Raw genomic sequence first — 110,627 nt, 5'->3', positions numbered from 1 at the left:
ACGTTTACTTAAGTAGGATTTTTCATGCAGGACTTGTAACTTGTACTGTAATGGAGTATTTTTATATTGCTGTATTGGCACTTTTACTTAAATAAAGGATCTGAGTACTTTTTTCACCACTGGATCCAGCAAAAACAGAGTGCAAGATACAAACAAGATAAACATGGACATGTTGAAAGGCAGCACATTTACATCATCTGTAGAGACACAAATGATATATTTTATTTTAGAGATACTATTCATCTCTGGGTAAATTAGGATGTAAAGTAGAAGAGATTCATCAGGAGGTGAAGGTAGATTTTTATTTTAGCAGGTTTCGGGTCGACATGACAATGACAGCGTATCACATTTACACAAAAATCTGAAGAACTTAGAAACATAATTATTTCTATACAGTATAATACAGTAACAAAGTATCATCCCACTTATGTCCCAGGTTTCAAAGTGGTCAACAATAATCCCCCCTTGTTTGTGTTCAATGTGGTTTGCATCACATGCTTTTAAATGTTGGGCAAACATCCATGCTCATCTGACAGAGTTTATTTTCCCACATTTTTTCCCACATTTCCCTCATGTGAAAAAATAAAACTGTCATGCAAAGAAACATTTTTTTCTTCGAGTGATTTGGTGAATGCTGCGCATTTCTCTGCATAGACCAGTTTTACCGGAAAAATAATAGTGTTTGTCTGTTTGTATTAATGTGTCAAATGTGTTGCATGACCCAGTTTTTCAATTTCAGAATGAATGTATTTTGATTAAAGTTATTTCAGGCTGAGAAGCTTGCAGCTGGAAGCATTATGCAGCATTACCGATCCACTTCTACAGAAACTAGATGACATTTTCAAAGAGCTGCATGGAGGACATTATACTTTCATCCTGTTGAGACAAGAAAACAGATGCAAGAGGAACTGTGGTCAACATGTGGTCAATCCACATGTGGTAAAAACACTGATTTTGATTATCTGTTTACCTTCTGGCAGGTTTCTATGAATTCATCAATAGTCACCACTCCATCTCTGTTCCGATCCATTTTCTGAAAAAGGTCAGACATTGTTTTTACAACATGAAAAGGAGAGAGACCTTATAGTCTAGGGGGAGTTTTAGGTTTTTAGTTTGTATGTTATTTTTGAAAATTGAAAAAAAAAAGCATAGGATTGTTGGATAGGAGAGTCAGGAGATTCAGATGTGAAGTAAGCGTGTAATGCACAGTTGACCTTTGTCCACTGCCGTCACCAGAATTGCAAAAACATTGTTACTAGTTAAACTATTAAACCAAGACACATTTGCACATTGTGTTAAAATGACAGGTGTTATGCAACTTAAGGGCACATTTCTTGGCTCATGCATTTCATTTGGGTTTGATTTTGAGTTGTGGCAGCAACAAATTTGTCTAATTTTTCCTCTTGATTTGACTTGATTTTGTTCAGTCTAAATTCCTTTCATAAGGGACTGACAGAGTTACAACACTACAGTGTCCAGGTACATACACTGTGTCAGAATAATCAGAATAATATCTGTATGTAATATTTTATAACGATATTAATGATTAGACTGAGTGGTTGAGTGGATTCAGAGATAACATACCTGGAAGAATTTCTCCACATGTTCAAAGGGGGACTCTTCTCGTACACTCGGTAAAGTATACCTGCCCATCATGTCATAAATTGACGTCATTATTGCCAACATTTCCTGCAGGAAACCAGACAGATGTACATTATCTGCAGAAATCATGACACTGCAACAGATTTTGTTTCAGTATTGTTTGTTGACTGCACCTCTTTAGTAATGTAGCCATCCTTGTTGATGTCATATAGATTAAACGCCCATCGAAGTTTCTCTGTAACTGAGCCTCTAAGCAACACAGACAATCCCAACACAAAGTCCTGTAAAAGCAAGTAAAAGTAAAACTAAAGCCCTGCCACCCTTGACAAATGACCACAGGATTTAAGATATCAACACATGTGTAAACCCCGCAGAACTGACCTCAAAACGGATGGAACCATTTCTGTCCATGTCAAATGCGTTGAACAAGAAATGTGCATATGTGGTTGCATCTGAGAACACATAAGATGTGCAGGGTTGGTGATTAATTGGCCTTGATTAATTGCAATACACTTATAAAACTAGATTTATTTATCAGTCCACACAAGCTGTTAGTTTTGATGATTAATTAGGATAAAGGGTTAATCAACTTAATACTGATTGTTCAGACATATCAGTTTATATTGTCAGTTACATACTGTACCTCCTTGAGGGAAGAACTGTGAGTAAATGATCTTGAAAGTTTCTTCATCCACTAGCCCACTGGGACATTCCTATTGAAAGAACAAACAAACATTTACTGGAATTTCAGTATCTACATTTAGGCAGATTAATACTACAGCTGCTGTCAAAAAGTAAAATTAACCCAAGTAATTAGATTTTGTCTAAATGATTAAAGATGGACTTTTGACATTTGTGAAATGGAGACTATAGTTTAAATTTGTGTCCAAATCTATACTGGTACACTTTCTGTAGCAGAATGTTGAAGTTAGTGTCATGTAGTACAGGACTAAGGCCACTAGAGGGAAAGAAGAGCATGATATCCAAAAACTGAATTAATTCAATGGAGAAATTGTGCCTGAGGCTTTCTGTGCTTTTTATTATTCCTCAGATTGCAGTTTCCCTCAGAGTAGTCAGAATCATTAATGAATAGTCTAATAATGCATATGTATAGGCTGCAGTTTCTTACATACTGAAATCAACACATGTGATGTAAAGAAAAGGAAACAGTACAAAAACAACATCACAGAGAAAAGCAAGACAGAGAACATAAAGATTATGAAAACTAAAAACTCTTTAAATGGCCAAAACTGACTCACATTGCAATATTTTCATCCTCCAGGCTCTAAGTGTGACTATAGTGGTGATCCACTTCTATGTTACATACTCATTCAAAGCAAGTTTTGAGTGTGCTGTTGATGTACACTACTGTCCCAAATTGTTGTTTTTTTGTATAGTAAAGTTTTGTATACTAACAGTATGCTATTACAGTTAGTGTATACTACATACTGTATGCAATTGGTATGTAGTTTGGAACTGGGAAAGTGTTGTCTGTTCCTTTGTAAATACAGCCTTCATTCAAACGTGAGTTAGGTTTTCATTTAATGAAATAAACTGGATCAGCTGCTTTCTCTGATTACCAAAACAAGCTTCTAAATAAACACAGTAGACATTTTGTCGACGAGGAATAACCAGGTGGAGCTAATGACATTAATGTTATTAATTACACCTGTGCTTTTCCTGCTATGACATGTCAAAATGCTCTGAATCAGGTCTGTTTACTACTTTAGGTCTGTTATCTACTTAAAGGTGCTTTGTGGAAATTTCATTATAAACAGTTGTGCTTACATTTTGCTTTTCTCACCACAACTTATTATGTGCATCTTTAAGGTTTCACAAACCTCATAAAATATTTGCAAAGCCAGCTTTGTTTACATCAGCTAGTGGTTCTTTAATGGCAGTTTGCTACGTTTAATGGCACATTACAGCCACTAATTGTCGATATGCATTACCATCCTCAGCAGTCTGCAAAAATATATATTAGGTCACCACTAGGCTCGTGCATGTGCATCCTCATGTTGGTAGGACAAAGAGCAAATGCAACTGCTCATCAAAACATTGCTCTACAGTGCCTCTAGTGGTCAAAAACTCCACAAGGCACCTTTAATCATGGAATATCAGACAAAAGATTTTAATGCTTACATTTTTGGCTACTGATGCAATAAATTCAGTCTCACTGCTTTACAGGCATGGATAAAAATTTGACAATCGTATGGCCAATATACATTATATGACCAATATCATGTGGACTTGCCTGTCTACTTTAGTGCTTTTCATGGTTTCGGCTAAACCACTCTGATCCAATTAAGGTACGTTTTATGGCATAAAATTATTTTTTAGACCAATGGGTTTCGACAACACAAACCTGAGGGGTCACAAGATGGTTAACATGATGGGAACATAGAAAAAAAAATCTACTCATTTAAACTTTGCTTTCTTCTTCTGTGAATTACTAGATAATGTTACCTCTTCAAACATCTAAAGCATATTTAAATGAAAACAGTCTGAGAAAGACTTGAACAGTTGTTGAACTGGTCACAACCTATAAATATACGCAACCTCAGTAGCAGTCATAGTTTTGTTTTAAGGGAAGCCAAAAATGTTGGGAAGCACAGTTTTAGACAATAGTGAGCTTCCAACTTTGTGGCAACAGTTTGGTTTGGGAAGGCTAAAGTAAGGTCCATAAAGACATGTTTTTTTTCCTCACATTTTGTACACATGAATATCTACTCCCTCTCGCTTTCTCACATACAAACATATACACTTGTAAAAAGTAGACCATACTGTATAGATACTTACACCCCAACCCAACTCTCATACAACCCATATTCCCAAACCCATCTTGTTACAATACTCAAAGGGTTGAGAGACATTGTGAATGCAATTCTTGTCATTATCCCTCTCATTATACATGACATAATTTCTATCTGCCATCTTCATTTTGTATTTTACTATCTTTTGTCTACCTGTCTCCTCTACCTTTATTACTTTGTCTTACATTAGTTAAAAAAAGAAAAATGGTGGCCTCCGACAGATCAAACATCTTTGGGATGAATTAGAACATCGAATACAAGACAGTCAAATCTCTGCAGCCAGGTTCCAAAATTTTGTGAGAGGCCTTTCCAGAAGAGTGGAGGGAATTACTGTCAGGATGTAGCAGGGATGAGTGGACCCAAATGCAGAGCCAGAAAGCAGGACTGAAGAAAAACGCTTTATTTTGACGCAAGCATACAAACAAAAGGTGACGGGACAGGCATACCTCCAACAGAACAGGCTTGACAAGACAAAAACAGATGATCCAACAAAGACTCAACTGAAAACCAGACCTTACGTACAAACTAAACTAATCAGGGAATGGGGAACAGGTGACTAGACACAAGGGTAGGCGAGGAGTGATTGGCTGAGGGAAACACAGGGAGCAGGGCAGGGCTGACGAGACTGATACAGAGCAGGTGTGGGGAAGACACAGCACAGGGCAGGTGAGGGGAGGAGCACACAAACACAGAAGGAGGAAACACAGGGAAACCAGGAAACCAAAAAACACAATAGTCTAAGCTATCGGAAACCCAAAAGAACACAAAAAGTCCAAAAACCAAACAAAGTCCAGGCAGGATGTGACAATTACAGTATAGCATCATGTTAATGTAAGTTTTAGAATGAGATGTTTAACAAGTACTGTACATATAGGTGTAATATTTGGGCATCAACATAATTTTTTCAGGTGTACACACACATTTTTTGCCATGTTGTGTATATTTAGTTGAGGAAATTGTAAATTGTCCTTGAAAGTTATTCTTATTCTTATTAAAGTTATTATTATTGCTTGATCTCAACTGCACCCTTAAGTCACCATTACAATCTGCGTAATGATCTTTGCAAAGATGCAAGATCGCCCACTTGAGAAGTTTACTGGGTGAACTACCGCTGACTGTGCTAATTGTTCCCTTACATTTTTGAAACCTCTGTAAAGGGACTGAAGCTCCTTCCTGGTGAACTGGGTCTGGGCCTGGAGCTGTTCGAGGCCTTCAGGTTGGTGGCGCACCATGGATAGTTCAAGATCACTGTCAGTGCTGTCTGCCAGAGGAAGGAAAAACAGAAAATGGGGGAGGTGGGAAACAGGGGAAGGAAGAAAACAGGGAGCAAATAGTGGTAAGACAAGAAAGAAAGAAAAAAGAAAGGAAGGAAGGGTAGGGGAGGAGTTGAAAATACTAGAAAACCAAATAGATGGGAGGCAAAATAATAATAATTACTGGATATAACTCAAAATGCTCACCATCTTTACAAAAACCAAGATTGAAAATTGAAAACAAAAAGGAGAGGTTTAAGAAGGAAAGGTGAGACAAGGAAATGGGTGGGAGGTAAAAGATTGTGAGAAGAATGTACAGAATTGGATAAAAAGTAATAAAAGAAGATAAAACAGTGACAATTTTTTTGCAGAAAGGTGGAAAAACTATGAGTCAGAGGAACACGTAGCTTGGAGACATAGTAATGCAAAGAAATAAGGGTGGTTAGAAGAAATAAGCAGATACAATTTGAGATAAATAATGTAGTTTCTTAAGGACAAAAGATCTTTTCACTGTGGACACTTTGGCTTTCACTTTGTCAGATATCACTCCCTCTGTCACTCATTCACAAATCCTTTTAAAATAGAGACTCTAGTTTACTCATTAGTGACTCTAGTCATAAACAATTATCATTTTTGCCATTGCCGACAAGTGTAGTGTCACTTTTTTTTTGCAAAAGTACTGTATAGTAATGGGCAATGATTTCAAACATAACATACTTAAAAGCACAGGTGTCACTAATTAACATTGATTAACACTGATCACTTTGCATAACACCTAAATGTAATGCAGCCATAATTAATCTCATTAGTGACACCTGTGCTGGACCAGTCCAAATGTCCACCATGAAGAAAAAAAAGGGTTTATTATGTCAGGCAATGGGACAAAGCTAGCAAATTCAGTTCAATAAAAAAATTAGGGTAAAGAAGTTTGCAGAGAAAGCAACTAAATAATAATGCAGAGAGGAATCCCACTGGAGCTACTCACCATCTTTACAAGAACAAAACACAAATGGAAAGTGAGGAAGTGAGAGAAAGAAAGAAGAAATTCACAGTTCACTGGTAAAATATTTGGCCTGAAAACAATTTACCAATCCACCAACACAATGAACACACCAATTAAGGATATGTTCACATTTTTTCGAGTATGTCTTATGCTCAACAATACTCACATGCTCATATGTACATTGAAACAAAGTTCCAGTCTTTTTTAGCATCTCTGTGTTACACCTTTTATGCCACAACTCGATGGGGAAACACAAAGAGGTTTGAGATTTGTCTTGATTGTCTAACTCAGGCTGAACTGTGGATTTTGTCACCCATCACTTACACTGAAATTGTTTTTGGAAGAGGAGGAGGAACAATTACAGCGAGCAAAAATCAAGGTTTGAGTATGTGAGCATTGTTTAAGATAAACTTGAAAAGATGTGAAGCTATACTTTCAGCCAGTTTGTGTGACTGCAATTATTACCAGTATCATTTCAACAAAATCTAATAACAATAAAATTTATTTTGTTAAGTATTATTGTCCCAATGCTATAGAGAACACAAAAGACAAAGTTTTAACTTATAACCAACATTAGTTTATTTTTTTCAAACCTTATGTCTCTTTATGTCTTACCTTCCAGTGACAAAGGCTCCCAAAGTCCAAACTGTTTGAGCACGACAATAAACAGTCCAATAACAACAGCAATGGCAATAGCTTCCATGCCTTCCAATCCCATTGTTGCCTTGCATTAGATATCACCTCTGCAAAAGTCCCTTTTCAAAAAAATGTTACTTTAATGAACGCTTCTCTGAAGTGCAACTAAACTGACGAATCTGACAGAGCAGTTTGCAGCCAATCATCTCTGGCCTTCAGCTTGAGATGATTGACTCCTTTTTATCAGTTTGTTTTACAGGCATCAGCAGTTATATTCTCTTAAATGAAACCCCTTGACTCAAACCACTGACTGGTTAGGAAAAACGCTAGCAGACTGACTGCAGAGCATCCTCCTTTAAGAAAAAGTCCATCGTGCGCTCTTGTATAGAAATGAGTCTTTACCCTCCTAAATGATCCAAAGCTATCTCCAGTCATAAACCATTCATCGCTGCATTTCACGTCCCGGCCAGTTCATTTTAGGATCTCTCCCATAACTCCATCAACTCAGGGGCTCCACCCCTACTCTCTGCATCTCCTCTCACTCTGGTCCTGAAGTGTGTGTGTGCGTGTCAGTTTGATGTTGGTGAGGGAGGGTGGAGGGATGTTATTGAGGGAATTTCTTTACTAATAGTCTCTGATTGACAGTCTAAGCTGTCTTTATTTGCTCAGTCATTTCAAGGATGCAAAGCTGTAAAACCAAGCATTGATCCACATCCACTGATGGTTGAGATATGAACAGCACTTAGAGTGAAGGAGCCTGCCCTGCCCTGTGTGGCGCTGCCCGTGTCTACTGGGTCGTTCGGTGATATACGGTCAATAACTCCGACGGATTCACTCAGAGCTGGAAAACAATGTGACCAATGTTACTGTAAAAACAGCTTTGTTTATGACATTGTAGTTAAGAATAGTAAAGTTGAAGTGCATTGTTTCTGTGCTGTGAAGGTGTGCAGCACACTTTAGAGGTCAATTTCTCTGTAAATTACTCCACATATCATACATATGCAGTGTGCTGTGAGCACTTGTGGAAGATATGTTTTCACAGGTTTGGATGTTCTTGAGACATTTAACACGAGTGAGTATTTGCATGTATGCTGTGCTGGAAGACGGTGAGAGTAAAGACGAATATGAGTATATAGTTCACAACTGATGACTCTGCACAGCATAATGGATTCAGTTTAAGTAGGAAAGGGGGGTGGAGAGCAAATCAATTGTTGAGAGGTAAAATACTGGTCTTAGAACAGGGAGAGAAAGCCAGAGGTGCATTTCGATGGCCGGGGACGTTTATATAAGTTACAGACTCCAATTGAACTCGTTCTTAATGTCCAACAGTCCAACAGCTACTGAGATAACTAATGAACTTAGATACTCTGACTCCAAAAATACAACAAATGTCAATACAATAGCAGAGCACCACAAGAGAAGTGTTGCGTATACAGAATTTGTTTTTTAAGATGTTTTGGTTTCAGAGTGGGATTTGATGTCTCCTGTAACCATCTATGTTAAAATTTATGGTTTACTGTAGTAAAGATGTTACTGCCTTCCCGACACAGCTGGGGATGACTGCTTTTCCTCTATAAAAGAAAGAGGATACCACACTTGCGGTGCTGTGATGAGGCCATTGTATTAAAGGACATGTTCAAAATGTTTTGAGTCTGTCAGGTGCCCAAATGAACAGGTTGTGACCATTAGAAGATCCCCTCCAAACGTGCTTACAATGTACTGTAAGTGATGAGGCATAAAATCCACAATCCTCATTTTGAGTAAAAATGTATTTAATAGTTTATCTGAAGATAATATGAAGCTTCAGTCATCTGAGTTGGTCAAATAAAGAGGATATCTCCCACAGTTAGTCTTTTTAGTAAATATGTCCCTCTTTGTGTCTCAACAAAGTGTTTTCCTGTTCAGCAGCACTGGACAGATTATAACAATAAGAGGGAATTTGCCACTAAAAAGACAGTTTGAAAGATATTGACTTTGATTTGAATAATTTGGACAGCTGAAATCTCATATTAGCTTCAAAAACTTTTAAATACATTTTTGCATAGAAGGAGAGCTGTGGATTTTGTCCCCCATCACTTACAATGAAAGTGCATAATGAAGGACCTCTTAATAGCCAGTATGAACAGGAGGGATGATTACAGCAAGAAAATCATGTGTCAATGTTCCTTTGAGCACCTGACTGTTGCTTTAGGACAGACTTGAAAAAGTGTGAATCTATCCTTTAAGATCCTGTTGTGTTTTTGGAGCACTGTTATCCCAGTTCACTTCAGCAGTGCCCAGCCCACTCATCTTTCTTCATAGCTACTGAAATAAACTTCCAAAAATGATTTGGTTAATTTTGCCCTTTATGAGTCAGCAGAGTGTTAACAGTGAGATCAGAGATGATGGACTGTCCAGCTAATACAAATCTGAACATACTTATCCCTTGTAAACAAAGATGCTTTTTGTCTTATTGTTAAAATGTGGGTTAATTGCCCTTTGCCAGCCAGAAACACAGTCACCCATCACAAGAAAATGCAGGATGTATGAGCTCATGTGGGAACTCACCTGCTATAAAAATAATGCAATATTATAGTGTTTAATGTGCCCTAAGTGCTGATCTGACCCCGTTCTTCTATTAAATACAGACAAGAGTCTGGTGGGTTAAGCATGCAGAGATGCAGACGGTGCAGCCATCAGTCTCATGGTCGGCCTTTAATGAGTGCAGTGAGAGCAACATTACAGCGTGAGCGCCTGAGCCCATCAATCAAAAACGATGACACAGGTTCTCGACATACAATTAAACACCCTTAGCTTTGCTTTCTCTGAGCTTTTTCTTGGTGCACTCTTGATCCTCTTTCATTCGTAAGCATTTCATTTTTTGGCAAGAAAATATCTTTCTGGAGAGGCCTCATAAACACATGGAATGATTTCATCTGCCCTTTAGTACACTTTTTTTTAGGTTTCATCAAACTTTTAATGATATTGTCAAACACATTTGCAGCTCAGCAGCTGCCACAATAAGGATTTAATGCACATTTTGACCTCTAAAATATGTAGACTTGTTGCTTCACTGACTGACCTTTGTTGCAGCTGCAGATAGAGATAGAGAAAAAAATACCCTTGTTTCTTTTACTATCACCAAATTAGGTAATAACATGCAGCCCAGAAGACAAAATTTTAGGCAGTCACATATAAACAGTATGCTGCAAATAGTTTCTCACAGTTCATAGGTTATAGGCTAAGTGGATATGAAAATAACCGCTTTTTAGACTGAAGACTTTAATTGAAAAAGACTTGTGAATGAATGTGGTGTGTGAGGCTGCAACAGTGCACTGGAGTGCTTGCTAATGTTTAGCGTAGTGAAAAGTGAGTGATCTCTACTGGTGATTAACTGTTATTTCACCACATAAAGTGATGGTAGTTGGACAACAGAGTGAGTCATGGCATTCATAAGAAGTTGTCTATCAAGCCAAATGGGCCAGCCACTGCAGTTTAGTCTGAGTAGATATAAGGCCGGGTCAAGCTGCTGAGTATCTGCTCTTTGCGTGAGTGAGAGTAGGATTAAAAAGCAGTTTAAATGTATATTAGGTCAGGGTTAGAGAATGGCATCACCTGTCATGGGACCCAGTACATTTATATGGAACAGCCTGATATTCATACTGCAGGGCGTAATATGTCAAAACATCATTTAACATGAATACATAGGAATGCTCACCCAACTTTTGGCACATTTTACTGCGTATTGATGTTCATGTACCGTATGAGGAGGAAAAGTGGAAGAACTCACAAGGCAGTATGGCATTTTAAGTACTACCTCTATAGTACTACTATAGTACTACAGCAATGATACTACATTGTAATTACAGCCATACAGTATATAAAAGTGCGACAGCCTCTGCTGATTCCTGTTGTGTGATGTCATAAAATATCTATTATTTGCAATTGTGTCATTCTCACTTTCATTAGTAGAGAAAGAGTAAAAAAAAAAAAAACAAAAAACATTGCATGATGGAGCCAACATCATTTTCTTCATTAAATAACAATTACACATGATTAAAATGAGTGCAGGCCACCATCTAGTGGTGCAGGAGACATTCAGGTACTATAATGTCTACAGACCAGTAGATGGCGATCAAGTTGTTATAAAGTGGAGGGGTCGTGCTTAAACCTTAACACATTTCAATTTCAATAAATAACTAACAGTTCTGATGGATAAAAAATAGTAGAAGTGAGAAATTCTTATGAATTTGAGTTCATAGAACGCAATGCTGAGAAGATTTTAGTGATTCAGTACTTAATGGAGTCCTATGGAGTCCTATTGCAGATGTAGTTAAAGGCCTCTTAAATAAAGATCAAGACCATTTCCTCGATGATGTCCAAATTGGGGATGGGATATACGGTTGTAATTTAATTGTATTTACTTGCTGATACTGTGTCATCCATCAGAGCATTTGCTCTGTTACTGTTTTCATCAATGTTCTGTCCAAGGCGCAGGGCCATCTGTCTCTTGGCAGAGAGACAAGTCAGCATTAAATGAGTCTGGATGACAACAGCAGGTCATTTCTCGAAACCACAGAGGAGAAATATTGTCTGTTTTTCACTGCATTCATCACCAAGACTGATTAAATGGGACAAATATTCTAACAAGTAAATGACACTGTTTGCACAATAGTTCAAATACAGGAAATTAAGATGTGATATTGCTTAGACAGACAGATTGCAGAAATGAACGTCTGTCCTGCCAGTCAAGTGCATGTGTGCAGCAGACTGTCTACTCTGTTCGCCTGCACAGAGGGGCAACGTCAATAATTTAGATAAAGCAAGAAAACGGGGACATGTCCGTGGAAGACACTATGCTCTCGATCTACAGAATATGCCCCATCTCCTTTTGTGATACATAAACATGATGAAAGAAAATCCAAATATATATATTTTGTCATTTTCTGATTGATTATTTAAATTTTAAAGCGTGTTGATGAAATTGTTAAGATTGAAACTAGATCTTCAGAAGAAATCATTCCATAAAAACAACAGCTTTAGGTGTGTATGAGAGAGAAAGAGAGGGAGAGCAGGCATAAATATGTAGTCTATGAAGTAGAGTAAGAGGTGAGAGTCCATTCATTGATTGATTGGCTGCTAAAATGAAGTGGCATTAGATAAAGAGAGAGGTCTACGCTGTAAATGGTGAAAGGAGAGAAAGAAGGGTGAGAATTTTAAATGTAGATTTATACTGTAGATGGCCAGATGCTTTAAAATTCATGTATCTCATACTGTATCTCGCTGCTTTGCTCTGCTTCAAGTCCAACTTCCCCTCCGCTGTCACACACAATCATGCAGATATTTAATATACTGTGTTGCTGAGGTGTAAGCCTGATGTTGTGTCTCTTTATGTGGCTCTACCTGGCCCCTGTTGGGTGGTGCTGGCTATGATCCACTTGACGAGACAGCACTTCATCAGAGATTTACGTGTGATCCGTGGTCTCTGCCACTTGGAGCCCTCTGTCTGTCCGCCCGGGTTCGGATCTTTGCCATTGGCATCAGGCATCAGGCCGCCATCCACTGCCTTGTCATTTGCCTGAAGAAGACAGAGAAGAAACTGTCCTCTGAGAGAGAAAAGAGATCTTTACATGCTATGATGCTTTCACTCTCTTAAAAGTTCCTACCAGAGGAACCTCCTGACCACACCTCAGGCAGGGAGAAGAAAAGAAGTATCTGACCCAGGTGCAATCACTTCCAGGCCAAAGTTCACCTCCCTCCTTTGTTCTTTTTGTGACTCTAGTTTTGTGTTGTGTGTGTGTCTTACAAGCCAAATTCATCATTTAATATTTGGTTTGAGTTATTAAATTAAAGAGCCTGTCACATCCCCATACTGCCCTTACACTGCCCCCACCCTTCATGTGTGTATTGCATCATGTGGACACATAGCATTAATTTCTAAGGACGTGCACAACCAACGCTCCAAACTGATGCAGGACATGCGAGGCAGCCATCATGCACACGTGAACGCGTAGTTAAAAGCAAGTATATCTCTGGCCTGCCTTACTCTTTTGGTTCACTCTCTCATCACACACCAACTGCTCAGCAACCAATGACAGACAAACAAAGTTAGCAACTAGCTGATGAAAAAAGGTGGACCATGTAGCAGCCAAAGAGCCAGATATCTCCTTTAGTGGTTATTAGAAACCAAAAACAGGTTTAAATGGAGAGTGAATATTGGACAGTTGAACACTAACATGACTCCTAATGAATGCTGATGTTGCTCTGTATGTCCTGGATGTGTTAATAGGCAACTTTTTTACCAAAATGTTAGCCATATTAATATAAAAAGGTGATATATAAAAGGAAGTATGTGGAATTTACAATTTGTTTCCGCTACCCCCCAAGTGGCAAGAGAAAAACAGTTAATGCAGGTTTAATGATCTTGTTAACTTTACCAGTATGCTCTGTATTGAAGAGAATTTCCCATTTGAATTGTCACAGAGATGACAAGGTTAGGTTCCAGTAAAGATATGGGGACACACAAACTGATGAGGAAACAGATCACACAGAAGTGCGAAGAAAATAAAATTACTCTGCATTGCAACACGGAGTCCTGCCTCATGGACTGTCTACTACAAAGGATGTGAGATATAGAGCAGAGGCTCCTGAACACTTTCATCTAAGAACCCCCAGCGACATATTACATGGCAGAGTGTCTCACAGAACCCAAATTAAGTACATTTTCCTTTTTGTATAATTTGCCATAACTGCCTTTTAGGCACCATAAATAATATTGATATACACCATATATTATGAGGTAGTATAAATGTCAGTTTGGTACTGTTAGATCTGCTTTTACAGTTTAACATTGTGAAACGTAGTGAGACAGCTGTGTGACAGTTGGACCAGCAGCAGGAGTTACATTCAGTCAGCCAACTAACTGGTGAGAAGGGATGAACAGATCAATACCTCCGTAATCAATATTTAGATAATGAAATGCACCTCATTTGGTATCAATACCTATTAAAAAGCATTGATTTTGGAGATTTATTTATCTTAATGGGGTTGATTGGAAGATTTTTTTCAACATTGCAGTTAGGAGGGAATCTCATCCTTTTTGTATTACACACATGAAAAAATCTTAAAGAAGTCTTAAATGTGCTCAGCTGAGTCTTTCTGGAAAAGATCTAAAATATTCCTGTAATAGGAATACTTCTGAGAATAGGGACATGCAAGCTCTTGGATCTGGTTATTTCCATGATCACATAACATCTTGTCATCTCACACTAGATGCATATTCAGTGTTCCTACATTCAGATTAATATTTCAGTGATTATAAAGCTGTACATTTTGGAGTCAGTGCATTTAAACAGCACAATCCATATACTGTAAAACAGTCAAAATATACTTGTATCATCATTAGTCATCATCATAAAATTTCCATTTTGTTTTCTCAGGCACCATCTCTTCATTGGACTGTTTTCCACTCCCATTTGTGTTGATTCATAGCCACTGTCAGTGTTATTGAACAATGTACTGTTCTGTACGGCAGCACCACATTAAAGACTTTCTTTTTTGGGGGAGACTCTCTTAGATTTGTCCTATTCAAAGCTTCTTCCTTGTGACATTTCCTGGGCTTTTAAGTCTTTTCTTTATGCTCCTTTTTCTGTTTCTTTTGTCCCTGAGTCTTTTACTTGCTTGTGATAAAAGGCTATATAAATAAAACAGCTTTCTTTCAGAGGATGTTGAGGATGTAATCTAAAGATTTTGTAGAGAACATAGACAGAACTACTATCTAGGGAGCTCCTCGGTCTCTTCGGTCCCCTATTTGAATATGAAAGGAATGCCAAAGCATATAGAGCATCAAGGATGTCGCTCAATAATTCACGCTCCTTAAAACGGCATCAATAAAAGATCAGAGTTGGCTGCCACGTTGAAGTGAGTGATAACTACGAGTAGAAACTAAGACTATCAGATGGACCATCAAAAAGCCACATGAACAAGCGGATACAGGCATACACCTGCCTTGCACACAAACATACAGTACATATGTATCGACACACAATCATGCTTAAAACCAAATATGCATGAACATAATAGGTATATATATACAAGTGCACAACGCAGTCTTATACTTATACGTCAGCATACATCCTCTGGAGTGTCTTAAGCAGAGTTTGGCAACCTTTTCTGGCTTCTGATCTCAATTTTAGGTCTCAAAATTTCTACAACTTCAGCAATCAAAGATGTTGAGTTGTCATGATTTTTTTAAAACTGATTTTTATATTTAATAAAAATATATTCAAAAAAACTATAAAATATAATTCTTGCACATGATTTGTGACCCTGATAGAATTTCTGCTGCAATCCCAGGTTGAGAAACTCTGGTCTAGAAGATCTTAAGAGAAGGTGATTTGGATCTGAATTAACATCCAGAGAGCGCTGCATTATTGAAAGGAGAGCAGCCATGTGCACCAAGTGCTCACTATGATCATCTAAGTCATCATGAACACACACACACACACACACACACACTGCTAAAACCGACTTCACATGCCAGCCAACCTAATATCTCCCAAGATTGTTTCTTCTTCTTTCAGCTCAGATGCAAATTAAATAGCTGATGGCTGTTTCAGTGAAATTATATTAGATTAAACTTTATTGTCATTGCACAAAGTAGCGAGACAACAACATATAGTTAGACATCTAATGAAAAAGTGCACAATTACAAATATTATGTACAGATTTATTGGTGGTATAAATATGTAAATGCAGGGAAGTAAAGGCGATATATGGCGAAGTAATATAGATAAATAATACATATTATGGGTTAGGGTGGATACATATGTTCAATAGATATGTAAATGACAAACCTTCTGTTGTTTGCCTGCTTTGGATTTCTTCAAGTTTGCAGCTTTCCAAGCCTGCTGCTTTCACAGCTTTACCACCTGCTATACTGTAATCTGCCTTTATTTATTTTTGCCATATGGCTAAATTGTTTTGGCCTCACATTATTGGTCACTGAGTGACCTGCAGAAAAACAAACACATACATATTTGCCTTGAGGTCAGTATGACACATGCATGTGCCTTGTCACAATTCTCTTTAAAGTTTAAGATCACGTTTCATGCATTTTCTCAGTAAAAACATGTGATCCTGTGCTTTTCTCTTCTCTGTAATGTTCAGTTGAGTTTGAAGACTTTCTGCTGTTGATAAAGTACAATAAGTGATGCGGAGTATCATTGTCACATTATAAATCTCTACAAGAATATTGCCATGATTAATCACCCTGTCTGTTAGTCAAATCTTTTTCAGGAGTGAAATCATTAAAACATAAATTAATAAATGTTTACTGTACCTGCATTGCGTCTGGGTTTGTGTTGCTTGGTTTTTTTTGCAGAAAATCGTTGCAATCCTCCTCTGCTCGCGTTCCTCAAACGCCCCTCAGTGAGCTGCAGCAGCTTGCAGAGACACAGAGAGAGAGAGAGAGAGAGAGAGCGGTTAGATGAAGGAGGAGCAGACAGAGATATCACACACACTGAGTCTAAGGATAAACACTGTAAAACTATGATCATCGCATCTACGTGTTGTTGTTGCAGATTATCAAAAACTTGCACCTGATGAGAATGATTCAGCCAGTGATCTTCAGCACATACAGTCAGAGCATCAGTTGCGTTAAAGCCCTAAAGCTGGTCTCAACAAGTGAAGAGGAGGCAAAACAATTTATAGGGTGACAGAAGGAGTGAGGTGTGGATGAGATGTTTGCATTGTGACAAATGTTATTGGAAGTGGCAGACATATCATAACCTGTAGTGATGATGATGATGCTGTGATGGGACCAAGCTCAGTCAGGTGCTAACAGTCCTTCTCTCAGAGGAAATTAAAAAGGCTGTTTTATAGCTCTGTGTGCTTGGCTTCCTGTGTTATCCTGCCCAGATATAATAATAAGATTCTCCATCACATTGCTAAAAACTATTTCTGACTTTTATCCTGTCACGTTTTTGTTTTTTTTCTTGGGACAAACTGATGTGTCACTTTTGTACAGCTCACAAAAATCATATCTGCACAACAATGCGCTTCACAGAAATAACTCATCCATGTTTTAAACTTAACTGACTGTGTAATTTTAATTTTTACCATTTCAGATATTTCAGTGCTTATAAATATGAATATTATAATATTTGTTGCATGAACATACCATCAACAATGAATTAACAGGCTGTTGGTTTATAATCTGCTGAAAACCATGGTGTTAAAATGGCATTATGCTGCAAAAATCTAATTTGACATTGAACTTTGAAATTACAGCCCGCTTAGTGCACATCTTGTACTGTGCATCTGTTTCTGTATCCATGGTTTCACATTAACCTGAAAGGTAAATGAATATAAGTGCAGGAAGCTTCCTCCTGAGCCAAAAATATGCTCTGACATTGCTTCTGCATCTCTTAAAGTGCCTCGTCTCAAATTCTATGAAAGAGGAGGAGGGCTTTTTATTTTCAGGGGGAATCTGACAAACACACAGAGAAAGAGAGAGAAAGATGGTTTGGTTTATGCATAGTTATGCATTATGTTTTTCTTTTCTTTTTGGACACACAAAAATTTATTTTTTTGTCTTTTTCATTGATAATGAAAAATAACGAGAGGCCAGTAATGAAATGCATGTTAGAAAGTGCATGTGTTTGTAAAAAAAAAAATAAAAAAAATAAACACTGATGGTTGGTTGCTCCTAAAGTCACATGGAGGTCGACATTATGTAACTTTCTGGGATGAATTTGATGTTTGGGGAAACAAATTTGATCTTAGCCAGTAGGCAGTAATTAAAAATTATCATTATGTCTTTAAAAAAAAAAGCATATGAATGTGTAAAACATAAAAATAGTTCTGTATTATTACACAAACTCAAAATGATTTGCTGTTCACATGAGAAGGCTCTAGATTATTCTAAAATTTTGCCATGTTTGGAAGCAGGACTATTACAACATTTCTGAACAATATTGTTTGATTTATCATATTTAATTTGCTTAAGGTGATTATTTGAGGTCAGAGAACACATTCATTTAGAACTGTCTGATAGCTATTACCACTGTGACCGCCATCATAACAAAATGAGCCAAACTCAATATTTCCGTACTGTCTGTCCTTGTGCATCTTATCTTCCTACAGGTCTGTCTCACTCCTGCAGACACTGAAGTTATTTTTAGCCTCACAAGTTCCAGAGAGCCTCCAGTTTCCCCGCTACCTTCCACATCAGCTCAGGGTTTAATTGAGGATGTGTGTTCAGTGCAGATGCGCTATGTGTGTGTGTGTGTGTGTGTGTGTGTGTGTGTGTGTGTGTGTGTGTGTGTGTGTGGCTTTGAAAGGGAGTTTCTTTTATTTTCTGTCTTTGCTCATAAATGTTGCATTTTTTTTCTCCATAAAAGAAAAAAACACTCACACGCATGGCTGCACACATTTGTGCACATATTCACACTTTTTCACCAGCTGTGCTGCAAATATCCACTGCTGCTCATCCTTTTGTATGTTAAGAGACATGAACGTATCATTGAATTAAAACCTCTTCATGACTTATGGAAAATATAACCATGATCATAGTTTACATCAACTCTGTAAGTTATTATTTGGGGTAGGTGAGCTGACAGAGCCTCAGAGCAAAGATGACATTAAAGGTTTTCTATTGTTCACACTCTGAGGTTATAACTGTTTCCCCAAATGTCCAAACACAGAGCAGAAATATAGAAGAACCTAAATTAAAATCTCTGCAGCTATCCTGATAAATAAAACTATCCATAGAAGACCATATTATGTCTACTAAAAAATTACTCTGGCAAGAGATCTTTCAAAGAAGCAATACATGAAAAACACCTTTTGTCCTCCGTGGATTAGCGTCTGTATAATTTTCAGTATAACACTAGATTGCTTCACAAAAAATAGCAGCCATTTCTAAAACAATACATGAAAGATTTGATTAAAAAGTGAAGGTGTGCCTCTTCTGTAGTGTCTCTGGTAATTTGATCTTGTTGCTGGGGGCAATATTCAGTCTTTTCAGGCATCGGAAGTGTTTTTTGGATCGTCTTCCTCATTGTGCTCCTCTCCTTCCCTTCATCTCTCTGCTTACTCTGCCTCACTGCGCTGCTGCCATCAAATTATCTCCGGCACTTCGACTCTAATTTGAGTGAAAAGCAGAAACTGCTGTTGTGTTTTTGCAGTATTGGTTTACGGGTTTTGGTAATTTACTTTTTGACTTGTTCCATTTGGAGGATCCAGGCAGCTTCAGGTTCAGTGATCCAGCTAAAAACTTTCTGTTTCAAACTGGATATGATGCTGTTGAAGATGTAGTAAAAATACAACCACTTCATTTACCCTCTGCTGCACCCCACTTACAATTTCCTGACCCATGAGGCTTGAAGGACTCATAATGCCTAAGCATTTCAGCATTTTAATTAACTCAGCAATCCTAATCTGTCCCCTGTGTTAATTACATGGAGCCCTGAGCAACTCCTAAGATGCTGCCATAGTGGTTTTTATTAGAAACCACTAAAGGTTACAGGTTAATTACACTCTGTGCCATCACTAACTTATTTCCCACTAAACCTCACCGAATATGAAACACAGCAGATTAAAATTTCATATTACATTGCCTCTCTACATTTTCCAAGCATTGCACATCATAACTAATGCAACACTTACACCATATCTGACCTGAATTATTGCGGGGTTATTGGATTGGATGGCATTGTAGTGCACAGTGTTTGACATGTGTTCATTGTGTGTAATATTTCACGGTTTCACATGTAATAAATGCATATTCGTCTGTGTGTAACACAAAGAAGAAGCAACAGAACACTGCATATGAACAATGCTAGTTTTACTGTGTGCATTAGTTTGTGGCATTTGTAAATATGCTTAAAAAGGAAAAAGTGAGCGTAGTTCTGTATTTTGCATGAATTAGTTGTGTGAGGGAAATTACACATAAAACACATATAATCAAGTTTGAATATCTTTTATTGCACATGTCTACTTATACAGTTAATTTTCACTATGTAATCATGATTAATTTTCACAGTTTGATTATTCTTCATCTTAAGCATGTATTCTTTAACTGAGAGAGCTTCTTAGTCATTGAGAGTGAAAACAAAGAATAACTGATTCAGAAAAGTCAAGGCTAAAAGTGCAGATAAGAAAGTGTGACAAGGTGTCCAGTCCACTGTTCCTGGTGGATGTAAAATGTATCTAAGATCTCTTAGCAGCTGCAAGAGGCTCCCCAGGAAAAGAGAAACATAAGTTACAGACAATGGGCTCGCTCTTGTAATTTAATTACCTCTGAGAATGGCGACATGCTTTGTAGCTTTCATGCCAGGTGGTTATATATTGTGTGTTTCGCTCTGCCTCTTCGCTCTTTGTCTAACACAGAAACTGAGCCCGTGTGCACACATATTAAAAGTGTGACAACATTGTAAGAGATCTTTGTATTGTTCCTCTTTGTCAGAGTGGAATAGCAAAATTGCCATGTCAGTTGTCACTATAAATGTCAGTCTGTTAAGTTTTGTGATTTTGGAAGACATGAGACATGCTGCTCTGCAGGGTTTCATACCTGTAAATGTTCAGTACCACAGACAGCTCCTGCAGCTGCTCAACCCCACGAACAGTGAGATAGTTACTCATCTTTTTTTTTTACTTCACACAATCAGTTAACTTTCTTCTTCTACTTCACTATGATTTGAAAATTAATTTGTATCCAGCACACTCCTTATAATAATAATCTAGATTTTTATAGCACTTTTCAAAACACATCTACAGTTTGCAATAAAAAGAGGACACATATAAAAACACTAAACACTAAAGATTAAAACAAAATTAAACACCATAAAATATCGAATAATTCATTGAAAAGCAAATTTTAAAAAGCAGGAATGAAAAAGTGATTTTAAAGAGGAAATACAGTTTGCAGCTCTGATTTTCTCAGGCAAGTCATTCCAAAGTAAATACCCGATACTTTCAGTTTTTACTTACATTTATTGTTTAATTACCCCAACTGTATTTACTGTATAGGAAAAATCCTGCTTGTTTAGTTTTCAATTTGGACACCAGATGTCACTGTTGTCCATAATATACTGTAGAGGCAGAGAACGCTAATGACCTTTTAAAGGTCTCAGGTAGAAGTCAGTAAAAGAGCAGAAGACTTGAGATAAATCAGACACAAAAAAAACCCCAAAAACAAAAACAAAAACAAAACAACACCAACAATAACAACAAAAGAACATCACACACGTACAAAAACACAAAAACAAACCAGAAAATCTCATTAATAGTGATCCAGCAGCACATCATGCAACAATGAATCATTTCTGCACATCAAACAGAAAATATTTTCACTTTACTCATCACAGTCTGATGCGGCTCCCCTAGCAGCCTCTCGTTCAAATGGCTGAGAGGGTAGTAGTAAGTTTCTTCCCAGTAAAAAAATGTCTGAGTATTCCCTCCACACATACACACAGGATGTGAATTGTGCCCTCTTTCATGCTCTTTCTCTCTTCCTCACACACACACATGCATTTTTAAATCCACATAATCCTAGTTTTACTCCCCTGACCTGTGATTATGTGCCAGTGCATAATAACAGGGTGTCTGTGTTTAGTTCACTGTGATCCAGTGTGACTATTCAAACAGCTCATATGGCTCTGCTTATCTGTGTCACGACTCACTGCATTTCTATGTCATACGTGCTCGACCCTCTAACCATCTTTGCTATTGGTTTACCCTTACGAAACTCTGCCTCGGCACCAGAGGAAAACTTCTATGCACTCACCGTCCAATTGGGAGGTAGCTACTACGCAGACCCACTCTTCCTCAGCCTCCACTTCTCATACAGGGTCTCCACACTCCACCACAGCAGCTAATAGGCTATTCATGTCCCACTGGGCATGCACTGGCGAGTGGCGCCGCTCCATCATGGGTCAGGACGGTGTTGTGTAATGCCCAGTTTGCCCCAGTGAGTAAGCAGCTCAAGGTGGAGCTGCTACCCCATGAGCAATGTTAGCTCAGTTAGCACTGTTAGCTCTGTTAGCACAGCTAGGTGCTAACATTTCGACTCAACCACCTCTGTGTTTACATGTGACATCAGAGATGAGAGCTGTGTGCAGGCCCTTCTGGCCCAGACACAAAATGGCGACCAAAGCACTACGGCAGCTGGGCTGTGTTCTAGGTGAACCAGCCCACAGTCTGCCAATATGAGTACTTCCTCATGGATTCTTGTATCATTGGCTGACTGTGAGTCACCATTCCTCGCTGCGCCCGGCCTGAGCTGGGCGTACGCGAGTAAGTTGAAACTGCTGCAATGTTGGTTCAGCCACTTCTGTGTACGCATGTGATGTTGGAGGTGTGTACCGGGTACACACTATCCTGACTGGCCTTCAGGCCCCAAGGAAAGATGGCGCATTATTATAATGAACATCATACAAACTACTTATTTGCTAAACTTTTAAACATACTGAATAAGATGAAGAAACAGGAAGACTTTTTCACAGTGGTCATAGACAAGGGGAGGGGGTATTATGAGTATCCCTAACACAAGATATCAGGAGAAGCGAAGGTCAGGTGAAGATTTGCACATGCATCAAGAGAAGCAACATTATTTCAGCTTCTCTGTCACATGCAACCTGACTCCCTATTGCTGCCACAACAGTGCATAATATTTTTGATCACATAAATTGTATTCTTCTTCAGCTTATGCCTGGCAGATGAGCTTACTTTTCTGATCCTCAAGAAGGATGGCAGCAAGACTTTCTTTTGGTGCTGTGGCAATGGACTCAGCTGTAGCTGACTGCAGAGGGATGAACTCAGAAAATCTTTGCGTGGCACTACACAAGCACAAGTTGGGACTGTGTGGCAATATCCATTGTCTTATCTGCCTGGACTGATAAAAAAAATCACTGTTCTGGGCTTCTTTGATGATGTGTTCCCTCACAACAGACTACATACAGTCCAGTAGCTCCTTCTGCACAGTTTTTGAAATTCCTTTAAAGGACCAGTGTGTAAAATTCAGGGGGATCAATTGGCAAAAATTGAATAGAATACTCATAAGTATGTTTTTATTAGTGTATAACCACCTAAAAATAAGAATCATTGTGTTTTTGTTACCTTAGAATGAGCCCTTTATATCTACATAGGGAGCAGGTCCTCTTCCTCTGCCATGTTCACCGCCATGTTTCTACAGTAGTCCAGAATGGACAAAATAAACACTGGCTCTAGAGAGGGCCTTTCAGGTTTTTCACAAGTCTCACGGCCACTGTAGGTTCTCTTACATTCTTGGAAGGGAGGGATTGCTGAGGGCATCTAGCATCACTGCTAGATGCCACTAAATCCAACACACCGGTCCTTTTAATACAATGGCGTTCTCAAGGTGTTCTTTCGAAAAATCCACCAACCCACAGAATATCCTGGGCTTATTGGAGCTCTCACTCTCAACATGGCCATGCAAAGCCAACTCAAAGGCTCAACAAAATGTCACACAGTATAATTTTCTGGACAGGATGTGTTGATTTTTTGGTCACCTCTTCATTGTGCCTTCTAATGCCAATCCTCTAGCCTTCATCTGGATGTTCAGCAATGCTAAGCCTGCCAAAAATTGTTTGCCTCATACTATTGTCTAGATGGCTGCAGGTACTTTTGTGCCGTTTGCATTTTTCAGAAAGATGTTTTAGGTTTTGTACTCTCGTCGCTGTCCACAACACTTCGGTGCCGACACTTTGAAATAGCAAACAGGGAAAGTAATAAAAGGCATTACGTACACCACATCCAGCTAGCCAACTCCGTTTGTCATAACAAGAGTGGGAGAAATCCCGGGTGTAAGCTCATCCTCGGTCTCCGCTGGGTCTGTACATTGTCAATGGAAGGCTGCAAGGCTTTCAACATTACACGTAATGTTCAAACCCTGGCAACAGCACTGTTGATTATGCTGTAACAGATTTAGACAAAAGATCTTTGAGAGCCTTAACAGTGAAAGAACAAACACCTCTATCACATCACTCTTGGATCACTTTGTATCTGAAAAGAGTAGACACAGGTAACATACTGTATGTTCTCAGCCCTGTAAACTGTACAAAAGTAGTGATACAGATGGGCACAAAACAGCCTGGAGCAGTACCGGGAGGCAATGGTCAGTGAAGAAATCCAGTCCCTTCTAGACTCCTTTCTGGTCCAGATATACCCTCAGAATACAGCAGGTGTAACGCTGTGTCTGGTAAACATTAAAGGTGTACTGTGTAGGATTTAGTGGCATCTAGTGTTGAGGTTGCAGTGCAACCAGCTGAATACCCCTCTCCTCACCCTCCCCTTCCAAGTGTGTAGGAGAACCTACAAAAAACACGAAAGGCCCTCTCTAGAGTCTGTGTTTGGGTTGTCCTTTCTAGGCTACTGTAGAAACATGGCGGTGCAACATGGCAGGCTCCATGGAAGAGGACCCGCTCCCTATGTAGATATAAATGGCTCATTCTAAGGTAAGGAAAACACGATTCTTATTTTCAAGTGGTTATACACTTATTAAAATTAAAATTATGAATATTATATTACATCTCTGCCAAGTCAGTTCTGCTAGATGCCACTAGATGCCTTTAACCACATATTTGATCATTTGGCCTCATTATCAAACTTAAAATGCAAAACAAAACAACCAAAGAAAATGAACAGGGAAAGGTGGTTTGATTCAGACTGCAAAACCATCAGGAAGACATTAAGAAAAGTCTCAAACCAAAAATACAAGAATCCAGACAGCCAGGAGCTCCACCTTAGTTACTGAGACTCTAAAACAATATAAAAACACACTGAGAGCAAAAAAAGAACATCTATAAAACCAATTACAATTAACTGAGGAGTCTTGAGTCAAATAAATTCTGGGAAAATTGGAACTTATTTACCAAGAAACATTACAATGAATAGTCCATTCAAAATGGAGATACATAAACAAATATATTTTTTAAAATTATTTAATTATTTAAAAAATAATTGAAAAGATCTCTATAGAAAACCTCCAAAGAATCGAGCTCAAGAGCACATTTCAGAAAAACTGAAAGATCTTGAAAGAACTATTAAGAATGATCAGACTCCACTGGATAAAACTATCACAGAATGAGAACTGGTTTTGCAGCCCAAAACAGCATGCAGGCCTGTCGAGATGTTAAACTATACCAACAGAAAATGTTAATTGGCCATTCCTGAAGATATTCAACTTGTCATAGACAGATGTAGACATTGAAACTTATAGTGAAATGTGTCAGTTATGTAATGTTGCTGGTATGATGTCAATATGACTATCAACAGATTAGTTACACCTCATCATGCTGCAAGAAGTACACTGCCCACACTACAAAGAAATATCTGATGAACAGATGTGTTTCAAGCTCTTGGGGAGTTGTGGTCTTCCCTATCTTCCAGTGCAGATTTATGAATATTCCGAGTTTGTTGCATCCTTATTTTCAGAGTAGTCTGTGGTCAAATGTTAACTGGTGAAGTTAGCAAGCTGATGTTGAGAAATACCACATTATCCATCTGTGATACCGTCTGACAACTTTACACTGAACAAAAACAGACAAGAACATCAGCACTCTTAAAAAGAAAATCCTTAAAGGTAGAGTAAAGCTGTCCAGTCCCAAACTGGCTTCAATGAAATACTTTGGTGCCTAGACTGACTCAGTTTAGCTATTAAAATGTGAGCTAACGTGATGCATTTCTTTGGCTCAACCAATCAGCTCATGACTTCACAGATAGCCTGTCATGACCTGATAAACATGAGACAAATTTAAAACCTGAAAGTAACAGCCTGCAGAAGCTTGAAGAAACAAGGCCATCTTGAAGTATTCAAATTCATATGAAAAAAAAATCAAACTAATGTTTAAATTATTTAATCTGCACCATGAACTTGAGGGTTTTATTTGAAAGTATTACAAATAATCTTCACATTAGTACCTTAAGTACAGTAATATAATGGTAACTGTGATTTTCTACAGTAACATAATGGCTACTGCAGTAGAATGAATAGTACTGCATTTGCTACAGTAGCATAATGTTTACTGTGATTTTTTATAGTAATGTGTTGATTACTGTGATTTCTACAGTATCATCTCGATTACTGTTTTTAGGCCTAATACACAGTACTATACTTTAAAAATATCCAGAGTAATTAACTGTGTAGACACACAGTAATATACTGTGGATTTCACTGCTAGTTTTTACTGTGTAGTTTACTGCACAGATGTTCCAGCCCTCAGGGAACAAGCTGTAAATATCTGTTATAATAACTAAACAGGGAAAAGTCAATTCACAGGATGCCTGCGATCTGTATTTCTCCATGGTGGAGCTTTGTTCCTGTTGGACGTTTTCTTTCATTGTGTAAATCTTTTAATGATCTTGTTTACCCTTCAATGACAATGATTGCTTAGTTGGCAGAGAGCATAGCCATAAAAAGAAGCAGGAAATCTGTTACTGCTCACAGAATTCTTGTTTGCTCTCACTCTGTGTCTCAAACACACTCATGCTCGCACACACTCACAAAGTCACATAGAGTGGATTTACATTTTTCTGTCATTACTCTACAGCAGATTAAGAGTTCAGTGGAGCAGGACTTTCTTGCAGTTACTGCCCCAGACTTCACTAAACAAACACGCCAAGGAAAGAATATCCACGCTCTGCCTCGGTTTCCTGGCTAAGATGTGACGTCAGTCTGGAGGGAAGAGGGGGGCCCACTGAGATTCCCTCACTATCTGCTGAGGATGTGAAAGGCTGAGGCTGCCTCCGCACCACCCCCTCATTTCCCCACAGTCAACAGGAAGACTGGAGGCCAAAGAGAGCTGCCACACTCTGCAGGAGAGGAAGGACGTAGAGGTCCAGCTGTACAGTCAGAACAAAGGAAAACTATCAAGGCAAAGGAATGAGCAAGAATCAGAAAGAAGTCAAGAAAATCCAGTCAGTCTATTTGCAGAACTTGGAAAAACTAAACCAAGGGATAAAGCCAGACAAGAAGAATTGGAAACCAAAGGAAGGAGACTTTGCTGTGCAAACAGCGATGGAGAAGCTGCGACAGCCTCCTATAGCTGGACAAGTAACCAAAAGCTCAGCACACAGAATCAGCAGAGATCTGACCTGCTCCATCTGCTTGGATCTTTTCAAGCAGCCGGTATCTTTGCCCTGTGATCACACCTTCTGCCAGGGGTGCATTGAGGGTTACTGGTCCGGTCCCCGTGGCCACGCGCAGGGAGGCTCAGGCTCCTGCCCTCAGTGCAGGAAGGTGTACCCTGGGCAGAGTTATAGGCCCAACCGCATTGTTGCAAACATCGTGGAGAGCTACTGTCAGGGGCTGGAGGAGAGCGGGAGTGGAGCCTGTCTCCCAGATGTTGGGGTGGCAGAGAAGGCTCCCGCTCCGGTCCCACGCTGCAGCAGACACAGAGAAGAGCTGAAGCTTTACTGTGAGGAAGATCAGGAACTGGTGTGTTTGGTGTGTGGTCTCTCTCAGGAGCACAGAAATCACACCATGGTGTGTGTCCAGGAAGCCGAGCAGAAGTACAGGGTGAGTTAACTTTAAGATACATTTTTCGTTTTCTTTTTAAAAATGTATCTGTTAAAGGTAATTTCTGAGACAGTTAGTGATACACTAATGTGTGCATCATGATAATTAGTAAGTGTCTCATCTCTTTTACACTGGGAAGGTGTGATGACAACTTGCATTTGCTACATCCTTTCCAGACACTAGACAGTAGGTGAAAGTTCAGAGAAAAATAGATTTTCCTCTCTAAACATTTGTTTTGATAGTGTTTCAAAAAATACATTATGAACTTGCTAGTGTTTAAAGTGCTTGCTTCGGTTTGCTATTGTTTGTCACTAGTTGTTGTTGTGCTTTTGTTTTCTATATATGGGCATTTGGCTGAAAGGAAACACCAGTGCTAATAACTACTGTATTTTTTATGCGGGGATTTTGTCTGTGTCTATGTTCATTTTGCCCCTACAACAACTAATAGAAGTTGAAGTGACGGTGAGTTTAAAGCGAGAAGCAAGTCAGCATGCAGTGATGTTGTTTCTTTGTCTGACCAGGCGTCTCTGAACAGCTCCATGGATTCCCTCAAAGCTGAGCTCAACACAGCACTGCAGTATGACAGGGAAGCTGAGGATGAAGTCAAGAAGCTTAAGGTGAGAGGAAACACTTCCAAAACAAGATTTTGGGGTATATACTGTATATCTTAATGCACATATTACAGTCACTAATGCATTTCCTGAAACATCATAAATGTTCAGTTTGACCCATTTAATGTCTTAAAATCAGATTTTATTCTTGCTTTATTCATTTATTTCTACAAAATATCTGATTTGAAAACAGTGCAACATAGCTTTGTACCTTATCACCTTTTGTTTGTTTAGTTTGAATATTAAAGTAAAATTATTATAAAAGCACTTTGCATTACTTGCAAAGTTATATTAAAAGTGTCTAATTAGAGTGATGTGGCATGAGTTCGATGTTTTGATTACCTATATGCAAACACTGTAATGTAAAGGTAAGTGACTGCTCCCAGTGACAGCGTCCATCATCTTCCACCCACTTAGGAGCACACCGCTGACCTGAAGCAGCGCATTGAGGCCCAGTTCAGCGACCTGCACCAGTTTCTTTACCAGGAGGAGAAGCTACTGCAGGTGAAGCTGAAGACTGAGGAGCGGAGGGAACTGATCCGCCTGGACGAGCACAAGGCCCTGCTGTGTGTGGAGATCTCCCGTCTGCAGAGAGCCGTCCACGAGATAGAGGACAAGCTGAAAGAGCAGGACTCGTTCACCCTGCTCCGGGTAAGCTTGTATGAACTTCATACACGATGGATGAATGCAGTCCATCTGGAAGTTATAAACAGCATGATGATGAGCCAGCGCTGGAGATCATTAAGTCGAGAAATGCTGAACTCTCGATTTCAAATTGATTTCTTTCCAAAACTATTTATACCACGTTGAAACCAGAAGAGCTAATAATTTGGGGTGAAAGTCAGTTTTATACATATACACATCTGTGCCAAAATTTTAAATAGGCAGTAACATCAACATTCAAGGGTTAACTGAGCAGGGTGTGACCGTTTTGGCTTAAGTTTGTACATCATTTTAAAGGCTGTTAACATGCTGATCATGTCAGTTTGCATGTGTTTCAAGAGTAAAGTTTGAAGAATTTCTAAAAATCTGTCACTACTTTCTAATGACAAAAGACAGTGAGCAGTGAGCACAGACAGGATGTAGGCCAGTGATCTCACTCGATCTGGAGGATAAGGAGTTTAGTTCAGGCACAGGGCCATACTCTTACCACGACTTTGGGACTTTCCCCAGGCCACAGGGAGATCCCACAGGGTGGGATAGCGTGAGCTCAGACATTGATGTAATGTGGAAAAAAGCTTTCTCTTCTTTCAGATACAACAAAACTAATCACCAGTCTCTGTTTCTCTTTCCTGTGTTTATTCCTGCATCTGATTTCAGAGCATCAAAGTTTTGCTCCAGAGGTGAGTGTGGGAAAAGTTGAACTAATTTTCTGTTTTTTTATCATGGATGAATTTTCTCTCTCTTTATTGTTTTGACTTTGTTTATGTTGGCAGGCCATCGCTGAAGTTTGAGAAGCCTGCTTTTACACCACCCAGTCTGTGCGAAGGTCGGTTTGCAGGGCCCCTGCAGTACAGAGTGTGGAAATCCATGAAAGGAAGTATTTACCCAGGTACTTTAATGACACTTTGGCCCCATCTTCCTACACAAATGTGAACTACAAGCACTGAATTACACAGAAACCAACATTGTCATCTACATTATACAAATAATTGTTTAAATCTTCTGTCATTTGATGTTTTTCCTCTTTTAGTTCCAGCAGCCATCACATTTAACTCCAGCACAGCCAACCCTTGGCTGAGCTTGACTTCCTCCCTCACCTGTGTCCGCTACCAGACCTTTAACCACACCGTTCAGGACAACCCCTACAGGTTCAACGCTGCCCTGTCGCTGCTTGGGAGCCAGGGCTTCACCCACGGACGCCACTACTGGGAGATTGAAGTCTACAGCAGCACAGTCTGGACTGTGGGGGTGGCCCGCGAGTCGGTGCCCAGAAAGGGAGTCATCAAAGCCCTCCCAGCCAACGGCTTCTGGACTCTCTCCCTCTCTTATGGGATACAGTACATGGCTGGTACATCTCCTCCAACTGTGCTGTCTCTGGAGGAGCCACTGGCCAGGATCGGAGTGTACCTGGACTACAAGAGGGGCCTGGTGTCCTTTTACAATGCTGAGAGCATGACACACCTGTACACTTTTAGGGAGAACTTCACTGAGACACTGTACCCTTACTTCAACTTGGGCTTCCTGGATAAAGTGCATGAAAATGAGCCTCTCAAAGTTTTCTTACCAAAGATTTAGCTAACTGTGAAGACATACAACTGAAAAGGGAGATAAAGTGTCACATTTTTGGTAAAAAGTTACCAAAGTTACCAAACTAGCATGAAGTAAATATGCATTTAAAAAAAAAACCCCAAAACATTTATACTTTCAACTTCAGTGTACCGTTGATAATAGAATTATCTGTCAAATATAAATACATGTAGCTTAGGAGCATTTTTTGTAACACACTGCTCAGTTTGTAGACTGGATCTACAGCTGCACATTTCATGTCAGAGAAGCTGTGCTTCAGTGAAGAATGTGAAATGTCTGGTTAACTGGTGGTTGTGAGATGAACGTCATGTGCTATTTTAGTTAATTATGTTATCTTTCTTGTGCATACAATACATTCAATATAACAACTTAATCACTCAATACTGTGATTGGTTGACGTTGAAAAAAATGTAAATATTGTAAATAATGGTGTCATATCATATGAATGATGTGTTTGGTGCATTTAGGGACATTGGGAAATATAAAACTTCTGATTGGAGTTGGTAGCAGAAAAGATAATAAGACATGAAAAAGCTACTTGGGTTTAAGAGTCTTTTTTATGTGCACAAATTTTTTAAACTTTGTATATCTATTTTGAACTTGCGGTGCTAGATGCACTGAATGTACCATTTATTTACCCTGGTGATCCAAAGGCTGATGCATGTGAAGAGGCACCCAATATCACACAGAATTAAATGGGTAACATTTTAATAAAAGTACCTTGTGAAAATCGTTTTCTGTGTGATCCTTCAAGCATAAAAATAAATAGAACATCCCCGTTATTTGATTACAAACAGTAGAGGCTGAAGTGCTATTTGTCATCGTTTAAGAGTAACTTAAACGATGACTTAAGGTACCCTGTGGAGTTTTTTTTTTACCTCCAGTAGTAATATGGAGCAGTGTTTTGTATTGTACAAGTGCACACATTGGTTCCATGCTATTTCACTAATTGACAGTTGGTGGTGGTAACGCACAAAGACACATAGTAATGCACCAACAAAGGCAATGAAGAGGACTGTAAGTTAGCAGACATGGATGTAATGTAATGTAATGCATGATTTAAAAATATTCAAAATACAAATGTTTTATGAGGAAGGAAATGCATTCAACACGTTTGTCTGGTTTCAATGCATTTTGGTGAGTAACGCTGAATGTAAACATAACTTTGTTTGTTTCCAAGAAATCTCCACAGGGCCCATTTAATACCAGGTTGAAAAGTTTTTCTTCTGACCAGCGTTACTGATGAGTGTAGTAAGAACTGTGCTCTGTTGTACCTGTAGCTACACCCCACAATGATGTCACGGTGCACTGACACACCCTGGAGTACACTTTACATCACTCTAGTAAGATAAAGTATATGGCTGGCGATTTTCGATATTTTTCTTATTATCAGCAAATCTCACGTGCAGAGCCAAACCGACAATGAACTGATTCTATTCACAAGTATCGTGTGTGTCTTCAAAGTCTGATATGTCTTATTTGTCTGTGCTGTAGACCTCAGTTGTTGTCTAAAAACTATTAAAAACATGCCAATAAGCTACACCATTGCACTGGGTGACGTGTTCCTTCGTCACAAAAACATTACATTACATTTACAGTACTCTCTACCGTAATTGTAACAACGGAGGTCTACGGCACAGAGGTACAAGATATATCAGGCTTTGCATACACACACAATTCATTGTTGGTTTGGCATTGTTGACAATAAGAAAAATATAAAAAATCACCAGCGATATCCTTTAAGGTCAGTATAGAATAAAACTTTACTGATTATCATGTCATCTGAGGTGTAAAGGCAACATACTGGATATATCAAAAAACGTGGTGGTAATTTCTTCCATTATCATTGTGTGCTGCTGTTGCAAGAGAATATGATGCACAGAAACACCAATCAGAAAAAAAGTGTTGCAAGAAGGACAATATTGTTGCTAAAAAACACAGTTTGGGGGAATGTTAGTGCACTACAACTGAAGTAAAGCAAGGGCAGGCCTCAAAAAATATTAAATAACAGACCAAGTCTGATTTGACAAACTGAGTTTTCAACAAATTAGATTTTTTCTGTCTTCCATACTCATAAACATTGTGCATTTGTCAAGAAATATAATACAACAAAGTGCATTACATTCATTATAAGTGATCGAACTTTCAACCTCAGACAGTAAAAAGTGACACAGTGGATGTCATGATTAAAAAAAACAATGCAAACTATATTCACAATATATACATTTTATATCTTCACACATTGCTATGACGTAATCAGCTTGTTACAGGCGGTACTCAAAATAATCAATTCAATCTAGTCCTTGCCTTTCATCCTATATAGCTACAAACTGAGGAAGGGTAAAGATGTAATTTCTCTGCATGGCTTCACTCTTTTCTAACAGATGTGAACGTAAAGTATGTGGGTTGGTGTTTGTGGTATCAATCCATGCATTCACTCCTCGTTGGAAATGGGTGTGACTGACCAAATGTTAGGGGTGAAGTCTCTATTTAGGTTTTGGGGTAAGTTTCAAGAGTCACTTGCTTGCATGTAATGTGTCCTGGAACTTTGTGCTTGTGTAGCGCACATGAAAACCTTTTTTACTGATGCTGTCATCTGAGTGAAATTTTAAAACTATGGCGTCCCCAGCTGAGTAAATCTCCTCTGGAGCCTGAGAAAAAAGAAAAAGATACAAACAAAATTGGAAGAATAGTTGTTTTCAAGCAGTGTTTACTACATAAGAGCAATATTTTTAGCCTTACCCCAGATCCACAATATCGCCCCAGCCTTGGAGACTTGATGTCAGCGCCGTCATACAGCTCCACGTAATCATACCCACAATCTGCCTCCTCCTCAATTTCAAACACTTGGAAGATGATCTCCACTCCGTAACCTTTCTCAGCAGACACTACCCACAGACAGTCGGAGCCTCCGGGGTAGTTGTTATCTCCAAACTGAGCATGAGAGTACAGATCTTTTGTCTTGACCTCGGCTTTAAGGCTTCCTCCGCATTCTGGGAATTCACAACCACAAAATTAGAGGGTCAAAAAGAGGAACTCGTAAAACTGAGGGAAGAATGTAGCTTTTTAAGCACAACAGAAAACAAACCCTGAGTTGTAATGACACATTTTTGGTGTTCTATTCTTTCACAAAAGTATTATTCTTTTTTGGGGGTAGAAAATAGCTTTATGGCTGCTTTGCCCACCTGCTCTGTATGAAGCCTCAAAGCCTCTCTTTTGCACTGAGTTGTCAGAGAAAAAACGTAAGAACATTTTGTTGCCACTGGACATGACAGGAGAAGGCTTCTTGGTGCCACAGAAACGTCCCAGACTCGGGGCACGGGTGTCTCGTCCGTCGTAGATCTCCAGATGGTCGTAGGCACACTCCAGATGAGCCTCCATTTCGATCTCAGTGAAAACCTGAGAATCATTTACGGAGAAATTGAATGAGATATGAATCCAGAATGCAAAATTTTAACTGCTTGTCAGAGCTTTAATTTTGGGTCACGACATACAAGCTTAATTCGATGGCCCGGGGTCGTGGACATAGACCAGGTGCAGGCCTTCTTGCTGGGGTATTTATCGGGCCAGTTGGGGCTGCTGATTGTGCCTGATACACTGTTCACCACATGATCGCAGCCCGCTGAAAGAAGTAAAATAAGTGCTTACAACAATACAATGAAAGCTGCATCACTGAGTGGTCACATCATTTCCTCTTCTTCAACACAAATCCCCTCTGGGGCCTTTTTCCTCTCGATAGACATTCATCAAGGAACGGCAAAATGAACGCTAACAAAAGCTTTCCACACTCAAAGATACATGGGATTTTCCATATGTGAATTTAAAAGTAATTATTAAATAGGTAATAGGTAAATAGGACATCCTTTGGCCCATTGTTAGAGGGTAGATTCACCAAAATTAGAAAGCAAAACACCCAAAAGTTTTCACAGGGATTATTTACTTCCTTTCTGGTGCCCAGCCCATATGGGCTTACAAGACATTAGACAATAATAACCAGAATGGCCACATGACAGATCATAATGTACAATTCCACAAATTCAGAAAGAAAGCATTTCGGTACATTTAGTTTACATGGAAGAAGTGTCCCGTTATAATGGATATAATGTTCTCTGTCTTAGCTGCCAAGCTTCTCCTATAAATCTTGCTAGAACAAAAAATCTCCATATTAAAAAGCCAACTCAACATATCAGCATCGGACACCTAAAACAAATCAGGGCTTTTCAATTGGATCTTTTCAAACAAACAGTTCCTCAAGTCATTGTACAAAGGGCAATAAAATACAAAATGAAATTCATCCTTGACAACATCAAGATCACAAAAAAGACATAAATGTCTCTCCTCCGGAATACCTTTATATCTGCCAACCTAGTACTAAGTAGTAGTTCTTAACTGAGCACACAGGGACCTTTGCCTTCTCTGTACATTTAGCTTTATATATGGCTCTGTATGATAATCGTCTTTGATTTGAATGTAGTTTCTAAGCTTCTTCTCGTGTGCTCAATCTCAGTTAAATATCTTTTTGGTCAGTCTTTCCCCTGGCAACTACATAAGGCGGTTCCATAACCTCACCATTTCAACTCTATGCTTTACATTTCTGCTAGAAATGCTAAATTTCTAGCAATAATCCACCAACAAACTTCCATTCACCTCCGTTGTATTGAGATAGAAATCTCAGACTAGATACCACTAGAAAGAAGTGAGAATATGTTGGGGTTTTTTTGCAATGTGGATGAACTGACCTTTTAAATCAAACAGATGAGAGGACAACAGTGATGCATACTGTACCTTCCTTGCAGTCATGTTTATTATCGTGCAACATGAAGCCGCTGCGGCACTGACAGCTGTAGCTTCCAAAGGTGTTCACACATTCATGTTGGCAACCTCCGTTTTCTTTAGAGCACTCGTCTATATCTGTAGAGATGTTTAAAGAAATTAAACTCAAAATTCCTTTTCACAAACATACGAATGTGATACAATAAGCTGCAGAAAACTTGCACATTTTTTTTAGGCCCAGCTGCAGTGAGGGTAAGCACAAAGGCTTTCTGTATTCTTCAAGGAGGAAGAATGTGGGAGTATTACATTCTGTGTTCAATTATATTCAAGTCTGAAGATCCACAGTTCTGGACCATATCGCAGCAAATCATTTCCTGGGTATGCCTTATGTTAGTATTTTTGAAAACACACCACCATGAATGAGTGTTTTTCAAATGCATCCATTCTGGAAGCTGTTTTAGAAAATAACAATTTTAAAAGTTTAAAAAAGGGCTGGTTCAGTGTGGATGAAAGGCCAAAATGAAGTGAAAAATTGAGCAACTGAGTGTGGTGCCATACTGTCAACCAATCAATAAATACAAAATAAAAAAGGGAGCTGTCTAATCACAAACTTTCACTGTTAATTGAAGCAGTAAATGAGAGGCTCCCATGTGGATTTGTAGAGGAGTTATCACCAATGTTTTAATTACAAAGGAGAAAGCCTGCAGGAAATATATTGGACAAGAAACATAATTAATTCTACGGCTATCTGTGGTCTGACTTTTCGAATCATTCTGCTAAATGGCAAATGTTCTGCAATGAAATATTCTTTGAAATATTAATTTGGAAAAAATGGCAACCATCAGATGAGGCAGTTAAAAAAAGGAATAATTGTGAATAGTGCAAAATGTGCAGCTGATTATGAATATGAATGTAAATATGTAAAAATCTAAGCCTCAAACAAGCTGCACTGCCCTCATTCTGGTGGCAGAAACTGAAGACAGTTGCTTGCATTGTTCTTCAGTGTTGGGTGATGGTATCAGATCTAAACATAAGTGTGCATTACGTAATACTTCTGAAATAGTTCCTTCCTCAATACATCATGGCTTACCAGAAAAGAAATGAGCCTTGAAGCCCCTCTTGGAGACAGTGTTGTCAGACTTGAACTCAATCCTCATGTTGTTGTGCTGGGAAGTGATGACCTCAGGTTTCTCTGCTCCACAGAACTTCCCATGAAGCTTTGAGTCTGAGCTCAACCCACTGCGCACCTCCACATAATCATACTTACACACCTGATGGTAAACACTAGAAAATTTTACTCACTATCAAGGACAAAGAAGAACTGGCCAGTGAAACTGTCATGTCATCTGTAGGTTATCTGATAAAGCCTCTGCAGGTAACTTACATCGTTGCCTTCAGTCTCGAACACATCGAACACCAGGGTGATGCGGTACTGAATGGGTGCCACCAGCTGCCACACACAGTTTTTGTTGGGTGGGTATTCTTTGGGCCACCCAGGGGTGGTGAGGGAGCCATTCAGCTTGGTGATGAAGCCACCGCAGGCAGCTGCTGGTGGGAGAAAGCACAGATTTTAGTGGTACAGTAGAAGTGTGAGGGAAAATTCAAAAATTACCAATTTGTGACTTTGTTAATTCTTAAACCTACTCATGACTCCTTTATATGCAGAAAAAGTAAGCTTTTTAATTTTCAGGCTATTAATTAATTAGTAAATGACAAGAAATAACTACTTAATAAACAAGTAATAACCAACTGCCATAAGAGGATATTGTGGTACTGGAATCACTCAGTAATGGTAAAAAATCAAACAAGTAAAATTTCAAAAAATCAGGGAATGCATCAAATTGCATGGAAGAGAAATGCAATTCCTGTTTATTCTGTCTTAATCAAATCAGTGACCTAACAGACTGTCAAAGACTCACAGTGATGTTACAGCAAGGAAGCACTGCTCTCTTGTGGTCAAAGAGTAAAATGCTACATCTCAACACTGGTGTGTTCCTTATAAACACATGTACTAGTGGATTCATGCAACAGATAAAATACCATATATAACTTCCAGTTTTCATCTATCTATCTGATGACAAAAATACTTTTTGACTTTGTTTTCAAAGTTGATGCTTTCCAGCTGCTGCCCTCAGGCCTGTCTGACAGAAGTTTTTTTTGGTTGTAGACAGGAACTTAAATCAGCTACTCTTGAGCGTGTTGACCGGCCGGGTTCAGCCGCTGAATGGGCCTGAGGATGAATGTACTCAAGTGGGAACAAATGTCAACTACAGTTTGCGACCCTGCATGGCCTCCTCATTGGGTTCCAGTTCTCAGTGGGTCTTTCAGTTGCTTTTCTCACTTTATCCCAGAGAAGCAGTGTCCATGCACAGTGTTTTATATTATGTTTGTATTATTTCAGCCACCTTATGTGGAATAGATTATTAGATGAATGTAGAATGTGCTGAACTAGCTTGCAGGCCTTTTGATGTTGTGGCAGTCTAATGGCAGATTTAAGATAGCGTGATGAGTCGTGCTCTACACTCACTCTCACAGCTGCGTCTGTCCGCTGCCAGCTCATATCCAGGGTCACAGGCACATCTGTAGCTGCCCAGCGTGTTCAGACATCGCTGCTCACAGTGACCGTTGTCAGGTCTGGAGCACTCGTCCATCTCTAGCAAATGAGAAATCACACAAATTTGTTTTATGTGCCAGACAAAAACATCACCTGCCACATGTGCAAACCAAAAGTCATTTTCACTGCTGGAAATGACCTTCTAACCTTTAAAGAAGTTGGCTGCAAACCCAGCTTTGTTGACCGATCCATCAGATACAAACTTCAGCCAGAGCTGGTTGGAGCTGCTTTTCATGTCGTCTGGTTTGTCATAGCCACAGAAACGGCCGAGCAGCGGGCTGCTCTCCGAACTGCCATCCCTCACTTCCACGTAGTCATAGGCGCAGCTGTCGTGTCTCTCAGTCTACAGTCAAAACAAGGACAGTGAAGTTTGCGAAGAGACTCTACAGCAGATCAGATGTTCTCTCTCTTGCCTTCCATTTTCTAAAGGAACAAGGCAAATCTACTCTACTGCTTTCTTTTTGAAATGGTAACAGTGTTTTACTTCTTACTTTACTTCTCTGCGTGAACCTAACAAAATTTGTTTCTGCAGCAAGTATATTTTACAAATGAAATATGTTCATACCTCAGTAATCCACCTACATTCAACTTTAACCACCATTCATTGCTGTTTGTTTTCATCTTTCCATACAATGTAATTAATAGCAACAAAGGGGATTTTACCTCAAACGACTGAAATGAGAGGCCAACGTCGAAACCTTCTGCTACTGTGATTTTCCACACACACACTTTGTTGGACTGGTAGTCATCAGGATAATTGGGGGATTGGATCTGGCCGCTGTCCCGCTTCACCTCTCCCCCACAGATGGCTTCACAGGAGGTGAGAAGTGAGATTAATGGCAATTTGTTTAATCCAGAGACGGGCTTTCTGCACTTCTACCTTCAGCTTACCATGTGGAAACAAATGTAAAACTTATTGCAACAGCTGACGATTCAAATGAGAATGTAGCAAATGTAAAGTAAAATTATGACATTGTCTATGTTGTACCTTCGTAGACCGCTGAAAATCCTTTGCCCACCCAGCTGCTGCTGCTTCTGAATTCAATCCACAGTCGACTGTCAGTTGAGATGATCGGATCTGGAAGTATGTCTCCACAAAAACGGCCTGTTGTAGTACATGAGAAAATAATGACACCGTCTGTCAGTAAGTACTTCACAGTGCTCAGTACTGAGTATCACATCTGTTTGTCATATATGATGACAGGTTTTTGGATGATTCTCGTGGTTAAGTTAAAGTTAAAGACCTTTCAAAGGAGCTTTTCTCCAGTATCCATCTCGGACCTCCACATGGTCATACCAGCACAAATGACTCCTGAAGAGGTCCATGGAGGTAAAATTCAGAACAATCTAAGAGACAGATGGAGGGTGAGTGGTTACAAGAAACATCTGATATCAAGATTTAACAGCTAGCTAGATTCACGAGATTCACAAGAGTTGATCAAATAAACTTAATTAATCAAACACAAATGACAACAACACAGTGTTCTCCTCTTTTTGTTTGACATTTTTTAACTGACAAAGAGCTATCCATGTACTGATTTTTGACAATTCTATTTAAGTGACGGGAAACTTTAAGAGACTTTCAAACCAAGAAACTGTTTGATTGAAATGTCTTCATAATTGAGGTAACAGTGTTGTTTCTATGTAAAGCTGCTGAGTTACAGTTATATGATGATTGGACTATACTGATGATATAAATCTTAGGAAGATTCATTCACCCTCTGATTGATGTTAAAGCTGCACAACATGATAAATATCTACAGTATATCATGATAAATTGTCACATTGACCTTGATAATAATTTTCATCTGCACATCATATGTCCTTCCATATGACAGATATGTTTGTCACAATAATTGCAGAATTAATAACAATTTAAGAGATTCTGCGTTGGACCGATTGGACTGGTTGTTTAATTTCTCATTTTAATGACCATATATGGGATTAGGACAATTTATTTATTAAAAATGTATTATGAATGAGTAAATAAGAGCATTAATCAAATTAGTAACTTGACTGTCTGGTACTTATTGAATTAATGCATCCACTTATTTGTCATTGCTCACCTTCTCTCCAGGAGTGACAGAGATCCTCCACACACAGTGAGCGTATGCTGAGTAGCCGTTGGGGAAACCAGGGGAAGAGAAGTTTCCGGTACTCTCCTGCAGGCTGTCCCCACACTCTGTCATAACCACATGACATCAACACAATTATACTGTGATTAAGAGAAATAACATCACAATAACAAGTCCCAAACTGAAAAACGGACAAGGTTTTGATTGTCACAAGTTATATCTAGTCAAAATCTGCAATGCCTAACTAAAATTAAAGTCTGATGTCATATTTTTGGATTTATTATAAGGCGATTATATTGTCTACACATCAAATGCATCTTACTTGTGCATTTGTAGAGTTTGCGGGCTTGCGAAATGTCCCCTTTGCTTAGCCTGGTCCTCTGTCCGATTGGTGGCCGGGCTCCATTGACATCATAACGTGGCAAGATTGTGTCTAAGAAGACGCCTCTGTGTCAGAAAAATCACAAACCTGAGCAATTCATTGCTTAGAGAACATCTAACGATCCAAAAATCAATAAGAGCACAAAAAGGCTGATGAGAAATAACATCTAACTGCATACATGTGCAGGAAAATTTGGTTCCCAAAAGTTCTCACAGAATGACGGATTCTTTCAGATCCGACTCCTGCTCAACACCTTGATACTTTATTGATTCTGATAATCTCTCGCTGGGTTTGGAGCTCACTCTTGCACAGTTCCCATGGTGATGCACCCGTGAATGACAGGCATGTGTAAACAGAGCGCTCTGAATGGGGCTTTTCGCCGGTGCCAGCCGGCTCAGTGGAGCCCGCTCCTGAATGCCAGAGAAAAAAGGCCACTCCAGCCCAAAGGCCTTGGCAGTTCAAAAAGCCTGAACTGCCAGGCCTTTATTTAGCTTGGCATGCCTCCATGACCCAGACCAGCAAAGCGGTTATGGAGGTAAAAAACCAAAGCACAGAGAAAGGCAACAGGGCAACAACATGCACGAGACAGCAATGAAAAGGAGACTAGTGTGAGACCATTTCTGTGACAATAAAGGACCAAATCCCCCGAGGTTTCCTTTAGAGCTTGTTTAGCAGAGCCAAATAAAAGGACAAACACCAGGTCAGTGTGGCAGCAGGGCTGTTTATGTATTACACAAAGATGGATTGTACTAAGGATGTCTCAGAAGCAAGGTAGTCATGGTGGTGGTCTGGGTAAAGAAGCAGGTTGGTGCACACCAACCATGTCACTACAACATCAACAATGCTCAACAATTAGGCTCTTGAGAAAGGCATTTACCCAATAACCCAATAGCCCCAGTGGAGCTGTTTAATGACCTTTAATGGTACAGCTCTCAGGTAAGTGAATGCAGCTCTGTTAATGTGACCAAAAGTAAGCCAGAAAACTCAGGAAACTCACACCTGGGAAATAAAACTAACTTAAGAAAAGAAAATTGTGTAAAGCATTACAAAGCTTCACATGCCAACCTGGAAAATGTATTCCTTGCGTAATGCATGATGCTGCCAAAGTCGTATACCTCCCCAAGTGAGTCAACCTCACCCGGCTCCATCTTCAGGAAGTTATACTCCTGTCCTATTGATACACACACAGTCATTGGACTAAATGCAAGAAGAAACATCTGGACGGTCAGTGAGCACAACACACATACATTCACACTTATTCATGTCTACCATGCATTTCACCAAGCCACACATGCAGTACCTTGTTGGATGTTGTCTCTGATGATGCTTACATGCTCGTCACGGTCCGGACGCGTGTGTTCATGCCAGAAGCCAATTACATGGCCGAGTTCATGTACCACAATGCCAAACTTGTCACAGTTCTTTCCTATAGAGATGGCCTGAGGGCCGCCGCCTCTCCTCCCCACGTAGGAACAACACCTGCAAGGTGTGACACTGTTCAGGTCCACATTGTGGAGTACCTAAAACAAACACTGATTCTCTACGCAATGTGAAAAAGACTATACCAGTGTGTGTGCAAGTTTTATTTCTCATTAATAAATCATCCATACTTCTCATTTTTCAAATGCAGGTATTATTATACGGTTTTGGATATGTACTGTAGGTCTTTAGCTGCTAAATGCTTCACTATGTTCACCAGCTAATCGCCCATTCAGTGCTGGGCAGGTAGCGTACAAGCAGTTTTTAGAGATTGTTTGCTAAAAATAGTTGCCTGCTGATGGAAATGATGCTGATAAGAGTAGTGAGAGTGAATCAAAACAGAAAGGTTGTGGGCCAAAAAACCAAAACAATGAGCTGAAAGACAATAAAATGCTGATAATTTGTGTGTTTTCATAACAACAAGTGACATCTTTCACATATACATGTCATTTGATCCCTTGTTTATTATAAAAATATTGATTATTGCTGCGTTTTTAAGCACAGATTCATATAAAAAGTCTGCCCTGCATTATCTCATGATTATACTGTTACTTGGACAAAAATGAATGCAGACTTGATGTGTGTTGTGATGGATTAAACAGCTCACACAAGCTTATAGAGTCTGCTAATTGACTTTCACATCGTATGAAAATGAATGGAAAACCAATGGATCCCTAGAACAGCGTTTAATATATTTGATTTGTAGTAAACAAAAAAATCTGGCCTCTTGTGTTCCTCTGTCTTATAGGCTGAAACATCATTTATTTACAAATCTTTTCATGAATCAATAAATATATAACCTGCAAACAAACAAAATAACTTTTTTAAAATTGGTTAATGAGCACCCAACTCACCCACAAGGTCTGTAGGTGAAAACAATGTAGCTTTCTTCAGTTGTCCTCTCAGTGAACGTTACACAAGTGTGCCGTTCCCAGTGACGCATCGCCTGACGGAAAATGGCTCGCTGACTGCCTGGAAGGAAACTCTGGATTAGAGTCTGACAGCCTCAGGATGCCAGAAGACATGGCAATGTCTGGCCGTTTATATGACACAAATTTCTTGTAAGAACAGATGAAAAATGGTTGTGTTTACTCATAACTCACCACTGAAATTCCCACTGATCATGTATGGTATGATGCCGTCCGGCCAAACTCGCTCAGGTCTGGAGGTAGCCGCCCTCCTCCAACGATGGAGTGTGTGTCTGTCTGCAGCTCTCTTACTTCTGACACTCTCATTGGAGGTGGAACTGTTAACTGTAACAAGTGCATCGGAAATCTTTTCACTTGGATCTCAAAAGAGTTCAAATAGCCTAAAAAGTCAGTCAGAATTATTTATATATGAGTAAAATAATTTCTCCTTTGATACCTGAGTCTGTTTGGTTGGTCTGGACGGTGTGTCGTGCACCTTCAGTGTTGTGGACCTCTTTAAACAAGAGAAGGTCATCTTCATCCAGGGCAATATCTCCCAAAAATGCAGCTGGGGAAGACAGAATACACACAGATAGACTGTTACTTTATAAAGCTGTATGTTAAAATGTAGAAACAATAAACTCTGCTATCAACACATTTATACATACAAGACTGTAGTGTGGGTAACTTTTTCTATTAACTATGGTTCACATGAATACTTGTTTGTGAAATGGTTCGCTTGTAGTGAGAATTATTACCCACGTCTGCAGTTCCCCTCAACTATACGGAGCTTTATAGCTTCTTTCAGCTAACGTTTTTGGTTTTTCGACCCACAACTTTACTGTTTTGGGTCACTCTCACATACCTGCCCAGCACCAAATGGCAAGCAGACACAGTTAGCAGCCAGCTGGTGATCATAGTGGAGCATTTAGCAGCTAAAGAGACAGATATTTCCCTCAGGAGATGGTGGAGACCAAAACCGGAGATAAAAGGAGGGTGACTATTGGACTTCAAGTACATTGGCCAGGTCACCAGAAATGACTCTAAATGAATGATAATGCTGCTTGTATCTCTGTAAGATCATCATACCAACAATATGATGATAATAAGTCAGTGTTGTGTTTTCAGATTGTTTCTGCTGCTGCCAAACGGCCAAGTTATGACAGGTTGAAATGCTCCAAGAATGTGACATTTCTGAAAAAGAAGCTAAGTGGTTTGAAAGTAGAAAACCTAATCTGAAAATAGGAAACTAAATTTTGATAAAATATAATTCTAAAAATCATGTAGCCAATCACCAAACTCCTACTATTAGCTCACTAGCTTACACTCATTAGCTAACTATATACAGTCAAATCAATTTTACTTATATAGCCCAATATCACAATTTTGCCTAAAGGGGCTCTACAGTCTGTACTACCCTACCATGTTGTTCGAACAGTGAGTGAAATGAATTGCTCCATACAACAATTTCTATAAATTTTTAAACTTTCAGTAAAACGTCGCCTGCAGACAGAAGCTAAAACTCACTGTAGGATTTACTGTGTCTTTAAGTGAATACCTCTGTCCTGAAAAGAGGCCCGAACAGGACTCCATGTGTCTGTTTGATCAGCAAACAGACACTGCACACAAACTGGTACTGCACACAAACTGGTACATATTGGAGGGCTGTCTGTCCAGCTACTGTGTCATTTTAAAGAATGAAGATGTGCACTGAATATTTTACAGGACTGTGATCACACTGTGCTGGACTGTGCGATGTTGCTGAAGAGCTACTTACAACAGCAACATACAAATCAGCATTTTGTGCCCACAATGGCGGCACTATTGTTATAGAAGCTTTTTTATGAATGGCCTATACAGTCGATGATGTCTGCACAGCATGTCCCCTTTCTTTACCAGGCTTCATTTTCAATTAAGTCCAAATTTATACAACTCTGTTTTACTATGGTAGCCTTGGTCAATAAACAGGGACACACTATTATCCACATGTATATTTAATTAATAGATACAGTGAAACTCTCAAATTCCCTTAAGCGCAGTGTTTCGGTGACATATTTCCTGCAACAACTTGCTCTTAAATGTTCAGCAACTGATTAACTTGGGGGTGAAGTCCTGTACATATAGAGCAAAGACCTTTATGTGCCTGATAAGGTGAAGTAGTGCATTATTTAACAGCTTTATAACATGGACTAAACATATTTCTCTACCTGTCTAATCATCAGGAGAAAACGTGTTCTCTGAAATTAGTCTCTTGTGATCAACCAGCTGGATTGTAATTATCCACTGCACACTCTATTAATACAGTGTGTTTGTTTTGTGTGTGTGTGTGTGTGTGTGTGTGTGTGTGTATGTGTGTGTGTGTGTGTGTGTGTGTGTGTGTGTGTGTGTGTGTGTGTGTGTGTGTGTGTGTGTGTGTTCAGCAGCATGGAGTTCCCAAACTTATGCTTCACCATTTCTACAGCAGCATAGAAAGCTGCCACAGATGGAGGACATTAAAGTAACAATAACAATTCTTCAGAATTTTATAATCGTCATTGTCCTTCCGATCATTGTTATTACTCACATTTTTGAAACTGTTGTCACATGTGGTGTGATAAATAATGACTTGATGTGTTTATCAACAGTGTAGTGCAGAGAGTGAGAGATGGAAACTGGTGGTGTTGAGATTGAAAAACAGGCAGAGGTGGTGAGACAACCTCTGTTCTCAATATGGCAAATCAATCAGGATAAAAATAGTTTATTTTTCAACCTCACTTTCTGAGGATTGGGAAAAAGAAGAGCAATCATCAGTAATCACAAGAAAGAAAACAAACAAGAAGGAAGGATGATTGTCTCATAGCTTAAAGTGGTGTGACGGTGCAGTGCGGTGTACCCAGTTTCATTTATTGTGGGTCACTGGGATTTAGAGAGTAAAAACACACTCTGATGACCACCTGTTGCAGCACTGAATCAAGTGACATTGAATCAACCACAATAGACACCTGCCAAGATGGCAGAAAGGCCTGCAATAATTCAAAAACACCCATAGTCTCTTAATATGTTTGACAAATATCTACCAGATTAAATTGATTTTCTGCACATGTTTTACAGATTTAATTCTTGTCATGGAAACTGAGCTCACATCCAGTATTAACTTTAGGAGGTTAAATAGAAACCAGCATGGTGAAATGTTTGTTGAAATACTATTTGTATGAAGAGGTATTTGATGAAGTGTGTCTACTTGAATGACACCCAGGCTTCATCCTGATGCCAATATTAGGATTTTCTGGCTCCAGTAACTGACAAATACATGACACTGAGTGGTGAACTCAAATCCAGGCTTCAAAACATCTTTTCTGACACATATAATGAACATCACACACACACTAGATCCATGTTTTCTCCTGTATTTCTACCATACATCCTGCATAAGTCAAGCAGAACAGCTCACCAGAGTCTTTCCCATTAAATACCTCATTTAGCCGTGTGATGTAACAACCATTGAAAGCCTGAAAGTCTAAATGAAAAGACGTAGCGGGCCCTGTGTCGGCCTTTGAAGTGAATTCACTCATGCAAATGGTGACTGTAAATGACTGTCACCCCTGCGGTGTGCACCCCATGCCCCGAAGCCAGAGGGATTTCACCGGCGTCCAGCCGAGGACGGCTCTGGCACGGCCTCAATGACCTCTAGTCTCCAGGCAACTGCCTCGGAGAAGAGTGGTGTGTTTTGGAAGTTGCAGAAGTCACAAGTGAAAAGGGACCCCGACCAGCTGGAGGCCCCCCAATAACCAAAGTAATTGTTTGGCATATAAGATGACGGAGAAAAAAAAATGTTGCATTTTCTTGAACAGTCGAGAAGGCTCATTACAAAAGGCATGTCAGATTGATTTACACAATCAGAGACAGTCCGGCGGCTTCATGACAATAAATTCAGATTTAACTTTTAATTCATAATGCATGATATAAACATCATCATTAGTGTCCAGTGTATCTGCATATCTATTATCAATACAGTGTGTTTTGCTAATGTAAAGTAGATCATTTAAACATGTCAAACTTCTAAATGATGACTCATTAATTAATGTTACCAAATCTTAAAATATTTCTACTTTTAGGTTTGACAGCTGCTAAAAAGTTGTTAGTATTGAGGTGGAAGCCTCCCCATAAACTTCAGATTTCCCAGATGGATTCTCTCATTATTAGACATCATCTCTCTGGAACTCTCTATAGCTCGGACCAACGGTGCGAAGGGAGATACCTTGTCCAAGGTACTGGAGAAAGATAAATTAATCTAGCACAGATTGGGAAATAATGTTTGACTGAATACAAATGTTTATACCATCATCGCTATATGGTCTAATAATGTTTTTTCTGTGGTATTTTATGGCACTTATAACTGATCTTTCTTTTGATTTTTCTTCTTTGCCTTACCCATGTGCAATCCAGGGTCGGGGAAGGGAAGAAGGGGAAACTTTAAAGACTGGAGGAGCAAAGAAGAGCCCTTGTCGGACAGTTAATGAATGTCATATTGTACATGGATTAACAAGAGTATCATGTTTCTATGTGTATATTAGAATAATATATGTCCAGTAGTTAGTAGATTTGCTGTTATATTCAATCTAACCTCTACTGAAAAACAATAAAAAATAATAATTTGATCACAAAAAAAAAACCTCCCTTTAAAAATGCGTATGATCCCTTTAGCTTGAGATCAGTTGACTGAAGGTGATTTGTCCTTACCAAGGCCACAATATACTTTACAAGTAAAACAAGGTGAAACAGATTAGCTAACATATGGCAGGAAAAAAGCGAGTAAATACAAAAGATCCAAATATTTCCTTCAAATACAATAACATATGAAGAAAGTATAGGTTCGACTATGAAAGTATTAATGTACAGACACAGAGACTGTTCAGGTGCTCTCTGTAGTACATCATATCATCTGTCTATTAAGACTGGAGCTGCTCTATATTAATCTAAACTGCATGTATCAATGATAACTGTACTGTCTGCTGTGTCGAGGAATCACCTCACCAGCCTTTGAAAAGTGACTTCAGGTAAGTTATGTTCTTGATTTCAGCTGAACAAAAAAATTATTCATCTAATTACAATTAAATTTCATTGTTATTGTTTGGCTGTTTTGTATTATTGGTTTATACATTAGATGGTGGGTTGAAATGAGGTAATTTTAATATTTTAATCAAATGACATAACAATGACCTGCACCAATAAATTACAAGATTATGGAGCACTTACTTTTTTTTTTTTTTTTTTTAGCTCTTTTGCATTTAAATATTGATATTTGCACATGTTTCATCCTTAATTGCCACAGCCCTCACATACAGGCTACATCATTGAGATCTGCATTTAACTTTTAGCCTATATATCTGCCTAGTCCACTGTAATTAGTGCCTGAAGGTTTTATGAGTATTGACCAAAAGGCTTACACACATAGCAAGAAATGCAAAAGATGAACACATTCGCAGAGGAGATGAAATCCACTTTACCAGCTTTACAGGGATCCTTGTAGTCGATTGCATCAACGAGGTAGGTAAAATTTGTGTCCATAAACTCCCAATCAACTGCCAGAGAGACGCGCAGACCGCACAGCAGGAACAAAAATGTTGGAGCGACTGCCATTATTTTTTGGTAAAACATCTAAGCAGGAATACGAGTTAATGGGCGCTGGGAATTGTTAGGGGGAAGAGAAAAGAGCTCAAAAAGTTCCTCGACAGCGGCGGTGTGATTTTAGAAACACGGCGCTGTTTTCTCACGTCTCCATTCTGCTGCAGTGATTCGCTGACATACAGGACCGAGAGCAGAGCTCACACAGCTCACTGCAAAACACACACATCCATGCATCTGAAGTCAGAGAGGAACTTCACCTGCTGCACACATATGGCTTATGAACATTAATGTGATGTGTAAGCAGTTAAGCCTCATTTAATCTTTCGTTCTTTCTTTCTGTTTTTAAATGATATATTATTTTGTTTTGTTTTAGTGGATCATACAGGATTATTTTGGAGTCTAGATTAAAGATAAGTAGGATATTAAAAAGGAAATTTCTAGCTATAATCTGTACTTGCACACTTTGCACAGAAACAGTTAATTGACCTGATACACCACCTGCAGGCTGCAGGACCTGCACACACACACTTTCTATAGTGTGTGGAGACACAGAGCGAGCCTATATAACATTTTAAGAGGCAAAAAGGATGCACTTACTGAGGAACTGTCGAACATCCTCTTCAGCTGGTCATCCATTGATTTAAACCAAAATGTAAACTTATGCATATAGTTAAAAGTTAAAAAGTTTGTCTACTTCAATTGTCAATCAACAATCCTGTTTTCTGCTCTTCATCTCAGACACAGTGTCATTCAATGATGGCAAGAGAAGATTCAGCCTCCTCTATGAACTGCTTTTTATACTGGCACACACACAGAGGACTGCTGCCATGATTTTTTTTTTTTTTTTTAATGGGTGAAAGGCCAAACTGCTGTCACCAGTTCAGTTGGTTTGGTGTTATGCGGTCTCTCGTCTGCAGCAGCCACAGTTGCTTTGAGATCATCTCAGTTTTTTAACCATCTTCAAAGGCTGGTGGAAAATTCAAGTCTCAAAATGGCCCTTTTTTATTTAAGTCACACAGACGTTATGTGTGTTTTGCAACGACAGTGTCAATATAGCATCTCTGGGCTCACATTAGAAGCAAAAGCTGTTTTGAAGATACAATTTCATATGACCATCAGATTTTTTTTCCAACTCTTTAAATTCACAAATAAGCGCATTTCTCAAAATGCAAAACCATTTCCTGCTAATATGGGCTCGGATGTGTCATTCTCAGCCAACAGTGTATTTTCTCTTCTAGTTTATAGGACTTGTTTACATAAGTTTGTATATTGGCACTGTTGGTGTGCTCTTTTAACATGTTCCCACAGGCTTCTTGTGCTCTGGTTGCCTCTCATACACTTTTCAGTGTGTAAAATGGACTTTGACAGACAAGTCAATTCAACCTTCTTTGTTGTTTGACTTTTCCAATCAACAGAAATCACACAGGCTATCACCACTGTGTCTGTGAAGATTTGGTGAACTTGGGTAGTTCAGTACGAGTTAGTCATGTTGACACTATTCTATTCTATTCTTTAAACCATTGGCGGCGGCAGGGGTGGGCTTCCGGGGCTTAAGCCCCAAATGTTTTCAGCAAAGCCCCGAATCTTTTTTTTTTCCAATTCACTTTCTGTTATTAATGCATGGTATTCATTTGAAACTCATATCAATGCTACGGTGGAACCAATGTCTTTTTATGATTGTGGTTGGAGGGATTTCCTGACGGAGCATAAGTCGAAGAGCGCCAGCCCTGCCCTGCACCTGCAACTTATCACCAACTTATGTAAGAAGCTTCTCCATTCATAGATATAACAAACCTTTTCAAAAAGAAAAGCCTCTTCAGATGGAGTCATTTCATCAGGTTTGCATCAACAAGACAGTTGAAGGGGGCATGGTGGGAGTGGCATGATCCACAATTTGTGTCAAAACCCCTACTCCTCCTTTGAGCCATAACTCAGTAACACACAGACAGCGTACTTATATTGCTATATTTAGTATGACTTACATGTTACAATGTTCTGCTTAGAATTAATAGAAAAAAGACACTTCCTCAAACACCACAACTTACCTGACAATCATCACATTTTTAAAGATCCCCTCCAGACATGTATTGAGAGTGTGTCTAATATGTTTTTTCCACAATAAAAGAATAATTACCACTTTAAAATCCTTAAAAGGCATCTACTCCTTCTCCCTAATCAAAAATTTCAGAATCAATGAATATGCAAATATTTTTAATTTCAAAAGTTAAAGTGTTGGACATGATGTCTCCTACTTCAATGAAAAGTCAGTTCTCAGTGTTTGTGCACTGGAGGTTTCAAGTTTCCAAATCACATTTGTGTGTAAATTGAATATTGGACCATGATTGGCTCCAAACTAGGTGTGATGTCACAAATGATGCTCATAGTCCTGCCCCTTGACAATCTGATTTTCAATGAGCACAGAGAAACTTTCCACTCTCAGCAGATAAATATGAAAACAGCCTTCAAGTGTCAAACATCATTCTGCACAGAGAAGCTCAAACATCCAACTGTAGGAACAAGAAGAAAAAAAATATTACTGAGTGGAGGACGACTTTAAGTTTTCTTCAGTGTCAAAGTCATCCAGTGATAGTTGTGTCTACATCTATGGCTGCACTGCAAACAGGAACTACTAATAGCTAATTCAGTATACTTTAAGTGGTGACAATTTGCCAAAATGTAAACAAATACAGACTAAAATCAGGGATAAAGTTGTGGCCCAAAACTAACTCACTGGCAATGTTATTATTCTTTTTTACATCCCCTAAAGCATTCTGGGAACTGTAGTTTCAAACCTGAGAGCATGATTGTCCCCCAAATCAAAGTAACATAAAGAATAATAATAGGAGTGACAAAATCCATAAATATCAACTTTTTCATGTTGTACTATGAATATTTTTATGACATCACTAATGCTCTAATATTTCTGAAACACTCTCCTCTTTCCATTCATATACTGAGACTATTATTAGTGACCTGGAGCAGATTGGCTTGTTGACTTGTTTAAAGTTAGCAAATGGTGTTTAAATAGGTTGAATGAGGCTTCTGTCATAATCACATAAAGCATGAAAATAGGAGAGCTTTCATGAAAACATGTAAACATGATGATAAATGCTTAAAATATTTCAGCAGCTGTTTCAATTTTGTTGTATTGACTGATCTAAACTTAAGCTGGGTTGTGAATTGTTTTCATTTCAGTTTAAACTATATTATTTTTTGAATGTTTCATCTTCTTATAAACATCTATTTTTACATTAATATGAGTTAGATATTTCTTAAATTGTCTTATTAATGGTGAAGGATAAGGTTAGAGGATGTTGTATTACTATACAGATGGAAAGCCCCCTGAGGCAAATTTGTGAATTGCATATAAATATGAATAAAACTGACTTGACTTGCTGTGCCACAGATGAACCAGAAGGGATAGAAAAAAGACATCAGCTTCTGGAAACAGACCTGCAGCTAGGAACAGGAAATTGAGAGGATGAAGCCTCAGTCCAGCAGCAGCAGCATAGCTACCAGTCCAAGTCCCAGTCCAGCAGCAGCCTAGTTATCCAGATAGTGACAGATAAGGACAGATAACATGGAGGCTTCAGGAGTGGGTGAGTTTTGTTTAAAATGCTAGATTTTTTCAGTTAATTACGTGTTTCCGATTGTTCTGCTACGTTAACGGTGGCAAAATAAGTTTTGACTGGCAACTGTTGGAGGCAAGAGGGAGTTTTTATGTCTATTAAAGTTAAAACAGCATCTAACAATAGTGTTTGAGGTTACTGTTTATCGTCCCTTTTTACCAGAATGAGATTGTGGTCAGTTAAGAAAGCAACAGAAGAGCAGGGAGAGAAAATGAGGCAGACAGCAAGTGGTGCAAGAGAAACAGGTGACATACAGCAATTGAATAGTCAAAGTGTAAAGGAGGCTAGTTCATATTAAAAGAGCTGGTAAACATTTTATTCATTTTTAATATTTTATGTCTTTTTTTCTTTAACCTGTCTATGAAAAAAGAAGGATGTTGTGTATACTAACTCTTTGTAAGAGTTTGGCAGCGTCAATCAATATCAATCTGATGGACTGGGTGTGATAGTGTATTCAGATGTGATAATTTCCTCATGCACTGTTGATAGGGTCTTAAGAAAATAATTGCTAAATAATTTACTTTGTCTGGTTTGGTATGTTAAAGTTTTGTGATCATAACATGAAAATACATTTGAATAACTGATTCACAAATAGTGATACCAGTGTGTATTAGTAGACTTACCTGACTGGTTCAGAGATGTTTGTGTATTTGGAATATCATGTGTCAGTGGTATTATTTTTATTTCATTTTGTCTTTATGTCAGTTGGACCTTATTTGGCTTTAATGGTCAATGTATCAAAAGTTACATTTCACAGTGTGTATAAAATTATTTTGCCTCTTGGAAGATTAAACTTCTCACATTTTAATGTGCGCCACATTACATTTGTGATACTTTGTGAGACTCATCCACAGGGTTCTAGGCTAAACCCTGGATCTCTTCTGACCCTTGAACCGCCCCGCCTTTAAACAGAAAATCCAAGAATGTCTGTAATACAGTGAATCAGCTTGGCAACATATATAATCTGACAAAAAAAACAAAACAAAACACATATTCTGCCCCTCTTTATATACATACAAACATTAATTGGAGGAGCAGCAGATCAAAGCTGATCAGTGATGAGCCACAAGTGTGGAAAAACACGGGAGTAGACCAAGAGCACCTGTGGAAAGGTGAGGAATAAAAAATACTGTACACACAGGCAGGAAAACCAGAGACACTGTGACAGAGGCGGGAGAGCAGAAGAGCTGTGAATATGAAATGCTTAAGAAAAAACTGAAGGTGTCTATGATCTATGCTTAACTGAAACTTTTGTTACAGTGATGAATTGTCAGAGTTTCTTCACACGATATGACAAAAAATTGGAGAAACAAAGGAACACAAAATTTAATAGTGTAGTGTGACATTTCAAAAAACAGATCAAAATATATCGTTTGCTTTCTTGCTGAGAGTTAGATGAGAAGATTGATAAGCTAAGTATGAAGCCAAAGCTAGCAGCCGTTTAGCTTAGTATAAAGACTGGGAGCAGGGGGAAACAATTAGCCTGTTGTATCTCGTTTATTTAATCTGTACACAAAATGAAATTCAATGCATTATGGGGAGTTATGTGCTGGAAGCCTTTCTTGGGTGGGAGCAGTGACTTCCTGGTGTATTGTTGTCACTGAAAGGTTGCCAGACCATGTAGTCACTGCTCCAAGTTAAGAAATTGTTCCATTATGTAACTACTCGTGATGTGTTCATTAATAACATTAGCTTTTAGAAACATTAGCCAGGCTAGCTGTTTCCCCCTGCTTCCAGTCTTTGTGCTAAGCTAAGCTAATCGCCCCCACCCCTCCTGTAAAATAAGGAATTGGAAACTAAAAGGCTTTGTTCTGTATTATTGAAAATCAATTCAGTGCAAGTATACGGGGAAGAAATATTACAGGTTAGACTATTAAGACAGTGCGACTTGTATGAGATAGAAGTTATCATGTTAAGTTTCGTTATTTAAACGGAGAAAGCGCTTCTCATTCCTCGTGAGTGAGCGTTGCTACGATACGACGCTAAGCCAATCGGTGCCGTTTGCGTCAAACCAATATGGCGCCCCGTTTCCGTGACGACGGCAAGCGCATGGTAAACACGTCAGGCACCCTCCTCTTCAAAGTTGAGTATGTTATGGTAAACTTCAAATCTAAAGCTGCAGAAAACCAACAAGGTGGTGAAAATGGCACTAAACGAGCTAACGTCAGGGTGGCAATTCATGCGTAGAGTAACCAGCTGCAGGCAGGAGGCCCAAAGGACACAGATAAACAGAGTAAAACGCGAATAAGGGATGATAGACAGGAGAACATGGCCGTTGTGTGGACTATTTTGGAAAATTAGACAAGGTAAGCACGAATTTGTTTCTAAATGTGTCAGCATATTATGTAATTCTATTGCTCCGCTGGGACAAAAAGATCTGAATAAATATTTGCGTAGACGATTGCAAAACAAATTATTTGGATGGCGGACCAATGAGTCCCACAGTTAAATATGTGGGCATTTGCTCATGTTGTGTTGAGTTTCTAAAAAAATTGTTGTTTGACTTGCAGGACTGAAAGCCTCACAGCTGTGTGGGAATTTCAAAACCAGCGCGGACCAGGCGAGTGTGCGCATTTAGGGCAAAATCTGTCTGCATGGCAGGGACACGTTTTATTGCTGTCATTTCATTTGCCTATTATTCGCTGACGTGACTTCTCACTGTTGAGCAAGAATTGGTCTGATAAATGGTTGAAGCCACTGCAGTTTCCTTGATGTGATTATGTATGTTATTAAGTATGTGGGTATTTCTATGCTATATCTTTAGATAAGTCTACTACTGAGGGGTAATGCAGGTGTAAGACCTGTTGTTTTGGACAAAATGAGCATTATACAGTAATCGACTATTTGTTATAGGTCCACAGTAGTCGGAGCTCCTCAGTCTAAGTTCATGTATAGTCCTCCCCTTCAGAGTGGCATCAATCTTCTTATCTAACTCGTCAAAAAGCAAATTTCAGCGCTTTTTTCCCCAACTGCTGAACTATTATTATTATTATTATAATTATTATCATCACTATTATCATTACTCTAATTATTATTCCTGTTTCATGGGACAAATTTGGATAACGAAAAAAGAGTTCATGTGAGGCCAGCGTGTTAAGCAGTGACATGAATTTAGCTGTTCAATGGTCTCAGTGACAATTTTGAAAACCTTTTCAGACCTGGTTTCTTCTTTTTGTTACACTTCCTTGGTTCTTACAGATGACAGCTTTCCTATCATTCTTGAAAGCCCCTTTTTCCTGTCATCAAGAAGATTTGTGGCTACAGTATTCAGTCCTGAGTTAATGTAAATTATTTCTGAATGTGAGACCCCTTATCCCCTTCCATTTCTCAGGTCAGCCTAATAAAAAAGGCAAAGTATGGATTCAGGTGTCTTATTCAACCTAGAACTAGCACATAATTTCGCAATACTTCAGTTTTTCAACACACCTATGTGTGACATTAGAAGGTAACCTTGTATCAACTGTTCCAGCAAGAATTAAGTGTTACTTACAGTAAGAAGAGACACATGTCATTATTGAAGTTTTCCTCAAGGTATAAAGTTCTTAGTTTTAAATGCAGATAAACTGAATGAATTGCATGTTCAAGTAGAGTGAATTGCATGGTACATGTGTTTACCACTAAGTGGCACTGATGGATAGGTTGTAGAAATAAGCAAACCTGCAAGAGAAGTGACATAAAAAACAAGAAGTATGTGAGAAGAAATGTGTGATGAACACTTTGTTTTTATTCGGACAAACAGATGACAAAAAGCACAGTAAATCATAACACTAACACATGTGTTTTGTTAAGTTGCGTGAACTCATGACACCGTGAGCTCAAATGATTGACTGTGGCGAGAGAGAGTGAGCCGAAGATTCAGTCCCCCCAGCTTCACTCCTCCTCTGCCAGCACACATCTGCTGCTGAGGAGATGGGACGCTGATCCAGAGACTAGCACTTCATGCCTTGGAATCCGGTCTTCACAGCATGGCTGGCTGCAACAGAGGACTGTGAGAGGGAAGCTGGAAGAAGACCCCAAACTGGGGAGTATTTATATTTACTTTATCTTCGGCTGAGCTGATGCTTTCTCTTCAATTTGGAGTGATGTCCCAGCGCTGGTGCAGGCAGGTCCTGCTCGGTGTGGAAGTGGGCATGCTGGTGGCGGTCCTGGTGGCCGGCAGTGCAGGACAGACCCATGACAGGAGGGAGGCAGGGTCATCCTGCTACGGAGGATTTGACCTCTATTTTGTTTTGGACAAGTGAGTGCTTCTTTTTCTTGATCACAGAAGATGAGAACACTGGTGAAAACAACATTCAAGATGTTCTTCAGATGCATTGACTGGCTACTACTTGCATGAAAAATGTGTGCTACTGTAACTAGCAAGTTTTAGCTTTAAGTATTTATGTTTGACTTTAAGTTTTAGTCCATCTAGTGTTTATCTTGTGTAAAATCAAAACAGGGTAGGTTTGAGGCTCATTCAAGACAACATTAATCTTTTTTAAGTGATAAAAAAAAGTAAGGCTCAGGTTCTGTCAGCATAGCTGGCAGATGTGGATGTGCTTATTTTGAAAAGTCACATGTCCAGCTCTTTCTGCTTAAGGTGGCATCTTAGAGAGGCAGAGGTTAGAAAAAACAGGGCAGTAAAACACTCATTTAGTCAAAAAAATTCTTTTGATTTCTTGTGGTGCAGGATGTGGTGTGAATGTTTCAAAATATTTTACAATTCCATGACTTTCCAATTTTTGAAAGTGGATGATAAACCTACAAATAGCATTTGACCCGCAACAACCAAGGGCTGTGAAAAAAAGTGGAATGCCCCTTTAAAGATAGAGCTGCTTTTTAAAATGTGATCTGATCAAGAATTGCATCATTACAACGTAACATAGGGCTGCAATTAACACTTATTTCATTATCTATTAATCTGCCGATTATTTCCTTGATTAATGGATCTGTGGTTTGGTCCATAAAATGTCAGCAGATAGTGAAAAATGGCAACAATGCTTCTTAGACTAGTCTTCAAATATCTTGTTATATCAGACCAACAGTGCAAATCCCAATGTTACGATGATATAAAAGGAGAAAAAGGAGCAAATCTTTACATTTGAGAAGGTGGGACCAGATAATGATTGGTATTTTTGCTTGAAAATGACTTAAACAATGAATCTATTATCAAAACACTTGCCATTTAATTTCCTGTCGATCGACTAATTGATTAGTTGACTAATCGTTTAAGCTCTAGTTGCGATACTGTGCCATTCTATCTAACATAGGAGCAGATTTCCAGACACTTGAATGTCCCGTGAGAGTTGACATTAGGGTTATATTACACCGCCCATTAAACTGTCATGGAGCTTTAGCTAATAAACCGCTGATCATAAAAACTGTCACGAAGGGAACAAGAAGCTCCTGAACAGGTCAAGTGTTGTGTCAGCGTGTTGTTGTTTTGTAGGTCAGATGATAACCATGTTGTCCTATTCTCTTAAAGATCCATGTATACATTAATAAAAAAAATACTTGCTATATTAGTTGCTTTTTTGCAATCAACATTTTTAGTATGAACAACTCGAAAGTTGTGAGGAAGTGTGTTTACACAATGATTTCTTCACTTGCAGAGTGCTTATGCATTCGCTTGGTTGATAAAGTGCACGGCAGGGATTCCTGCGATCAAACTGCAGCCACGCTTCACTGACAGGAGCAGCCCAGATTTAGTCCCAACTTCAGCTCTCTGCGCTTCAGTCCGTAGAACCCTTTCTCCATTAGAGCCAGATGTTCCAAAGATCCCAAGTTTTTGGCTGTCTCCGCGCTGGTACTCACATCACAGGATAAATGAAAACATAAGGGAAGGAGAAGAAGAGAGAAGCAGTGCAACGTGAGAAGAAGCTGCAGAGGTTATGCATTATTTGCCACAAAATTCTCTTTAATTACCGACTTTCACTAATCTGCTTTCTTCTGCTGATCCCTTTGTTGCATCTGCACCTGTTGCAAAGATCAGGAGCTGGCATAAAGTTGAACTCTTCCAAAAAACGACGTGGCACTTTGGTTTTCGTTTGGCATTTATAAAAACTGGCAGTGAAGCCATGTGAAAAAAAAGTGGAAATATTAACCAAAAGCACTCAGAGGGAAAACACAAAGGCTAAAACTCTCCAGCCCATGTGATGTTTCACCATGATAGATAGATACATAGATACATAGATATGCAGACAGTTAATAGCACATAGACAACAGCAAAACAAATATGCAAAACAATGCAGCTACAGCAAAATGAGTCATTAGATTTTGGTTTCTGAAGATTTCCAACAAAAGCACAAAGAACCAGTTACCAAATTGGTTACAGAAAATCTTATTTTAGAACACTTTTGTACATTGTTTATAACCCTGGGCACTGATTTACTGTTGGCTAAAATGTGCAGTACTTTTGATAAGCCTCAAAAACCTCTTGATTTTCTTTGTCTTAACATCATAGCAAACAAAATATTTTTGGGTTTGTTTGGACAAAACAAACAATTGGAGGAATAAAGTGGGATCTGGGAAACTTGTAACAGTTATTCGTCTCTGTTTTCTGACATTTTATACACCAAACTGTTGATCATTTAATCAACAAAGAATTTGGCATATTCATCGATAAGGAGAGTAATCATTCGTCGCAGCCCTATATTACATTGTAATGTAAATGCGGTGCTAGAATGATGTAATCCACATGGAGTACTACTACACAGCCTGTGAAAACAGTTGTATCATCCTCCGCATCTGCATCAGTTTTGACCATTAATTCCAAATCTGTTTCGTGCAAGTCCCCCAGCTGTTTGGAGAAGAAATACTAAACGGTGCAGACTAGATGCAAAGTGCAACTCATGTCAAGTTTCGATTAGGTTCTTTGTCTCCAAAGGAACCATGAAATTAGAGCATAAATTGTTGGTATGGTAATTAAAAAGAAATTAGGAACTTAAGGGCATGCTGCTACACATATACGTTCAAGCAAACAGCATGATGGTGAATTATTATCTCGTGAATCTTGTTCTCAGATCTGGCAGTGTGCAACATCACTGGAATGAGATCTATTACTTTGTTGACCACCTGGCTCACAAGTTTATCAGGTATGTCCACACAGAAACAGTTGTGATTTACAGTAAGTAAAGAGGAAAAAAACTAAACACAATAGTCATCTCTGTCCTTTTTTCTCATTCCCAGCCCTCAGCTGCGGATGTCTTTCATTGTGTTTTCAACAGAGGGGAGGACTCTCATGGCACTAACAGAAGACAGGTGGCACACTCAAACGTCTTGGTGATCTACTTTGTATTTCTGTTTCGTGCCGTTTCATTCCATTTCAATCAATATCCATTTCTGTTTACGGTTCTGTTAATGATCAGAGAGCAGATTCGGGCCGGACTGGAGGAGCTACGCATGGTGCAGCCAGGCGGAGACACCTTCATGCACAGAGGATTTCAAAGAGTAAGTCATCTGTTAAATCAATGGGAAACTGATCCTGCTTAACCAACAGTGTGGCATCCAGCTCTTTAAATGAGACCCATTTAAATTTATAGCCACTGACGCCTCAAAACTTCTCTCTCAGGCCAGCGAGCAAATATACTACGGGACTGGAGATGGTGAGTAGAACATTTTTTCCTTTCTAACACTTAATCATTCCCTTTATTTGTGAAGTCATTTTTTTTTATCCATTCATCAGAGCTTAACTCAATCGTATGGCAGAATCATCACATAAAGAAAGAAACAACAACAAAAACATAGCTACTCTTTTCATTGCATGAAGATTATGTCCAAAATATTTTTTTGCAAAATGGTCCACGTTGATTTTATTTTGAGGAATACAATCCAAAAATAAGAAAAGAAAGAAATAAATCACAGGAGGAGAATGATTTTGTTTCAGTATTTTTTCCCAATCTGGCTCTTTCAGGTTACCGCACAGCCAGTGTCATCATTGGTCTGACGGATGGTGAACTGAGAGAAAATCAGTTTGACCTGGCACAAAGAGAGGTGAGATGGATGTGTGTTTTTTTCCCCGTCACAGTTTCTTTCCGTTACTTGCCAAAAAATGGAACATTAAGGAGATTTAAATGGTAAATCCGGCATCACATATGACGGGAAACTGCTGCTGCGCTGCTCTCTATGGGTTAAAATTTCTAAGCTTGTGCTCAAGGCCACGTCACACTGTGATGTCACAGCAGGTGTTTTCCAGCAGCTGTCAATGGCTACGTTTACATGAATCCTAATATTCCACTAATAATCAGAATAATAGCTCAATCAGAATAAAAATACCTCATGTAACCACCTCAATCAGAAAAGACTGGTCTGATCAGAAGGAAATGAGAGGGGTGGTGTAAACCTTTCATAATCCCTTCAGTTGGAAAATATTAGCACCTAATAACCATGTAAATACTTAATCCAATTGTTTCTCTCTGGTTGGAATAAATATATTGTTTCTGCGCATGTTTGCCTCACATGGGGGTAACAGAGTGAGAGAGAGTGTGTGTGTGAAAGAGTATATGCAGTATATCTGTGAACGTTGAGGCTATTTGTCAGTGAATAAATGCTACAACTCCTCAAGACCCAAGCCAAGTTCCCGTGTCCTGTTTGCCACCTGCTGGTGAAAGTGAAGGGGGTTAGCCCCAAAGTTGGGGACAATGGGTTAGCCTAACCTGACCAGTTCATTGTAGTGAAAATCCCAGCCACTCCTAAACAGAGAGCGGAGAAATATATGGCTGCTGAGTCTCTCCACAGTTTTGCTCACACTAACTCTAACCACCACACACACACACACACACACACAGCTGTTCTGCTTAAATTTGTTGGCTCTCGTAAACACCAGAACTTATTAGATCACATCCTATTTAAACATTTCACCCAAAATCTTCAATTGGAATGATTTCAATCAGAACAAAAAAAAGTGTGCATGTAACCGATGCTAGTGGCATAACGCTAGCAGTGACATCACTGATTGAGGCGTGGCCACTATAGGAAAAGCTTTTACGTTTCAGCCCGTAAAGAACAGTGCCACTGCAGTTTTAGTGCTCTAGCGGAGATTTATCCTTTAAGTTTGTTTTGTTTGTTTGTTTGTTTGTTCTGTTTTAAATCAGGCCAGCAGAGCGCGCCAGTTGGGCGCCACTGTTTACTGTGTGGGAGTAAAAGATTTCAATGAAACTCAGGTAAATAAATACATTAATCAACCAATAAATCAGTGAACTAATGTATAAATGAATTAATTGATCATTCAAACAATCAGTTAATCATTCAGTCACATTTTTTGGAAGCTTTCAACAATAGCTGACAGTAAGGACCACGTCTTCCCCGTGAATGATGGATTTCAAGCGCTGCAAGGTGTCATTGACTCGGTATGGAAGACTGAAGCTTTTCATTTCAATGTCACAAAAACATGAATATTCTTAATATCATATAATTTGATCTACTTTTTGTTCATCTTTTAATTTTAATATTTCCCCTTTCAGATCTTGAAGAGGTCATGCATTGAGATTCTGGCTGTAGAGCCCTCCAGCATCTGTGAGGGAGGTAAGTTTAAACTGTGTTTTTATTACATCATATTTAAGTTAGATATAATATTGCAACTCAAACTAACTAACTAACATACAGCCATATTATTCCTGTTAGACTACACCGATGACTTGACCTGAGCTTCTTTAAAAATCTACCGTACATTAGTGCACCGCAAGAAAAAATTAAATGGTCAATTTAATTCCACTTCAGAATCCTTCCAGGTGGTCGTCAGGGGAAATGGTTTCCTTCATTCTCGAGACGTACAGAAAGTTCTCTGCAGCTTCCGCATCAACGACACAGTTACTTTGAGTAAGTACTTGCTCCAAAGGGTTTCATTTGCAAACTTTTGTTCTGTGGTTTTCCAGGCCGACACTGACACACTAGAATGAAAAAAATAACTTTTTTAGGATATATTTTTAGGGGTTTTTTGCTTTTAGGCTGCACTAATCAATATTTTATATTACATACTTTTACAGTGTATTATTAACAGTGGGTCTGATGTGTGACGTGAAAGGTGTCACTCGTAGTGATGAACCCACTGAGACATTTTACTCTGCAGTTGGCCTCAGCTCTATGGAGCATTGTAGCTTCTCTCAGCTCATTGATTTGGTTTTATGGCTCTTACTGATGCAACGCTACCTGCAGCAGTGAATTGTGTAAGCTGGTGAGCATTGTAGAGTATTTAGCAGCTAAAGAGCCAGATGTCTTTCACAGAAGTTGGTGGATCATACCAGAGCAAAAGGAGAAGGAATGTCGGACCTTACATTCATCAGGTGTCATGACTTCAAATAAATGCTAATGAGAAAGAAAGAAAGAAAATAATAAAATATTAATGCAGCTTTAAGTATCTGACAATTCCTTGAGTGCATTTCACAATGTACTGAATTGGGTGACGAACCAAATTTGTTACGAGTTGATTGTAATGTGAAAAGTGAAACATGAATCATACTGAAGGGTGATGTACTTAAACTAATAATTTAACATTTTAGGAAACATGCTTATTTGCTTTCTTGCTAGGAGTTAGATGAGAAGATTGAGACTGTTAGCTTAGCTTAGCTTAGTTTAGCTTAAAATAAGCCTGGAAACAGCTAGCCTGGCTCTGTCTAAAGGTAACAAAATCCTCCTACAAGCACCTTTAAAGCTCAGTAAATATTACGATATATCCTATTTGTTTAATCCATACCCTTAAATCAAAGTGTAAAAACAACAATGAGCTGTTTTCCGGAGATTATGTATCAGACTATTGCTTGGACTGGACCAGTTGCCACGCAGGACACCAGCGGAGACTTCAGGAGGTTCTTCCTGTTAAAGTCCTTATGCTAAGCTAAGCTAATCGGCTGCTAGCTCTCAGCAAGAACGTGAATAAGCACATTTTCCAAAATGTTAAGCTTTTCCTTTACAGAGCGAATGGCATGACTGAAGACACATGTTTTTATTAGAGGATAACATGTTGCTGTTTTGGCGGTTAATAAAAGACAAACGTCATCTTGTCGTAAATATTATATTACATAATTGTTAAGACAGGACATTTTAGATACAAAGTGTGTACAGTAGGCAGGCTAATTTTGTGATTCTCCTTCGAAGAATGTTTGTATATGTGCGTAAATAAGTTGAGCAAAACTTATCATAAGTCCTAATATTGTGAAGTGATAGTAAGAAGATAACATCATTGAAGATGTGTGAATCCAAATAAACATTACATCAATCCGTCCAACTATTAATAGGCAGAATATAAAAGCAGCAGTTTTGGGATTCCAGTCAGCAGCCAAATACATCATCGTGCCAAGTTTATTTTGGCCTTTCGGACGGGGACGGGTTGGGGAGCGGAGCTCTTTGTGGCTCACAATGATTTAAATCCCTGTCCTCCCTAAAAACCATCAGCACTATCTTCCTCTGCTTTGAATCAGCTGGTATAACGCTCAACGCTTCTCAGATGTCTAAAGGGGAATGTGGATCTCATCAGGGACGAGCACCATCTCTGCACAAACTAGACACTCACTCAGCCAGGGTAAATAAACCACAACCCTCCTTCATTTGCCTCATTTTCCATAAGGAGAGGAAGTCCAGGAATTTAATAACAAAAAGAATATTTTCAGGCTTGAATCTCCTGAAGTTTCATGTCTGGTAGAGAAAAAGTATGATGAACTTTTCCTTTGCTTCACTTTTTAATTTTTCTTTGACCATTTGCTGTACACAAAGGATGACTTATCTTGTGATTACCTCACTGTATATAGTCTCAAATCACATTAACACATTACATCATGATACAAATCTTCATACTGATTCTCATTCTACAGTGAAAAGACCTTTGGTGGTGAGAGATACCTACCTTTTGTGCCCAGCTCCTGTTTTGGAAAAACAAGGAACGTAAGTGATTATATTGGTTTTTCTTGCTTGATTTTTTTGTTGTTGTGTGCAACATACTTAAAACTAAAATAAATGTTCAGTACCACAGATCAACACTGAACAACTCAAATTAGGTTAGATTCACCAGCAAAGAACACCAACTTGTCATCAGCAAATGTAAATGTGTGTGATTGTTGTTGAGAAATAAAAACAGAAACGTCTCCCTTAGATGGAGTAACTTTTTTGTAGATGTTCAAACTTTCCATGCTGAGCATTTCTAGGACTTTTTAATCCATTTTAAGATTCAAAGTTAATTCAAAACATACAAAACAACAATGTCAACTGCTCGATTTTGTCAACATGGACAAAAAATCCTAGAGTTATGGAACGTTTTAACCTCTACAGTTCAAGGGAATTGCGTAAACTTAATGAGCTAATGAGGACCATGTTATATGGTCAAAAACTCCAGAATAGCTACTAAATGCACCTTTAGATAAGATTGTTTTTGTCAACTGCTGTTTCAAAGGTCAAACATGAACTTGAATAATTACTGTTGACAACTTACCTACTACTATGGCAAGTCAAAATGTCTGCCATGTAAAAGGTCTATAAATCTGATTATTTTGGCAAAGATAAAAAAAACAAAAGCTCTCATGTGAACACAACCATCAAGATATAGATTCACAAGATTTATTCAGAAAGCAAAAAGACATGTAATGTAGAAGGTGGACAGATTTTAGACATAGAAGAAAAGGAGAAACTGTCGCTGCTCATCAGGCAAAATGCAAAATATGGTTTATTGTTTATTGTTCCCTTGAATTCACTGTCAACATATCAGGAGAGCTTTAGTCTTCAGTTTGTGTGTAAAAACCGTAGCAGTTGGAGCAAAGTGTAAACTGCATTTTTTATCTAATGAAAAACATTTGTGGAAATTGTTCCTGTTGTTTCAAATTCTACCCGTTGGTAAAAATGAATCAATTCAATTTTTTTCTGCTTCCACTGTGGAGCATGATGGAAAGGTTGGGATCCACCAGACAGTTGTATAATGCAAGACAAATCTGGTTAAGGTATTCAACCACATTTAACCAGGATCCTTGCATTCTTACCATGAAAGATTTTAGTTCCTATAAAAAGCAACAGATACGAGCATTACATTTGCAGAGTTAGAGGAGTGCTGAATGTACTAGCTGAGGCTCTAACTGTCAGGAAACTGTCATTACTCTCATTTACTCTCTTTCCATTTCTACAGGGCTGCCACTCTCCACGTCAGCATGAATAATGGCCTGAGTTTCATATCAAGCTCTGTCACAATTACTGCAGTCACTTGTGTAAGTATGACATGTGAAACATAAGGGGACTAAAAAGCTGAACTCACACATGGGAGGGAAGTGTTGTACCAACTTCAGTTTGGATTTCTCTGGATACAATCACGGTATATACTTGTTGGGAGTAGAATTAATACCAGTTGTTTTGTAGCGTGTCTTGATTTATTTCTCTCTGATGTCACTATGCAACACTTATCAAATGTTTTTTTTGTTCTTTTTGGCATCTGCTGTTCTTTTCAGTTTATCTTTTAAGAAAGTCAAGCCACCTGTCACACATGAGTCCTCTGCTTCCTTTTGCTGTATTTCATTAGCAGCTTTTACACAAAAAAGATGTTATAAAAATTTGAGTAAATCCATAATGTCCTCTGCACATATCCCTAAACATGTGTCAATGTATTTATCCTTATAGATAATCATCTAAAACACCTAACATACAGTATAAAAAGATTCCTATTTAACCTGAATAACCTTTGAGTTCTTTTGTCCATTTCACTATAGACATTTATGATCATGACTAACAGCGGTTGTGTCCCATATTTATTTTTCTTTCAAGTCTGATGGGACCTTTGTGGCCATCGCTCTGCTCATTCTGCTGCTCCTGCTCACCATCGCTCTGCTGTGGTGGTTCTGGCCTCTCTGCTGCACTGTGGTATGACCGCCATCTCCATCCTCTCCAAGTGAAGAACATGCAGTTGCAAATAAAGGCTTGAACACTTAGAAAGATGAACTATATCATGGATAGTTATGTTTATGGTCATATTATACATGTTCCTGTTCTTTGATTTTGTACATGAATAATGGACAGTGTTTTGCAAACATGCATAAAACAGATTTAGAGTGACAAACTTTGTTATTTCATTTAAAGAAGAAAAAAAACACAGATTTTATGTTACGACACATTAAACATCCTTTGAGGTTTACAGTCTTTCTTTGTTTGCAGGTCATCCATGAGCCACCTCCTCCAGTAATAGATGATATCTCTGTAAGTGGTTTTATTTGTTCTTTATCTTGTAATCACAAAATGTTGTAAAATTCTTGGAACTCAGTAATTTCTCTAAAATAAAGATGAACTATTTTGCCTAAACAACAAATAAACACATGACATGCACACAAAGAAACAATACAGATTTTAGAATAGCAGCTCAATGACTGAGATTAATTAATAATATTTTATTATTATGTGGTTTATATGGTACAATTATTATATGTTACATATGTGACACTGCTGTTCAACCCTGGTTTTCTGATGTATAGAATATTAATGGCGTTGTATGAGGTTGTGGTCACCATTTTTTGCTTTACTCTTGTGAACATGAATGCTGACTGAAAAGGTTTCCTTCTTCTTTAGGATGATGAAGACGGTTTTCCCAAGAAGAGGTGGCCCACAGTGGACGCCTCATACTACGGAGGCCGAGGAGTTGGAGGCATCAAGAGAATGGAGGTAGAGAAAATGGCAAGCCAGATAGCAAAGGCAGAGCCACAGAATCTGTTGAATACATATAAAACAGTGCCCACAACAAGTGACTGTGTGTGGAAATTTGATCACAGTTAAGGTGTGACACCTGACTGTGAGCAGCAACAAAGTGAATCATTGCTTTTGAACATTATTTGTATTTATCAGGAAAATTATTCATCATACATATATAAATAAAATTTGTTCAAAGTTAATAACTTTGTTAGAAATCTTTACAAAATCATTTCTTTGAACAGTGTATCCTTAACATCAATACAGTTTGGATCTTAGAAGCTTACAACTTGTCTTTACTGTATTACTGTTGCACAGCTACTAAAATAGAAAAAGATCCAGATAAGACATTATTTCAGACATTCTCAAAAAAATTTTTTTGCCACATCCTGCTTCTTTCAATAGTGAATGTGAAATCTTTTAAATATTAAAATCTGTACTGTTTGCCAACTTCGGGCTCACAGACAAAAGACATGGCTTGTTTGGAAATGTTGAAAGACGGGAGTGAGATCAAACAAGTACAGCAGGAACACAAAAGGGAAGCAGGAAGCAACTCATCCCTTAAAAGAGATGAGTATGCAAGTCCATGCTAGAGGAAACTGAGTCGGTTTGTTGTGTTGAGTAGTTTGGAGCCAGTGAGGCCATCTGGCCAGCAAACTGCAACGACGACAGATCTACCAAATGCTTAGTAGAAGAAAAGAACAGGACTGTTTTAAGGCACGGAGATCCGGGATGTGTGCTGTACACCGAGTGTGTGTGTGATTCTCCGCGGTTTGAAGGTATCTCTCATGTTTTAAAGAAGGAAAAGGTAAGAAAGCAGTGATGAGAAAAGTTAAGGCAGCCTAACATCTGAGCTGGCTAGTAAGAGCTGGATGATAGAAATGACACCAAGACGTCAACAGGTCAAGATGAACCAGATGACACATCTGTTTAGGATAATGAAAGTGAAGGAGACAGAAGTCACTCTCCCAGTGTGAAATACTTTAGTAGCGCAGTCTCAGGAGTCTGTGCTGTTGACTTGACTTGAAGCTGAGCCCACTTCCAAACGCAGCTATGGAAAATATGCACAGCTTCATTTAAGTGTTTTCTCTGCCAAGTTAAAGCCTTCACAGCTTGTCTGTGGCAGCTGCAAAGGAGTAAATTTGAGTAATGAACTTTCAAGGTTGCTTTGTACCGGTTTCACTCCTGATTTGTTGGATCGTTCTTGACATTTGCTTTAGCTTTTTTTTAAGTGGCTCTTTAAGCCACTTAAGTCTAAGCATCAATGTGATTGTTTTGTCAAAATAACTGTGAAAAAAACAATCTTTTCCTTTGACAATGCAGACTACTTGTGGCTGTGGGTCTCTTGCTGAATTTTTGAGGTTTTATGCCATAAAACAAGTTCAAAATAAATGTCTCTTCTCTCAGGTTTAGCAAAAATCCCACATTTGAAGCTTTGGAGCGTGTTATGACGCAGTTAAATTTTGTGGCGAGGGAGACAACTTCTGTTTTCTTCTGGATCTCAAGGACTGGGCTTGATTAAATTCTATGTAGACAGACATGATATAAACATCTGGATAGGCGACGAAAGAGCCACGTTTTATATGCAAAAGATGGATGTAGCAAGTCGAGGCATGGATTAACCGTACCAAAACAGTTAAGGTGATGTAATTTAATGCAGATGTTGAGGCACTGGTCCAAAAATGGGTTCTCTTGGGTCTGATTTTATCAGCGCAAATCAGATGCTTCATTAGCCAAGATCACAACATTAGTGCATGTTGGCACAATAAAATAGTTGTTAACTCTAGATAACAATTGAGGATTGTAAAAATCTATAGAAAATATAACCAGATATCATATTCTAAGTATTATGTCATGTTGCCTATAAAAACAGCCAGTTTTGGACCGTTTCACTTTTAATTACGGTCTCGTTTTTGTCACTGATCAGTGCTGACAGCTTCTGTTTCTTTTAAGGTCCGTTGGGGAGATAAAGGTTCTACTGAAGAAGGAGCGAAACTGGAAAAAGCTAAAAACGCTCGAGTTGTGATGCCTGCCCAGGAGTTTGATCTGCCTCCATCACGGCCGTACTACCACATGCACAAATCCATGCGCCCTCAGAAGTGGTACTCTCCCATCAAGGTGCTTAAGTTATCATACATTAACTTATACTGTCTCATATTCAATTGTCAGTCAGTCTTTTGCTTATTCTTATTATTTATATCATCACATTAATTTAAATATATTACTGATGTCAAAAGAACGGTATCAGTCAAAAGTTTGGGCATACCTTTCCGTTCCCTTGAATGAGAAAGTGTGTCCAAACTTCTGAAGGGTAAAGAAATAATGTTAACATATGTTATAAACAGTATGACGTTTATTCCAGAGGCTCTAAAATCATTTTTGACATCATAGGCCTCTTCCTCGTAATGGCTTCTCGTCACAATAATCTATTTTTTCCTTTTTCAGTGTTTCTGGGAATAATGTGTTACCAGGAAATAGTTAATAAAATTGGTTTCCTAACCTATTAGTCAGCTGAATGGATGGTAATAAGTACCAGACATGAACTGAGCTAACCCCTGAATATGGAATCTGTTGAGTGGGTCTTATTACTAACAAATTACATTCTTTGTTTATCTGTCTTTCTACCATACAAAGCTTCCTATGCAGGAATCAAAGAGAGACATCTGGAGCAAAAAAATGGAGCAGATACAGTCTGGCAGAGTCACAAATAAACAGACAGACAAACTCTTTCTCATTATTGCAGCTATTTGATAGAACTTAACTCAGTCTTTTAAAGGATTGTTTTTGCTGATCTGCTGGCCAATGCACACAAGTTATGTTAACTTTCTAGTTTTTATCAGAGATCATTAGTATAACATGCTAGTTTTTATTTGTAACGCCATCTGTGATCATCTCTCTATAGGGAAAACTGGATGCGCTGTGTGTATTCCTGAGAAAAGGCTACGACAGAGTGTCTGTGATGCGACCTCATCCTGGAGACAAGGTGAGGCATGTTGACAAGCCAGAGATAACAGAATAATGGAAAATCAAGGCTACTGCTTCCTCTATGGAGTAATGAAAAACAGCATGCTGCTCTTTACAGCTGTAAGATAAGCACGCATGCATTCAAAACAAAGCAGTTAATAAGATTGTGAACCAGCTATGTCACTCTTTGGCAGGCAGACCTTAAAGAATTTGCCAGACTTTAAATTCATGACCTCTGGAAATAAGGGATAAGGGAAGTTTGGAGCGAAAGCTCAGGATGAAAGAACAAAGTAGGGACCATACTGAAATCTTATCTGCATGATAGATTGACTCTAATCCATGGAAAAAAAACCGTCAGAGCTTCATCAAATCATAAGAATAGTGAATAGGGGACTCTCAAGGGGCACGAGGAGTAGACAAAGGTAAATACAACTGCAGTATTGTCTGGAGGAATGCTCTTGTCTGTAGAAGTCATTAAAGAGTAGATGCTGCTTGCTTCCTCCAACTCCCAGCGTCAGCACGGCTCGACTGGCAGGAATGCTGTTTTCTTCCATGACACTCAGTAACAGAGGAATTTCCTCTTTCCATCTGTAGAAAGCCGTACCCCTCCGAACCTGCCAATCGCTGTGGTGCAGTAGTTTTTGGAATTTTCAGAGCAGGAATACGCTGCAGTTTCTTGTCTTTACAGAGCTTTTCTTTACATGTTTCATCGCTCAGTTATATTCATAAACAAAACAAGCCTCTACAATGACCCGTGATTGCTTTAATTTGTGCTGAACCGTCTTTTTCCGCAGGGCAAGTGCATCAACTTCACCCGAAGTACATCCTACCCAGCTCCTCGCTATCCCATCTACAACCATCCCTCCACGCCCGTCTACACTTTGCCCCACAGCTACCACCGTCGTCCGTCAGAGGACCTCTTTCATCTGCCCCCATCTCCAACTTCAACTCTCCCCCCTCTGCCGTCCACTCCTCCGCCTTCCACCAGCACCCTTCCCATGTACACCCCACCTCCAAACAGAGCCCTGCCGCCGACCAACATGAGCCCTGTCTCTGCACCCCCTTCTCCGACCGGCTCACTACCGCCTCCACCTCAGGGTCCACCTCCCTGTAGAGCTCCTCCTCCGTCACGGCCTCCTCCACGCCCCAGTCACGAGAACTACTAATGATGATAAGGAGTTGAGGAGTAGGATCCGAACTCAGGATGGAAACCTGAAGACTCTTTCACTGAGCCTGTGTTTAATTACAGAGTAAGCGTTTAAGTGACTGTATAACGTTTCCTCTTGAGGCTGCAGCTGGTGATTCAACACCTGAACAGTGAAACACTTTCAACAATTAAGTCTATTTTCCTCAATAAGTGGCTAGCGCATGACGTGCCATGAACTGACTTTTTTTTTCAAGTCTAGAAGGTGAATATTTAGTATAGCAAGCACAGCTTTGGCTATTAAATGCTATTGGAGCAATGCAATTTATTCACAAAAACAATAATCATTTTAAGAATTTAATCAGCAGGAAATCCGGTGGCTCAGCAACTGCGTCATGTGTTTTATACATGCAAGTTTATTTGTTAAATACTGTCTTGGAAAATGTATATTTTGTGAATGAATATTCATTAAATCACAAAAATATATGTATATATCCATCATATTGCATTAGATGTCTGATTTTCATGGACAATGACGGTTTTGGTGTATTTTTTCAAGGGAATAACAAGAAGGGGAATTGAGATTTATATATTAATGCTGACATACTGACCTAGCAGACTGGCTGCTATTTTAAGATAATTTAAAAAAAAAACTGAATATAATAGAGTTAACATTATTACTATGAGGTTGAGCATTTCTGTTGAAAATGATAAACATGGAAATAAATCCTAAAGTTAGGAATTCAAGAAGCACAACTTTAATGTGTAAAACTGTCAGCGAGAAACTCTTAAAACACATAACAGTTACATCTTTGGCAGTGAGTGACACTGGCTGTCAGACACTATTTGAGGTTTGTAGCAGTGATAAAAGTGACCTCTGGAAAATCCTTTTAGCTGCCAGAATGATTTCTTCGAGTCCTATGATCAAATTTATGCATACTATTAAATTGCTTTTCTCTTTTTTTACTTTAGTCATGATTCCTCAGCGTCTGAAGTTTTAGCAGAGCTATGATGGACGTACTGAACGCACATAAGATACTAAGCTTGTGTGTCCAGATTGATGTTTAGTAGCCATGACAGACTTTAACTTACAGCTACAACTTTAAAGATCCTACACACCTGCACAGACTGTGGTTGATTGACATCTTCCTAGCTTTCCTGGTAGGGCGGGACACCCTAAAAAGATTAATGGCTGTGTCTGAAATCACTCCCTTGTTAACTCATTCACAACCCTTTAAGAGACAATCAGTAGTTCCTCTACAGGGAGCTGAAAATTCAGACTTTGGACACTCAGGAATACTCATCATCGTTTTTATGTGTCTAAGCCTAGTTCACTGACAGGCGTAGTGTGGTCTGACTGCAATTTTCACTTTGCATGTACATTGCGAGCCTTTTTCATTGGAGATATTTTGACTTGTCACAATAGGAAGGTGTTAATAATAAAATGAATGCTTCATTTTCAGGGTCAAGGTGTTGTTCATGCTGCACACTGACACACTGTCATGACTTACTGGGACGATTCATTAGAACAGAGCTATTGTTGTTCATTATTAGTAACTCCTGTGCTTTTCCTACTATGACAGGTCAACATGTCTGCTGTGAATTTTAAAGGGCACTATATAGTGCATATATTTTATACTCAGAATCCAGACATTCAAATGACAGTAAATATAGTACACCATATGGTAAATAGGGATTGATTTCAGAGCCCAGGACCTTTATTACTACATAAAGTTTGGCAACATCGTATAATTCCCAGCGTGTCTCCACCCATCTTCAACCTGAGCAAGAATAATTGAAAACACCTGTGTGGGTGTGCAGTGCCTTTAACTTTAAAACAACTTTTGAGATTGGTCCTTACAATGAACATACAGTCCTTCCACATGAGAGCAATAGAAACACTCTAAATATGTTTCTTTTATTTTTTCCCAAAGTGACCCAGAATGTACAAAAAAAGGGGAAACATTTCTTTTTATTTTTGTGCAGCTGGTACAAATTACTGCATTCTTCACATTCAGTAACATTCATTGAAATAATCTGTTGTGTTCTCCTGTGTTAGGTAACATAGGGACATAATATAATGTGATTGTGAATGTTTTTTCTCCATAAACAGATTGCGCAAAGCCTAAAGAATACACGCTCTCTGCTCTCTAAAGCTTACTTAAAGGATTAATTACCCATTTATTAATGACTGATAAAGTCTTATGAATGACAAATAGATTTGTGGGTCAGACATTTTGGAGAATAATTACGAAAAAGCATAGCTGCTTTTATGCAGTTAAACTTTCCACTATCACTTTAGAGAAGAATGCGCTGAGTTGTGAGATGAAGTTTATAATAACTGCCTTGTTTGTATAATTATTTGCGAGTGATCAGCAACAGTCTATAAGCACTTGGCTGCTCTGTCCTCCTTTCCTGGCCAGCACTGCAACCCTGATGTGCATATAGAATGAAGAAAAAAAAAAATTATTTACTTAATTTATAACAGTTTGGGTTAGATGCGTACAGACTCTCAATAAACTTGACTTTCAGAGATTGGGATTATGCAACAAGCCAAGGAGCAGTCTTATTCCGCTCAGATCTACTAAAATAAATCCCAATATATCTTTTCCATGTGCTTTCCTTTCTTTTCAATTCTTTCTTCACTTGGAAATGCTTTCACAGACGCATGCAGTCCTGTGGACAGTGAGCTCATGAAGGCGTGTCTGAGAAAGGTGCCAGAAGCAGAGGCAATTGGATTAGAGGCAGACAACTGCAGCAATAAAAGCAAAATCCAACTATGATGCCATGCAGATCTGGAAGAGTTATTTACACAGCTTCACACTTTGCCAAGTCCACCAGCAAGCGCTGAAAAGATTGTTGAGGATAATAAAATGTTAATTATGTCTTCCTATGTATGGTTGAGACTGTTGGAAGAGAATAGAGGTAAAGAAGGAACAAGTTAAGCCCAATGGGGAAACATAAAGGTATTTCCTGTCTATTCTTAGACTTTTCTTTTGGCTGTTTCCAGCATTATGGGGGCAGAGAGTTTACCTTTTTTTAAACAGTATTAGATTCTCATTTACTAAAAAACAACAATGCAAACATCTCACAATCACCAGCAGTGTTTATGAAGTGTACATGCATTTTTCACCTTTAATGTATGGAGAAAAATGTAAAAATATGTTTTACACTGTCCTCATCTTGGCCAGCAGCACGGTCTACCTCGGCTGCACAAACAATGGTAATCACTGACGTCACTCAGACAACCATCTCCAGACATATGCAAGTTTATGTAGCTCTGACACACAGCCTTAAACTCATATATAAATCCTGACGCGTGATGAAATCAGCTCACAACCTGGCTCACTCTCTACTTTTTTCCATGTGCTTTCCTTGTCCCCGGTTCAGGAAAATTACTCTCGTACTAAATCCAGGCTCACATGACATTCTCACTGATAGTGTTGAATAAAAACAAGTGTCTCATCTTTCACACAGGCTCAACTTACCTTTTTCTTCCTGAAACAGAGTTTTAAGCTCTAACTCGTGTTTTTGTGCTGGTTTATAGGGGGCTCATCCTGACAGGAAAAGCACCCATGAAACAGCAGGCACTGTGTTTATGGTGCTTTTGGATCAAACTCTTTTAAAAAAAAATGTGTTTTCCATTTTATCTCTACATTTTGTTTAGCCTGTATAATCTGGTACTGATAAAAAAGGAAGATAAACCAGTAACATTCCTGAGAAGAATACACCTTTAGCCTTTGTATGCTGGTTCAAATTTCTCTGAATTGTACTTTATAGACATGATTGTGACACAGTCTATCAACACAGCAGAGAACTCCAGCATGCCACGGACGCCGCTTTTTGAAACAAAACTTTTTGACCTCCTCAAAACCCTGCTGTATTGTAGTTATTTTCTTCTGCAAAAATTCTTAAAAGTCACTAAGATTTGAACAAGCATTTGACATCTTGTCCCATCTCAGGTAGAGCCGTGAAAGCCTGGATCTCCTAATATGAAACAAGCTGGTAATGAGGCATGCAGGACCTCTGCCAGTGACATGAAACTGGTATATAGCTTAACATTTACATGGTGTTGATAGAAGTATGGCTCTTCTACCACCTAATTATTGCCTTTATAAGCCAACTCAAAGTAGACAGAGACAAAAAAGTGGAAAAAAAGAGAAAGATTACTTGAAAAAACCATTAACCAGATTCAAACCCTGGATGGTAAATGTACATGGTCTTTGAATAACCAGGATGCCATTATATTCAAAACCTTTAATAAAATACATAGTTAACTTCTTTCATATACAACCTTTCCTAATGTCCAGAATTAATAGCCAGATAATATAAATGAAAGATATTATGCATAAACAAGATAGAGTTAGCAAAGGCAGCATGGTTTACAAAAAGTCCTTATCTGTGCCAGGTTACAAAGCAAAATCAAGGAAATCAACTCATAAGCATCATTTAAGATCATACAACTTTAAAGTAAACTGTAGAGATGCTGACTTGTCTATGATCAGTGAATTTGAACCACAGACAGATGATATGTTTCATTTGCAGTACCAAGAAACTAGAGACAAACAACATCAACAGGTAAAAAAGACTCATTTGAAGACAACTCTAGCCCTATAACACTGGTGCAATTTGTGGAAAAATTGAAGCAGCAACCTGTGAACAATTATCAAGCCCTAAAGCAGGTGAACTGAGCTTGAAATCATTAAAGGGGACATATTATGCTCATTACCAGCTCTTTATTTATACTCTGGGACTTCACTAGAGTAGCTTTTCATGATTCACAGTTCAAACAACTCCTTATTTATCTTATACTGGCCCTTTATGCAGCTCCTCAGTTCAGCTTCTGTGTCTTAACAGGCAGTCTTAGCTCCCGCCTCCCAGTGAGCCCACTCTGTTCTGATTGGCCAGCTTTCCGGAAGCCTACCGAGGGGCAGCCGAATCAGAGTTGTTAAGTTACTACTGATGAAAACTCATCATTTCCTGCTTTTGCTGCTTCATATTCAAAGCTTTTAAATGACTAAATAACAGGAGAGTTTTATTACGAAGACTTTATAGGAAATTAAACGTGTTCCTCACCGAATTAGCGGAGCTTTGTTAGTGTCAAAATTCTTCAATAAAAACAGTTCTACACAACATACAGACATATTTGGAGGTATTTGTCCGGTGAATCAGTTAGAAATAATGCAGGGAGGAATAGTAGAAGCAGAAACAGCCACAGTGATGATGATGAAGTGCTGCAGATGACAAGCACACCTCCAACAGGTAAACTTTGCAGTGCTGTGTTATGGAAAAACACTCATAGCGTGCCAGCTTAACACGAATCATGGCTTGGCGTGACTACCCCCAAAACAATGGAAAAATAATATTAGCAAAGTGGAGCAGTGAACTCATGTACTGTGCGTGGAGCAGATGACCATATATAGAAATCCATCACGAGCCGACATTGGCTCAGGCTAAAAGCAGAAAAAAAACGTTGGAAACTGAGCGTTCAGGGCAGTCTGAAGCCTGTGCTTTTTGCTCACAGGGATTACTTCTACATAGGTTTACCCTACTATATATACAGATATATATATATGACTAAAAATAAGGTAAAGCATAATAGGTCCCCTTTAAAGTCCTTCATAATCCGTACAGCACTTGAGTGACCAGCCATTTGGGATTTTTTGTTTTGCCTGTCTTTTCTGAAAATATTCAGATAAATTACATTTCTGTAACTGTTAATATAAAAGAAACAACTGCATAAATATTTATTTTTCTCCTTCAACTGTGTGAAAAATGTTTTACATGATTACATTTAAATTCCGTGTATTTCTTTGGACTGCATCTCAGCGCATGTTTAGTATCTTTTGCAACAATGATACTGAATCTGCAACCATTTTGGAAAACTACACCTCAGATATTAAAGGCACAACCTGTAATCTAAATATAAATGAAAAGTTAAACCACTCATTTAAACATTTAAAACATAGAATTGGAAGCTGCAAACACTGTCAATTTCACTGACAGGTTTGTTAAAGCACTAATGCAGCTATTAATGTTCACTGATGCCATAATGTTTGTAAAGATTTGAGTAAAACAGGCCCATATTTTCAATTATAGGCCCATTAAATGAAAAACATGCTAAATGCTTTTTATTAATTATTTGAAGAAATAGCAAGTTATATAAGTCAAAAAATTACAGCTTTCAACAAAACCCTTTTTGATATCCTTAATTGAGTTTTTATCAGTCAGATTTTGAGTCCAGGACCAATCCTTCACGGTCACCTTAAGGACCTCACGGCCCATGTTCAGACTGTTTATAAAGTGCTGAAATGGCGCACCATTGTGCTCAGTCTGAAAGCAAATCAGATGACTGAGGTAGAAAACAAGTACATAGGTGATAAAAGGATAATTTAGTCATTTTAATACTGCAGTAATAATGTCAGGAGTGAAACTACATTAGAAGTTTGTGTAACACTGTGACTTAACTATACTTTGGCTCCTTCTTAAGCTGCAAAAACAAAAAGCTGACTCTGACTTGGCATTTTTAAAAGAAATGCACACTTTATAATCAAGGTTTCCCCTGAGAGCATCTTGGCTGAAAAGGCGCAGCAGTAAATGGGTCCTCCAGAGCTCTTCCCCCTATGGTCCAGGAGTGCAGAGGCCCCACTGCTACTGAACCCACAGCAGCCTGCTGACCGATCCTGGAGACGACCCGGTGCACTGCCACCGGCTGCTGGAGCAGAGGCCTCTCCGTGTGCAGAGGAGGGGCACGAGTGCTAAGAGACTGAGAAGCAGAAAGAGATGATCCTGACACCTGGTGACTCTGCCTGCTGCTTTGGATCTGCGGTGTACCACACTTAAATATGTGAGCGTTAGTAGGGGCAGCTTTGGTGGTTTCCTGCTTTTTTCCAAATGGTGCCTGCAGGAATACATCAGATGCCTCAGTAGGTTTATGAGACGGAGAAAAAGAGGAGCTGCTGAATGCCATCTTGCTTTCTTTCCCTGGTGTTTTAAAAGGGGCCAGCTGGAAGACATCAAAGGTGACGGGACTGTCTGAGGGCTGGAACTGAGATACTTGGTCAACAGGTATGGAATGCAGGCTGGTGGAAGGAGCTGGTATTTTATGGTGTTGGATGTTGCTCTCATCAGATGGCAACGTGTGTTTAGTATAGACACATGCAGCGGTCCTCTGCTGCATCATCCTTTGCTTCTCCTCAGTGAACTGCACAGAAGCCACAGTCCCAGTGGCTTGCAGTCTATTACTGTTGAGCTCCCTCTGCAGGTCTGTATGTGGAGGAGATGGGAGAAAGGTCAGATATGAAGATAAATGCTTTAGTGGTTTGCTGACCTTTTCAAAAAAGTTTCCTTTCTGAATTTCTTGCGTATGCTATAAAATATTTATTTTTTTTTATCACTGATGTTTAACATCATAGAAAGGAATGTTTCAAAATCAAAAGGATCAAAATCCAATGACAGAAACTGGTCAAAAATCTTGTTGGGTATTGGTGACAAAGTTCTACTAAAGTGGCAACGGTGCAACAAACTTTGCAAGTCTGACATGATGTTTACTGTATTTTTAAGGCAGTTATCAATATTTCAGAATTTAAAAGATCCAATAAAGATAAAGTATGTAAGCAGATTTGTTCAACTTTTTTTTTTTTTTTTTTTTTACATAAACACATGAGACGCATTTCTTATAAACACCCCTTAAATTTGGTTATTAAAATCGAGGGTATGTACTGAGTGGAGCATTTTACAATTGAAAAGTAAACTTGTCAGTGCCCTCTGGTGGACAAAATTACCTCAAACATACTGACATTTCTAGTTACTTCTAAAGTCAATACATATATATCTGCATTAAACTAATGTCGTCTGACAATGTTGTCGGGTTCTGGTGTGAAACTAGTTACACTTCCAGCAAATTACTGACTGATACATTTCTAACTCTGGACTCTACTATCTTTAGGAAAGTTAACAAAAAGGTGTAGCCTTTTGGAAGACAGAATCATGAAAAACGTAAAAAAAAAAGATGGATTGAGATTTTAATGCAGCGTGAAGCCGATGCTTGGTCTTACCTGAGTAGAATTAACCTGCTATCCAAGCAAAATAAAACTTTGATTAGTGCATTACACAATTAAACCTAACTTTGTGCATTATGCTATATATTAACAAATCATTTACTGGATAATTTAAGCCTTAACTCTCCCACCCAAAGCACTTCATGCAGATAGACAATCAATATAACAGTTTTAAGATCCCCTTCAGAAATATTTGAAGACATATAAAAATACTCTGTTTTAGGTAATATTTTGTCTGTTGTTTTATCAATAAAAAAAGTAAAACTTGCAAAAAGATTCTAAAAAAACAAAACACTTGTATTCTTTTTCAATCAATGAAAAATCCAGAATCTATGAATATGCAAATATTTTAATTTAAAAAATTTAACTGCTGGACACAAGATGCACTGAAAAGTTCATTCTCAGTGTATTGGAGCACTGGAGGCTTCAAGTTTCCAAGTGTGATACTTGTGTAAGTTGCCTAACTTTGACCCCGACTGGCTCTAAAAACTAGTTGTGATGTCACAAAATCACACCCGTAGGTACGCACCTTAAACTGACATTTAAGGTGAGCACAGACAAACTTTCCCCTTTCAGCAGATGATTTTGAAGGCAGCCTTCTATCTCAAACTCTGCACACACATTATTCCGCACAGTGACGCTCAAACATTCAAGTAAAATAAAAATAAAACACATTTTTGAGTAGAGGGGGACTTTAAATATCTGGTTATGTAGGTATAATTAACCCATGTTTGGAACAACAATTAACAGAAGACAAACTTACAATTAAAACTCAACACATTGACATTCACATTTGTATTTTATTTGCCATCCCTTTATAATTCTTTAATTATCTCACAAAAATAGAAGGAGCACACGATACCACAGCTCTGACGCAGGTTTGGGCCATAAAGACAAGAAGAGGCTTCTCAAAACACGCAATAGTTTCAGATAACTGACAGCTTCCATTTTTGGCAAAACACAGAGAAAATGAGGGGCTTCTGTTTCACATCAAAGGACTAATCTCACTACCTGCTGGGCTTTTACCGATTACAACAGCACGCTGGCGGCTACAGGGAGAAGCTTGGTAGTTGCATAGGTTCAAACAGTAACTGCAGATGACCGAGCTGTTCAGTGGAAGGATTGTGAAGAGGATGATTTAAAAAAAGGCCTTCAATTGCACATGCAGTACCTCCAGATATGCCCAAGAGACTGTTGATATGAAAACAGCTTCATCAGTAATGTTTTTTGAAGACTTATTTGAACCAAAACGATATATTTAATTTTTTTTTTTTTTTTTTTTTTTAAATCAGGTTTTTGCTCGAGTTCTACTCAAAATACTCTGTCTTTCAATTTTGGGGGTAAATTACTAAAACTGATATAGCACAGACACCGTTTTTCAAGATGTTTAAAAGCCAATTATCATGAAACTTCTTGACTTTTTTAACATCAAAGACCAGTGCTCAATGCTTTTGGCATTTTTCTCAGATTCTGGATTTTAAGATTCAGCATTGTGAGGTGATCAAAGGTAACCAAACGGTGTTTTACTGTTAAAACAATTAAAGCAATCTATCATTCCTGAATATTTAAAGTTATCTCTTAAATTTTATCCTACTTCCAGAACGGAGTATTTTAAGTAGATCTCACTAAAAACATAGTGTACTACATGATCAATGTTATTCAGAATCTATTTCTAATGTGCCAAAATGGGAAAAAAGGAGGTGGAGGTCGTCTTCCCACTGTAATCATGCATGGAAAGCAAAATGACTTTGTTTGATCCTACAGAAACATTTCTATTGTGATTGTAGCAGATTATTTCAAACCCTGGACATGCTACTGTAATAAGCATAGCACTGCTGCAGCAGCAGTGTTGTATCTGAACTGTAAGACTAGTAGAGTAAACCTTCTCGCACTTCACAGAGCCCCTCACACATTACATATCGGACAAATTCTCTAGCGGTTCTGCTGTTGGACAGTTTATTGTAGTATGGAGAGGACATTGAGGCTGGGGGGCAGTAAGCCAATATGTATCCAACTCAGAGAGAGAGCGAAGTAGCTCTTACTACCTGAGAGAATTTAGGGGGGCCTGTGCTTTCACAAGAGTTTTTAATGACAACGTCACCGTCGCCATGTTTGCAGCAAACAACAACACAAGTAGGCTACTGTAAAACACATCCAACAATTCCGACTCCACACACACATACATACTTATCATAACACTGTATACCAACACACATGAACATAACATTCAACAACACTGCCATGCTTTTTGATATGAATTCTGTGATCACTAAAACCGGTAAAGCGAAACAAAGCTTTACAAAGCAAAAATTTCAGAAAAAGTTCCTAGTTTTGCAGTGACTATGAAATGAAACGGGACTAAAATGATCCAACAGGTTAAGGTCCCACTTTCCAGAAAACTGTTGACTGTTTTGAATAAAAATATAATCCTTCATCAGTCCATGTAAACACACGCAACACTTTCTTTTCACAGAGGAAGAGGAGGTGGAATAAGACATTGGATTCAGCCTAATCTCCAGGTTGAACAAAGACTAGGATTATCATCTATACATTTGAATGTACTGACAATTATTAAGTAGATATAACCAAGGAGGGGGGGGACCTTTCTCAACACACAATTCCACAAAGAGGAATGAAATATTTATATATTCTTCATTATTATTCAGTGATTATGGTGTTAAGAATCATAGATATTTTTATTATAGTAGACTAATATTTATTTCTTACATTCATTCTCTAACACTCTATTCATATTAACATTTATTAACAGGAGAACAATGTCTATATATATATACACATATATAGACACACACACATATATATGTATATATATGTATAGACATTCACAAATAAAGCAATATGTTTTCCACAAGTAAAGCTTTATGACAATGACTTCATATATACACAGGAAGAATAACCAATTCTATGGTCTGGATTAGAGCCTGCAGGGATCGCAGATATCTATTTACATAAATGAGGAGTAAACAGATGACAGGAATGTAGGAAGGATTGCACAATGCGGGGTGAATGTTTGTGTTAATTTTAAAAAGGAAAAAAAAAAGTGTGAGCTAGTTAAAATAATTTTTTAAATGCCATATTAGAATGTTCATGCCAAAAAATTTACCTGAATAGTCATGTTTGGTCTCTATATAATAGCTACTGTATTTCTATTATTTTTGCTAGTAGTGTATAACTTTTATTATTCAAATTAATTTCATGATTTCATGCATTTTCTATTGATATGGCACACTGCTATAAACACTGCTAGATGACCCTGATTTGTCATTTAACTCCAAAACAACCTATTGCTTGCCTCAAGGATAAAATTAAAAAATAAGCTGATAAAAACAGCAAAAGAAGAACAACAGGTCCTGATTTTAAAAGTACAGTTTCGCTCTCCTTGGCTGAATGGTTTGGATATAATTCATTTTGTTATTTTGTAGCAGTTAAGAGTTTAGCAGATACACTTTCAGACCTCCACCAGTAAGCAGTTTGCTTCACAGATTATTTCATGGCACTTTCACTGTTTAATCTGCTCAGGGAAACTTTTAGTATCCAACTCTTCTCTTGTTCACAATAACTTCATACGGTGCTTGTGCTGCAGAGAGAGCAGCAGAAGCAGAAAGAGAAGTAGGAGGTGCGGTTATGGCTGTTTTGTTTTCTCAATTTGATGTCATTTTTTCTAATCTATAGCAGCTTTAAACTGTTAAGGATATTCCCTGACAGAGGTAACATTTATGCTACTGTGCAAAATCAGGCTACGTGACAAAGTTTCAAAGAAGTTTCCCTTTTATAGAAGAAATAAACTAAATGGTCATTTAGTCTTTTGATGGTTTTACTGTAAAAATGTGCAAATAAATCTGGGGAGGAGAATTTGAAAAAGGCAAACGACGACAAATTCACTTGTGCACAATAATAACTACGACCACTTATAACTATGCCTATTGTACATTACAACAATGATCTTCTATTGTTTGCTATTAGACATAATGCAATATTGTTCAAACAAACTGGATAGCGATATTATATCCTGATTGACAGATTGAAAGATGATAATCTTTAGAAAGGATGATGTTAGTGGAGGATGTTAACCGATGGACGATACATGACGTGAAGAGGTTACAACAAAGAGAAAATGTGAGCGAGAGGGTGAGAGATGAGAGGTGAATAGAAGCCAGATAATGCGATGGATACGGCGAGAGAGGGCGGGAATGAGGAAGCGCTGAAAGGCGAAGGACGTTTCTACTGTAGGAGCTAGAATGAAGATGACAGCCAAGGGGTGCAGGAAGCTAGCTATGACAACAGTGTTGATTGCTGTTATGCTATGCCAGTCTATAATCCAGTGTTACAGCTTCTACGAGGGGGGGTGGGGGTGGGGGGGTCGCCTACAAGTCGATGAGCTGGTCCACCAGCAGCAGGGAGCGGGCCAAGCTGGGCAGGCTGGATTCAGAGCCGCCACTGTTACTGCGCGAGTGGCCACCTGAAACTGGCCGGAGAGACAGGGGGAGGGGGAAGGCGGGGGGGGACAAGACGACAGAAAGGCAGACAGAAGGAGGAGAAGCAGAGGAGCAGGAGTCACAACAAGCACACATAGCAGTCAAGGAGGGGAGGGGGGGGTGAGAGGTCGAGAACGAAAGAGAGAGGAGAGAAAGAGAGGGCAGAGTTTACCCATTTACCTCTACTGGTTTTCAACATTCTTAACTGAGACTCTGAGCGATGTAAAAAAAAAAATAGTGCAGGCACCTGATCCTGTTATCAGTAAGTTTGACTATTGTTAATTATTTAGCAAATTAGCATGCAAGTGTAACAAACCCAATAAACAGCCAATTCCTGGATGTGTCTATAAATCCTACAAGAACCAACCTGATCCATCTGTGAGACCTCACGGAGACTGCAGAGGCTTACCTTGGGAATTCTTTCGTCCTGTAACGGGAATAGGATCAAACTCATCCTCTTCTGTGCCTGCCTCCGCGCTGGCTTGTTGGGGCTCGAAGTCTGAGATGAGGAGAGACGAGTCTGCAGAGAATAAACGAAATGTGGGTAGTTGATGTGAGAGTATGAGAGGGAAAAGATAAGAAAAAAGGAGCTTTGTGGCCAATTAAAAGGATAACTATCTAAAAAACTGACTAGCAACGTTTTTTCCTCACCGTGATCAAAATTTTCATAAAATTAGCAGTTACTGCAAAAACACATCCGCTGCTCTCCAGTGGCACAAAGGCTGCTTGATAAGGAATTATGAAGCGGGGAGATCAGCAGTAATTAGGATCATACAGCTAGTGTGCAGACAGTTAGGCTCCGATTCAGAGTTGGCACTGTCAAATGGCTTCAATCACCAGCCAAGAGCCAACAACTGAACCACAGCTGTGGAGCTCTATTTTTTAAATGATGTGAAACTGATAAAAGTAATGTAATGATGAATGTAATTCATCAAGGCTCAATGGTGGCGTTTTGGAAGTGCTCTGCCCTCTAGTGTTGAAAAATAGCTTAATGCTTCAAATGAACTTAACCTTAATTAACTTTAAATGTTTTCCTGGTCTTAAAGGGTGCAGAACTGTTAAAGCTGGAGTTTGTAATTTTCAGCTACACAAAAACGTAGAACTTAGAAATAAGATAATGTATAAAACAAACAAAATTCTGGTTTAAATAAGACAATATGTGATCAAAGCATTAAAAAGCATTCGTGAATTCTTGTGGAAACCTACCTGCTTTAGGCTGTGCACAGTCTCCAGACAACAGACTGAAATCATCCAAAGCGGAGGCAGCGGAGGTGGGGGCAGAGGACACAGAGGAGGTGGCGCTGCTCCCTGCTGGAGGGGCGGACGGACCGGAGATCAGAGAGCAGCCCAGGAGAGAGTCGTCTGCAGTGAGAGGGTCTGGATCAGGTCGGAAGAAGGCAAAGGCAGACAAAGAAGAAGAGGTAGAAGTCAGACAAACGGTAATATTTCTTATTAGCTCTTAGAGACTTTCCCTAAAGCTACTGCTAGCTTCTAGTCGTCTTGATGTAGCCTTTTCAAGACATGTAATGTATTAATATATTTGTTAGTAAGTATAACTCCTCCTGTGGGGATCCATAAGTGGATAATAAATGATAACATAATAAAATACATTTGAAATAATATAAAATATTCATATGAAAAGATACAATTACTGACTAAAATGTCTGCTTATATGCTCATTATAGTCCATTATAAACCATTTATTCAATGTTTGTATATTGCTTATAATGTTAAATAGGGGGATTTAAAGTAAAGTGTTACCACAAACACATTTTGAAACACACTGCTTGCAAAGGAACACACACACACATACTTTTTGCAGACTCTTCCACAGAGCCACCAAAGGGATCAGACAAAGACAACAGGTCAGGAAGCATGAGTGAGGATGTGTCTGGAGATTTGAGTCCTTCGATCAGCTTCTCTAAAGGCCAATGAAGAATTAAAGAAAAAGAAAGGACACATACTTGAGCAAAGTACAATAACAATATCAGCTGTAGGAAAAAATGTAAAGGGCTGGAAGAAAAATATAGTGCCGGTGTGTTTCTAAAAGAGAGTTGAATACAGGATAAAAGACCATGATGAAAAGAAAACCTTTGCATCAAATTAAAAATGTACAAAGGTCAAATGGTGGTTCAAAATTGTGGCTCTAAGGCCATAATTTGTTGAGAAACTCTCTATCAAAGAATTTATTGACAAGAGAAATTCCCGCAACAGGGGCGCCCTGAGGCTCGGGGGTTAAGAAGCTGACCATGTACTGCAGCATCCCTATTTAAAATGTGTTTCTAGTGTAAAGTGGGTTTCTTTTTGCTCTCTCACCCTCATTTCTTGTAATCTCCCTCTACTGACACTATAAAAGTATAAAATGCCCCTCAAAAATAATGATTTTTAAAAAAAAAAAAAATCCTGCAACAACAGAAGAGAAAAGTTGGATCTCATTCTTCTTTAACTTAAATACTTAGATTGAAATGTTATTTGGTTTAAAGTCAGACTGGCAGCTGATCACATACAAATGTTTAGGTCATGTACTTCCATGTTATGATTTATTTTCATTATTTTTTACTGTGGATAAATTAGGACAATAAACACATACATTTTTCAGGTATTAAAGACATAAAGATTTCTGAAATAACACGTTTCATAATTGTCAAATTTATCTGTATAGATAATTGAGTTCACATTTCATTGTTATGTATGAAGACAGTATATATGACAGTATATATTTTACCACAACTAAAATAAAGACCACACAAAGGTGTGTTTGTGTGTTCAGCATGGACCACAGAGATGTTTACCTGGTGCATCTGACAGTTCGAGGGTACGGAAAGGATCTGGGACAACCAACAGTGAGTCTCCTGAATCCACATCAAGAATTGCTGATGGTCTTTCAACTGGGAAACAGAAACAATGTGATACAGCAAAGATTTATAATCTGTATTATGAAGTCTAAAACCGCATTTTGGGACAGATGGTTCAAATTTGTTTAGGTCAGTTACAAACATTAAGTATATTTGTGATATCTCTAACAACTATGAGCACTTTAAATCCAGTCCAAACTTTTCTTTCTTATTAAACTATCGGTGGCATCATTTGCCAGCTATAGCAGCAGTCCTGCCAGAGCACTTTATAAAAACCATCATTTAAATGATGGCATTTACTTTGTTCTGACCAAACCCTTTATTTTATTTATGTGATGCACATGGGCAGTTCTTTCGTCTGAAAACTACTTAAAGCTATCAGAGTAATGGATCAGGTGCATTAAGGGGTTTACTTATTGGTTTGACATTTCATTAGATTCCTTCAGACTCATACAGTTTAATGCACTATGTGGCATCAGAACACCAGAGAGGGATTATGGTGGGGAACAACTTATATGTAAACTATATTTTATTATTTTCATAGTGAACCCACAAACACCACACAAGACAAAACTGTAAATATATTGACAATAACACCTCCACCAACTCCCCAATCCCATCAGCCCAGGCAACAACGTCTACAACAACACCATTACAGATAACATGCCCAGTCAAAGCTCTGTGACAAAAACAGATACCAGTCCCATGCAAGATGAAAAATCACCCTAATGCAAAACAAAGCTAAAAAAAAGTATTTAGGTAGTAGCCCCAAAAGGAAACTATACTACAAAAGAAAATGAGAGGGAATAATGATAATAATAATAAATACAGTAAATCTCCGCCTGAGCTACTTGCAAAAGAAATTAATCAATTTTTATATCTGCTTTGCCTCAATGTAAACAAACTTGCATGTCTGACAGCTGATAGGAATGATGTTGAGACTTAACCACTTGAACCCTAAACTTACTGGGATAATCAGTTAATTGTACTGTTTAACAATCTCTGTGTTCCAGTCCCTCATTGCATACTTACAGAAGAATAATTGTATTAAAGGTGCAGTGTGTAGCATTTAGTGGCTCTAAATCCTACACACTGAACCTTCAAGATGGATTAGATGTGTTGTATTTGGTGTTTATTAAAATCTTGCATGACTTTGTAATGATGCAACTATAGGGTCTGTGGAGTTTCATGGGTCCAGGTGCATGCAGAATAAAAGAAAAACTGAAGCTGTAGACAATCTAAGGGGTAAAATGTGACATACCGGTTTCTTGCAGTGAATTTTCTACAGTTGAGGCCTGCAAGCCTGGTATCAACTCTTCACAGGACGCTGTCACAGTTTCTGAAGGTTTATCTGGTAAAAAGAAAATCGCAGTTATTTACTGTTTACATGACATATTTAAATTACTACACGCGCACAATCTTTACCGTTAGGCTTTTTGTCGTCAGTTTTGAATTCCTCTGCAGTGAGGTTGGAGAAGTTGTCGTCATCAAACGGGTTCCATGTAGGCTGTGTAGGGGTGTTGGTGGCACAGCCAGAGGCAGGAACAGTTGGTCCAGCTTTGCTTTGGTCCTGGACTGCATCACCAACACCAGCCTGAACAGGTTGGATGATGCTTGATTCAGATGTAAGAGATCTAGTGGAGAAAAAAACAACAAAAACACACAAAATATTATGTTAAGACAAACAGGAAAGTAACTGAATCTGTCATGAACATCAAGGCATGTTATATTTTAGGTAGTAAACATGCTAATTACTGGTTGAGGGCAGCGTCTCCATTTGCTCCTTGCGCCTGCTGTGAAGAGTCACCTGCTGGAGCTCCAGCGACGCTGCTTGCTGTGGCGTCGCTCGGGATGCGTTTGTGGCCTTGTTCCTCAGTTGTCTTTGGAGAAGCAGGTGGAGTCTGATCCAAAGAGACATGGTGTCATAAGGACATCAAAAGAACAAGATCAACAACATAGAAACAAATAATCTGGCTGTCTCATAAAAAGACTCGCAGTAAAATGTGTTTAAAAGTTGGTCTTAGCAGAGCCAAATTGATGGGTTTTCATCAATATGGCTCAAATCAAATATTTTGGAGAAAGCAAAAAGAAGAACAGAATGAAGAAACAGAAAAGGAGCAAAGTGATTTACAATATATATAGAATGTAAACAACAACAATGGTAAAATATGTTAAACCAGATTATGAACAAATCAAAGGGATAACAAATAAATAATTCTGTCAGCTTCCAATTAATGTCAATGTTCGGGCACTCTTTGAAGCTTGATGGTGAGCAGCAGGCCACTTACCGTCTCGGCTGCTTTCTGGTTGATCTCAGTGGAGCCAGGCTGAGCCTGAGCGGCTGACGGCTGAGTGATCTGCTGCTGCTCAGATACAGGCAGCTGACCGGAGGCTGGTTTGCTGGGTGAAGGCTGGGCCGCTGGCTGCTGAGCCTGGCCAGCCTGCTGAGCCTGGCCAGCCTGCTTGCGTCGAGCTGGGCGTTGAGGTGGGGCCGGGCTGGATGGAGTCTGTGCTGCCTGCTGGGAGGCAGCGCTGGTCACAGAGGGAGGTGTGGTCTGTTGCTGAACTGTTGGCTGTGCTTGTGGTTGGACGTCAGCCTTGGTCACCGGGGATACTGCTGTCGCTGCTGTAGTCTCTGCTCCTGTGGCTGGTGCAGGCTGCGTGGCCGAAGACAGACAAAAGCACCACTGTCAATTAAAAGGTTACATTTGCAAACCATCGTCGAATGACAAAATAACCGAGTCCTCGAGGTCAAAAAAGCAATTGTGGATTTACATATGTGCAAGGCTGGTACTAATGATTATTTGCATTATGAATCAATCTATTAAGTTTTGCAATTAACTGATTATCATTACTATCATTTATATAATAGGTCAGAAAATAGTGAAAAATGACCCTAAAAATTTTCCAGAGCTCAAAATTGCTTGTTTTGTCGGACCAACAGTCTAAAACAAAAAGCAGCAAATACTCACTTTTACAAAGATGAAATCACTTTTTTTTAAAAAATGACTTAAGTGATCAAAAAACCATTGCTGATTAATTTTCTCTCAGTCTACTAACTGATTTACCATCTAATTGTTTCAGCACTAGTTTGACAACATATGTACGTCTACCCAGACGGGCATCAGACTTTATCGCTGACATTTGCTTTTCTCTTTTTCCTTAATTAGTGTTTTTGCACATTTGTATATTGAAAAAAAGATGCAGGGTGTTTATCAAGTTGCACCTCTTTTGTCTTCTCCGTGTAATTTATCTGTACATACCTGCTTCTGTGCAGCTGCAGCCTGACTGGGATTTTGTGACTGGATGAGTGGCAGAGCTGAAGTCTGTGCCTTCTGCGACTGGAGAGCTGCAGCTGGCTGAGAGAGGTTTAAGCTGACTCCTGAGGGACGTCAGAAAGAACAGACTACACATTAATCAAGAGCATGGATACTTCTTTTAAACAAGTATTTATACAGACGTATGTTTCAGATTATGTTCATCTTAAACAAAATGTAATAAAGAGGACAAATGCTGAGAAATGGTTTAAAACTGGTACAAAAACTGACTTTAACTGAAGCAGCATTTCAGAGTAGCAGTCTGGAGTAAATCATTTCATAATCACTTTGGGCCTGTGGTTAGATTGCTTTAATTTGCATGAATCTTAACCTGCATACTTGATCTCTTCCTGTTGAGAATTGCAGAATTCAATGTGTGCACAAAGGATTAGAGGGATTCCTGTACTTATGCACATCTTTATTCAATAGCTTGGTTTCTTTTTCTTAGGACGGATAGAAGAATAATGACGGAGCACTGTACGTACCCACGGGCTGAGCTGTACCACCAGGGAGATTAGCTCGCTTGCGAGGGGTGAGAGCAGCAGGCTGGATGGGTAGGATGCCAGCAGCAGGCTGGGTATGGGCTGCTTTGGGCCTCTGGCGAGGGGTGATGGAGGTTTCAGTGGTGGGAATTGGATCTGTCAGTCTGACAACAAAGGGAGGATGTTAGCCTACTTGTTAATCATGGCAAACAGTGTCTACATAATTATTTAATGAATATGAGAATACTAATAACTTCAACAAATGTAGTGTTACTCTGGATTTAATGTAATGTAAGCAGGTCATGCTTACCTCGGTTTAGCTTGGCTCTTCTTTGCTGCGGCAGCCTCACTGGCTTTGATTGGCTCAGGAAGTTTAGAAGGAATTGGAGAATTCTGGATTATGGAAAAATGCATCTTTAAAGACATCTACAATAAATCTTCATGAGACAGCACTATAAAAACTTAATTAAAACTAAAACTTAAGTCTTAGATCTGGCAGTTTTATTGATAAATATCATCATTGCTAATAATCACTTTCTACTGTATTCATCTGATGAATTAGTGCAGATTTTCCTCTCACACTGTGACAACTGAGATGTCTGTTTATGTGGGTCAGGCACAGAATCAAGAGCAGATTCCATCAAATAAGACAAAAACAAAATCAATTGCTGATGAAAGAAAGCAAAGCAAATCCAAACATTTCAGCTGACCCTCGTGCAGCAACAGACTGACCTTCACATTCTGAACAGGGCAAGTCCGCTGAGCTAGTTTAAAAGCAAAGAAGGACACCTGGTAGATATCTGGTCTTTTGTCTGGGTCTGGTTCAAGCATGTACCCTGAAAAAACAGAAAAAAAAGAGAGTGAGAATCAAAAAGTGTAGCATTAAAAAAGAAGACGTTCATGTGTAAACCACTGGTGCGTGCCTTTGTGAAAACAAAATTTGATGTTGTTGTCGCAAACATGAATTAATGTTTAAGGACTAACGAATGAGGCAGTGAAGATCATAAGAGTAGCGGGAGTTATCTGGAATGGTGAAACTGCCATCACAGATGGCCACCTGGCTTTCACCAAAGGGCAGAGTGAAGAAGCACAACTTGTACAGCAAACAGCCCAGCGCCTGGAGAAGACAATCATATGCATGCCCCGTCGCACCGAACACAAAGAGAGAAGAGCAGAGAAGAAAAGAGAAATCAAAATACCAGTAAGTCACATTAACACCAGCTTTGATTTGAGTTAAAAACTGTGGATTTTACAAAATTTTACACACAGTACGTGTTGCTTGAAGCACTGTGTTACAGTTACTCACCCAGATATCTGCTTTTGTGGTGATAATCTTGTTGTTGTAGAGGTTCACCATCTCAGGGGCACGATATGATAAAGTAGTGTACCTGAAAGAAGACAGGAATAAATGAGTAAGAAAGAAAGAAGGTCTACACAGTAGTATGTCCTCATAAATGTGAATAAATGCTCAAGAAAGTAGTGATTTCAGCATTATCAAATTTAATTTTGCATCAAGAAAAACGTCCTTTGCACACACGGAAATATTTCTAACAGTGCTATGCAGAGCTCCACAGTTGATAAACTTGGAAAATTCAATAAAGCTGCTCATGAATGAAAAACTGCTGACAGTTTCTGTGCCCTTTTACCTAAAAAGAAATGCTAATGCATTAAAGCTGCAAATATTGCCAAAGCAGATGAAAAGAGGCACAAACTTTTTGATCTCTTCCTCCACGGCCGCCACTCCCTCAGTCTGTGGGCTCTGGAACTTGTTAGTGGCGCTGCCAAAATCACACAGAACATAATGACCCTTGTCGTGCAGGAGGATGTTCTCCACCTGTAGAAACACAAGAGATGAGACTCACACAGACGCCTTTTAATTGAGAACAACACTGTGTTATACATGAAAGGAACCAATCTAGACCTTAAGTGTAGGCAGGTTGTGCTGTAATTGACCCTCTCTAAATCAAACAATGTAGCTTCTTGCCCCCTGCAAGATGTACTCTTGAGATAATGAATACGAAAACCAATGTGCAGCCACCTTCACATTATGAAATGCAGATTTAAATCAGAGTCAAAACTGGCATGCTCCTGTCATTATATTCCAGCACACTCCACTTTCAGTTTTTATGAAAATCAAGAAATCTGCACTGCAATAAAAAGCTACATTTCCATATGGATCAAAACTACTTAGTGACAGTAACTTAAAATTAATGCGACAACCACACTGCAGTTGACTGGTCCCTGCAAAAACGGAAAGGTATTTGAAGTATTTTGACAACTGACAGTCTCCTCTTCAATCTCCTTAGTCAGTCCATAATTAAAACAGCTTGAACTCACACAAACATATCAATCATATTCCTTCAAAGATGTCACGTCACAGCATGGTGATCTAGACCCTGTATTAACACGGGATTGGCTGACTGTCCTCACCTACGTACTGCAGAGCCGAGCATCACACAGAACAGCAAGTGGCAAAATGTGTCACCTTAAGATCTCTGTGGACGATGGGCGACTTGCGCTGGTGCAGGCGAGAAACGGCATCACAGGTGTCACAGAAGATCTGTAGCACCTCAGCCTCAGTGAAGCCAGTCTGCAGCCTTTGATTCATCAAATTGACCACCTGGCCTCCTGCAAAATAATATTCAATATACAGCAGCACAATTAAACAACAGGAGAAATGAACCTCACTGGTATTTGACTGTTATTGTGTCTGTTCTTCTATTACAACACTGATACTCTGTTATAAGCAAAGATCTTTTCTATTATGACAGAAAACAAAACCACATAGTTCATCCTTTACACTTAGTTTGCATATACTAAAAAATCTAATGCAAGCCTTTTTTGTTAGTTAGTGCTGAATAATTTTTCCAAAAAAAGAATTGTACCTCTGTCTCTGCTCATGACTGGAGCATGTACATTTAGTTATATCAAATTATATTTTAACCAGAAAACACAATTTCCAGGAAACTCACATCTATACCGCGTTACATACTGTATATGTGTACAATAATTGCTCAGACTTATTGTGTAATAATTGTTTGTTTTGTTTTCATAATGACATAATGACATAGTCTGAAACTGATACCAAAACTCTTTCAGTAATTACAGCATGTTATTGCCACACCCGTTTCCCTTCCAGCACTCACCCTTGCAGTAGTCCATGAGTATGAGAACCTCCCATACGTCCCTTGATCCCATGGCTGTGATACTGGAGTCCAGATAACCAACAATATTCTTGTGACCGACAAGGTCTTTCTGCAAGACCACAGACACACATTCAAGAGCATGAACACACAATCGTGTATAAAGTTTGTGCCAAAACAGACAACTACACTGCTGTAGAGCTGTCACATATTATGTGACTAGTGTTAGAGAGTAGAAGTCTTTTATGATGACTTTTATGATGCCACAGAAGTTAAAAAATTTGTCACACAAAGAGGAGATTGGGTAGGAAGGAGATATCTCAACATTTTTAGAATTTGAATGCCACAATCTGTTCATACAATGCCTGCAGTGTGTCAACGTCCAATCAGTGTGTTCTGAGATGCAGTGTGAGGACATTGCCTGCAGAGGGTGCTGCAAATAGAGCTGAAATCAGAAATCTATTAGATAATGAAAAAATGTCAAGTGCTGCAGCTGAGGTGAAGCACTGTCTGTCTATGTGTGTGTGTGCATGTGTGTGTGTAAGAGAGGGAGAGAGAAAGAGAGAGAGAGGGAGAGAAAGAGTAAGACTGAGAGGTAAAGAAAACATCGAAGAAGAATGACAACTGACACTATCTTTGAACTAGTTAGTAAAATTAGGCCCTGTGTTGTTACAGTGTACTGTATATAATTTGTTGGATGTTTATACAATCAGCCACTTTTTAGTAAATGGAACATCCATCGCTTCCTTTCTGAGCGTATCTTCAGACAGAAATGAATGTGTTCAAACCCTGATCTGGAGTCCATCATACATTTGACAAAGGCCAACTATTTCAAACTATTTTTTGCCAACACCAACATTTAATGCTTAGGAAATAGCATCTCATCAATAACCAGATAGTCTTTTAAGAATTTGTGTTCATACCCCCTACAACTCATTTTACAATCCAGCTCAGGCGAGGAGAGCAGGACGTGCAAGACAATACTATGAAAACAAAAACAAAGCACACCACGAACCAGATGAATAAATACAGTACAAACAACGCTGCTGCAGGCTGTGTGAGGACTGAATTCAGCGCTTGTTCTTAGTTACTCTGGACAGAATAAAACGTCTTTCATCTGTGGATTTCTTGGAAATTTGCTGCTACAATTATATATTCAAAAAGACATTTGAAATGTTGTTGCCTTAATACGTGGTTTTGACCCCCATAGAAAAAAAAGAGCTCAGTGTGAGAACAAGCAGAGACATGTTTAATCTGATAAACTCACCATTATTTGAATCTCGCATTTGCACACCTGCAGGTCATGCTCATTGTTGACATACATCCTCTTCAGGGCACAACGCACTCCTTGGTTTGTTCGCACAAGGAACACAATTGCAAAACCACCTACAGGATTGAGACAGAGAACAAATAAACCATTATCAGACTTATCACCAAAATCTTGAGTAAACAGATGGGCAAAAAGCTAGACAGAACACGCTTCTTGACATGAACCATATTATTGTTACCATATTTAACTCCAATTAGTACAAGATTTAGGTTCAAATCTCACATTTACACCATTTTCACAAGATTTCTTAGGACATCATGCTTTTGGAAATTCAGCTGCCATGCTTATTACTTTAAAAAGCTGTTTTTTGTGTCCATGTAGCTTTGCATCAATACGGGTGATCAAGACCAACACCAAATGGTGCAGCCTTATCGTGTTATGTATTAGTCATGTCATTGCTGCAGGGTTTACGTAGAGGCCTACATTGAGGCCTAACCATCTGGTATAGCTCAGACCACAAATTCACTTTGCAGAGTTTAGTTGTGACAGACTCATCAATTTCAGCCAGACATTGCGGCTTCTACTGCATCCTCAACTTGACGCGTGTGCTACGGTGTTGCATGGCACTGTAGTACTATAAATCTGCAAGTCACCTGTGAACATTTGAGGGTTTGCATCCACTTCTGATGCAGATATTAAAGTGTGGGGAGGACATATTTTGACCAAATGCAAGACCAAATCTTCCTACATTATTTACTGACTGAACACTGGCGTTGAAAACCTTGACTTGCTGCCAGACTGACACACTGATTTAATGACGAATAGTGTAAGGTGAGGATGATTACAAAAGTCTGTTGTCGAATGTACAATGAACAGTCTTTCTCTATAAAGGAGTCATTAAGAATATATTACTGGAAGCATATATCACTACAATTGTTTACAATATTTCTTAAGTTGTATTAGAATGCATGCAATCTGAACAAAACTATTAGGTGCTGATGGCTCACAGGATGTTTACAGAAAATGCTATTCTTATTTAAGACACTAGAAATAGAACTAGAAATAGATATTACCAAAAATACAATACTGTATTGCCAGATTTAAAACAAGTAAAGGCTTAACCTGCAGCTACAGGCCTCTACTCCAGCACGAGTAATTTCCAGTCTTAGAAATTTCCTACGTCTGGTTTCTATAAAGGAATCACAAAATACAATATCTACTGTACACTAGCCCTACATTCATTCACTTCAAAGGGATGTAATAACTGTCAGACACCCAGTAGGTATCCATCTCCTTGAATCACTCCTCTGAATCATAAAAGAGCTACCAGGAAACTGTTGTGCTAGTCAAGAGAAGAGCTGAGAGAAAGCAGTAGGCCTCTCTTTTGCATTTATATATCCAGGATACATAGATGCAAAGCTCCATCATTACTGTGGGAATGGTATATGGTTATATCCCTGTACAGCCATGTGACTCATGCACTCGGGCACACATGACACTCTCCTATCAACAACATGCATGAAGAATAAAAAGAGGGAAAATAAACAAAACAAATGACACCATCTGGTCTGTGCAACCCCCTCTCACCTTCAGCAATTATCTCCTCCACAGTGACTTGATGCCGCCCGACTGTGAAGGCTCGTCCAATGAAATTTCCGCCTGCATGACTGGATCCAGAGCTGCCACCTCCTCCTCCAGAACCGGGCCCAGAGCTGACCAACTCCCGACGTGAATCAAAGAACTTCCTCATGTTGTCGATATGACAGGACGAGTGTTTGTGGCTTCAAGATTCAAGACAGACACACAGATGAGCTTCTCGTTTCCTTTGCACTGGATTTTTTTGCACTTTATAGACAATGCGGGTCAGATTGAAGACCTAAAGAATCCGAGGAAAAGTCTATTTGCAGCCTCAAAACATGCAGTGATTCCTTTGTCACTTATGATGATGATGTTGAGACAACCCAGATTTTTGGTGGCAAATTTCCCATTTGCTTGCCAACACAAGCCAGTTGGTTATAGCTAGAGCGGTTGCGACTAGCTGTTATGTAAGTGAATTAGACCACCCAGGAGGCTATAGCATCCCCGGATAAAGTATTTCTTTAGCTATCCATCCAGCTGTTCATGGTCGGCTGCTGCTGCTGCTGCTGATAACATTAGGTCCTTCTCCATCTCGTCCAGCCATTACTAAGCTAGCTAAGTGCTAGCTACTTACGCGCTATGACATTTCGTGTAAGGTTATCCAGGTTATCCTCTGAAGATAATGTCTCCGAGTGCGATGTGTCCGACGTGTAACTTGTGAGATAGCGTTGCCCGACAAATTTATCCATCCTCAGTGAAGTGGAGCGTCCGTTTGACGCCACATAGCTGCCAGTCGAGCTATTTAATTGTTCCAATTTACAACAAAACTGTGATTTTAGTTAGCTAACGCATTAGCGCGAATCAGCCTTTCGTCAACACACAAACAACAACCGCAGAGGCGACAGGAAAACGAAGCCGTCCTCTGCTGCAACTGTAGCTGCAAATGTGAAGCTACACAATTTGACATCTACCAAAAAAGACAGAGGTTTCTACCCAGCAGCCGAATCTCTGCAACCACAGCAATCTCTGGCTGCCAGCGATATCGCAACATCCGAGGAGCTGTTGCTGTTGATGATGGCGCGGGAGGAATTATGGGTAATGTAGTTCAGCGCGCAGCTGCAGCTTCCCCTCCCTCCCCTCCTGTGCTCCCCTCGCGTATGTTCCATAGTCATATGCCGCGTTCAGGTTACGCCTCTCAGCCCGGATATGAGCAGTGAGAGGAAAAAGTGTTCCCACTACACCCCCCAGTTTTAATTCAGAGTCGGATATATCAGGCATTTCTGAGAACGATTATGTCTCGAAAAGAACTACAAAAGTCCGGTGGAAAAACGTCTGCGAAGCCACCATCGCTGGCAGTTACATTGAAATAAAAGTCAAAACGGACTCTTCAGTTGATTCATTTAAATTAAAAAAGAGATTTGTTATGTATTTAATTTTACTTGTTTCACTACAAATATGTAAATTTCAGTGTCTATAGGGTTAGATTTTAAAAAATGTCCCGTTCTACTAACAGTACGTGAATGCACCCCCATGCGCGTTCTCGACCGTGCACGCGGAAGAAGGACACCGTTTAGGAAAAAAGAAAAAAAAAGAGCACACAGTGGGTGGGACTTGAGAGCAGCTGTTTGTTATAAGGGTGGGTGTAGGGTTGTACAGTCTGTACAGAGTACATTGTCTTCACGACAGGTAAGTAAGGTGTTGATGTCCAGTTTGCGGATTGTCATATTTCGAGATGTTCTGCTGTTTTTTAGTTGGCGCAGTGTGAAAGGCAGTTGGTGCGACGCCTGCAGGGTGTGTCCGCTCTAACTTCACGCCAACTTAACTGTTAACTGCTCTGCTTCCTGAATCACTTTTTGGCGTTTGCTTTACATTTATCTCATCAATCAAGCTATCCTGAACATTAGATTGGTATTTAACTGATTTGGGCAACACATTTAGGTGCAATGATAACCTTTGTGATCTTATATTGATATGAAGTCTCCTTGTAACGTACATTAATACTTGTTACTACTATTTTAACTTCTACTACTACTCAACTCCTATTGCTCAATTTCCATAGAAGCCAAGCATTTGCTTTCATGGAAAGAAGTTCATTATGTATTTGAAAATTAAGACCAGTAAGTTTGACAGGTTTATGTAAATGACACTGAAACACAATGTACACATTAACACATTTAAGTGTTAATGTGTCTGAATACACTGTGCTGCTGCTTTGGTTCATACCTGAAGCTATTTACCTGAGGAATAACATGCTACTATTTCATTTGTCCAGAAAGGGATTTCATAGTATTTACTCAATTTTTGCTTGAGCAGAAGTATCCACTTTATCTTTATTGACAGTCTATAATCCATACACAGAGTATGACATGTGATGTAAATACAGGGCAGGAATCACCTGCTCTGTATTTACATCACAAACCACTCAAGCGTTTCTGTTGACCTACACTTAAAGTCCAGGACACTATGTTTGATTAGTTAATGTCCCCACTGACGACCTCCAGGACAGGAGTGCTGTGTTTGTCTGATTTGTAATACAAACTTTCATTGTGCTTGAATGTAAATAGAGGGAATCTGGGCTGTGTAAGGTAGACATACCCTTTATGAAGCATTATAGCGTGTAAATTTAATTGCTCTTCTCAATATCTTTTTAATTAAATGGAGTTTGACAGATATATGATGACTGTGTCAGTGGGTAAGTTGATCCACACAGGCAGGAAAACAGGAAGATTTGAAACCCCAAGCACTTGTTCTCTGTGGAGTAATTACAGGTGTGTCCCAACAAACAAGACACCATCTTAATGAGAGTAGCCCCCATGATGCCAGCCTAGACGTAGGACACAGGAGAGCCCATGAGCAAACGTGTGTGACGGAAACCCTCTCTGAGAAGATGAAGTGCATACAAAATTGATCAGAGGCTAATGAGGGTCACTTGCTGAGACAAAAAAAAACTGAGACAGTTTACTGCCCCTAAACCTGATGCTGCTGCTCCTTTCTTCATCTGTGTTATAAATGCAAAGGTCCTTGTGCATTTTTACATACATAACTAGCAGTGTTTATTTGTTCTTTTACAGCTTTCTTCACCTCCAGTTTGGAAACCCATACTCTCCTACAATGGCAGCGGTAAGTCTCAACATATGTCATGTACTCAACATTTACATTTATTTGCATCATTAGTAGGAAGCTGGTCTCTAATGTTGTGCTTGGTTTTGAATCGGACTGGATAGAAATTACCTTTTATAATTTGTCATCTCTTATTAGAATTATATTGCAATGAGATGGTACTGTTGTGATACACATTTGCTTTTGCAATCAGGGATAAAAGTTAAGTCTTATGTCTGTCTTTTTAAATACAAAACAGACACAAAATGTGCTATAATTGTTTTGAGTTTACGCTTCCTGTCAATGTTACTCATAACAATACTTTGCAGTCTAAAGCAGTTGTCAGAAGTTAAGCAGTTTATTTATTTAATGTGATTTTATTTTAAGTCATAATGCATTATACTGATAGTATCAAAAATCTTTGTGGTCATTGAGATTTTGATTTCAACTCAAATTCGCCAAACCTAGAGGGAGAAATTATTCTTAAGTCTGCAGTAAATATCTCAAAAAGAGACATTTAACTCTAACTTTTTCTAATATTTTGAAATGATAAAATGCACCTGCTATTGACAAATGAATAGATAAATGTGCTGTGTAGCGTACTTGCCTTGAACTTTTGAATAATCAGTGTTATTTAGTATTTACACATCCCCTCTGTTTTAAGACATAAAAATACTTTGAATAATAATTTGTCTCATATGGTTTTCTGACAAAAACAAAATTCTTACAAATTCTTTAAAAGCACATTTACTCCTTCATCACTGGAAAAGTCTGAATCTATGAATATGCAAGTATGTTTAATTTCAAAAGATTGTCACAAGATGTCTCCTACTTCACTGAAAAGGCCACTCAGTGAGTTTGTCCTGGAAGTTTCAAATTTCAACATCATTCAAATTTCAACGTCATAATTTTTTAATTTGCATACTGAGTCATGATTATCATACTTGTTCATGCATGTCTTTAATTCAAATTTGAGGTGAGCACAGAGAAACTTTCCCTCTTTAGCAGATATGTGTGAAAACAGATCTCTAAATTCTGCACATGCATCACTCTGCACAGTGACGCTCAAACATCCAAGTGTTGTTACAATAAGCAAAACACATTTGTTAGTGGAGTGGTCATTAGTGTCTACTATTTTATTTCTGTTAAACAGATACATGGTTCTAATTTTGTCATTTAAAATAATCTATAACCAGATCGGAAACCGTGGTGCAGTGACTGAGGCGGCTGGTTTTGACGCAGAAGCGGATGTCCAGAAGCTGAGAGGAGCCATGAAGGGAGCTGGTGAGTAATCCAGCCGCTGTTCTCCAGAAACCATCATTAGCCAAATATATGTTTGACCGTGTCGTCAAAACTCGGTCTCCATGGAAAAAAAATGTAATTATTCTCTTCTTCTGTCTCTCTCCTCCTCTCCAGGAAAGTTTGAAAACTAAATTGCTCAGTCCATTCATTCTGCTGAGTGTGTCCTTGTACTTTGCCTCATCTTTACATATTGTGTTGTTAAGCTTTCACTCAAGGTGATATGGATAGATAGATATGGCAAGAGAAATGAATCTTGCCTTTGCTGATAGTGCAAAAGTAGTAAACTAATCTCATGAGTTACACCGTTCTTACACCATGTTAGCAGGTATGTAAGAGGTACATCCTGACAAACATTCAAGAGTCTGTAACAATCACAGTTTTCTCTCTATCGGCAAATTTATAGTGTGGAATGTTGATGCTGTTAGGGTTTGCTACCATAATCGTCTTCCCCTGACTCTAGTTTGAGCTCTATTGCAAACACATGGTTTCCATGTCAATACTAACAAACAATTTCAGATCATCTCCATGGTTGCAGTGCTAAACATTCAGACTGAACCCATGTTCTTGTCTGAATAGAAATACATGATCCTTACAATGTTAGACATTTAAGATTAATAGCAGTTTTAGGTGAAGAGATTCAATATTATAATATTTTCTTGCAGGCACTGATGAGGCAGCTGTCATCGATGTACTATCACACCGTACAATTGCCCAGAGGCAGCGCATCAAAGAGGCCTACAAACAAGCAGTGGGCAAGGTGAGAGCTTTTGACTGAGCTGTACTCTTAGGGAGCAAATGAAGTCTTTCTTTTGCGAATGAAAAAGTGATTTCATCCTAAATAAAGATGCATAAAGCAAAGAAATGACTGCTGCTGTACTAGAAGAATTGAAAAAAGCAGTTTTGATGGAATCTGTTGGCAGCAGCAGCAGCAGCAGCAGTGGATGTGTCATCTCTTAACCTCTTACTCCACTTACACCATCATTTTTTTCACTTTAGGTGGGGTTTTACTTTGTTAACAAAACACTGATAATATGTAAGTTAACCATTAACTGTAAAGCAGAAATGAATACCCGCCTGTAAACAAACTGGGACAGAGGGTGACTCGTAATCTGTAGGAAGCAGGAATGTTCCCTTCTATAAAAAAACAAAATAATCGAACCCACTTAACCCACAGAAGTTTGCTGCCCACTGACTGCTTCTTTGTTTCATTATTATATGGATCAATATATTAACTAAAAGGGAAGTCTGGGATATTTATTGTATTGACATAATGAGATACTGACCAGCACACTATGCAGTGCCTGATACAAGGTCAATAAATCAATTACCTGAAAGTTTCCAGTGAGGAAGGTACAGAAAAGTCAAAGCTTGTGTGTGAAATCCTTACAGGCAGAAAGAGTGAGTCATGTTGCACAAGGCGACGCCCACATGTGGTCACAAGGCAAGTTGTTCACAAGCCAGAAACCACACCCTCTAGTGGAGACAGCGGTCCTGCTCCTGGAATGTGTGAAGTTGTGTGTCATGTCCACGTTGGCAGCACAAGACCTAAACATAAAGACATTATTAACTGGTTTTAATGTGAAATATAATCACCTTGCATTAAAGATGCCGATCTTGATGAAGTTATTGAAGCACTGTGGATGACTGTTGGTTTTCATGTTCCCATCCCCCTGCAGGATCTTGCAGATGATCTGTCCTCGGAGCTGAGTGGGAACTTCAGGAGCGTCGTTCTTGGTCTGCTGATGCTGGCCCCTGTCTACGATGCTCATGAGCTGAGAAGCGCAATAAAGGTCAGAGCTTCTCATTTACTTGCTCTGTCCTTAAAGGAAAAGTTTGGTGATATTCTGTATTTTTCCAATTCTTAACAAATCCCATGAAAAGACCAAAACCAACAATGAAGCAAAGTCTAAGCCTGAAATAGCTTATTCCTCTGTGCCATAGATCTCCACATGTTGTCCTAAAGTTGTTAAAAACACATCAGTGAGCCACACTGTTGCACTGGGTGACGTCATTATGATGAACACGAGCACTGTACTTTATTTTCAGTCAATCCCACATACTGCTGCTGTGCTGTAAGTACTCATCAGAGCACCAAATCTGTGGCAGAAAATGGTCTCCAGCAAATGCACTGTTTACTTGTGATTGGGTTAAATTTACTATAAACTACAGTGCCTAGCTGTTTTAAATTATTTAGCCTTTTCTTAAAAATGACTTTTTTCATGACATGTCTTCAGTAGGAATGAATGAGCTTGGGGCTGACAGCCTCAGACAGGGTAGGGAAATTGGAAAGTATTTAGAGATGAACTGTTGGTTTTGATCTTTTTGTGGGAATTTTTGACAAAAACAAAAAACATATTATACAGTAAACCTATCCTTTAAGTTACTTTTCCTTAAATCCGTAAACTTATCCCACTTTCCTTGTATCTTCATATTTTGTTTTAACATGTCCATATATATTGACTGATCACAGGGGGCTGGAACAGAGGAGGCTTGCCTCATCGATATTCTCGCTTCAAGGTCAAACGCTGAAATAAATACCATCAATGCTTTCTACAAGAAAGGTATTGTAAGTGTGTCACTTCCATGAATAGAATTTCTGACATCAGGTCATGCTACTATATAGGTTGTGTATGATATCTGATAGTATGCATCAGTGACTAAGCCCCTGTTCTTTGTTTTTTTTTGTTTTTTTCAAGATGCAATGACATCCATTATTAGAAAACGGTGCATGGCATAAATTATTTATAACAGCCATTCTTGCTGTGTATGTGGAAGTTTATTGTTTGCTTATTTGTTCTTCTGTTGTTACAATGATGGCAATCAGCAAATGCTTTTTACATGGTTTTGTCTTTCAACTCGCACAAATTAACTGTTAAGATGTATTGCTTACATGCATATGATTTGTGCCTATTATACCAGCATAATTGGTGAAGTTAACACAATGTAACATTAGTGTAACTGTTACTACTTATATTGCATTCAATTGTAAATATTTGCTTGCCAAACATAATTCATAACCCTCCTATCGGTCATAGGCTACTTTCGGGGACAAATTTCGGACTAAAGATGTGTGTATATATATATATATATATATATATATATATATATATATATATATATATATAATGATTATGGATTAATAATAGGTCACTGTGTTTTGTTGTTTTTTGTGGCTAAAAATCAGTCAATTCAGCAATAACTGAAATAACTCCATGCTTAATTTTTTTTTTATTCTTTATCATCTCATTTATGGCAGAACATGGTAAGAGCCTGGAAGACGATGTGTGTGGAGACACATCTGGAATGTTTCAGAGAGTTTTGGTCTCTTTACTCACGGTGAGCAAACATTGACGTACAACTACTCTGGGCCAGTGCGATACAACTACCTTAGATTATTTTAATGATAGATTCTCACAGATAATATAAAACTGTACTGTTGAAAATGAAAATTTAATTCAACTAAAGAATATAATTCAAATAGTAGAGTACACATATTCACTCTCTTATTTCTTAGTGGAAAAATGTCAACACTTTATGATATCAATTTTCTCATGTCTGTTGGACTTGCAAGAACACTTGTAAAATGTCAATAGGAACTATTTGCACATACTGTACATAATTTGTTTAGGGAAGAGGAACCAGTAGTGATTTTGTCATAAAAACATATTTTTTCTGTTGACATAATGCAATCATTAACTTGTTTTCTCTTAATCTGCTGTGTCTACTGTGTTTCAGGCTGGACGGGATGAAAGCGACAATGTGGACGAGGCCCAGGCTATGCAAGACGCCAAGGCAAGGGTTCAGGTCTTAAGATGAAAGTATTTGTTTAAGTTTTGACTCCCAGTATGATTTTTTTTAAAAATGTTTGTCGTTGCAGGAAATCTATGAGGCTGGCGAGGCTCGATGGGGCACAGATGAGGTTAAATTCCTCACTGTGCTTTGTGTGAGGAACAGAAAGCATCTGTTACGAGGTATTATTACAACATATCCGCAAACATCATCACTTAATGTCCTTGTGTTTATTAGTGTTGTGTGTCATGTGAATGTACTTCCTTTTACTCCTTTAAATAGGCTATGGAGGTCATGAAGAACACAAGGGAGATTCTACTGACCCCTTGTAGTGGTTTCAGGAGCAAAATACTGAATGAGCTTCATTCATGAAGTGTGTAGTGTCATGAAACAAAAAAACTGATAGTTAGATTGATTTCTTTTTACTACAGTGGCACAACAGGACATTATTATCCACCTCCACATTAATCGTATTATGTCCTCCTTCAGTGTTCGATGAGTATCAGAAGATTTCTGGAAGAGACATTGAGGACAGCATTAAGCGGGAGATGTCTGGTTGTCTGGAGGACGTCTTCCTGGCCATAGGTTTGTCTCCTCTGTTACTTGTTGCTAATTTATAGAGATTCAGCCTTGTTAATGGAATCTGCAATCAAAAGAAGACATTTTAGTACTTACTGCCAGTTTACCAAGTGGTCTGTGGGTAGTTTTGTGCAGAAACACACTGCATTGACTGCTTTTTACCAAAATGGTCACCAAAATTGAAAAGATGAGGAACTCTTAAGTCTTAGGAGACACATATTTTCAGTTTTGTACATTTGGCCATTAAAAATCTATTGTGGTCCACAAGAATAAGAAAAATTCAGTTGATTACAATGATCTACATTTAATGCCAATGTTGTGAAACTGATGCCCATCTTTTGTTGAAACTGTGTCATAGAGGTGTTGATTCAACTCTGCAGTTGTTGGTGGTGTATTCTGTTATCTATATTTTGTCAAAAGAGCCTGTCTCCGGACATGTACATTCTGTGCATTATACAGTTGAATGTAGAGTAAACTTTATTGTCTCAGAGGGGAAGTTTGTCTTTGGCACAGTGTTACAGTCCGTTGCTTCACATAAAGAAACGTGAGAAATGTTTGACACAATGCTACACAGCTGCTTCACATAAAAACATTCTAAAAACATAAGAGACATTTGACTATACATCTGACATTGACAATTTAAGAGCTTAAAAAGAAACTGTAACAATTAAAGTGCATAAGTGCTAAAGTGCTTGTGTATTTATTGCACATTGCTCTTTTGCACTAAGATTTAGCATTAAGAGTTCAGCAGCTTGATGGAGGCTGGAACAAACGACAGCTTCAAGCGGTTTGATTTGCACTTTGGCACATGGAGCATTCTTCCTGATGGCAGAGGTTTGTATTCAGAGAAGAGGGGATCTGCAATTATTTTGTTGCTTGTTTCATGACTGCCTGCTTGTATAGGCTCTATATGGGCTCATATTCTTTCTTCCCTATCACCTTCATAGCCATTCAGTGCATGGTGGCAAGCCTGCTTTTCAGTTGCACTGCTGTAATTCCATATCTAATTATGCTCTCTAGGATTGCCCGTTCAGCATGATCGGACTGCTCACTCCATACAGCCTCAATCACCTTAGAAAGTAAAGTCTCTGCTGCAATCTATTGCACAGGTTATCGGTGTGTGTTTTCCAGCTAAGAAGGTTGTCTATGTGGACAAGTAGGTATTTATACGAGGACACCTGAATGATTATCTGGTTTTTGATGACCAGTGACTCTTGGTCAGTCACTTGCCTCAGGTCAAGGACCATCTCTTGTGTTTTTGTAACATTTAGAAGGAGATGATTGGTGTCACACCAATTGATGAAGGAGTGTATCTCATTGTTGTACACAGAAGTGTCCATGTCCTTGTGAAGAAGGCTCAAAATCACAGTATCATCAGTGAGTTTTATAATATAATTATTACAGTGTACTTTCCTGCAGTCATTAGTGTACAATGTAAAATGTGTAGGTGATACCACACAACCATGTGGGACCCCTGTATTGCTGTGTTTGGTCTCTAACAGTGTCCCATTGACCTTCACTTGCTGTGTCCTGTTAGTTAAAAAAGAATAAAATCTAATCAGGGTAGTTTTAACACTCATGTCCTTCAGCTTCTCTAAAAGCAGGTAGGGTTGCACAGCATTAAACGCTGAACTAAAATCAATAAATAAAATTTGAGTGTAGTGTTTTATGTTCTCAAGGTGCTGAGAGATAATTAGCGAAATGCTGAGGATGGCGTCTTCAGTGCTGTGCTTATGCTTACAGGCAAATTGACATGTATATAACATTGGCTTGACTTCCTTCTTGACCAGGGACACTACAAATTTCTCAAAACATTTCATTAAAATCAAGGAGAAAGCTACAATCATGATATACTGTGGCACAGGACTTTTTAGGACCTGGTTTTATGAGTGACTTCTTCCACAAAGCTGGGATAGTGTGAGTGTCTAAGTACACCATGCTAATGTCAATTCCACACAGCTTTTGAGCTAAAAAGCTGGCAGTCCGTCTGGGCCTGTGGACTTATTAGTGCACACCCTACTGAAAGGACGGTGGAGAGTAGATAGGTCCACTTCTAGCCAGCAGGTGGCGTCAGTGTCTGGCAGAGACTGCAACATATTGTCACACATGAGAGAAGTTTTGTGAATTCAGACCTCAAGTAAAAGTCCTTCAGCTCATTTGATTTTTGTTGTTCATCCAAGGTGATAATTTGTTTTTTTGCAGGGTTCATATTGGCAACTGATTTCATTGTGTCCTAAAGTTTTCTAGTGTTTGAAGTTTGCCTGTGTTGCTTCCTTGCATTTGTAAGGAGTTGTTTAAGTTCTCTTTGAACTACTGACAGTCCTGCCCTGTCTTCATTTCTAAAGGCTTGCTTTTTCCTATTTATGCAGTCTTTAATTTCTTTTGTAATATAGAGTTTATTGTTAGGATAGATGACAACATCCTTCTTGGCTACCACAATGTTGACACAGAATTGAATATAACCCATTATGGTAACAAAACCTCATCAAGCTCTAGTGCATGGAATAAGGACCAATCTGTGCACATAAAACACCCCCTCCGTGTCTCAATTTAATCATCTGTCCACACATTAACAGTCTTATGTTCAGGTTTGCTTGACTTGAAAACCAATTTATATCAGGGAATTAGGTATATCGAATTGTGGTCTGAGATGGAAAGAAGGGGCTTTGACTTAGCAGAATACACACTCTTAATGTTGCCATAGTATCTATCAAAAGATCTTGCATCATATTTATGTTTTAAAAGCATTGCTTCTAATGCATAGCCTCTAATGTGCTGGGATTTGCTTTTGCTTTACAGTGAAATGCTTGAGGAACAAGCCAGCGTTCTTTGCAGAACGATTATACAAATCAATGAAGGTAAATATTTCATGCTTGTAGCTTGGAGCTACTGTACTGTAATGTGTAGCCACTACACTTTCTTCTTTTTCTGATGCTAAATTTGTCATAGTATTAAGTAAATGCACAGTATGTCCTTCTGCTGTCTGTTTCTGTGTCCATGTGACTTGTCATCTGCATTTGGAGATCAAGGCACCAACCACAGATATAAACAATTTGTTTTAATTTGGTTCATTGGTTACAAATATACATAATTACAGTAGATACATCAGCTATAAGAAAAGCAGACTGATTTAATTATTCTCTCTGAGGCAAAGTCTAGTGCAGTATAAACACACTTTCTCTCTCTTGCAGGGGCTGGGTACCACAGACAGTGTCCTCATCAGAATTATGGTTTCCAGGGCTGAGATTGACATGCTGGACATCAAGGCGCAGTTCCTGAAGATGTATGGCAAGACTCTCTACTCCTTCATCAAGGTGAGGCACTAAAAACCAGGGGCGGGGAAATACTGTAGTCAGCAAAAGCTTTGCAATACATCAGCCAGGATTTAATCATAATGGCAGTTTTAACTTGATGTAATGCCTTAATGCTGTTTTGAACTTTGACTTTTTTTTACTGCATATGTTTCATTTGATTAGCTAAAGTCCAATCTGTATGAGTAATATTATCAGTCTGAATCTGAAAATATCTCAGTGTTATCAGTTTGGCTTCATGGTCCTTTGAAGTCTCACAGATTTTTTTTCCATTTGCGCAGGGAGACACATCTGGTGACTACCGCAAAATCCTGCTGGAGCTGTGCGGAGGAGAGTAAAAGAAAGATCAGATGAATATCCACCTCTTGATTCTGCAAACCATGTTATTATCTTTCCTCTTTTGATGACTATATTGTCCCCCATTGTACCTTTTTTTTCTTCCATGGCCTTAACATTTCACTGATTGACCCTAGTGTCTTGTTTTACTGTTTGTAATGCCAATTAAACCAAAGACCAACGACCTTTTACACATGTCTGTGTTTTTGTTATTGATCTTGTATTAAGAATGAATTAGTGGTATTAGTTAGAGAGAGATATATGCTTCTCACATCTCTAAGAACGTAAAAGATGAATGTTATTGGCCTCCGGGCTCTAGTCTTGTTATAGTGCAATATTTTCATCACTGTCCACTCAGTGAAGTCCATTTGTTTAATTGGTAGCTATTCCTCATTTGTTGAGTCAGCTCTGCATCGTTTGACTCAATTACATTAACGGGATGCAAGCTTGATTTGGGAGGCAGTAAAGTGTACTCTAATCAAATTGAGGAGGATGTCCCATAGCTTGTACAAACCTACAGCTCCATCTCAGAGCTGCCTGGGAAATAAGTGATTGTACCCAAGGTGACCACTGGGTGGACCAAGATAACTCTCCGTAAACTTTATCTGAAGCAGCTGGAAGTCTATCAGCATCCTTTATATTCAAGAATAGTACAGCACTCAATGTCATGTTTTTCATTGATCTGCAAAATATGACTCTTCTGCAATCCTGTGTCCCGGTAAAACTCTTGTAATGTAGAATATATAGCAAGTTTTTCCATTGTCTGTGTATAACATAAGCCTGACTCGTCGCTATTGAACCTGACAAGTGCTATATACAGACTTAGCTACAGAGCTGGTTCAGGCTTTACAGCAAAACACTCCCTCGGGCCATCCACTCATTTTGTGTGGCGCAAACAGGAAGAAGAAACAACATCATTAAACACTTATCAGGTCGTATTAGACAACCGGCTCAATGCATCTGTTTATGTCTTTCTCTGAGGGGCAGCCACCCTCTGTGGCCATCTGGTGAAAACCCCATTTAGTCATTTAAGAGTGTTCAGAGGTTTTCAAGGCAGCTGTGAAGATGATCAGGACCCCAGATAGGCTGAGGCATTGTCTCAGTGGCACATTAGTCGTTATTTGAGATTATAATAGGAGAAAAGTATTAGTATCATTCAAATGAAAATGCTTTCAAACTGTTTTTATTGTGTTCAGGATAAATCCTTTTCATGAGCACCTTCATTTATTTGAACTCAAGTCCATTCATTAGAGGATTTGTTTTTTCATTGTGTACCATAAAACTTGATGCAATGAAAATAAACACATTTAAAAAGAACATTTCAGCAGAACTAACCAAACGTGCAACCACCCGCAAAGATACAACTTTCTCTAACAACTATTCTTAATGATAATGGGAAGAAAGGGTCACAGCCAAGTTTATTTTATAAGTCTGTACACTCACTTTTGATTTAAAAGTAACAAGTTGTTCTCTGGCATCTACAGCAAGTTGTTGAGACGTGCAGGAAGTCCTTGATAAATGTTGGAAAGCTGAAGGTGATGTATTAAACAAGGCTGTGTGAGACAGCACATAAGAGACATGACACTATAACTCAAGCAATGTCCTTAACATGAGGTCATACAGGGAGACAGTTTGTCATGGATATGAACTTTGTGTTTATATCCATTTATGAATATGCCTCAATAACCCTGAATGGATTTCTAACCACACAATACTGCAAATATCACCATGGCAACAGAAATAACATGCTTGGCCTAAAAACCAACAGCAGGCAACATGTCTGAATGCATATTGTACGCTCAAGCCTCTGACTGCTGACGTACAGTATGTACCTAGGTGGTGACTTTGAAATAAGCTGATACATAACAGAAGATCATTAACAAGAAAACAAAGAATATGTGAAGACTACAACCAAGGCAGAGTAATGCAACTTTCGCTTCAACCTTAGACCAGCTACAGTGTTGATGGTTGAAATATTGAAATGTGAAACAGAATTAGCAAAATTAAAATAGTTAACAGCCTGTACAACTCAGGCAACTGAAATGGAATAGACTGACCTCTTTTGTTTTGTTTTTACAATAGTATATCCAGGAGTCAGCATTACGGACAAAGTTAAAACGTGACAAT

At 38.8% G+C, this 110,627-nt stretch overlaps 6 protein-coding genes and 1 long non-coding RNA gene across 14 annotated transcripts; 4 read left to right on the top strand and 3 right to left on the bottom strand.

The window, feature by feature from the left end:
* Positions 1-280: 280 nt before the first annotated feature.
* On the bottom strand, positions 281-16,748 carry LOC122968021 (calsenilin-like). Of its 4 annotated transcripts, XM_044332905.1 has the most exons (10): positions 16,627-16,748; positions 12,690-12,864; positions 11,363-11,365; positions 5,552-5,676; positions 2,246-2,315; positions 1,984-2,054; positions 1,776-1,883; positions 1,585-1,689; positions 971-1,033; positions 281-876 (listed from the first exon to the last, which is right to left on the bottom strand). In XM_044332905.1, the coding sequence occupies exons 1-10, from the start codon at positions 16,630-16,632 to the stop codon at positions 829-831; spliced, it is 774 nt and encodes a 257-aa protein (XP_044188840.1). In that variant the 5' UTR covers positions 16,633-16,748; the 3' UTR covers positions 281-828. The 4 variants fall into 4 exon arrangements, with proteins under 4 accessions (XP_044188840.1, XP_044188841.1, XP_044188842.1 ...); XM_044332906.1 differs by lacking the exon at positions 11,363-11,365; XM_044332907.1 differs by lacking the exons at positions 11,363-11,365; positions 12,690-12,864; positions 16,627-16,748 and adding exons at positions 6,654-6,656; positions 7,287-9,315.
* Positions 16,749-26,617: 9,869 nt separating this feature from the next.
* Positions 26,618-30,765, top strand: trim69 (tripartite motif containing 69). Its single transcript, XM_044334477.1, has 6 exons — positions 26,618-27,825; positions 28,347-28,442; positions 28,854-29,087; positions 29,757-29,779; positions 29,873-29,988; positions 30,130-30,765. The coding sequence occupies exons 1-6, from the start codon at positions 27,190-27,192 to the stop codon at positions 30,672-30,674; spliced, it is 1,650 nt and encodes a 549-aa protein (XP_044190412.1). The 5' UTR covers positions 26,618-27,189; the 3' UTR covers positions 30,675-30,765.
* A 1,619-nt stretch (positions 30,766-32,384) lies between these two features.
* Positions 32,385-48,803, bottom strand: LOC122967876 (bone morphogenetic protein 1-like). Of its 2 annotated transcripts, none has more exons than XM_044332658.1 (20): positions 48,404-48,803; positions 43,375-43,485; positions 43,113-43,262; positions 42,864-42,981; positions 41,831-42,009; positions 41,596-41,701; positions 40,471-40,595; positions 40,140-40,255; positions 39,318-39,420; positions 39,062-39,178; positions 38,737-38,882; positions 38,221-38,416; positions 37,987-38,112; positions 36,844-37,007; positions 36,550-36,730; positions 35,472-35,597; positions 34,181-34,308; positions 33,872-34,085; positions 33,429-33,679; positions 32,385-33,337 (listed from the first exon to the last, which is right to left on the bottom strand). In XM_044332658.1, exons 1-20 carry the CDS (start codon positions 48,552-48,554, stop codon positions 33,203-33,205), a joined length of 2,943 nt encoding a protein of 980 aa, XP_044188593.1. In that variant the 5' UTR covers positions 48,555-48,803; the 3' UTR covers positions 32,385-33,202. The 2 variants fall into 2 exon arrangements, with proteins under 2 accessions (XP_044188593.1, XP_044188594.1); XM_044332659.1 differs by having other exon boundaries at positions 36,844-37,004.
* Positions 48,292-53,229, top strand: LOC122967877. The gene is made up of 3 exons (XR_006398698.1): positions 48,292-48,443; positions 51,931-52,123; positions 52,316-53,229. It is a non-coding gene; the product is annotated as an uncharacterized LOC122967877 (long non-coding RNA).
* Positions 53,230-53,654: 425 nt separating this feature from the next.
* Positions 53,655-71,384, top strand: antxr1b (ANTXR cell adhesion molecule 1b). Of its 2 annotated transcripts, XM_044334292.1 has the most exons (19): positions 53,655-54,459; positions 54,664-56,390; positions 59,155-59,226; positions 59,321-59,392; positions 59,500-59,581; positions 59,703-59,736; positions 60,045-60,124; positions 61,225-61,293; positions 61,399-61,479; positions 61,594-61,654; positions 61,850-61,948; positions 63,937-64,006; positions 65,235-65,313; positions 65,864-65,959; positions 66,251-66,292; positions 66,659-66,751; positions 68,729-68,893; positions 69,678-69,758; positions 70,534-71,384. In XM_044334292.1, exons 2-19 carry the CDS (start codon positions 56,212-56,214, stop codon positions 70,903-70,905), a joined length of 1,827 nt encoding a protein of 608 aa, XP_044190227.1. In that variant the 5' UTR covers positions 53,655-54,459; positions 54,664-56,211; the 3' UTR covers positions 70,906-71,384. The 2 variants fall into 2 exon arrangements, with proteins under 2 accessions (XP_044190227.1, XP_044190228.1); XM_044334293.1 differs by lacking the exon at positions 54,664-56,390 and having other exon boundaries at positions 53,661-54,459.
* A 3,741-nt stretch (positions 71,385-75,125) lies between these two features.
* Positions 75,126-97,543, bottom strand: LOC122968012 (AP2-associated protein kinase 1-like). 3 transcript variants are annotated; one of them, XM_044332890.1, is made up of 21 exons: positions 97,078-97,543; positions 96,094-96,287; positions 94,504-94,622; positions 93,240-93,348; positions 92,579-92,721; positions 91,806-91,927; positions 91,400-91,481; positions 91,078-91,210; positions 90,826-90,929; positions 90,404-90,486; positions 90,097-90,257; positions 89,558-89,676; positions 88,583-88,951; positions 88,050-88,195; positions 87,720-87,928; positions 87,556-87,645; positions 86,232-86,327; positions 85,253-85,360; positions 84,646-84,816; positions 83,849-83,959; positions 75,126-78,149 (listed from the first exon to the last, which is right to left on the bottom strand). In XM_044332890.1, exons 1-21 carry the CDS (start codon positions 97,254-97,256, stop codon positions 77,434-77,436), a joined length of 3,564 nt encoding a protein of 1,187 aa, XP_044188825.1. In that variant the 5' UTR covers positions 97,257-97,543; the 3' UTR covers positions 75,126-77,433. The 3 variants fall into 3 exon arrangements, with proteins under 3 accessions (XP_044188825.1, XP_044188826.1, XP_044188827.1); XM_044332891.1 differs by having other exon boundaries at positions 96,719-97,162; XM_044332892.1 differs by lacking the exon at positions 75,126-78,149 and adding an exon at positions 79,724-83,429.
* Positions 97,544-97,657: 114 nt separating this feature from the next.
* Positions 97,658-108,691, top strand: anxa4 (annexin A4). The gene is made up of 13 exons (XM_044332893.1): positions 97,658-97,770; positions 99,156-99,204; positions 100,380-100,467; positions 101,148-101,242; positions 102,162-102,275; positions 102,956-103,046; positions 103,742-103,821; positions 104,221-104,277; positions 104,363-104,456; positions 104,764-104,859; positions 107,653-107,711; positions 108,045-108,167; positions 108,446-108,691. Exons 2-13 carry the CDS (start codon positions 99,196-99,198, stop codon positions 108,500-108,502), a joined length of 963 nt encoding a protein of 320 aa, XP_044188828.1. The 5' UTR covers positions 97,658-97,770; positions 99,156-99,195; the 3' UTR covers positions 108,503-108,691.
* The last annotated feature ends 1,936 nt before the right edge of the window (positions 108,692-110,627 follow it).

This window comes from Thunnus albacares, chromosome 18, assembly GCF_914725855.1.
Source record: "Thunnus albacares chromosome 18, fThuAlb1.1, whole genome shotgun sequence".
Taxonomy (NCBI): Eukaryota; Metazoa; Chordata; class Actinopteri; order Scombriformes; family Scombridae; genus Thunnus; species Thunnus albacares.
Note: the sequence above shows the minus strand (reverse complement) of the source record. Positions and strands in the feature narration are given on the sequence as shown.

Bases quoted from the DNA above. Each gene is read 5' to 3' on its own strand.
- LOC122968021 (XM_044332905.1), bottom strand. The intron at 1,884-1,983 runs GTCAGTTCTGCG...TTGCTTTTACAG, and splicing joins ATGGTTCCATCCGTTTTGAG to GACTTTGTGTTGGGATTGTC. The intron at 1,034-1,584 runs GTATGTTATCTC...GACCTTTTTCAG, and splicing joins ATGTGGAGAAATTCTTCCAG to AAAATGGATCGGAACAGAGA.
- trim69 (XM_044334477.1), top strand. From the start codon at position 27,190: ATGAGCAAGAATCAGAAAGAAGTCAAGAAAATCCAGTCAGTCTATTTG. The intron at 28,443-28,853 runs GTGAGAGGAAAC...CCACCCACTTAG, and splicing joins ATGAAGTCAAGAAGCTTAAG to GAGCACACCGCTGACCTGAA. The intron at 29,088-29,756 runs GTAAGCTTGTAT...ATCTGATTTCAG, and splicing joins ACTCGTTCACCCTGCTCCGG to AGCATCAAAGTTTTGCTCCA.
- LOC122967876 (XM_044332658.1), bottom strand. From the start codon at position 48,554: ATGTTTTACCAAAAAATAATGGCAGTCGCTCCAACATTTTTGTTCCTG. The intron at 43,486-48,403 runs GTAAAGTGGATT...TGTCTTCCCCAG, and splicing joins CAAGGATCCCTGTAAAGCTG to CTGCATTTTTGGGAGATATT. The intron at 43,263-43,374 runs GTATCAAAGGAG...CACTTGTTACAG, and splicing joins GACCAACCAAACAGACTCAG to TTAACAGTTCCACCTCCAAT.
- antxr1b (XM_044334292.1), top strand. From the start codon at position 56,212: ATGCTTTCTCTTCAATTTGGAGTGATGTCCCAGCGCTGGTGCAGGCAG. The intron at 59,227-59,320 runs GTATGTCCACAC...TCTCATTCCCAG, and splicing joins CTGGCTCACAAGTTTATCAG to CCCTCAGCTGCGGATGTCTT. The intron at 68,894-69,677 runs GTGCTTAAGTTA...ATCTCTCTATAG, and splicing joins AGTGGTACTCTCCCATCAAG to GGAAAACTGGATGCGCTGTG.
- LOC122968012 (XM_044332890.1), bottom strand. From the start codon at position 97,256: ATGACTATGGAACATACGCGAGGGGAGCACAGGAGGGGAGGGAGGGGA. The intron at 91,211-91,399 runs GTGAGTAACTGT...TGTCTTCTCCAG, and splicing joins CCACAAAAGCAGATATCTGG to GCGCTGGGCTGTTTGCTGTA. The intron at 86,328-87,555 runs GTATGTCACATT...TCTGTTTCCCAG, and splicing joins AAATTCACTGCAAGAAACCG to TTGAAAGACCATCAGCAATT.
- anxa4 (XM_044332893.1), top strand. The intron at 100,468-101,147 runs GTGAGTAATCCA...ATTTTCTTGCAG, and splicing joins AGGAGCCATGAAGGGAGCTG to GCACTGATGAGGCAGCTGTC. The intron at 107,712-108,044 runs GTAAATATTTCA...TCTCTCTTGCAG, and splicing joins GATTATACAAATCAATGAAG to GGGCTGGGTACCACAGACAG.